The following is a 129850-nucleotide window of genomic DNA, read 5'->3' as shown; positions in this document are numbered from 1 at the left end:
TAGAATGAGTTTGGAAGGGTTGCTTCCTTCTCTATTGTTTCGAAGAGCTTGTAGAGGATTGGGGTTAGTTCTGTTCGGAATGTTTTGTAGAATTCTGTAGTGAAGCCGTCTGGGCCTGGGCTTTTTTTCGTTGGGAGATCCTTGATGACTGTTTCAATCTCTACCTCGGTTATGGGTTTATTTAATTCTTCAGTTGCCTCCGGACTGAGTTTTGGTAAGTGGTGGGAGTCCAAGAACTTTTCCATTTCTTGGTGATCCTCAAATTTGTTGGAGTACAGTTCTTTGTAGTAATTTCTAATTATTTTCTTAATGATTGCAGTGTCTGTTGTTATGTTGCCTTTGTCATCTTTAATGCTATTGATTCTCACTTTCTCTTGGTTTTTTTTTGGTCAATCGGGCCAGTGGAGTGTCTATTTTGTTTATTTTCTCAAAAAACCAACTTTTTGATTTGTTGATTTTATGTATAGTTTTTTTGATTTCTATTTGGTTTATCTCCTCCCTTGTTTTGATGATTTCTTGTTTCCTACTGTGTGTGGGGCTCTTCTGCTGCTGTTTTTCCAGTTCCTGGAGGTGTGTGGTTAGTTCCTGTATTTGGCGTCTTTCTTGGGCCTTAACATGGGCTCCGATTACGATGAGTTTACCTCGTAGCACTGCTTTGGCGGTGTCCCACAAGTTTTGGAATGTTGTATCGGAGTTTTCATTGGTTTCCATAAATTTTTTTATCTCATCTTTAATTTCTTCTCTGACCCATTGTTCGTTTAATAGCATATTGTTCAACTTCCAAGAGTGTCTATATTTCCTGGGGAGTTTTGAGTTGTTGATTTCCAGTTTCATTCCATGGTGGTCTGAGAGGGTACATGGTATGATTCTAATCTTTTGGAACCTCCGCATTTTTTCAGCCGGATAAGTCTCACATCCATTTTGCCATGAAGGTTTTAAAGCACTCTAGTATGCAGAATAAAAACAGGGTGTTCAGGTTGTCCCTGCAGCCCCTTCCAAATGGAGCTGAGTTTAATTCTTATCTCAATCACGTTTGTTTTCAGGGGATTCTTTATTGCCTGGTATACCTTAACTCAAAGGCTTACCAGCTTCTGTTGCGCAGGCAGATCTCTGGTTTGGAATTCAGCATGAATGAAGGAATAAGACACAGCAGGACAGGCCAGTCGGCTCTGCGGGAAGCCACGTCTTCCTAGAAGGACTCCTGTGGCCGGCAGTGGCCATTCTGTGAGCACACAGTGTGATGAGAGGCAAGTCTGCTGTCTCTGCTGGAACTCACTGGGCTCTCTGTCCTTGACCATGGGCTGTGCGTTCCTGGACCTCTGCTCTTGTCCCACAGACCCCACTTGCAGAAGAGCAGCATCCAGGGCCACGTTGCACCCCCATTCTCTTGGCCTACCCCTCACTTCTTCTTTGCCCACTGCAGCTGTGACAGGCCAGAGCTGGACCCTAGACCAACTCTCCATGCCCTTAGCTTCCTTTTTGGGGTGTCTAACCTCTGGAAGATTGGGAGGCAATAGGATATGGGACACTCTTGGTAACCCACTGGAAGCTTTGTCTCTTTGCATTGAAAAGCCAACAGGCTTCTTTCTGAGTCTCCAGGCCCATTCCCTGTGCACAGTCTAGGCTGTCCTGCCCTGGAATGCTGCTTGTCTGTCGGGAATCCTACTCAAGTGCGGTGATGTCCTAGGAGCAGAGGGATGGTCAAGTAAACTACGTGTAGGCACTAATCCTGCGCCGCGGCTGCCTGCACTCACGGCTCGCCTGTTTGGAGCGCCCCGGGGATCCTAAGCGACTCAGACGGGTCTGGGACACACGATCCGGAGATGCCAAAGCCAATAAAGACATGTCTGTGTTTGGAATAATTGAACATGAGATGCTGTACGGGTGCCAGTCCGCTGCTCACGGAGGCCAAGGCCCCGAGCCCAGAGGTTCCCTTGCACTCAGACCTTGCTCCCAGCCCGCGTGCTGGGGACCCACGCTGTCCTGGCTTGTTGTGTGTTTCCCTCCCTGGGCACCTTCTCCAGCCCCTCTTGCGGTGTGACCTGCAGTGAGAGGTACAGCCATCGCTTCTCGTGCAGGCTGTGGTAGCTGTGGGAGCCCCAATGTTCCAGGTCGCTCCCTGGCAGTGGGCCCCTCCCTGCCTTGCCTTCTTGGCCAGAACAGGAGAGATTTTCTTTTTACTTTTTTCTTCTTACTGCAACAGATGACTTTTTTTTTTTTTTTGCTCTTTCTAGAAGCACAATTAAAAGATGCATTCAGGTGAAATAGCATTGGAACATTAACACAGCATTTGTTTGCTGCTCTGTAACACGAGGCTTCAAAGACATATTCGGTCATAGTGCCGATGAAAAGGGTGCTGTGTGCAAAAAAGCAAAATTTCGTTAGTAACATCGTCACGTTCAACTCTGAGTGCCAAGAAGAACAAAGCAGCCTCGCTCTTCGGCATCCCCTGTTACTTAATACACATTCAGAGCCCACCACGTGTGAAAAGGTGGGCAGACCACACATGTGGGCACCTTCCCAACTGGACTTTATGGCCAACGAGGCCAAGCCCACATCTGTGTCTCTTTCTGCTGGACTATGAAATGCCATGCCGGCCCCTCCCATAGACCTGAGCGTTTGTGACAGGCGCAGGCCCGCCCTGTCCGTGCTCAGCGGTGAAGCACGTGGTACAGGCTGGGAAGGACAGAACCCTTCGTGTGACAGCACTCTGCTAGACACAGGAATATGGAACCAAAAAGACGGGACAGGCCCTCGTGATGCTCAGGTGCAATGGGGAGAGAGGGGGCTAAGGTAGAGGTGGATGGATGAGAGAGGACTGATGGTGACGGGCACCTGGGAGTTGGCATTCCTATAAGCAAAGAATGTGTCGGTTGGGGGAGGGGAAGCAGGGCAGGAAGAAGCCAAGGAAGAAAATAGGGTTGTATTGTGGAGTGAGACGCCTGCCAGCTGTGTGTACGGAAGGGCTAGACCGGAGCGCCTCCAAGCACAGCCAGGGAGAGCCGGGGGTGAAAATGCTGTGGGCTTGGCTGGGACACCTGCCTTCTCTAAACCTCGCCTTCCTGGTTGGTCTAACAGGGTTGGGTGGGCCTGTGACTCTCCTGGGAGTGCTAGCAAGGGCCGAGGGCGACAAGGACGTTCATACTTGTTCTGGAGGAGGGACTGGGTAGGTCCAGTTAGTGGACTGGCTTGTTGATGTGTTCTGAGAAGATGGTTGGGTTTGAGGGGAACATCATCACCGTGCTGAAGCGTAACGCTCAGAAACTCCTAGGACGAATCACTGTTAGAGCTGACCACGGGTCGGATGCCGGGTCCCACCCAGCACTTCCTACCGGCAGCAGTCACGTGCTCCGGCTGAGTCAGAGAACACGAGGGGAGGATTATATAGGTGCTGGTTCAGGTCTCGGCTGTTCCACTTGTCATCCAGCTCTCTGCTGTTGGCTGGGGAAAGCAGTGGAAGGTGGCACAAGGGTCTGAGCCTCTGCCACCCACGTGGGAGACCTGAGTGAAGCTGCGACCTTTGGACGGTCCCAGCCTGGCTGTTAACGCCAGCTGGGGAGTGAATCCACAGATTAGAGTGTCAGCTCTCCTTTTTTAAGATTTATTTATTATTATTGAAAGGCAGATTCATAGAGAGAAACACAAAGATCTTCACCCGCTGGTCCATTCCCCAAGTGGCCCCAATGGCTGGAGCTGAGCTAATCCAAAGCCTGGAACCTCTTGTAGGTCTCACATGTGGGTGCAGGGTCCCTGGCTTTGGGCCACCCGCTGCTTTTCCAGATGCATTAGCAGGGAGCTGGGTGGGAAGGGGAGCAGCCGGACACAGACTGACAACCATATGGGATGCCAACGCTTGCAGGTGGAGGAATAACTAGTTAACCACAACTCCAGCCCCAAATAAATACATGGGTTTTTAAAAAATATATACATATATCAGTTCAGGTAATTCAGTAAAAGAACAATAGGATCAGCGCCTTCACTCAATACAAACCTAGTTAATTTCCACCTTAGACATTACATTGTGCTTCCAGGCGTGATGTGTCACTTTTCTGATTTCATTGTCAGGCTTCAGTTTGGCCAGAGAGATGATGGGACGTACAGTCTAGGTGTAATGCACAATATTTGTCTCCCCAGACTGGCCCGTGGTCTGAATGCATCTGGCCTGTGGGCTCATTGTCCAGCAGAGCCAGCAAAGCCACAATGTCCTGGCCCACAGTGAGCTGCTTGGCCGCCCCACCGCGAGGTTCCCAACCCCAGGCCTGGCTGCTCAGCAGTGGAACATGACTTGCCCTTGGGGTGGGCACGTGGGGGCAGAAAGCCTGCCAGGATCAACAGTGCGGCTCCTGGTAAGGCCTGGCCTGCTTCCCGCAGCACTGTGGTCACCAAGGGCCTGCGCTGCTCCTGAGCTGTGGCTTCTGCAAATGACCTCCTGAGGTCTGGCACACATATGGCTTCTTAGGTGATGCCTGCCTCCAAGGGGGTTTAGAAAAACACAGCGGGCAGCTGCTCTGCGGGGACCCAGCGACAACGGCCTTGGCCTCCACTTGCGTTGGTATCTGCCTGGGGCAGGCGGCTATGCAGCCAAGAACAGGCAAGTGCACACCTGCTGAGCCTGAAACGGGACTCCCCCACACCTCACAGACAGCACTGCAGGGCCGTGTTTTGAGGTGAGATACAATGGGCTCTAGAAAACAGCTTCCATCTCGGCCTTTGTGACGTGTGTACATTTCCTACGTGGGTTGTGCCGGTTCACACGGCAGTCAGCCTGTCCTGATCGTGGTGAGCTTTGAGATGGTGAGAGAGAGGTATTACGGTTTTGGGAACCCCGTGAAATGGAATGTTGATGAGCCAAGGTGTAAAGCAGAACCCTGGGAACAGTCCAGAACCTCACTGTGAATCCGGGGTGCTGCTGCCTATGGCGTGGGTCTCCTAAGAACTCAGTAAACAGCAGGATTGTAAAAGCCGTGGCACTATGTGGCTGGTACCAGTTTACCACTCAGAAACTGGTGGTGTCTGATGCTGTCATCATTGCTGTCATTAGTTCCGTAGAAGTCTATCATTTCTTGCTGAAACCAGGTCTGTTTTTTCAAAACTCATCACTTGCTGCGTGGATGGCAGTTCTGCCAGCTCCCTCTGATGAGTACATTAGAAAGTTGGACCACAAGGCCTGGGGATAGCAAAAAGTCCTTCCCCACAGCCCTGTCCAGACAGACTGCATGCAAAGAATGCTGCGGGGAACAGCGCACCCAAGGTTGATGGGAGAAGTCGGTTCTTTCTGACAAGCTCAGCGCTGACTCGGGCTGCCAGCCTCCCTAGAAGCCGCTTCCCCAAACACAGGGGCAACAGCGCCATCTACTGTTGCCAGGTCACAATCACAGAAAAGAAAATGGTTTTCAGGCACGCCAACCAGCATCTTAACCACTAAGCCAAACCCCTGCTCCTGAATCTTTACTTATATGTATTTTGACTTTAAGCTATTAGATACTTGCACATTGTCATTGGTTTTTATGGGATGGAAAATTTTTTATAAAAATTTGTTTATTTTTATTGCAAAGTCAGATATACAGAGAGGAGGAGAGACAGAAAGGAAGATCTTCCGTCCAATGGTTCACTCCCCCAGTGACTGCAATGGCAGGAGCTGAGCTGATCTGGAGCCAGGAGCCTGGAGCTCTTCCAGGTCTCCCATGCGGGTGCAGGTTCCCAAGCCCTTGGGCAGGCCTCTCTGCTTTCCCAGGCCACAGCTGGGAGCTGGATGGAAAGTGGGGCTGCCGGGATTAGAACCGGTACCCATATGAGATCCTAGTGCATTCAAGTAAAATTGGATAAATCTAATGTATATAACCTAATGATTTCATAAACATTGCGGATTAGTGTGTAAACCACCACCCGTGGTGCCGCCACCCTGAAAGGACCCTGGTTTGAGTCCTGCCCCCCTTTCGATACTACTCCCTGCGAATGCACTTGGGGAAGCGGTGGAGGATGGCTACGTGCTTGGGCACCTGCTTCCAAGTGGGAGACCCAGAAGAAGCTCCTGGCTTTGGGCTGGCCTGTCCATGGCTGTTGTGGCCACCTAGGGAACAGCAGGTAGGCGTTCTCTTTCTGTGTGTCTCTCCCCCCTCTCTGTAATTCTGACTTAGAAGTAAACAAATCTCTAAGAAGGGATGATGACCTCAATCCGGTTAGTTAAGCTATCTCTGAACTACTTGTCATTGTGCATACGCGTCGAGGACGTCAGATGGCTCTTGGCAAGTCCCAGGCGTACGACGTCACCACGCTCTAATGTAGCCGCTCAGACTTCCTTCATTTTACAGCTGTAACTTGGCATGCTGCGGTCAGGACTTCCGTTACCCCGCCATCCAGCCGCGTGGCGACTCCTGTCTGAGTCGGACTTTGCTTAGCCTCGTCACATAAGGAGCTCGTATCGTATTCGCCTGACCCACCCTGCTTAGCTCATGCCTGTTCAGATTGCTACAAGTGGCAGGACCTGCTGCCCACGTGGCTGGATAATGACTCTTGTGTCTCCTCGGCGTCTTGTCCGTTCAGTGGTTTCTCCAGCTTGCAGGTGGCTTGCGTTTCTTCAATGATGATGCAAAGACCTTGGGAGTGTCCACGGCGCCTCGGGACACAGAGCTGTCCCTTAGCTGGGAGTCTTGATGACATCTCATAAAATGCACATTTTGTCCTCCAAGAGCAACTGGCTTTGTGTGTGAGTCAGGCTTCCTGCTGGGCCATTCTCTACTGCTTTCCCAGACCACAACCAGGGAGCTGGATGGAAAGAGGGGCTGCCAGGATTAGAACCGGCGTCCATGTGTGATCCCACTGCATTGAAGGTGAGGACTTTAGCCACTAGGCCACTGCGCCAGGCCCTGTCCTTTGAAATATTGAGATAGATACACCTTCTAGACCTAATTTGGTCAGGGATTTTTGTCATGGGGTATAATCTTCATCCATCACTCTGGATGTGGTTGTTGTATTGATTGATTTGTGTGTTGAACCATCTGGTGTCCCTCAAGTGAATCCCATTTCATTGTTGTAATATTTCTAATGTGTTGTTTAAGTTTCTTGGTATTTTCTTGAGGACTTTGGCATTCATATCCATTAAGGATTTGGCCCATAGCTTTCTTTTGTTGAGTGTTGCTAGTTTGGTATCAACAGAATGCCAGTCTCTGGGAGTGAGTTTGGAAGAATGCCCTCTTAGACCTTCTAGAACATTCTGAGCCAAGTTCTTGTCAGCTTGTGTAAGTGCTGCCTAGATTTCAGCTGTGAGCCCATGTGCTCGTCTGATTGTCTCTCTCGGGAGACTTGGCACTACTGGCTGAATCTCACTGCTTACGGTTGGTATGTAGGGGTAATTTTTATTCATAATTCAACTACGCTTGGTAAGCATGCGTCCAACCCTTCGGTCTCTTCTAGGTGATCGAACTTGTTTAGTGCTGCATTCTGTTGAATGTCAGAACTCCTTAGTCGATAGTGTCAGCTGAAAAGCATCCCTGCTGGTTTGTGAACTGATGTGTTTAATCTTCTGCATTTTTATGTGAGTCGAGAGTTCATTTTGTTTCTTCCCAAAGAACCAGTTTCATGTTCTTTGTCATTTGATCTGTGCCATCCATCTTCTCGCCGTGTCATTTGTGGCTTAATTTTTTCTTCTGATTCCTCGAAGCGTTGCCGTAGGTTGTTGCTTTTGCTTTTTCAAGTAGGCCTTGATTGCTGTCACCTTCCCTCTTACCACTGTGCGTGCCACTGTCCATTCTTTGTTTTCATTTTCATTGATTCGAGAACGTTCTATTTCTTCCTAGCTTTCTCCGGAGTAAGGTTAGATGTTTCCATGCATTCATTCCTCTAGTCTCCAAGGAATCCCTTCTGGTTGGTGTCTAGTTTTATTGCGCTGCAGACAGAAAAGATGTTTGTGATGATTTTAGTTGTTCAGAATGTTTGTGACTGTGCGACCCAGCACGTGAGCTCTCTGGGGAGTGTTGCTCTGTAGCCGAGGATGGCTGCTCTGTAGATGCCAGGTCCTGCTGATACGAAGTACAGTTTTCACTTTGTTTCTGGACTGATTCTGTGCCTGGATGAGTGGTCCGCTCACTGTCCACTGCCTGTGCTATACTGGCTCTTATCTCTCCCTTTAGGCTCATTGGGTTTTGGATTATGTATTTCAGTCCTTCAACTTGATGTGTTTAATCTGGTTTGATTAAACCCTTTGACTTCCATAGACTGCTCTTGCTACTTTTGATTTAAAATCTGTTTTATTGGACCTGGCGCGGTGGCTTAGCAGCTAAAGTCCTTGCCTTGAAGCACTGGGATCCCATATGGGCGCCGGTTCTAATCCCAGCTGCTCCACTTCCCTCCAGCTCCCTGCCTGTGGCTCCCTGCCTGAGGATGGCCCAAAGTCTTGGGACCCTGCACCCATGTGGGAGACCTGGAAGCAGCTCCTGGCTCCTGGCTTCAGATTGGCTCATCTCTGACCATTGTGGCTGCTTGGGGAGCGAATCATCAGACAGAAGATCTTCCTCTCTGTTTCTCCTCCTCTGTGGTATGTCTGACTTTGCAATAAAATAAGTAAATATAAAAAAAAACCTGTTTTATCTGACAGGTATTGCCAAAAAAAAAAAAAGCTCAGTGGGTTGTTTCCTCAGCTTACTATAGAAATAAAAGCCTGAGATTTGGCTTTTTATATGTAATAAAACAAATGTCTTATTTGCAGTGACCAGGTAAATGCAGAAAGAGGGAAGGAAAGCATATCAGTAAGGGCCTAGCTGAGTGATTATCAACTAGCTAACCTTTATTAGTCTCTGTCTATCTGAACTAATTTTGGGGCTCACAAGCAACCCTGATGGTCGGTGTAAGAGAGGGCTGGGAGCCAAGGCTGGAACTAGATAAGGACCAGAGAAAGCTCCTCTCCTGAGTCCAGAAGGAAATTGACAGTGCTTGTATCTGTGAGTGCTACCTGGGGCCCTGGGCTCCTGGCTGTAGTTCTGATGTCACCAGACCCTAAGAGAGGGTTTGGGCTGCTACCATCATCCCGTGTGGGAAATCCAGCAGGAAGTGACTGACCTCGGAGCTGGAGCTCTCAACCTCCGAGGACACTTCCTTGCTTGTGATCTAGGCAGTCGGGATGCGGTTCTGGTGTCCACACTGACAACCCTCGGCAGAGTATCCATCGCTTCTGGGGCGAAAGCACTGGGGAGGCCTCTGGGGGTCTCAGAGCCTAGGATACAGAGCTCCTCTCATCCCCCTGTTCCACGCTGAGACCCCCTCCTGCTCTGTGCACACGGCCTCCTTGTAAGAGGGTGTCAGGGTTGTTCTTGGACCCCACATACATTTCTATGGTTTCTCTAACATCTAAGGCTGTTAAGGATTTGATATCTATAAATAATAAGTTCTTCCCAGGAGAGAACCAGGAGGTGGCGTGGCTTTTGAAAGGAGGGACACCAAAGGTTGTCAGAAGGGTCCCAGACCCCTCCTTGTTGCGCAGGACGAGTAAGATACCCCCCATCGGTGGTCTCTCAACCTGTTGGGAAAGGGCGGGGCAATTCCTGTGCCACGATTTGAGTGGGCTGGGCCAGCCTCGGCAGAGTGACAGCTCCTGCCTTCCTTTCAGTTCTATTCACAAAGAACGTAGAACTCCAGCTGTTTGCTCTTGGTCTGCTTGTACCCTTAGAAGTGAGGTGAATTACTTTTAAGCAGCATAAAGTTGGGTGTTGTTTCCCTGTTGGGTTGTTTTTATCCATTTGGTTACTCTCAGCTGAAGAGCTCAGTCCATTTGCATTTAAGATCCTTATTGATGCTGAGTCTTCCAGCCGCCGCCTTGACGTGTGTGTCTGGCTTCGTTGTAGTTTCTTCCCTTGCAGTATTTCTGCCTGGCAAAGACAATTTTCTGTAGCGTAGTGTAGATTTCTTCCTGATTCCTTGCCTATATTTGATCATCTATAGATGATGAGTAAACTTCTATGGTTACCAGGAGGATTATAAGATATGAATTTAGTTGTAACAAGCTCTTCGGAATTCTAGCAACTCAACATTGATCTTAAACCTTGAGAAACAGAAAATGAAGACTCCAGCGCCCGCTCTCTAGCCTCCTTACGTCTTCATGTTTGATGTTCCACTTTGCCTCTCGCATTTGCTGTCTCTTGATATTTTTCATGGTTTGGTTTCCTAGGCGTTCAGCTAACTTCTTGACTAGTTTGTGCACCCTGTTCACAATGACGCCCAACACCAGGAGCTGCCGTGGGTGATCCTGCCGGGAACTCTGCCCTTGCTTAATGGCGTCTTCCTGCCTGCTGACATTTTGTTCTTTGGAGTTTCAAGAACTTTCATCAGCATTTCTTGTGAGACCAAAGTTGAGGTAACACATTCTCGCACCTTCTGTTTGACGAGAGATGTCTTTGCCTTTAACGTCTGAAGCACAGAGCCCCGGGTCGCCCTTGGGTGAGTTGGGACAACCTCTCCAGCAGGGTCCCTTCCTTCTCGGGTTTAGCCGAGTCTGGCAGGTGAGTGTGACCTTGTGGGTGTGGGAAGCCCCCTGTTGAGATCTTACCCTTGGAGTGTGCGCTCTGCCCGCCACCGACCCCCAGCGCCTCCTGAGCCCCGCTAGCCCGCCCGCTCTCCGGATGCCATCTCGGCCTTCCCCGACGCCTTTGCATGCTGGCTGATCTTTTTCTCTTTCTTCCTCCACTGCGCGTGTTCAGCTCAGAGACTTTGCCTGTCTCTGAGCCCCGTGCTCCGTTGGATCTGCGCTGTCAGGATGACTTCTATGTTTTAAATATTGCTTAATGTTCAGCTGAATGACTTTTGTTTGATTTTTTTTTTTAAATTACATCCATCTCTAAGTAAGTCTCTGTTGGAATACTACGTCATTTCTCTGAATTCTCTTGAAGTTAATTGAGTTTTCTTAAAACAGTTACTTTGAAATCCGGAGTTATTTGAAAATTCAACTCACTGGGCCTGATGCGGTAGCCTAGTGACTAAAGTCCTCACCTTGTATGTGCCAAGATCCCTTATGGGCACCGGTTCATGTCCCTGCTGCTCTACTTCCCATCCAGCTCCCTGCCTATGGCTTGGGAAAGCAGTGGAGGTCAGCCCAAAGCCTTGGGACCCTGTATCAGTGTGGGAGACTCAGAAGAAGCTTCTGGCTCCTGACTTCAGGTTGGCTCAGCTCTAGTCATTGCTGCCACTTGGGGGGTGAAGCAGCAGATGGAAGATCCCTCCTTCTCCATAGAGGGCACCTGAAGTGGAGGTTTGTTGTGGCTCCACTGTTGAAGTGTTTTCACTGTTTCAGTCCTGAAGGGCACCGTAGGCTCAGGTGTCTCCTAAACCCAGAGTTGGTATCTTGTTGAGAATGTATTGGGACACATCCAGAAAGGGCAGGTGCTGGTTGGCATACATGGCTTCTGTACTGAGACCACAGAACTCTGTTGGGCCCTGGAGCAGACAGTCTGTCCCCAGGCACTGGCTGCGGTGGGAGCTGTTAGTATCTCCCCCCTATCTGGGCACTGAGTCCCATGACAATCCTGGGATACCTTGCTGTCGGCTCCAGGTTTTAAAGAAGGGTGACAGAGGTAACCCCTCATCTGCCCAGGCGGGCATCGAGTGGGCCACACCTGACTGCACAGTGGTCAGGCCCTGCGCTGCCCTCCAGGTGCCTGTGGCTCCGGGGGAGGCTGGTGGGAGGGCCTGGTGGTAGAGCTCCTGGTGGAGGCTGGTGGTGGCCAGTGTGTCCCAGCGGGTGGTAGGTCTCCACCTGGTACAGGGACAGTCTGCAACCTCAGCATGGCCTCGGCAGAGGCTGTCAGGGTGTGCCCAGCCTGGCACTGAGTCCCATGACGCGGTCATGTAGTTCCTTGCTGTCTACCCAAGGTAGGAAGAGGAGTGAGAAAAGTGGCCCCTTGGCTGGGAGTGGCCCTAGGCTGGGGTCCGCACAGGTGCCTTGGTCATTAGGCTCCGTGACATTTCTGAGGTACGGGCCTTTCCTATTTAAGTGATGTGTATGGAAAGGAAGCCCTCCCTGCAGGGGGCACTGGCCAGGGGTGCTGGGCTTCGTTCCCACTCCCTCCCCTGCACGGGAGGCGTTTCTGCACGCTGGAGCTGCTTGGAGCTGGGAAGGGGCGACACAGGCACCAATTCACTCCCTGCTTGCTCCAGCAACTTTCTTTACTATGAGATGAAAGGGGCCCAGCTCTCTGTCCCTCGGAGACGTGAGCTCCCATGGCATGGTGGTGATCCGAGCTCACCGGGAGCTCGGGAACACATTGATTTTTGCATATTTGGGTGGCAAACGCTTCTCTAGGGGAGGTGCTGCTGTAAGATATTTTGACTCCCTGCTGTAGTAACTGCCATTGCATTTCCTGAGAGCTGGGAGTGTGGAGGGACTCATTTCCTTACTTCCTGTTCCTGGGGACGTGGCCACTTGAGGGCTCCGAGTCTTTGGAGTGCTTGGCTAGACTGGTGTCTTCAGTGTGATGTCAGCCTTGGCTCCTGTCTCTGAGCTTCCTGTGGTCCTGTTGTAGGGTTTTTGACCCAAAATACAGCAGCAACTTCGGTCCTTGCCTTGCGGGAAAGAAGAATTTTCATGCAGACAAAGTTTAGCTTGTAAAGTATGAGTTTTTTAGGAAAGAAAGAAAACTCGTGCCTTAGTGACCGGAGGGGCTCCTAGGGAGGAAAAACCCAGATCTCCTGCCATTGTGGCGGGAGGAAAAAAAAGAACCCGAGAAAATGGTGGAAATGGTGTCTTTTATGCACCGTCCTGGGGAGGGGTCTGCATGAATCACCCCCAAGGGCAAAAATAATTTTTACTGCCTTGCCCCAAAACAACAGGTGAGACCAGTACTTCCTTCGCAGACCCTGCAGGTAAGCTGAGATGGGCCATTCCCTTGACAGTGACCACAATGGGCCAGAGTGCTAGCTAAGGGATGGGTTTCAGAGGTTGATTTTAGGAAGCCCTGCTGTTTTGCATTTTAAAAGATAGTTTTGCCAGAGGGACACAATTAAACATCTTAAAGGTGGCTTCACCAGGGACCAGAAACCCCATAGCTGCCTGCTGTCCCTATGCTGTCCGGCCCCTCACACATGGAGGGTGGACTGCCCACGTGGGCCGTATTTGCAGATCAATGGACAATACATTATCATTTAACACGAGGATTTCCTCAATGTTATCATATTCTCGGTATAACTTTTTTATACCATTTTTTTAAAGGTTAATTTCTTTTTATTGAAAAGGCAGATTCCGAGAGAGAGCGCTCCTCTGTCCTCTAGTTCACTCCCCGACTGGCCACGACAGCTGGAGATGGGCAAGTGGGAAGGCAGGAGCCTGGAGCTTCCTTTGCTTCTCCCACGTGAGTGCAGGGGTCCGAGGTCCTGGCCCATTCTCCACTGCTTCTCCGGCACACTAGCAGGGAGCCACCTCACAAGTGGAGTAGCTGAGACTTGAACCGGTACCCAAATGGAATGCAGGCTCTGCAGGCGGAGCCTAACCTATTATATCACCATTATGTTTTTAAAAAATAATTGTGTTGAGGCCTATATAGTGGCTCATAGGCGTACGGCCTGGGAAAGCAGTGCAGGATGTCTCAAGTCCTGACCCCCTGCTCTTACACGGGGGACCAAGAAGTAGCTCCCGCCTTTGAATGGGCTCAGCTCTGGCTGTTGTGACTAACTGGGGCGTGAACCAGCAGCTGGAAGATCTTTCTGTCTCTCCTTCTCTGTGTAAATGTGTCTTTCCAATTAAAAATTTTTTTAATCTTTTTTTAAAAAGTCTAGTCGTTGACACACACAGCTGCTTGTTTCAGTTGACATTTGTCACATTTTGTCATTTGAAGATGCTCCTGGTGGGGTTTGTGGGGAAGCCAGGCCTGTGACGTGAGCACAATAGATATCCTCAGCCTTTTGTCCTTCCTAAACACAACAACAACAACCACACACACACACACGCACACACGCGCACACACACACACACACACACACACGCGCGCACACACACACACACACACACACGCGCGCGCGCGCGCGCGCACAGTTATGTTAGGATGCAGATCCATGCCGTTCGCACAGGACTGCTGGTGCTGCGGCCTGCTGCCCCCCCCCAGCCTGCTGCCCCACAGCCTGCTGCCCCCCCCGGCCTGCTGCCCCCCCAGCCTGCTGCCCCCACCCCCCCCCCCGGCCCGCTGCCCTCCAGCCTGCTGCTCCCCCAGCCTGCTGCCCTCCAGCCTGCTGCTCCCCCAGCCTGCTGCCCTCCAGCCTGCTGCTCCCCCGGCCTGCTGCCCCCCTCCCAGCCTGCTGCTCCCCAGCCTGCTGCCCCAGCAGGGTCAGGCTGTTTGCTGAGGGAGCTGTATAAAGAAGGCAAGAAAGCCACTGAGTCTCAGTTGAAGATGCTGCTTCCTGTCATTGCGAATGACACCCCCTCTGCTTTAGTTGGTATGTCTTTGAATCTGTGCCTGGGGAGAATATTTTTCCTCCATGAATATTGCATCTGTTTACTTAGATGAACTGGGGTTTAAAATGGAGAGCAGGCTTCTGTTGGCTTAGCCGCTGATTTCTCAAGGGAGTGTGAGGCCAGTGACGTGTGACGTCAGTGCGGGGGGTGACGTCAGGCCGGACGCTCCTGGGCGGGGGAGGGGGGTGACGTCAGGCCGGATGCTCCTGGGCGGGGGGGGGGGAGTGACGTCAGGCCGGACGCTCCTGGACAGGGGGCCGTGTGCAGAAGCAGGCCAGGCTCTGTGCTGTGGTCAAGGTGGCTGCCAGCCTTGGAACATTGCATAAGCAGTGAGCACCTGCGGGTGGCAAAGGAGCACCCAGTTCCTGTAGTGTCCTGGGCCCACACCCGGTGTGTATTAGAAGGTGGCACTGTGACCGCAGTACACAGGATTCCTGCTTCCCAGGCACGCATGCAATCCTTTGTGAATGTTGGCTCTACAAGGTGAAGACTCTTAGCAAAGCAGTGAAGGGCTCCCCACCCCTCCCTCAACCAGCCCTCCCCCCTTGGTCACTTATATAGCTTGCAGGTGAACCCCCACGATGCCGTGTTCTTGCTATGAGTGCCGTGTAGACCCGGCAACCAAGCACTGCTGTAGGGTTTTCGACCTCAAGTGTGGCAGCAACCTCAAGTCTTGTCTTGCAGGAAATAAGAATTTTCTTGCGGACACAGTTTAGTTTTACAACAAGATGTATTAGCAGGAAGGCGAAAAGACACTCCATCCTAGTGACAGGAGGGGGCTCCAAGAGAGAAAAGACCCATACCCCCTGCCATAGAGGCAGGCAGGAAGAAAGAAAAACCCCAGTTAATGGTGGGGATAGTGCCTTTTTTTTTTTTTTAAAGATTTATTTTTATTATTTTTTCATTGGAAAGGCGAATATACAGAGAGGAGAGACAGAGAGGAAGATCTTCCATCCGATGATTCACTCCCCAAGTGAGCACAACGGGCCGATACTATGCCGATCCGAAGCCAGGAGCCTCTTCCGGGTCTCCCACGCGGGTGCAGGTTCCCAAAGCTTTGGGCTGTCCTTGACTGCTTTCCTGGGCCACCAGCAGGGAGCTGGAAGGGAAGTAGGGCTGCCGGGATTAGAACCGGCGCCCATATGGGATCCCGGGCGTGCAAGGCGAGGACCTTTAACCACTTGCGCCACTGCGCCGGGCCCGGATAGTGCCTTTTAAAACTTCACTTCCAAGGAGTTTCACCATAAACAAAGGAAAAAAAGTCTTACCTGGTCTTGGGACAAAAAGCCCAAAAAAGGTGTCACTGGTTAACTTGCTCAGTCTCTAATGATAATGAGACCAGCTTGGCACTAACCCCTTGGCAGTGGCCTGGAGAGGGCGCTCTAGGTGGGGAACCGATACGCTAATTTCACCCTTGCATCTTGGGAAGTGTGTTCTTGATATTTTAAATATGCCCTGTCTCTTGGGAGAAAATGCTCTGGTAAATTTAAGACATGTGGAGTGGCCCGGTGCAGTGGCCCAGCATTCAAGTCCTCACCTTGAACGCACTGGGTGGGATCCTATATGGACGCCAGTTCTAATCCTGGCTGCTCCACTTCCCATCCAGCTCCCTGCTTGTGGCTTGGGAAAGCAGTCGAGGAAAGCCTTGGGACCCTGCATCCACATGCGAGACCTGGAGAAAGTTCCTGGCTCCTGGCTGTAGATTGGCTCAGCACCGGCCATAGCAGCCACTTGGGAAGTGAATCATCAGACAGAAGATCTTCCTCTCTGTCTCTCCCCTCTTTGTATATCTGACTTTGCAATAAAAATAAATCTTTTTAAAAAAATTAAGACATGGCAGAGAAAATACCCTTTTATATTAGAGAAGAATGACTCGGGGACCCAGAATACCCTGACTGCCTGCTACCCAGCCTGACTCCTCACTCAACCCCAGCCTGTCTTCACTGCCTCCTGGCTCCCTGTGGTTGGTGGTTCACTCTGGACACATTGGAGAAGAATGAAAATAACATGCAAGTCTCTTTTCTCACTTTGAAGCAGGGCAGGCTGTGTGAATTTGATGCAGTCAGAAAGATGGATAATTTCGGAACCGTTTTGCCTTTGAAGAGACATCATTAATGCATGCAGTAATACTTGTCATAGCCTCAGTGAAGTGTGAAAATACAGCTAATACAGCTTTCAAATAAGAGAGGGATGGCCTACAGCAGAAAGTAATTACAAAGACATTTTTACACTCCGGCCAGCTAGTGGACCTCCCTCCCTGGCCTGGACGCCTGTGTTCAGAAGCGTGCCAAGTACAGCGCATGCTGCACTGAGTTTCCGTTGACTCAACTTTCACCCTAATTAGGTTTATGAAGAAGCACGGTGCCAAATTGGACGCCAGAGCTGTTAGTCCATATGGAGTTCCTAAGATGGCATACATCACCTACTTTGGGAATAAGGTGCATGAGGTTTTATTTTCCATAGTCTTTGGAATAAAGACTTTTGAAAGTTCTCCATGGAGACACGTTCTCGTTTGCCCTTCGCACGGCGTCCACGTGGACTCCCCCGTCCCTGGCTCAGCCGGGACTTCCACGTGGTCACTTGAGGCTACATTTCCCTGCATCCTCGTTTGAAAAACACACAGGACAGTACCTGGGTCAAAATACCAGAATGACTGGATATCAGATAAGATCATGTGAGAGCTCTTTGTTTGCGTAGTCAGGAGACATTTTTATATCCCAGCCGTGGAGGCGAACAGGGCATGCTCTAATCTTGTTTGCATGCTTTCCCATCCATACCATAAATAAAATTCAAATAAATAAAATTCAGACACATAGTAGCTGCATATGCAAACACCCATTGTTTGACACCCAGAACTTAACCCGAGCTATCCAGAGATGAAACTGAGAATACTGTCCCATTCAAAGTGGGACCGACGGAAACACGATAGTTCAGAATGCATTTAACAAGGCATTTCCAGATGCATCCACTGCAAGCAATAGCAAGTTGTTGAAATGAAGAGGATCAGAAGAACCACGAAGATGTGCAGGTTCCTGGTGAAGACGGTAACATTCCTGAAATGAACATCGAGGTCCAACACAACACCTGTTAGAATCCTACCGGAATGATTGGAGAAAATTACCAAGCTGATCCCAGAATTCATCAGGAGTTGCTGAAACAGCCAAAAGTGTCAAAAAGAACGAAGTAGGAACACGCATACTTCCTGATTCCTAAAACCTTCTGGAAAGCAGCAGCAGGCCAGGCCTGCATGACGGAATGCAGGGAAGCTCCACGGTGAAGCCCGGGCTTAGGGTTAACACGCTCATTTACATGAACGGTGCCGAAGCTAGTGAGACTGACAGAATGTCGCCAAATGGCCTTCGGACAAGCAGACAGCAACATGAAAAAGAGCAAACCAGATTCAAACATCAAAATACATAGAAAACGTCAAATGAAGCAGGGGCATCCATGGGAAAATCTAAACTGTAACATTTTTAAAAAATTTGCGTTTAGGTATTTCTTTTTTTAAGATTTGCTTATTTATTTTTAATTGGAAACTCAGATTTACAGAGAGGAAAGACAGATCTTCTGTCTTCTGGTTCATTCCTCACGTAGCCACAACAGCCAGAGTCAAGCCAATCTGAAGCCAGGAGCTTCTTCCGGGTCTCCCAAGCAGGTACAGCGTCCCAAGGCTTTGGGCCGTCCTGGACTGATTTCCCAGGCCACAAGCAGGGAGCTGGATGGGAAGTGGGGCTACCGGGATACAAACCACCACCCATAGGGGATCCTGGTGAGTGTAAGGTGAGGATTTTAGCCACTAGGTTACCATGCTGGACCCTAAAACTAAAATTAAAAAAAAAATGAAGTTTAGGGATAAATCTTTATAACCTTAGATTTGGCCAGCTGGCTTACAGATTTTACATCAAAAATATAAATAGTATTGTAGGGTTTTTGACCCAAAGTATGGCAGGAACCTCAGTTCTTGTCTCACAGGAAAGAAGAATTTTTTTTTTAAAGATTTATTTTTATTATTTTTTCATTGGAAAGGCGAATATACAGAGAGGAGAGACAGAGAGGAAGATCTTCCATCCGATGATTCACTCCCCAAGTGAGCGCAACGGGCCGATACTATGCCGATCCGAAGCCAGGAGCCTCTTCCGGGTCTCCCACGCGGGTGCAGGTTCTCAAAGCTTTGGGCCGTCCTTGACTGTTTTCCCGGGCCACAGGCAGGGAGCTGGAAGGGAAGCGGGGCTGCCGGGATTAGAACCGGCGCCCATATGGGATCCCGGGCGTGCAAGGCGAGGACCTTTAACCACTTGCGCCACTGCGCCGGGCCCGGAAAGAAGAATTTTTGTGTGGACTGTTACGGGGTGCGGCCAGTGATATAGCACCAATGGGTCAATGGACCGTGGGCAAATGAAATATGGCTGTCCCCCCCCTGCCCCCGTCCTGAAGGTGGGGCTAACAGCAATGGAATGTTAATTCCATCCTCAGCCACTCCCCCACCACCACCTAGGGATTCGCTCCTGCCCACCTGTGACTCACCTGTGGCCTGAGAGGGGACATTACTGCATTGTCCTGTAACCACTCCCCTCACAAAGCCCCTTTAAAGGCCCACGAAGCAGGGGCTTGCTCTCTCTTTCTGGTCAAGTGCTTCCGTTGCTCTGTCACCTCAACTCTTGGCTGACCCAGGACAGGTCCCTGCTTAGATGGGACAATGGATATAGCAGTGTTGATTCTGGTCTGTGTACTATCAGGAGTTCCAGGAGAGGGGAGACCAAGCAGTGATGGCATGTGGACAGAGAAGCCAGGGAAAGCTGAATGTTTGCGGCTCTGTAAGTGTGTCCAGGTTGTTGGCTGAACGTCTCTTAGGGTAACTTCTGTTGTTGGGGAAGCTGGGACAGAGGTCGTCAGCTGAATGGATGGACTTGAGGGTGTTAACCACTTGTTCCCCTTTGGGTTATGTGTGGTTGGACTGCTGGATGGACTTGTGATGTGCTATTTCTAGCTTGCTCTGTTATCCCCAAGCTTGGTTAATAAAGACTCCTTCAGAAACCTTAGCCGTCTGGTGTGATCTCGCTCACACCCCGTAACATGGACAGTTTTTTTTTTAAGATTTATTTATTTTTATTGGAAAGGCAGATATAGAGAGAGGAGGAAAGACTGAGAGGAAGATCTTCTGTCCATTAATTCATTCTCCAAGTGGCCGCAACGGCCGGTGCTGCGCCGATCTGAAGCCAGGAGCCTGTAACTTCCCCCAGGTCTCCCATGTGGATGCAAGGTCCCAAGGCTTTGGCCGTCCTCGACTGCTTTTCCAGGCCACAAGCAGGGAGCTGGATGGGAAGTGGAGCTGCTAGGATTAGAACCGGCACCCATATGGGACCCAGGTGCGTGCAAGGCAAGGACTTTAGCCACTAGGCCATGGCTCCAGGCCCTGACACAGTTTAGTTTTAAAGCAAGATTTATTAAAAAAAAAAAAAAGCTGAAAAGAGAGACTCCCTTCCTAGTGACAGGTGGGGGCTTCAAGAGAGAAAGAACCCATGCACAAGGGGGTGTTGGCATCTTTTAAAACTCAAAGGAGTTTCTCCAAAAACAAAAGAAAATTCCTGGTTTCCACCGTACCTGGCTTTGAGACAGAAGGCCCAAAAAGGTGTTACTGGCTAATGTCCCCAGTCCCTTTTTTAATAATAGAGCACCAGTCTGACACTGCCCTCTTGACAATGGCCCAGAGACAGAATTGGGTGGGCGCTTATGTGGGACACTGATGTGTTGATGTCGCTCTTGCCTCTTGGGGAAGTGTGCTGGTACGTTAGACATGCACTGTTTCTTGGGAGAAACTGCTCTGGCGTATCCAAGACATGGTGGAGATACCATTTTATATTTGAGAAAAGATGACCTGGGGATCCACAATACCTTCTGCCTACTGCCCGGTCTGCCTCCTCACACCGCAGGAGAAAGTAGAAACGTATTGCACTTAGCCAAAATTAAAAACCTTTGTGCCTCAAAGCAGAGTGTCCAAGCGAGAGGCCAGCACACAGGAGGACTTGGAAGTTAGGGGTGTGCTAAGGAGCGGGAGAGCGCTCGTGTCGGCTCCTGGGCAGTGGTCCGCACGGCTGGGTCTGCGAGGAAGCTGGAGCAGCAGCTGACCCAGCCGTGCAAAGGGGCTGCAGACTGCGCATCAGCAAAAGGCAATCCTGAGCCCTCCCGGTGGGATCACACCCGACTCCCTCGGAGGCTTGAGTAATGCAGGGTGCTGGAGCAGGTATGCAGGGCCCCACTGCGCGGCCGCTGGCGGCCGGGATGCAGAATGATCCAACTTGCAAGTTCCTGAAACAGCATACATTATCATATGGCCTTAGTAACTCCTCTCCAAGGTATATCCTCAACACAAAGAAAATGTGTCTACTCCAAAATGAGCACTGTTGCGGGGTGCGCGCGAGATCACACCAGACGTGTCTAAGGTTTCTGAAGGAGTCTTTATTAACCAAGGTTGGCAATAATAGAGCATAGGAAGAGGAACATGTGCTGCAAAGAAAATGAACGTTTCTTTGATGAGTTCATGAGAGGCTCGCCCCGCCACCTGTGTCCCTCACAGGACGCTTTTATTGGCTTTTAAAACGCTGTTCCAAAGACAATGATTGAAGAAACAGTGTTGAAGATACATGCTGCACTACCGGCGCGCGCCACACGAGGGCGCCCCTGCACATACACGCAGACAGGGGCTGCTCACCGGTGTGGACAGCGCCTCCTGCCCTGGGGACTCCCTTCCCCATCACCCCCAGCCCGCCCCAGACTGCCTGTGCGGAGCCCTTCCGTGCCCCAGAGAGACTTTGGTTGTAGTTGCATTTTACATGAGCTTTTGACATTCTCTCGCATCAGACATATACAATTTGAAATGATAAAATCATGCTCTAGTTCGTTGCCAACACATTTGAACACCCAGGCATTTAGAGCCAATTACAAAGATTGATCCAGCAGGAGAAAAAATAATCTGTCCCTAAAAAGACGGCATCTCAAGAGCTATCTGTAATGAAAGGCCCACCTCAGAGCAAGTGCTGGTACCCATGACTTTATTAGGAAATTGCTCCAGCTGTCAGCGTTAGCATCAGGTTGTGGCCTAAAGGCAGCTCTTCCCCTCCTGCACACACGGACACTTCAGGAAGCAGCTTGACTTCCTGTGCTGTCAGTGTCTGTGTATGCGCCCGGTGCCGTCCAGAAACCCTGATGGTGTTGGGGCGCCACGCCCTGTCCCTCCGTGCGTCCACATCCATGCTTATTGTCTTCATAGCTGTTTCTCCAGATGAAGTCTGCATGCAAACTCGGCTTGTATTCTTCCTGCCACTCATTCTGAAACTCCCCTCACCTCTCACTCAACCTGCAGGAGCAAGCTCTTGCCCTGGCCCTATGCTATCAAGGGCTCCCTGCCCTGCCCTGCCTGCCTTAGGCTGGGCAGTGTCTCCCCAAAGAGAAGTGAACTCAGCAGCTGGCTTCTCAGGGGCTAGTTGGCTGCCACGGTCAGGGCACGGCCTGTTACGGCGAGAGGGTCAGCTGCTGATAGAGTGGGAACTGCCCGTCCGATCGTGGAAGGCTGCCCTAGACAGAGCCCGCCCTGCTTGTGCATTTTGAGCCAAGTCTCTCTGGATATTGCAAGAAAAGTGGTGGTGCTCATGACCGGTCGCTGCCTCGCATCTCCCTGTAGGCCATGCAGACCGATTGTCAGGGAAAGGGGAGAGGGGAGAGTGGCTCTTGTTCCAGGGCTGGGGAGAGGCTGCTCTGGCGTGGATTGCAGCCAGGGCAGCCCGAAGGACACAGTGACCGGAGAGGGTTGTGCAAAAGGAGGCAGCAGGGGTCCTGAGCTGCCAGGTCCATGCAGACTGGGTGGGGAGTGCTGTTGTTGCCACAGGGCTGGGTGAGGGGAGGGCAGTGGACATCACTTCACTGTAGGTTTTGAGGGTGGCAAAGGTGCCAGTGGCTGGAGTTCGGCCTGTAGCGCTATTCCACTCCCCAGATGGCTGCAACTGCTGGAATTGGGCCAGTTCCAGGCCAGGAGCTTCTTTCCAAGTCTCCCATGGGAGTGCAGGAGCCCAAGGACTTGGATCATCTTCCACTGCTTCCCCAGGCGCATTTGCAAGGAGCTGGATAGGAAGTAGAACAGCCAGGACTGCATTGCACACCCATGTGCATGCTGGAATCATGGATGGCGGCTTAACTCACTGTGTTCCAAAGGCTGCAGGATGTTGGCTCTCACACACCCCTCTTCCGACCCTTCCTCAGCTGCCCCAAGTCTCCAGGCACAGACACGACCGAGGCCTACAGCCTCGGAGCGCAGACCCAGGGCAGGCCTGACGCGGAGTCCTGAAGTACAGCCTAGGCCATCCTCCCCACAGTGCTGCTGGCCAGTGAGGAAAGGGGGCTGGAATGTGACTCGTCCACGGTCTCAGCTGGGATCGCAAACCTGGGACTTCCCCTCAGCTCCATCTACTCCAGGTCTCTTCATCCTCTGGTCTCCCTAGAGTGAGCACCCTGCACGTGTCTGCACTCCCAGTTAGGGAACTCTCGTCCCTGAGGGAATTGCTCAGGGCTGGCTCCCTTCCTGTGTGCCAGGATTTGTGGCATGCGGCAGTCCCTGTGTGGCATTCCTGAGTTTCCAGGCACTGGTGTGGCACTGTGTGCTAGACGTTCAGGGGCAGCGGGTACCCGTCCACAGGTCAGGCTGGGGAGGCTGAGCCTGGCAAGGCAGCTGGAGAAGGCATCCTTGCGTTTGTGCCAATGCAAGCTCTGCGAAGTGCCGTCCCGGTGTCTGATCTCCACCTAAAGGGGGTGCAGCTGGACTTGGTACAGGAGCTGCTAATTGCAAACACTCTGGGCGCATTGATCCAGAGCCGCTCTGATGAAGTAATTATTCACAACAGCACCTAGGAGGGCCGAGGGAGATTAGCGGGAAAGGGCCAGCTCCGGTCTCCATTTTTGAGAGGCCTCCCAGCCTGCTCACAGAGAGAACTGGAATCTAGCCCAGCTCTTTAATTACTTCAGAGGCACCAACGTTGAAATTAAATTCTGATTGTTTTCATAGTAGCTTCTGCTGGAGCCCTGCGCTGAGCATGGGTGAGGCCGCGAGGTCGGGCTGTGTGACAGGTGGGCTCTTTGTCCCACTAGCTCTTGGGCAGAAAGGTCTCTGTCCTGCCCAGGTGCAGTAGGCATTAGTTACCCAGCAGAGGCTTGCCGACAGCTGACAGACAGTGCTCGCATGCCGGCCGGGCGACAGGTGCTCCGCTGTGGCTTTGGCCAGCATCCCCAACACAGGGACACACTGCAGTGCTTGCTCTTGCTCTCACTCTTGCCCTCACCCTGTCTCAGGGATTAACACTGCAGCTTTGAAGCAAGCTGTGTTCCTAGCTCCACTTTCTAAAAGTCTGTATTTCTTTATGTAGAAAGCAGAGTGATACAGCATGGGGTGGTGGAAGAATGAGAGAGATCCATCTTGCCCCTGTTGAGTCATATCCCAGAGGCCCACAGCAGGCAGAGCCACGCCAGGGCCAGGCTCAAGCCGAGAGCCCATGTGGGCCGGAGCTGTGCCACAGTGCCCAGCCACCTGCTCTTCAGGTCACCTCCGTACAAGCTTTCATGCCTCTGCTCTCCCCTTGGCTAATCTGCAGAGTAGGGGTTTTGGGGTGTCATTCACTCAGCTCCCAGCATCATTCACAAAGCCCAGCCTGGAGCACCCATGGTTTCTGAGCCCCACCTCTTTCCCCTTCCTCCCCTCCTACCCCTCAGGGCTGGGCTGAGCCAAGTCCTAGGTAGCAGGTTCGTTAGGAAGCAGGATCTGTCTGTCCTGGGATGTCTGCCTGGCCCATAAGCAAATTCCGATGGATCTGAGGGCCTCCCTTGCCCCTGTGCCAGGCCTGCGGGCACTGCCAGGCAGTTTCCTTGTGTTACAGCAGGGCAGTATGGCACCTCCCTCCCCTCCCGAGTGGGTCCTCCACAGAGCTTCCAAGACTACGTCTGAATGCTGGCTGCTTTCAAATGCAGAGTGCCTCAAAGCCCCTTAAAGCCCGGATCTTTGGATGGAGGGGGAGAAGGCGCCTGGGTGGACAAAACCATCCACTTCCCTCCCAGGGCTGTGCACCTGCCGTGGAGACCGTGCTGGGCCTTATTTATACTTGCTCACTGTGCTTTGTTCATGTTTTCCAAACAGGAAAGGGCCCCTGGGAGGGCACCGAATTACCTGGGCCCTTCTTTGCTGCACGCTCTGCCCTCGCTGGGCAGTCACGTGCAATGGCATCATTCTTTTCTCTAATGAAGCCCCAGTAGCTGCACTGGTGACACGAAGCAGGCTGCTCCCCAAAGACCACCGCTCCTATACCAAAGCTAATGAAGGCAAGAGTCTCTCTCACTCCCCCTCTGCACTGCTGCTCTGCCTGCCGCCTTGGCAGAGCCGCCCCCTAGTCCAGAGCCTCACTTATCTGACTTTGCTGGACTGGGGTGCGGTCTGTTAACTGTGTGCGTTACTGGCGGCTCTGCATGGCCCGTCACACACACAGGGGTGGCCCCGTGACGTGAGAGCCTGGATTCGAATTCTCTTTGTACCATTCGGTAACTGTGAGGCGTCTTCGGAAATGGCCGCAGAGAATGTGTATTAGGGACCAGACAACATGTGGATGTCATTTTTTATACCCAAAATCATGTTTTCATTCCTTTTTCCATGAGGTTTATTAAGTATCCTCATACCTGACCTTGGGAGTTTGTATTCATTCCATAAAGTTTTCCCCATAAATAATGTTTGAAAAGCTACTGCATCCCAGTAAGTGCTAGAAACCTGGATGTGGAGATGGCAGAGCAGTTCACCGTGGCACTGACCCTTGTTGGTCTTAGAAGGGACACAGAAATGGCAACCTAGATCTCTTGGGTTTCTATAAAATAAGGAAGGGAAGATGTCATTCTTTGTATTACAAACATATCCTTGGGCTTAAGTATAACAGTGAGATATGGCAAGGGAGTCTCAGCTTTCTTGTGCCAGTTTGCAGCATGCATCTGACATAGGGTAAAATTTACAAAAGACAAGAGGGTTATTATATCCAGTCAATAGGGGTGTATTGAGAGCTTCGCCTATCATGCCAGAAACAGGTGCATCGGGTGCCTAGACAGATTTCTCCACAAGCTAGATGGACACTGAATATGAAACTGCAGGTGTGAGGAATCCAGTCTGAGGAGCGAGGCAGTGGGCACTCGTCAGAGGGCTGGTCCACTCGTGTGTGCTGTTCCAGGGTCTGAGGAGGTGATGGACATTGGTAAGGCACCCAGGATGGGTGTGTTGGTGGGGCCAGTCAGGCTGGAGACCCTAGGGGAGGAGGTTCTGGAAGGAAGCAGCAGCCAGGTCTTCAGGGAGTGGCTCCTGCCAACCATGTAGGTCACACCAGTTAGAACCTACAGAGTGCCTGGCTGTGGTGGCTGAAGCAGGAAAATGAGTTGAGTGTCCCTTTTTTTTTTTTTTAAGGATCACCTGACTGCTAGACAAATAAAGCGATGAAGGAGCAAGAGGAGACCAGTTAGGGAGCTGCAGCAGCTCCTCTCGTGGAGGCCGTGGTAGCCTCCTGAGCTAGAAGGGAAGGCGGTGGTGAGGGCGGCCCGGGTTCAAATCCGAGGAGAGAGAGAGAGGAGAGAGAGGAGAGGAGAGGAGAGGAGAGGAGAGGAGAGGGAGGAGAGGGAGGAGAGGGAGGAGAGGGAGGAGAGGGAGGAGAGGGAGGAGAGGGAGGAGAGGGAGGAGAGAGAGGGGAGGAGAGAGAGGAGAGGAGAGAGAGGAGAGAGAGGAGAGAGGAGGGATCACTGGTGTACATACCTGGCTGTTGGAAGATGTCTGCACACAATTAAATGTTGAGGGGCAGAATGGCAAGACAAGGCTGCTCCCACACATCCTGTGAGAGGTGCAGAATAAGCTAACAGACTGGTTCTATTCAAAATCACCACTCCCCAAATTAATGGGCAAATGCTACCCACTCTAAGAACACCTGGGAGTGTAAATTTACATTCCATTGTAACCAGCCCTTCACCCCACGTTTTCAGTTGTCCTTATGTTCCAAGTTTGTTAGTAATTCAAATAGTTTTCGGCTTTAAGCAAAATACTGTGGCCGTGAAGTGAAAGCGCCGCGACTGCTCTAGTTCTGTGCCTCAGCCTAAACAGAAGCCTTAGGAGACCACGGCTCCTTCTGCTCTCCAGGCTTCTGTGTCCATCAGTGAGCAGTCCAGCCCCCAGAATACAGCACAATTAGAAAGCAAGCTCACTTGGTGAGCCTTGGAAGGGTCAGCCTCAGTGGCAGTTACTCTAGAGGCCAAGAGTTAAGGTATGATTCCAAATACCCATGCTTGGGCCGGAAATTCAAGAAAAGGGCCTTCAGGAAATGCCGTTCTGGGAGGCCAGCTGCTGCCCCAAACGCTGACATTTCCTGCGCCCAGTGCAGTTCCCTGCTAACAAGCCTGGGAAAGGGGTGGATGGGGCTCAGGTACCTGGGTCTGTGCTACCCTCCTGGTGTTGGCCCATCCTTGGCTGTCCCCCACTGCCTCTCACTGCTCAGGAATGGAAGCTGTCACGCAAATGATATAAATCTGAAAGCTCAGAGACGTAGAAGCAGGTGAAATTGAAGAGCAGACATTAAGTAGTTTCAATGACTCCACTTCCTTTATTGCAGTGACCTCTGTACAAAGCAGCAACTGCAATATTCAAGGTTAAAACATTAGAAAAGCATCTGTGACAGTTATGGTACAGTATTATCAAAATATTCCATTTCAAACTTAGTAGGGAATCACCCACCAGAGCTCACATCTTTAAATTATTTCCATAGTCTTAAAAAAAAGTCAGAAAGCATATAAAAAGAATGCAAAAGGCAACCTAGAATACAAATGAAACAATGTAACAAATAAATATCTGATTTAATTAACTGTTAATCAGCTTCACATCGCCCTTCTCTCCCAAACCACTGACCAGTTTAGGAATAATGACTGCCCGGTGCCCTTATCACCAGTGATTACAACTAACAAAATTTGGCATTAATCAGAATTGAGCATGAATGAAACAGAATAGCTTCAAACTACCTAGCTTCTCAAGGAATTACTAGAATTTATTCAAGCACTCCAACCACCTTGAAAATGTCTGACACGGTGTTTAGTGTTCAAAGTAATGCTTCTGTTGAAGTGGAAAGCTTCTTACATTATTTCACAGACAATATTACCCTCCCCACCTTATGCGTATTTAGATATCTTATGTACTTTATACAGGCATCTATGATGCATGACATCTGGTTCCTGCAGTACAGATTACAATGTTTTCCTGAATGGGAAAAAATCTTAAAAAAAAAAATGTACCTCTGCACATTTCCAATAGCAGCACATAGCCAGGCCCTGTTCCCCACCCCTGTAAGTCTGCACTGGTCACTGAGTAGTAACACGTTTCTACTGCCTTTCCCACCCCAACATTGCAGGTCAGCAATAGATGCAGCAATGCTGGGAGCTGTGTAGTAGGGAAGATGTTTAGGATGATTTTCTTTTCTTCAGTACTCTGAACTCAGTTTTCAAATGTCCAATTTAGATGCTCTTCATACACACACAGCCCAAACACGGCAGCAAGGAAAACAATCGCCCTGTCAAGATTCCCCAAAACCTGTAGGAAGTCTCCGTGGCTGGAGCCGGCCCCACATGGACGGCAGGCGATCCTCTCGGCAAGGCCTCCTCGCTGCCCGGGGACTGCTGGGAACGCCCACACAGCTGTGTGTGCCCGTGACACCTCTGCCAGTCTCTGTCAGCCCGTTTACCGAAACGGCAACAGAATGTCCTGGATCCTGATCGCTTTAAATTAGAAAACATCAACAACGTAAGTTTGACTGTATATACACATATGCACACGCACATACACGTTCAGGTGTGTACACATAAATCCCTTGAAATGTTTAAGAAAATCCTTCCTTAAATAAAAGCAGACTTCACATTGCTAGCTGCATCTAAAGCTTCAGTAAGAGCACATGTGCACTAGTAGACTATGATGTCAGAACAGACAGATCCAAAGCATAAACTGGCAGTTTTCCTTAACACAAGTTTTAAAGTATTAAGAATGGATTAAATTTAAATGTTCTGAACAATCTGTTCAAACCTGAGTGTATTAAGACCAAGTGTACTTGACAAATGAAGTAAGCCTAAAAACATGTCACGAAGAAACCGGTGGTCCATTTAACCATTTGATGAAACATTATTGTAATGGTTTAAAAAGGATGGTACAATATAGTGAAATTCCACATAGTATTTATTAAATGACACTGCTTTGTCTAAATTGTCTTCCAAAAAATCTGTTAACATTTCTTAAAAATAAAATCCCTCAGATTTGAGGGGAAGTCTAAATGAGGACAGATTAGACAGTAATGACATTTGACTTTTTAGCATGAGGGGCAGTAGATGAATCTGCAAACTTGTCTAAGGGCTCAGGAAATAGCGAAGATAAAAACGCAGCCAATCAGAAGGGTTGCTTTTTTCCCTAACCTGCATATGCTAAACCTAACTGTCAGGTCACCTTTTGAGTCTCTCCCCCAGTTGTCATTTACCTGCCCTAAATCTTACCTTTACTGTCCAACAGACAGGTTTACAAAAATTCTAGAAAACATAACACTACTCAACACTATTTGGGCAACGAAGGTTGGAAGCAGTGTCCATCTTAAGGTGGCAAGGATGGGAAATAAAATAGCAGAAGGCATGGTTTGACATTCTATAAATTTATAAAAGAGCATATGTGGATGAAATTTGGTTAATTTCAGAAGGCACCTCAAGGCTAAAGGCTTTTTTGTACTCATTTTGTCAATCAAAAAAAAAAAAAAAAAACCACACACTTTATTGCTATTCAAGTAGCAAAGGAAAACTTTACTCTCATGAACTTGAGCTCAGCCACAAAGAATCACTGTTCATGAACATTGAGATATGGAAGTGACCAGAACTGAAGTCTCCATCCACTCGTCAATGGAGCAACTTCTCTGTGCTATCAAATCAATGAAATAGTGAAATTGAAAAGTCACTGTTTGCCCCCAGGATGTGAGCGTGTCGCTGTAGAGTTCCGTTGCTTCCCTCGGGCTGTCCGCTGCGTGGCACACTTAGGAGTAGAAGGTAAGGACACTCTGATGATTCCCACGGACAAGGAGGATGGGTGGCAGGTCTTTAGACAGGGCTTCCAACCAGGCCATGTAGAGGGCACTAGACACAGCACCTTTGCGGGCAACTGGCAGACTCCTGGCACCAGAAAGAAAAGGGAGTCAGTGGTGTATAGAGTAACAAATCGAATCAATAATTACATGCTGTACATAATGGCAACTCTTTCTATTTGTCAGTCTCCATGAAAGATTTTTTTTAAATCCCCTCTAAGAATAGCAAATAAAAACTTCTACACATGGTAATTAATTTAGCAACTAACAGTAAATCTGTGAGATTTTCCCTCCTGGAATAGTGATGGGATTCAGAAATCAAAACTTTAAACACGTATTAATGAAACATGAATCCAATGAACTGCTTTTTGTGCATGGCAGTCCACTGAGGGAGGTCTCTAAGGTCTTAGCACCTTTTACTAATACTTGGTCTTCAGAGCGCATTACGTGGCCTGGTTCTGCAGGTCTATAGGTAAGGACACAAGCCCCATGCCTGAGCCCATCAGAGCTCAGGTAACAGAGGCAGGCCACTGCACATACTCTTAACACCAAAACTGGGGGCTTTCCTCTTGAAGGCTGGCCGCCTTCTGATGCTGTGTGGGAGGTGTCTGTCTATACTAAGTCTTGCTTTATAGGCTAATTGTGCACATGAAAATTCTTGGGTGTGAGGCAAGAGTCGAGGTTGCTTTCATCTTATGTGAAATTCCCTACCCACTTTTGATGCTGTGGCTCAGAAGGAACTCCAACATCACTTGGATGCAGTTTGCGTTTGACTCCAGCCACGTTGGATCATTTTGGTGGACGGTGAGTAAGCCGACTGCTCTCGCTTCTGGTGTTCAGACTCTAGAAGGTCTTTGAGTAATTGTGGAATTCAGGTTGGAGCCACACTCTGGCATCTTTCAGAGGGCTCCACGATCTGACCCCAAGATGTGACAGCTCCAAATCTACAATCTGTTTTTCCTTCTACATTGATCGATTTGCTGGAGAAACTGGGCAGAGTTTGGGCAGAGGCTGCATGCCTCAGTCAATCTCCAATCTGCCCCAGACCCTGACAAGTCGTCCTCCTCTTTCACTGCTACAATCTCCGTTCCCACAAATTTGGACTCCTAGCCAAACTGGTCAGTATTTGCCACATATCTCCTTCTGTGTCAGAGCTTTAATTCTCTTACAGACAGGTTGCCTTTCCATCCTAAGATCGATCCCCATGGGGTCTGGGCTTAATGAAGGCAGGTCCCCAGTAACTTCTTCCTTCTTTGGTCAGGCGCTGTGGCCTACGTCTCTGAAGATGCTTACTGGGGAGCATCTTTATTCCCCTACATTTCTTCATCCCTGCATCCACCCTAGTCATCAACCTAGGCAGTAGCAAGAACTGGCACCCTCTCTCAAACTCAATACTTTTGTTAAGATTCTTGACAGGAAGGCTCATTGCTGAATTGTCACAGCTCTTTCAGTAGCAAGGATAACTATGTCTGATCAGACAGAGGTCCAGTTCTGACAAACATACCCTAGGTTACAGGCATGGAAGCAACCGTGGGTACTCTGAGCTAATCCCACCTTCCTTGTGGGCTTAGGGACACACTTGGACATCACACGCAGCCATGGAGTTTTGAGAGATGTCTCAAACTCTGAAGAGAAAAAAATTGAAGGGTACTTCTGTTTTTAGCTTCACTGCAGATGGAAAACAGACCATCTACAGTTGGCATACTATTGGGTTGTAGTGTTAGACATCGGGATTCCCATGATCCCTAGAGCTTAAACAAAAACACTCCATATTTTTCTGCTCTACTGCAGAGCTTGCTTCCAAGCTCGGGGATGTAGAGTCTAAATGGACTCAACTAGATAGCCTTACAGCTGCACTGGCCCTCCCAAAGGGTGGACCATACAGCATCCTTTCTGGAATCTGCCATCTCCCTTCCCTGTTCTGTCTTGCTTTCAGCCGGGGTCTCTTGGCTGCACACTTGCAGGCACACTCGGAAACATCTAGCAGGAGAGGGAATACCTGAGTACCACTGGCTGGACCTGTCTCCCCACCTAAGCCAGAGAAAGGCTGAAGGCCTACCCCTGCTAACTTGGGCACATTTGTTCCCATCCCTGCCGTTTATACTAGCTTTTTCCTTTGGCTCTTGGTTATAGGAATAGGATTCTCTGCCTCTCCATCTCATGGTGTATTTTATCATCATGAGTAATGGGTTCAGGTACTGAATCAATGTTCTGTGCTACGGAACTGACAGGAAATGGGAGTATGTCATAGGAAGTCTGCTGCCATTGTTGAGCTTTGAAAGACTATTTTTAATGTTGATCAGATCTGGCCCACACTGTGTGTTAAAATGTCAACTGATTTGGGCCTCAAGTAATTCTTCAAAGTTATAAACCAAGTCTCTTAAAACTAGACTTGCATGTGGATGCCTGGAACAAGAAACTCAATTGATAGAATATACCTTTAAACTTTTTACATAGTGCCAGTATTTACTGGTCAGGAAGTATTTTAACACTGTAAAATTGTTCCAAGTTATGGGATAACTATGCTAATTCTCTAAGATTTATATTTTCATTCTGGTGACAAATCACATAGTTTTTGTATCCTATTAAAGCAATCTTTGCATTTGCGGTCTCATTAGATTCTCACTGCTTAAAAGCAGCGGAGTTTAAATATGTACTTATTTTCCTATGGTTAAGCCTTCCTGGCATCCTTGACGGGCATTCAGAAACTCCACAGTTCCAGATACTTTGACATTTTCCAGCTGAGGCCCCCTAGAGATAACAAGGGATGCATCTCTCATCTTGTAGACAACATCAATTTGGATACTGCAGATGTGGTCAAGATGAGAAGTACTAAATGTTAAGTTGCAATACTATAGAACACTGCTAGAAATGCCCGTTACAGAAGTCTAATGACCTTTTAGTGCTGTTACCGTAATGAAAATGGTCCAGAGGTGGTTACAAAACACTGTGTGGAAAAAGATACCTCTTGTTGATTAATAACTTGTAATTCTAAGCATGGATGTTTCATCCTCTAGGCTCCAAAGAACCTTCTGAGACTTCTATTCAGTACTCTGGGAGAGCTCGGTAAGCAGATAAATCCACAATTTAACAGGAAATGACAGGTTTTAACTGAGAATGTATGGTTAACAAAGAATAGGATGTAATTCTAAATGGCTGATGTTAATTTCAAAAGTATTTAAAGACTTTATGAAGCTATTACTGAAACTGTTTTATTGTCCTGTCCTTTAAGGCAAGGACACATTGTTTATGTGGCATAAGTTATCAAGAGATCTATTTTAATTGACTTGTACATAAAAAAAGTTCATAAATTAAGACTGCTAAATGAACACAGGATCTTTTGGTTTGCATGACCTTAGCAAATCCCTGACTGATCAGGGGCACAGGAAACCCCTTACCTTCTAATCAATACTCCACAGGCCCCATCTCTGTAGACCAGGTGATTTATAACCCACAGATAGGGCTCCAGAGACTTAGCACTGGGACCTAAGAGCAGCAGGGAGCTCTCCGGGTGCTTCTGCTGCACGTGCAGTGGACTAGTGGGCTGTCCAAGACCTGCAAGGTCACATGCCTAACTTACACCCAGCAGAGCTCGCTGGAGACGTGACTCCCCGGAAAGGCTGACAACTCCGGGGTCAGCCATTTCCTAGGGATCTCCATCACAGGCTCCAGTGACACATCGGGTCACCACTCAGGAGTCCTGGGTGGTCCTCACAGTGGAAGAAAAGCCTAAAAACTTTCTTCTGGACAGCGGACAGCAACTGTTCTCTGTCCTTTACACTGGCATTGGGTTCCCTTTTCTGTTAGGCTACAACTACTTCAACAGTGTTTCCTAAACTCCAAATTAGCTCAGATGAAGGCTTCTTATATCAATCCAGAAGTTCCTGGAGCATCCAGGGGCAAGTGGAGCCAAATGAACTGCTCCCACTGGACCACAGGATCTCTGGCTGGGCTCCCTCTCAGGACTTCACGTACTCTGTGCCTGATCAATTCCTGGGGTTCGCTCTTTGCCAAGTGTCACTGTAAGTTGTAAGAAGTATGGAGCTACTTCACGGCTGGCTCCTCACTGCCTTCAGGTGTATACGCGTCTGTGAAATCTTGCTAAAGCGCCAGAACTGTGTTGCCATCTGCAATGAGTTGTGTATGTCCTATAACAAAGTATTAGGGACTGTGCTTTATCTTCTAGGCTATATGCATTCTTCAGACCCCGAGGCTTTGCAGCACTTCAGTGATTTTTATCTGGTTTTACTTTACCAATCTCCTACCTGGATTAGAAAACTGCCTTAGCACTTTCAAAATTCACAATAGTTTGTTAAATTAAAATGCGTCAGACATTTGAACTTTATCAAGTATTCCACATTGAGGTTTTCACCTGGGCTCTTTTAAACTCTAAATTGGAAGAGATTATAATTGCCTTCTGCCTTATTAATCTAGGACTGAACAAAGAAGCCTTCCAGTTCCAGAGGTGACCTGAGACCATACCACTAAGGAAATCTGAGTTCTGCCAGTCAACCTTGCTCTAGTGCCCCAACAATGCCCCCTTTCAGCAGGAAGCAGAGCAGTTGTCCCCACATATCCCTAACTTGGTGTTAGGGTCCACTCAGCCAGGAGGAAGGCGACAGAGGGGATAACAGGCATTCAAGGTCGGCTCTCTGCCCCCTTCCTCAATGCCACAGTCTCTTTAAGCTTGCTTCTGCCCAAGGGGAAGTTTTAGCAGCACAGAATTGCCTTCCCAATCTTGTGAGTTTTTAGTTTATCAAGAAGTTACCAGTCCCACAGTTGCTGTGGCTTTTTATCAAGCAGGATTACAACTGTGGCTGAGTCCCTGCCCTCTTGATTGTTCTGCTCACCTGAGCTGTGCTTAAAAGACACCACTTCCACCATTTTCTTGGTCTTTTCTCTCTTGAAGCCTCCCTACTCCTGATACTTGCATGGGAGGTTTCCATTTTTAACAAATCTTATGTGAAGTTATCCACAACAAAATTCTTTGGTGTGAGACTAGAAGAGAATACCTTGGTCTTTTCATGTGAAATTCACCCCCAACAACAGAGAGAGAGCAAAACAAAATTTTAGTCAGAAACCTCCAGCCACAGCTCCAGGAGGTGATACCCAAGGTAGCACAATTCAGAGCAGTAACAGGGTTATAGTTAATAACCAGAGAGAGGGCAGGGACAAAGCCTGCAAGAGGGCTGGAACTGTGCCTTGCATAGTCTGCCCGGGGAATAGGTAACTTCTTTGTTTTCTCCTGATAAAGACAGAAACTCAGAAGCCTGCAATTACTGATTCCTTGCTAGAAACTAGAAGTAGGATCAGCACTTTAGTCCTGCTCGAGGCCGGCTTCTGGAGAGAAGCAAGCATCCTTCCAACAGGGACGTATCACAGTCCACCTGACCCCTTACATGAAGATACAGCTATGTGTCCGGAGTGAGTTGTACTTCAATTACTTTTCTCCTAAGTATCAAACAATTCTACAGCTGCTCTGATCTATTCAATGTCATGGAGAATAGTTCTTTATAACCACTAAGTCATTAATCACTATATGGATGTACATGGGATAGAAACCTAGAGGAGATTACCACAAAACGAACAGCACAGGAAGCCTTGCTAGCACCAGCAAGTACTTACATGACAATGATATTAGCTGTGCTCGAGTGTTCCTTCAGTAGCTCATTTAACCTGATCTGCCGGTATGTCTGGAAAGGAACAGGAAAAAGTCATTCCTGGATTACTTGGACAAAAAGGAACCAGAATGAATCTTGGTGTAATAAACGTACGCTTTTCACTGTCTGCACGTATCAATACAACTAGCTCCTCTCACAACAGAACGCAGTTTTCTTCTGTTAGAACTGTCATTTTTTTTAATGACAAAAAGACTTAAGAAAAAAAGCAGAATACCTTAGTTTTATACAGTTCAAGTTCATTGTCTGTTATTCGCCAGGGTTCATCTTCTTTCATTTTATCTGCGATGTCTTGTTCTTTATCATCTTCATGAAGTCTGTATGGCTCAATCATTTCATCAAAAGCTGCAATACTTAAAAAAAAAATCACAGGTTTAATTCCTAAAGCAGGTCTCTTTGGTCATATGCTCACGTCCCTCAACCTAGGCACATGTCACCACGGTAAATATTTTGCTCAGCTTCTTCGAAGGTTTTTGCAGTGCATGTGCCAAGGAAAGAAAGTAATCTAAAAAATTGTGAAGGCAAGTAAGCGCAGATACTTTTAGTCAAGATAATAAGAATAGTTTCTAGAAATTCCTATTTACTATAATCAGGTAGGCTATTCCAAATGTCTGTCAGAATTCTGAAGGAAAATTCTTAGATTCCCCTATTTTAGCAATAAAAACAGAGAAATAAAATGGGGATGAGCAACAAGGATTGAGCCGTTGCAATGTTTGCTGGGGGGGCAGGGACATTTTTAAAGAATCATTTAGTATGCCTATGGTTTTAAGAATTTCCAAAAATCAGGTTTGTGTGACAACTAAAAATGATTTAGAAATGCTTCAAAATCTGCCACCCACTGGTGTGCCACCCATGCTAGCTTAGAAAGCCGATGACTTTCTGGAAGTTTGGGAGAAGTTGATTAGCAGCAATTAAGAAGTTCTGGTGTTCTACTGCAAAGTACAGTGAGTATAAAGTACTGTGTGTAAAGTATAGAAATATTAACCAGAATGTGTGAAAGGTTTGGAAAGATAAACATGTAGCTTTTGGAGCCTGATACCAAACAGGCAGTGAAACGTGCCATGACACTCAGTCCTTGTAACTCGGGGGTGACAAGCAGGCTGTGGGAGCACTTTAGCGCCCCGGCCGCGCACACCACACGTGGACAGCATCGCAACACTCACTTTTCCTTTTTTGGTTTGGTGTTGATGTCTCCCAGGACCATAATATCGGAGAAGTCAATCCGGAACTTGCTCAGCAAAGTTGCCATCCTGCAACAAAAATGGACAGCACTGAGCTACAGGAAGCACGCACCGAGAGCTTTTCTGCTTCGTCAGGATAAAACCGTATGTTACAGCCAAAGTCTAATTTTGAGACTTCAAAATTTCCCAAGTAGCAACTACTGTCAAACTTCATTCCTTTACTGAATGCTACTGTTGCAGGTAGCAGCTCTACCCGTTACATCACATCACTGGCATCCTAGCCTGAGGCCCAGCTGCTCCACTGCAGATCCAGCTTCCTGCTGGTAGCCTGCAACTCTGGATGAAATGGCTCAAGTCCTTGGACCCCAGTACTCACAGGGAAGAACTGCAAAACACTTCTGGCTTTGGCCTGGCCTGGCCCTGACTGTTAAGGCTACCTGGGAAGTCTGACATCAGATGATCTCAGGTACGCTGTGACTGCTTGAATGTGAGGGTTAGAGAGGTTCTATCCATGGCTTTACTCTACAGATGGCTGTCAACAACCAGGCCCAAGCCAGAAGCTTCTATCAGCTGTCCCATGTTGGTGCAGGGGCACATGTACTTACTCAGGCCATCCCTGTGGCTTTCCCAGATGCATCAGCAGGGAGCTGGATCAGAATCGGAGCATCCCTAGATGGGTGCCCTAATAAAAGCTTAGCTGGTGCCAGCTTTACCTGCTTTGTCATAATGCTATTTTTTTTAGTATATGTGCTGCTGAAGCGAGCACAGCTTTGTCATAATGCTGACCCCTAGGTTACAATCTAGTAATAAGAGGACAGAAAAAGATCACAGAATGTGAATTGCCAATTTTTAAGGCAACTTTTAGTCAAACTACATGGATTAAAAACTGGTGCCTCAGGGCCTGGTGCAGTAGCCTAGTGGCTAACATCCTCGCTTTGCATGTGCTAGGATCGCATATGAGCACCGGTTCTAATCCCAGCAGTCCCGCTTCCGTTCCAGCTCCCTGCTTGTGGCTTGGGAAAGCAGTGGAGGACGGCCCAAAACCTTGGGACCCTGCACCTGCGTGGGGGGAGACTTGGAAGAAGCTCCTGGCTTTGGATCGGCTCAGTTCTGGCCATTGTGGGCACTTGGGGAGTGAATCAGCTGCTGGAAGATCTTTCTGTAAATCTAATTTTCTAATAAAAATACCAACTTAAAAAATCAAATCTTCAGTTTTCATTGAGACAGCCATTTTTTTTTTTTTTAAGCTGAAAACTCCATCTGCTGGTTCATGGTTTATTCCTCAGTCAGCCATCACAGGGCTGGGCTGGGAACTCAGGCCTCCATGTGGGAAGGTAGGAAACTGGTCTCTTGCTCCATCATCAACACCACTCCAGGTCTGAATCAGCAGTAAGTGAAGAGCCAGGAGCCAGGGAGAGCATACAAAATCAGAACCAGCTCTCCTCCACGAGGCCTAACACTCGAGACTTCGTGCAGTGCTGTTCCGTGAAGGAGTGCCTGCTGCCTGACGCAGGTGAGACCTCCCCGGCACACTGAAGATGACCACAGACGGAGTTCTCAGCCTTTGAGCGAGGGCGGGTGACGGGGAGAAACACAGAAAAGGCTGACATCTTAATGAGCAAATTCCTTTCTTTGGGGTATGCAACAGGTGTCCAACAACAGAACATTTTCTCATCTGTGCGTCAGTTTAACTAACTGTATGCAGGATATCAGAACACAGATGAACCACAGACTTCATTATTTTTTCCACTGCTAGAATTTCTTGCCTAATTCATGTTTGAAATGATCAGCTCCAATCTCTAGTGAGTGCCTGCTATGTAACATGCTGAACATGATTAAAAACACAAACAAGTCAGAATGTGCAGAGAGTATTGTCAGCAAGGAGTTCGCTGGGGAGGAGTGTGACCTGGGATACCCGCATGGACAGGGCGGAAGAGAAGGCAGGAGGGGCAGCTTAGGAGTCGCTGCCAGGAGCACCGTGGGGGCAACCCTTACATGCCAGTGAGTCCTGGCCGCTCTTCCACTGCAGCACCCTGCTTCTGCACCTGGAAGCAGTAGAGGAAGACAGCCCAAGTGCTGGCCAGGTAGGGCTCCAGGCTTCTGGCTCCACCCTGGCTGTTGTGGTCTTTTGGGGGACTAAACTAGCAGCAAAGAAGCTCCCTTTCTGCTAGTAACTCTTGCCTTTCAAATAAATAGATTAAAAACAAAAAAGCAGAGGTGTGAAAACCTAAACTGCCGGTAAGTTGAGGGCAATGACAGAAGCATCCTCTGACAGTTAGGGCCTTTTGGGACTAAGAAGTTACAGAAATGAGCAATCAGCTAGTGAAACTAGGCGCAACGTGGACAAAATGTGCACAAAATATTCACGACGCTCAAAGACAAGCAGGGCAAAAACCTTGGGAATAGAACTTGGGCAGCACAGAGAACAAAAGATACCCTAATTCATGAGTATGTAATTTCTGTGTACGTCCCCCCACCCGACACACACCAAGGTCCCAATACATTAAATAAACACTCTGTAAAATGCCAACATGTTATGTGTAATCATGGAGAATGAGGTTACCGAGCTAGGATTGTCAGTGTGGAACAAGTCAACATAATTCAACTTTTTCTGTACAGTCTGCTTTTTACCCTATCAATGCTATCTAACAGTGAGGTTTAGAATATAGATCAACTTACGCTCTCCGATCGTGGTCTATTCTGTTTATTTTTCCACCAATGAATACTCTGATCTTACAGTCTTTCCACTTCTTCTTGGTAGTCAGAAGGTAAGGTATCAATAGAGTCAAACCTGGATTTAAGAACATAACGAATCATTCACTAAACACTAACTTCCACATCAAGAACGTGTTACTGTTGTCTGAAAACAGGCTTAGGCAGCACGGGGCAGCCTGGTAACAAATGGGAAAGGCAGAAGAAAGTACGCTCAGGGAACCTAAGGGGAGCCCCCATTCACTTGGCATAAGACAGCGAGGAGAAGAAGACCTGGACAGACACTGCTCAATCATTTCTACCTGCAAACATACACTTCCTAGCTATGTCCACTGAAGAGCCCTGGGTCAGGGACACCCAAATCTTTAGAGCTCCTTGCAAAGCACTCTTTCCATAGCAGCTGCACAGAAAACACAAAACTGACCTAGGAAAATGATTAGGGCAAGACAAAAGGTACAGAAGCGAGACCAAGGGGGTCTGGCTAAAGGTGAGACAATATTAATGATAATGATTATAGAAGAGTTAATAAGTACAATTAATAACAATATTAATATCTTAATAAATTAGGGATTTCAAACCAATTTTCCCACAACTTTTGCAGGTAGGTTCATAACGACAGAACTTTTCACAATAAACAAGGAAATGAGTGGACTGGGAAATCTTCACATCCACACTTAGCAAATAAGTGGGTTAGTAGTGTCTCAGTGGATGAACCACCACCCCTACAGGTCGGAAGCAGAGTCCTGGCAGGAGCAGCTCGACCTGCAGCCCCCCAAACACACAACCTGAAACTTATTATGAACACAGAGCACCTAAGGTCACGAAGCTGAAGGAGATAACTAAACAATTTCCACACTGAAGGATAACTGAGCGTTATGCCCCAATTTAAAAGTAACCCTTTTTGATCTAGAAATTCTGGCAAGACCTACATGGAATTTATGGATATAAGCAATGAGTGTCACATCTTACACAACTTAAGCAAATCTTAAATTATGAAGACATAGTAACTTTACCTCCATCATCAAAAAGCCACCAGACATCAATAGTGTTCTTTCCTTGTTTTTTCTGAAATTGTGTACTAGCTTCCAGCAGCTTCTGATCAGCGACATTGAGAGGCACAACAGGACCTTTGGACTCTGAAGAATGTGGTGAAATAGAAGGGAGACCACCGTCAAAATCCCTATTACTACAGTTTCAAATACATTTATAATGCTGATAGTAACATACAGCATCCACCATAAACTTCGAATTTTAATTTAAGAATGGCTACATGTAGATACTTAGTAAATGCATTTGAATGATTTTGCCTGTTCTCTAATACATTGAAACATTCTGACTGAAGGTTAAGAGTCATAAATACCAATCAAAAAATTCATATGGATAGATCTTTTGGATTTTGTTTTCTGAAAAACTGTTTTGGGCTTCCTGCACAAAGTTCATGTAGTCAGAGAAAAATTTTCTTCTGTAATCCAATTTCTCAACTTAAAACTCAAAAATTCTTTTAACAGCAAATTAGAATCTACCTGACACCTGGGAACTGAGGACACAGTGGCGGTCTCCCTGGGGTCAGGGAGAGGGTCCCCCTCATTCCCTAGGCGCTGTCCTCTCGATACATGATGTGCAGATCTAAAGGCAGAACTAGCACATCTTTCTCTGAACCACAGAAAGATGGGGGGAAATCTTGGGAAGGGTACCCATTCGCTGCAGGTTTACAAAGACAACGCACCGAGTGAGTTCCCGTTTGTAAACAAAGCCAGCAGTGACTCTGCACAGGCAAAGGACGACAGGAACTCCTTCCCTGACACGTGGAAGCAGAGGCCCACGCAGGGGGGTGGGCCCTCCTGCGCTGTTCATGCTGCCGTGATATATGCACACATGACACATGGTTCTGCACGATGAAATATGGCTACCAAACCACACTGCTCCGTAACTCTCACCTCTATCTCCTTCTCACAAAATTCATGTACGTTGACATGACTGTGTATCTCCCAAACGCAGCACGACTGTGAGAAATAGTGTAATTTTTAAAATGAAAAAAGATATTAGTATCAAAATTGAGGACTTGGCTTGACATAACTGATGGTAAAGAATGCAAGTGACACTGGAAATAAAGTAGTTTCAGTGCCCCGACTTATCATCTTAAACCATGCAGCTGACGCTTAAGAAGACCCAAAAAAAACAAAAAGCTTGTAGGGTTTGAGTATTTCAACATTGTTTTCAGAATCTAAGAATTTTTTAGCAGAGCTAATGATGATTTTTTGTAATAGATAACTGTAACATCACCTCACCATGGAAATAGAAATTAAGGTTAAAAAAAAAAAAAAGAAAAATAATAAAGTTGGGGTTAAAGAATTAACAGCATGAAAAGGGGATTAAAATAAAATGATGTAAAATGCCTGCCTTTTTTCAACAGTGGTTGAGTTGGAGTCTTGCCATCCTCTTCCTCATCTAGATTATGTTTAAGAAACACAAAATATAAGTTAATTACTTTTATAGTAATAAAATAATGAAGATGTAAATAAAGTACATTTATAAACAAATCCGTATGACAACAGTCCATGAGGAATAACCAACACTGACTTTTCTGCACTAAAAACTACAGAATTATACTGTGAAGGATTAGCACCTGCCTCCAAATTTTACTTGTAATTACCGAAGAATAAACAGAATCCTGAAAACTTTTTACACTTTCAAACCTGGGATCAGTGAATGGGTCTAAGATATACAGACTGAGGAGTGGAAATGTGAAACTGAACACTGGTGTTGCTGACAGCATGTATACACTTTAGACATGCTAAGGCGTCACTACCCAGATGACTCAAAATTTTAGAAACAGTGTTTGAGAAACTGGAAAAATTCATCACCATCCAAAATACTGAGCAATTTCACGAGCAACAGAAGTCTTTTGCTTTATATAAAACACCATGTCATTTCTTTCCAAGCAGGTCTAGATACAAACACATGTATGTATGTACAAACCCATCCATTTGCATTTTCAGCTTTCGCAGTGTTCCCGAGCAGGAAGTTTGCCTAATCTCCCCTTTTTGCCTCATTGTAAGCTTGTGTTTTACTTCTTTATGACAAGCAAACCCCAGAAAGGTCAGGAGGGAGAGCGTGCACTGCAGTGAGCACTTCGCTCAATTCCCAAGGTTCTGTTGCTTCTGCGTGTGCGCGCGCATGCGCTATTTCTCAGGTCAAGAGTACTCACCTCCTAAGCCTGTTCAACTGTGAGCCTCAGTGCCTTGTTAGTGCCCTGCGCTGTATGCACCCACGGCGGGAGGGGTCTAGTCCCCTGGTGCACGTCTTAACTGTCAAGACTTTATCATTTACGCTGATTGAGAACTTGCTACACAAAAAAGAACATCATGTAGGGAACTTTCATGGATGCAAATTCCTTATGCCTCCAATGACAACCCAATTACGAGTGTTTCTATTTTATCACATTACATACTGTTGCTCCTGTAAAGTAGGTAATTTAATGGCATCTCTTTCTGTGTTTTCTTTAAAATGATTCAGAAATGTCATGGAAATTTTGACACTTAAAAATGATTGTACCCAACTTAAACAGCTGAATGGAAATGTACTGACCTAGTTTCTCATTCTATAAAAATAGACACGTATCAATGAGCCCATGTACGGACAATGCCTGCAGTGTGGTGGCACAGGGCAGCAGCCTGGTGGACAATACATCCTCCCCTGCTATCACAGCTTGACCTAATAGCCTTTGCATAGAAACATCTGTTCACGCAAGTAAAAAGGACCATAAACAAAAACAAATGAAATAAATATGCAAAAAAAAATCAAATGTATGTCATTAACTCCAACAAAAGAGGGAAATTAGCACTGCCACCAGAAACGGTTTACAGTTTTAAGCAAAAACAAAAAACAGAAATCATTAAGTTGCAAACAACTAAAACAGTAACTGGGTGTCAACTAAACTATCAACTAAACTTTCAACTACTACTATGCTGAGCAGTCAAGGCACAGAGGAAAAATAAAAAGCAACCACATGCTTCTGAGTAACCTGGAAGGGATAAACTGCACAGACACGTGGTTTATCCAAGCTTGTCAATTTGAGGAAATGGGAATGATACGGTCAGATGATTTACAGTGCAGACGTGTCGGCCGGAGATAGGGCAGATGGAGATACCAGACTAGATAGAGCAGGAGAGTGAGGGCGGGACAGTAAGATTTGGAAGTCATTCTCAAACAAGAGAGCTGTACATCAACTACTCTGAAATCCTCATGGGGCTTCCTAGTCTTACGTTACCATGCTTTGCTCCCAGTTTCAGATATAACGTATGTGTCAACTAAACAACTAAGACCTCTTAGCCAGTAACTGGCGTGCTTTCTGTGCTATCCTCTACTTTAATAATATCTTGGACAGCTAGCCATTTTGCAGCCATTTTTGAAAGCCACGCTAGTGAACAGATTATTTTCTAACACAAATTAGAAAATAAAACCATCTCTTTCAAAAGCAAATCACCAGTAGAATTTCTGTTTGAACGGAAATTACCTTTCACACTTTTTTCACCAGATGGCTTGGAAGGCTCTAATCCCGGCTTTTTGCTACACTCCATACTGAGCACCACATCCTTGGCACCAGGAGACTTCTCTTGTGAGGACAGTAATTCTTCTGTGGACACAACAGTATTTAAACTAGTGGATATATTTTAGCTGTTAAAGAGGGTGTTATGGGTTAATAACTGGTTAGATAACTATTCTGTCATCTACTTTGATGAACTGAATCAATGAACAATGCTAATGCTGCCTTTCAAGCTACTTTTGCAGACTTTTTTCTCCATTAACAATCAGTAATTATCACTTAGGTTCAAACAGAAGGAAAACACTGACTTTATTTCTAAAATGTCATATATTAATCCCAAGAAACAATACATGGTCATTATATGACTAAAAACTGAGTACAAAAAATGCTCAGCATATTAAGACTGAAAATTTCTCAGCGTAATTTTTATTTTCTAAATGAAAACTTATTTCAAGTAAGATTTACCTTGACCTTGAAGATGAGATATATCCAGACCTTCCTTTAGGCGGATAACCACTACCCCATATTGTATGTCAAAGGCATCACTATAAACAGGAGGGAAAAAATTAAACAATTTCTATATTATCCTCTATAAAATGAAGGTACCAGTCATTTGTAAAATCAATTTCAGCATTAAGATGTCTACTTTCAAAAATATGCTTTCAAGTTACTCAGTGAGATATGGGTGAGTTTCAAACCACACCGCTCTGTTTCTTTATTTAAGGACCTTGAAAACTACTGAAGATAAAGATACCTCTACAGCACTGCCATGCTACCTGCACGATACTTTTACTCCCAAAATGTAAACTCTTAGAACCCATTTATATTTTGCATTAAAATTTTAAAGCATGAAACAAAACATTTTTGAAAATGGACATTGTATTTTAAATAGTAGTCCAAAGACTTTCCATGCATTTTCCATTAGTGCTTTACATTTTTAATTTTTATTTTTCACGATAATTATACGGTTGATCAGGGTGGGAAGGACTGAAGGTTAGGGATAAATGGGTGAAATCATTATTTCCAAAGTTGCTATTTCTTCTTCTTACTTCTGAGGGAAGCAGAGAGAGAACAGAGGAAGCCACACCTGGCCTCCCAAACGTCCCAGCATCCAGGGATGGGGATTCGCCACCCAGTATCAGCCCCGGTCCCGATGTGGTGCCATTAACTTCTATAGTGCTATGCAACAGAAAGCTCCAATTTATCCACCCCTTAACTGCTGCCTGTTTAATATCTGCAGGACATGTAACAGACATTTAATTTAAACACTATAAAGTCTGAATCAGAAACACCCTTCAATGCAGCCTTAAGTAATAACGTGTCAAGTATCATTTGCAAAAAAATTTCACTTCTCAAATCTTAATACTCTATATTCTTGTTTTGATTCAACCTTTAATCCCCTACAATCTTACTTTTTCTAACCTCCATTTATAGAGCACAGGAAAGAACTGAAAGTTACAATTAGATTGTGCTTACGAAATGGCCTTAAAATTGGGGTGGGGTCATCTCTTCCTACACTTTATCTAAAAAAATATGAAGAAAAGCCAAGTATGCTGTCTGGCACTTTCACCAACACTTCTCTAAAACAGCTGTGAAAACAAAACTGTCATATGTAAAACATGCAAATAATTATGTAGGTATAAAGAAGTTCCAGTAAACAGTGGCCTTCTGTATGTTAAAGGTAAACAGAAAAAATTTCATTTTTTCAACTGAAAAAACCAACTTCAGTTTGACTTTAAGAGTTACTTTGTGGGGGCTGGTACAATGGCTCAAATGGCTAATCCTTAGCCTGCAAGTGCCAACATCCCATGTGTATGGTGGTTCATCCCAGCCGTTCCACTTGTCATCCAGCTCCCTGCTTGTGTCCTGGGAAAGTAGCAGAGGATGGCCCAAAGCTTTGGGTCCCTGTACCTACGTAGGAGACCTGGAAGAAACTCCAGGCTCCTGGCTTTGTATCGGCTCAGCTCTAGCCGCTGAAGCCATTTAGGGAGTGAATTAGCGAATTGGAAGACCTATCTTTGCTTCTCTCTGCAAATCTGCCTTTCCAAGAAAAAGAAACCTTAAAGTTACTTTGCCTAATCTTAGGTTGACTGCCTCAATGAGTGTGAAATGAAAAATTCTGTTCAAACACAGAGGTGTCATAGTAAGCAGATGCTTAGCTTATTAAACACAGCATGAGTAGATCTCTTCAGCAAATCTTAGAATGTTAGCAAATGGAAATGAATGAAAATTTCTAGAAGTAAGCATGGCAGAAGTTTTACCATTTTTATGAAATAGTTCCGTTGCAAAAAGCATTCCTGGTTTATTCCATGAAACTGGCAAAATACACATATACAACGAGAAACAAAAAGACAAAGCAACAGTAAGAAAAGAACCCTATCAGATAAATCACATGAAGAAAGTTACAGCTCTGTCAAATGAAGCGTGCTGCATAAAAGTCACTATTAATGCTACTGAAAAGGGCATGGCAAATTTAGAACAATGCCAGCAACTGGAAAAGCAGAACATGTAAGTCCATTTAAATGTAGTGTGCACTCCCACATATGCAAAACATCAGAGCGTGTGCTTGCATGTATTATGTAGAAAGAAAAATCAGACTTCTCATGATTCCTTAGAACACAGAACGGGAAAATAGCTTCTAGCCTTCAAAAATGAACCATTTATGAACTACATCACTAAATAAACTGCATACTTACTGAAATAAGTTTATATACAAATCCACATCCCTCATATCCGCCTGTAACCAATCCTTCTTAAATCCGAGGACAAGTGTGTTTGGTTTCATTCGTCCAAGACCGGCAGCCTAAAGCAGAGGAATTCAACAAAATCAAAACGTGAAGAAAATGCTCCAAATACACTAATATCAACACCACACAGCCCAACCACTAAGAATTCCTGAGTATTTAGACGGGAACAATAGTTTCACTTATATATTTGATATATATCACTTACATATAATATTCACTTATATATTTTCACTTATATATCGCTAAAAAGCGATAAAGTCCAAATGGCTGGAATCTGTAGTCATATCAACAATAAAAAAAATCTTTTTTTTCTACAAACCACATAAATTCCTGATGAAATCTGTCTCATTTCTTTCATCACCTGTCCCATCAATTATTTTTATAACCTCATCTTGAAAGACCAAATGGTTCCCTTTAAGATTTTAAAGCAGTCCGGGCCCAGCGCAAAGTGTGGCAGCTAAAGTCCTTGCCTTGAACGTGCCAGGATCCCATATGGGCGCCGGTTCTAATCTGGCAGCTCCACTTCCCATCCAGCTCCCTGCTTGTGTCCTGGGAAAGCAGTGGAGGACGGCCCAAAGCCTTGGGACACTGCACCTGTGTGGGATACCTGGAAGAGCTCCTGGCTTTGGATTGGCTCAGCTCCAGCCATTGCAGTCACTTGGGGAGTGAATATCGGATGGAAGATCTTCCTCTCTGTCTCTCCTCCTCTCTATATATCTGACTTTGTAATAAAAATAAATAAATCTTAAAAAAAAAAAAAGACTTTAAAGCAGTCTGAAAAATTTTATTCATACATAACATTTTTCTATTTCATATTAATGCTCCTATAAAACATTTTTAACACCATGGTAAAAGGTTAAAACTTTACCATTTCACCCACTTATAAGGGCACAAATCAGTGATATCAATTACACTCAGAATGTTATTTAATCAGTGCCAGTATTTCCAGAATTTCTCCCCAGAAATTCTATAACCATCCATCCCGCCTCCAGCCCCTAGTAACATTTAGTCTACTTCTGTCTCTGTATTTGCTTGGTCTATAGATAATTTCGTCTGAGTGGAGTCACAGCATCTGTCCACAGGTGTGCAGCCAATTTCATTTAGATGAATGTCTTCAGAGTTAAATCAGTTCTTTTCATGTGTTACATACATGTATACACACATTTTGTTCATCTATTTATCTGTTGAGGGATACAGGTTATTTCAGTATTTTCCCTATTGAAATTTCCCATTTTCAAATTATGGTTCCCTGGTAGAAGGAAGCACATCTCATCGCAGTTAGACAGGCCTGTCCTTAATGACCAAAGGTTGCTCAGTCCTTGGCCTGTGTTTAAGCGGGGCTGTCCTCTGGATCCTATTACAGGAGTTCCACGGATTCCGGACAGACCATGTAAGGATTCTGCAACTCTGCAGCTCATTTTTCTACTTCTTGACAATGCCTGTTCATGAACTAAGTTATTCATTTCAATGAAGTCCAATCTATCTATTGTTAGTTGTACTTTTGGTGTCAAACCTAAGAATTCATAATGATATAGGCACATTATCACTGGTTATATTAATTTGGCTTTTGCCAATTTAAATTTCATATATTTTTATTATCTGCTTAAAATTTAAGGTATATTTAGTTTAGAATAATTTTAAAAAATTAGTTGACTTTAAAGTGGCTTACAAGGAACAGTCTTGTCAGGAACACCCAACATACCCCACACAGTAGTTCTGTCCATGAGGACAGTTTCAATGTCTACCACAATGCCCTAAACAGCATTTGCTTTATAGCTGTCATGTCTTCAGCTAGAGTTTTCAAAAAGAGCAATGTGATTCTGCTATTCAATGTAGAGTTAAAAATGGATAAAAACAAGAAAACCGGGAAAAGAAAATTCCAAATACACAAAAATCTGGGTTCTATGAGCAAGATGCAGATAAATTCTTTTGAAACAATGACTCCAGAAACATAAAGTCATTATAGAAACAAATGTGTGTAAAACATTTTGGAAGCTGCCTGGCACAATGGCTAAATCCTCACCTTGAAAGTGCCAGGATCCCATATGGACACTGTTTCCTGTCTCAGCTCCCTGCTTAGGGCCTGGGAAAGCAATAGAAGACAGCCCAAAGCTCTGGGACCCTGTACCTGCATGGGAGACCCAAAGAAGCTCCAGGCTCCTGGTTTCACTTCGGTTCAGCTCTGGCCACAGAGGCCATTTGGGGAGTGAACCAGCAAGCAGAAGAACTTTCTCTCAATCTCTCGTCTCCATAAATCTGATCTACTTTTCCAATAAAAATAATAAAGAAAACCAAACATTTTGGGAGCCAGCACTGTGTCATAGTAGGTTAAGTTTCTACCTTCTATACTTCCATTCCATATGGAGGCCAGGTAATCTCAACTGCTCTATTTCTAATCTAGTTCCCTGCTCGAGTGCTTGGGAGGACAGTGGAGGAAGGCCCAAGTGTGCCTACCCAGGTAAGAGACCCGGAAGAAGCTTGCAGCTCCCGGCTTACGACTGCTCAGCTCTCCACTGTGGCCATTTGGAAAAGGATTCAGTCTTTCAGGACGCTTTCTCTGTCCCTCTCTCTGTAAATCTGCTTTGCAATAAAATAAACAAACCCTTTTTATATTACTTTTTATGTCATTAACTACTTGAAAATGGTTTGTGTGTGGTCTTTGTAAAAAATCTAGTACTTTTCACATGAATAATCAATTACTATAGCCCCTCCTTTCAATGTCACCTCTGTCAAATATTAAACTTCCAGTTAGAGTGGTTCACTTTTTCTTCTGTTCATCTAAATTATGCCAGTTTATACTGGGCTTTACAGAGAGCAAAACCAGCCAAGCCCAGTCCTCCTTCTGCTAAAGATGCCTTAGACCTTTGTGATCTATGCTCACCAAGCTCTGTGACGCTCACACCACGAAGGGCCCTGCAGAGATGACTGTGGGACTCAAGCCTACCGAGCAACAGTGTGGCCCCGGGATCACATGGTTATCACACAAAGCTTGTGGCTCGCTGGTCCGAAGGGGTTCATTTCTCCCTACAACCTCAGGACTAAAAGAACTAAGGTTCAGATAGGTAACTTCATTAGTCCAAAGCTCCCAAAAAAGAAATGGTGATACTTTAATTTACGAAGAAACTGCAATCTGCTACAAAATCCAAACAGAAGCCTGTATCTAGTATCAGCAATGAATAGAAAGGAATAACAGGGAATGAAAACTGCACAAAAGGGCTGATTTCCTTAACACAGTAACAGGGAATGAGCTGACCAGGCTAAGGCAGTTCTTCACCAGCAGTTAACAGAATGGATTTAATAGTGTTCTTTTTGGCTCTAAATTTTATAAATTTTATTAGTCCACTTTAAAGATACACTTTTTTTTATTATTTGAAAGGCAGAATTAAGGCGAGGAGAAGCGAGCGAGCTCTCCCATTCACTGGTTTACTCTCCAGAAAGCTGCAAAGGCCAGGACTAGGCCAGATGAAAGCCAGAGACTAAGAGCTTCGTTGTGGGAAAGGCCCAAAGACTTCGGTCAACCTCCACCACCATGCTCAGGCCTTTAGTAGGAAGGGGTATCAGAAGTGGAGAGGCAGGGACATACAAACTGGTACACATATGGCATGCTGGCATCACAGGCCCCAGGTTTACGCAGCACCCTAACACCAGTCCTAGAAGTCTACATTAATGAAGATATTAAAACAATGTTTCATTTGGATTAATATGAAAACACAAACTGAGAACTTAAAAAAAAAAGTGTGTGAAAGGTGTGAAGTAGCCTACTTACTTGCATCAAATACTGCGCACCTTCTCTCAAGTCATCAGCATGAACTGGAGCATAAAAGGCCTTCATTTTGTTTTTAATAAGCCATCGCTGATATTTGGCTTGATCAATGGACATCTCTTTCATGGCTTGTCTTCGAGGGCCCTTGAAAAAAGAAAGATTCTCTTTAACTGAATATACTGCACGTTGATTTCTAGACACTGGCATGGAAGAAGTCTAGTAACAGCACGTAATTTTCATGTGAGTAAATTCCGTCCATCAATTTAACATTGCTAAAGAATTCAAGGAACAGCCAAGGCACAAAGAATGCCAGCTAAAGTGAGGGGGAGAAGAGGACCTAAAAGTAACTGCAAAGTTTTCATCTTCAAAGACAAGACATTTTATGGAGGCTTTTGAACGAGAAAAAAAATTCAAACTAACTCTCAGATTTTGTTAAGATAGAGCAGTTATGTGATAATGTGATATACAGAGAAAATGAGTCATACTAAGATCATTAAAAATATAAATATGGGGCCCAGCGGTCGCCTAGTGGCTAAATCCTTGCCTTACATGTGCCGGGATGCCATATGAATGCTGGTTCATGTCCTGGCTGTTCTACTTCCCATCCAGCTCCCTGCCTATGGCCTGGGAAAGCAGCTGAGGACGAACGGCCCAAATCTGTGGCACCCTGCACCAGCATGGAAGACTGGACAAAGTTTCTGGTTCCTGGCTTCAGATCAGCGCAGCTCGAGCTGTTACAGCCACGTGGAGAGTGAACCAGCAGACAGAAGATCTTTCTCTCCTTATCTCCTTCTCTCCTTCTCTCTATAAATCTGCCTTTCCAATAAAAATAAAATCTTTCAGAAATTTAAGTATCACCTAAATATAAAGGGGAAAATAAACTCCAGTTCATTCTCTCTCTCTCACACGGGTTCACTTCACTGCCACACAGGAACAGCAAATACAGGAAGGGCAGCAGCATGGAGCATGCAATAGTTGCTACCACCAAAAGCAGATGGACAGAGCTGTTCGGACAAGCACTACAATTTCTTCAGCATGACAGGTTAAACACAACCCATGTACTGTTCTCAAAACCCAAAATGCAAAGCAACTTCTGGTTAAAGGTTTATTATTACTTTTTTTTTTTAAAGATTTATTTATTTTTTATTAGAAAGGCAGATTTACAGAGAGAAGGAGAGACAGAAGATCTTCACTCCCCAAGTGGCCACAATGGCTGGAGATGAGCCGATATGAAGCCGGAGTTTCTTCTTGGTCTCCCACATGGGTGCAGGGTCTCAAGGCTTTGGGTCATCCTCTGCTGCTTCCCGTTGCATTTGCAGGGAGCTGGAGGGGAAGTGGAGCAGCGAGACCACAAACCAGTGCCCACGTGGAATCCTGGTACGTGTAAGGTTAAGACTTATCCAGTGAGCTATCTTACTGGGCCTAAGTCTACTATTATTTTAAACTTATTTTCTTATTCCACATACTGAAATGCTACACAAGTTGCATCAGTATTCAAGTTATCCATAGATGGAGAAAAAAGTACATCAGTTTGCACGCTAGTCATTTATCATGATATGGCCTATCTCTTCTACCCTTATTTTCTCTGTTCAATAAGTGATTCCATGTGTTCCCGAGGGTCGACAGCACGTTTTACTAACAGAAACAAATGCCCAAATGTGCTATTGATTCCATAGTTATCTACAAGAAATCAATTTTCCTGGCCAACGGCTCTATAAGCACACAATATACTCAAAACTCATGACAAAAACACTCAACTTTTACAATGCCACAATCTGACAAGGCCACTCAGTCTCTCTGGAAGGCAAATATTTTTAAAACAACCTTCAAAAGAAAAGCTCTAACAGACTATGTCTAGTCTCTTCCAGTCTCTAAAGCCCCACAACTGTCGTTATGCACACAAAGAAGGCGGCTTGGAGGGAGTTCAACAGTTTACTCACCATATGTACATGGCCGCAGATCATCAAGCCAACGTTTTTCGTGAAATCATGAACAAGATGAAGCAGAGCCGGCCGTGAATTTGGAGAACCCGTCATCACAAGACACTGTGGCCTGAATTTAAGATGAAGCAGTTAAGTAACATTAGAGAAGTTTATGTTTTCGGCAATACAAAAATTGATTTTGAGTGTTCCCAGAACAAAAGTATTACATTATGGACCTTACTTGTGCAATTGTCATTAAAACAAGTCAGCAGGATTCTCAGAAGGGATGACTCTTAGAAAAAAATTTTTTTTCTGGGAGGCAAAGAGAGAAGGAGAGAGAGATCACCCATCCACTAATCCACTTGCCAAATGGTGCCAATGGCCAGAGCTGAGATGATCTGAGGGCAATAGCCAGGAGCTTCCCACACCACTCAGCCATCTCCTTGAGCTCTCATGGGTCTTGTGAACTCCTCAGTACAGGGCAGGCTCCCAGGCCTTGAACGTGGATCTCAGCCACACAACCTATAATCCACTACATGTCCCTCTTTAAAAACTGAAGCAACTTCCTTCTTTCCTTTTGCAAGAAACTGTAAATTGGACCACACATGTCCAGCTTACATACATGCACACAAACAATGGAAGAACAAGATACAAAGAATATAAGCATGCTAAGTGTCCCAGTGCAGCAAACATGCACAACCAACATGAGGCACGGTATTTCTTTCAAACACACCAAAGCAGGGAGAACAAGAAAGGACACAAAAACATTGAAATACTAAAAGCTAGAATGCAAATAGCGAACACAGGATTTGACAACCCAGGAAAAGGATATATCCTAAATGACCATGAGAAAGCTGTGAAACTGTTAGATGTATACCTGAAAATTCTCAAAGAGATTTTGCACCTAAAAATACCGAGAAGCAGTGGGCCACTATGGAAGAGGCAGTAATAAAGTAAAGTACATTGAGTATGCATAAGAAACAAACAGATGGACCCAAAACCATTTCCATCATGGTGGACAACTCTCCGGCCCGGCGCAGCCCTGTAAAACTGGCATCTCTCTGTTACAATGAGCAATGCTGACAGCAGGTGTAAGCTCCTTGGAAAAAGGTGGGTGGGCAGAAAACTTTCACACCTGAACCCCAAGATGTCCAAGCTTCCTTCCTACTGATTTTCAGAATTCTGGTAACATGGACTTTCACTTTCAAGCCAATTACAAGATTTTTCTCTGGGAAATTTAATCAGATTAACTAGAAAGGTTTTAAACACGCTTCAGTTTCTCAAAGCACCTGTAAAGCCACATTAAAGACTTCACTAGACAAGCCCCTCACCCTGGATTATGGACATCTTCAGACAAGGCTAAACCCAGGAACCAAACTGCAAGAAATAGCCAAGAGACACCAGGGAAGATACTTCAAGAAACACAGACTGCTCAGTGAAGGGAACTAAGACTTGTGTCAAGTGTGGTGAGGGCTAAGAAGGAAAATGAGACAGCCATTAGCGACAGGAGACAATACAGAAGTGCAGCAAAGCAGAGCAGCAATCACCTATGACAAGGGTCAGCTGTGTGCCACATGTAGTCATAAAACATAAACAACCAAATATGACCTACTCAAACTAAAACCAGGATGGACCAAGAAGGCTGCACAAGCAAATCAAGGATATCAGTAATAATGCCTACAATTCTATATCAGAGTCCAGCAGGGCCAGCATGCTGTTTTATTTAGAAAATCCTCAAACACCCAGAAAGCGACTGCGGTATGAGAGACAAGGGTTGCAAGGAACGAGGCAACCACTCATGATCAGGATAGGCCAGGCAGAACATCTTTTACTCTTTCAACTGAGTTCACTGACAGAACTTATCAAAATGAAAAGGTCAGAATGTGATAGGTCTTATTTTATATATATGTGTGTGTGTGTATATATGTGTGTCAGTGTATATATATATATATATACACACACACACAATATTCCAATGATGATAAGGCAAATGAGTTTCTACTGATGGTCAGTTAACTGTGAGTCTTGGTCATCCAAGAATGGTCTCTTTTTCCATCATAGTATCATCTATCCAAAAATATGCTGAGGCTCAAAGTTTTCTTCCCAGACCCCCAATCCTTTCCCTTTCTCCCATGCCCCTACACCCCAACGCTGAAGGCAGTCTCTGTCTCTGGAACTTTATTCCAAGAAAAAGGGAGGGTGAGAGCTGGGGTCCCAAAGGGGAGTCACACACACGTCTTCCTCAGAGAGCTGGGAGAGCGCATGCCTCCTACTACTGACCCAAGCTGCAGGGTTCTTCAGAAAAATAACTGTTTGCCCTTTGACAAATATGGGACAAAGTTCTAAATTCACTATGCAAAAATCAATGGGACATGATTATTGATCAATAACATAGGTCACCAGTTCAGTCATGCTTCATTCAGACAATTTGAAAATCAGTGCCTGATGATCTGATTTGGAAAAGATGACAGGCTTATTTTTATCTTTTCTACAATCTCTCAAAACTTACCTATTATTATTCCTGAACTTAGATCAATATGTATGATCAATAGTGCTTTAGTAGATCAAATTCATTAATTACTACAAATATATTAGATTAAGAAATAATTGTTTCTACTGAGGACTGATAAGCTATTATAAAACCAAAATATACTTAGTTGTATGCTCAGGTTTTAGTAGTAATGCATTGGATTTTCCCATTTAGCTAGTTGTAGGGGGGGAAAAAACCTAAGAAAATACTTAGTGTCCTAATAAAACTATGAAATAAAACAGATCAAAACCTTTTATGATTTTTATACTTAGCATATACTTAATAGTAATATAAGGTAAAAAAAAATCTTACCCTTTATGATACCTACTATTAAAAAAATAATTTCAGATGAGAGACTTCCAAAACATTTCTAACATTTTCTAGGGTAGATAATTTTTCTCTTCCTGACACTTTGTTGACTAAATTGCCTAAGCCTAACCAAAACTAAGAGAACTTTTTAATGAAATATCAGTATATGAAAATGTTACTGAAAAATAAATGAATGGATTAGCAAGCACAGAGAAAATGCTGCCGTGCTCCCCTGCCCGTACCTGAAGTTCTTCACGTGGTCCTCCACCCCAGAGAGGCGAATGGAGTGCTGCAGTGCGTTCAGGTACGTCAAGGCTTGTGTGGAGGAGCCCCAGTTCACGTCTGTGGGGAAGAGCATGGCACACAGCGTGACGAACAGCAGCGACAACCCATCCACAGCCCCGCCAGACAGAATCACACTGCTTTCTTATTGAAGAAGTCAATTGCCAAAGCAAGCCCAAGTCATGGAGCTCTGACACGCACGGGACACCACATGGAGTTCCAGAATCTTGGCTTCATCTTGGCCCAGCCCCAGCTGCTTTGACCATCTGAACGTGAAACAGCAGGTGGGAAGATCTCACTCAGTCTCTTTCAAAGAAATAAGGTTTTTTCTAAAAAGGGGACTGTAACCAACCTAAGTACAATTATATTTAACAAAAACATTAACACTGGAGTAAAACGATAGGGCTGCAGACATACTATGTTTTCAAGTGAAGAGTCTTTCACAAACACAGAAAATATATTACAATCGCTGTTCATACGGCCAAAGGTCTAAAAGGGAAATCATCATGAAGTACTATTTATAGTACTAAACCATTCGTGATTTGGTCAGGACATTTTTATTCCTTATTGAATAAACAACCTGGTGTCAAGAGATGACTTCAGATACATCTTAATTCGTACAATCCATAGAAAAATGTTAGAAAAATAATTGCTTCTAAAATAGTTAAAAAGACAATTCTGTCCATTTCATTCTACAGGCAGTGCTTTAATAATTCCAAGCCTCAACATTTCCTATTTGGATTACTAAATGCTTTCTCAATGTTATAAACTAATATCCTGTAAAGCTACTCCTGCAATTTCTTCCTTACATACACTGAGCCATTCTGACCAATACTCAATGGATAATCACTAACCATTTCCTCATTAAAACGTTTGTTCCACTTTTCCGGCTCATGGGAAACACAGCTGTATACTATTATTTTGTAAATTCTATGGCACTTCACCACAATTCTGAGACTACTGCAGGTAAGTGTATGCACACTTCTTAGTGCAATTCATACTACAAATCTGAATCATTTTAAAGAATAATATTAAAATAAACTTAACAGAAAAATCAATTACATGAATTTACTATTTTTTTCTACAAAAAGTACTGGTTTAATCTATAGGTGATAATAGAATCACATACAAATAAATAGCTGTTTCACAAGAACCAAATATATTTGAAATGCAAAACAAAACCCTGTGTGTATTTGGAAATACTTAAGCTTTGACACCGCATGCAAACAAAAGATGAAAACTAACAAAAAACTCCTAATTTTTTTTCTAAGTTTGAAAATACTAACCAACACAGGCTACTAACCTGGCTTCTTGTAGGTGACATAAATGTAAAGGCCCAGGACGATCACATAGGTCAGCAGAGCAGCCCACCAGTTAATGACAAACATCACTATGCAGCACAGAACTGCTCCAAGAAGGGATATCCACATGTTGTAGTATTTGAAGGCGGGGCGCCAACCTAACAATAACCGAAAACAATGATACCTCAAATGCTTGAAGCAACAGCACGTACAAGGCAGTGCATACACATTTCCTGTGTCTGTCACACTGACAGGGATTTAAGTATTAACAGCAAGGCTAACTCCTAGTGCTAAAGCAAGCAAACCTTGCTAATTACAGCGGAACTTTAAGGCTACCTCATGAAGATGGCATGTCTATTTGATTCTATGTTACCACTTTTTACTGGTTTTATATCTAACAGCTTTTACCAAAAATACGTAACTACCTTCCCTGGTGAATGCTGAAACTAGAAAGGTATAAAACACACTGAGTCTTGAATAATAAAGCTTCATTTCTTAATTTTGAGCTTGAGGCATACTCATAGTTTTGGCCACTTACCAAATATTTCAAAGTCATGTCAGAAAATTGTTACACGTTTGTCCAGCTGCCAGAGAAAACTGGGCTGACTGGAGAAGCTCATGTATTCCCAGTTACAGAAGCATTTATGAATTAAGCCTACTCTACAAATTGCTCAGGGTCATGCTTTTCCACAGGTACTGAGGGACATTCCAATAACAAAAACATTTTAAAAAAATCACTTTGATAAAATGAATATTTTCAAAGTAAAAACTGAAGTTCAAACGCTTCTCTAAATATCATCTACATTTTCTTTCCTGTCCCAAGACTGTGAACTCTTGGAGGGAACAAATTCTTCCTTCATTTCCAATTGGTGCTGGACTTCAACAAACACTGATACTTTTCAGAAGTCCCCAAAACTCAAGGTACTCAAGCAGTTTTGAAAAGGTTAACGGCACCATGACAATGTTCTTAGAATTGAAACAATTCAATTGAATAGTATATAAAAGTTTGTAAGAATACTAAAATAATTCTTTCACAGTGTTAGAATCAGATGGAGGCTATTTCTAATGTTTTTAAGACAAGAGACAGTAACTTCCTTCACATCAGAGAATGTGAAACGCTTAACTCACCTGTCAGGGCAGGCTGAGCATGTGAGCTAACCCCACAGACTGTCTTAAAATGTGTGCAAGTCTCAGTTTCTCTGAAACCAAAGAATACATTAATAAAACTTTTTAAAAATGTCAGTTTACCTGGAGACTTTGCAAGTGATGCATGGAATACTGAGAAATTGATCAATGCATATGATGCAAGGAAGAAATTTGAGATGATTGGAGCAATAACATTCAACTCAGCTAGGAAACAAAAGGAGTTAATTTAGTCACATTAGACATTTTAAGTTTTCGAGAATTAGGAAACATTTTAAATCTTTGGTTTATAGTGTAAAAACATTCCTGTGTCCACCATTCATATTTAATATGTATATGTTGCTATATGATCCAGCCATATTTCAGAAATCAAACCTTAATGTGCACAGAGAAAGTGCTATTTGAATTTCACTATTTTAAAGTTGGTTGGCCTTTACAATCATATTACACAGGGCTGTTTTGGAAGTTGAACTCACATACTAATATATCATCTTTCAATTCAATTTATATTAAACTCACTAACTTTGACACATGGATACAACAAACTGTAGTTTCATTTTCAGGTTGATTTAGGTTGCTTCCATTTTCCATACAATCATTAATGATATTAATATCATTCTATGCTCCTTGGGCACATGCACATAGTCTCCCCTGAAGTACAGACCAAAAAAAAAACTGCTGGATCATGGGAAGCTACCAGTTGCTGCTGACTTGTCCTGGAAAATCTGCTACACCACATACCCACAATATAACACGAAAGGTAGTTTCCACGAGGCCACACAGTACTAGCTGGTTTCATCACACTTTTCAATATTACGTTTTTAAAATCAATAATCTTTCAGCTATGAAAAACTCACTGACTCAGTTGTGATTAATGGTTTAAAAAAAGCCATTGTTCTTCATCATAATTGTTTTATGATCAAGAAAACTATAACTTTTCTAGCCCTTAGTGATGGCAATGATTTTAGCAAATACTTACTGCATACTTCATAAGTACTCTCATTTGATCAGAAAAAAAGGGTAAACTAAGCAAAGTAACAGTATGCTAATAAATGTTTACTGTTTACAGCTAATACTATAAATGCATCGAAATCTACATTAAGATATCATTCATAAAACTAACCAATCAAGATGAATCCAAGTGCAATTAAGAATGTTAAAATGTAGCCACGAAGAGGTTCATTATTTTTCCCATAACCTTTAGCAAACATCTGGAACGCTGGGTAGATATTGTCCTTACACAGAGCCTAGTGAAGAAAGGCAAACATGAATACAAAGCACTTCAAACTCTGCCACCTGATCTGCTCACAATGATAACTCAAACACTTGATCCTGAAGGAAACCCAAGTTCCTAATTCTGTTCTTCATTCTTTCCTAATTCACATGACCTTGCCTAGAACTCTGTGAAAGAGATCCGAACATTTCAAATAGCAGAAGGGTTGCTAGTTTGGAATACTAAAGATTTTATCCACCTACTCCGCTGCTATAAAATCTCCTACTTATGAATGAGGAAATGAGAGAAATAAACTTGCAAACAGAAGCTGAAAGCTGAGCCAGAGGCTTATGGCAGATGCCAGCACCCTAAACAAGCACTGGGTTGTGGACGCTGCTGACTTCCACTCCAGTTCCCTCCGAAAAAAAAAAAAAAAAAAGTGGCCAAAGAAGGCCCAGCTACCTGGATCCCTCCACACATGTGGGAAACCTGGATGATGCTACAGGCTTTGGCCTGGCCCAGCCCTGGCTGCTGTGGTCATTTGGGGAATAAACTAGAGGATTAGAGAAGCCTCTTTGGAACTCTGCCTCCCAAATAAATAAAACTTAAAAATTCTAAACGTAAAAACACATAAAATTCTTATTACTCTAATTATAATAAAATTACAAATATAAATAATAAAATAGTACAAAATTATAAAGCTTAAAGACATTTCATAAAATACTGAATATAATTTTAATATATTCTACACCTTCATCGCACTCATTGGTAGTATCTACAACATTAACAGTAATAAAAAGTATTTTCTAATCAACATCAGCTTTTTGTCCATTGCTCATTAAAAGGAGCATTAAATCCATCCCATAAATCCTTAAACCTTTTAGTATTTGCAATGTGCAGCAGACTGGCAACTGAGTCACCGAAAAGCAAACTTTTCACTGACATCATGCTGACTGGGACAAGATGGTTTGCCACTTGATTCTTAGACTACACTTCTAATCCTTGGTCAAACACCTTGAAAATATGCTAAGCATACAAAAACAAAAACCAAGATCTACCTTCACGTCCATAAGGATAGCTCAAACATTACATGTTGACAGTAGGTGAAGGCATTTTGTAGAAATATACACACTCCCGTTCATATATACACACTCTCATTCACATATATAAAACTTTGCACCAAGTTTGATAAGTGCATGTGAATGTCACAGACATATTATGTAGTTGACATATGGAAATAAATTGGAAACAGTTAACAATAGCAAATTGAAAAAGCATTATCTAAGTCCCATCAATAAAGCCTGTAATATGAAATACTCACCTGAAATATTTTAGGAGCACTCACAAGAGATGCTAATGCTGAAGAAAGTGTGGCTGAAAAGATGCCTGCAGAAATTAATGGTGCAAATCCTGACACCATGCTCATGACCTTAAGTAAAAGTGACCAAAATGGAAAAATAAGTCTTAACAACACATCGTGATCCTTCTAATGAAGAATACAAAGCCCATGGACAATTTGATAACAAACAGCGACGGCTTATTCACTACCAATTCCTAAAAACAAATCTACTACTGGCCCTTATTAAAATAAAACAAGTACATAAAGATAGCTTTTCATTTTGTGAACTTTCAGACACTTTGGTAGAGAGTAAAATGAACTTTCAAACACCCATCACCACATTTCAACAACAATCAACGCAAGGCCAGTCTCAGCATTACATGAAGCCCATCTCTCAGCTCACATGTAACTGCTTCAGGATATATCTAACACTCGAGGACTTGTGAAAGCTCAACTACAATGCCTTTGTTGCACCTTAAAAGCTCAACTTCTTAATAGCACCACATATCCAGGCAACATCCCAACTGTTTCTTTCATTGGGTTTTTTAAAAACAGTCTATTCAAATCAGGATCCCACTGAAGATCACTCATTTTATTTGGCTGATGGTTCTTTCCAGTCTTTTTCTAACAGTCTCACTTCCTTCTCATTCTTTTTACACCACTTGTCCTAGAGACCCACACTTGAGTTTACAGACTGCATCTGCCCTGTGCTGTTCGACCTGCTGCACTCGTCTCCGTTTTCTCTATAATAGTAGAGAGTTAAACTGCTCCCCTTGCCTCTATTCCTCTAGTAAACCGGTAGTTGAGCTGAGAAAGTTAATCGGATTGATTCACACATTGTTGACAATGCATAATAGGTACTGTGCTTGTAACAGGCTTGCACAGGAAATATTTGAGCCAAAGGACAGAACATGGAGTCCACAAGTTGCCTGTAAATACTCTGAGGCAGTTATAAATCAGTTCACATGACGGATAACTGGTGCCCAGCAATATGTACATGAGGGACAGTGTCTTTGCACACATGTTCAAAATTTTCTAAGGAGTACTGTGAATAACTGGACTGTTCAAAATGTCACAAAGACAGACTAGAAATTCCATTGAAGGATTTTAAGCTGATGTAACTAAATGCCATGTGCAACCCTATTTGGAAATAAAGCCAATTATTAGGACTAATAGAGGAATGGATATAGGACATATGTTTAACTATTTCACTGATGTGACATTTCTTAAGCAAAAGCAAGTACTGTACTTGCATAAAAATGTGTTAAATGTTTCACTGCGTCATGTTTAATTGTTCTATGGATGAGGTAAAAATGTTTGCAACATACATATACACACAAAGTAAACAGAAAAAAAGACAAAAGGCGCTCATTACAGAGTTCCTTCTGTAATTGAAATCTTCTAATACAAACTGGTGCTGGAGGAATTGGATGGTGGATTCCTGTCCTGTGAAAGAGATCCACCCATTATGAAATGGCCAGCACACATCTGTGACCACCACACAGCTTCAGGACTTCTTTGCTGGAGACTGACCTTTCATTTACCTAAGCACATGCCAACTGGACGCAGTGATGTAAGGAAATCTGGCTTGAAGCAGTTTAAGACTACCACACAAATGATTGCAACTTCATACTGGACACCACGCGTAAGACTTCATTTTGGGTACAATCCCTTGCCAAAATGCATAAACCACTCGGGACTGAAGGCAGAGATGCACCACATGAGGGGAGAGGGCAGGTAGGCATCCATCAGCACACACGCGAGCACACACACACACACACACGCACACACAGTGACTGCCACCCAGCCTGAAGAGGAAGCAGAGGAACTTGAGGTCTGAAGGCTTTATCCTGACAGGATGAAGCAGCTCGTATTTGATTACACGACGATGACTCAAACGTTTCAGAAGTTAATATCACAGAAATATGGGGAACACAAGGGTATAAATAAATGAAAAGCTTTAAATCACCCAGACAGCCTAGATCTTTTAACAAAAAGCCAGTTCTACATAAAACAGCATATTAAGTATGACCAGTGATCTCATCAGACTTCCACTTACACACTCATTCTAAAGTTATATTCTATCTGCCATTCTTTCCAAATTACAAGCAATTTTGACTTTCATAAGATTCCCCACATTTTGTATTGTTTGTAAGAAATTATATAGATCACTTATTTAAACCTAGAAAACCATATTTATTTATACCAAACTCCTCTTTGCTGAAGCAGCCCCATTCCAGGCACGGATCTGAAAGCAACAACACAGAAATCTGACCAGCACTTTCAGTCACTGGGCAGAAGCCGGAGTTGCTGCCTTTCCTACACAGTATCAGTAGCAGAAGCGCCTGAATCATTAGCTGGAGTTGAATGCTGTCTTTCATTCCTGCCATTCTGCCGAGTCTTGTGACTATACAACACAAACTTGTATTACATAACTGGGCACAATACTGAAAGTTATTGAACACGCAGTCAACTGCTTGAAAACTACCAGCAGAAAACAAATCCAGTAACGCCAGCAAGAATTTAAATGAAAACTCTTCAAAGTAAAATTTACACATTTTGTATAGTATACACTGGCTTCTGAATAAAAATGATTCAACTATATTACTATAAAATTGGAGAATGTTATATAAAATTCTACATTATGTTTCTTTAAGATTCGTAAACTTGGGTTCAGAGTGGTGACCTAGCAGCTAAAGTCCTAACCTTGAATGCACCGAGATCCCATATGAGCGCCGGTTCTAATCCCAGCAGCCCTGCTTCCCATCCAGCTCCCTGCCTGTGTCCTGGGAAAGCAGTCAAGGATGACCCAAAGCCTGCGTGGGAGACCTGGAAGAAGCTCCTGGATCCTAACTTCAGATCGGCTCAAGTTCTGGCTGTTGCTCTCACCTGGGGAGTGAATCATGGGAAGATCTTCCTCTCTGTCTCTCCTCCTCTCTGTATACCTGACTTTGAAATAAAAACAAAGAAATCTTTTTAAAAAATTTGAAAAGTTAGGAAGCAACGTTTTTCATTTATAATCCATGGATTTCCACATTCTGCAAAACTGACAGTATTTTCTTTAATCTGAATGCTTGTTTCTGTCCTCCTAGGACTTAGTCTCAAATTAACTTTTGTATAAAATCTCTTCTGAACTTTTAAAATCCCATAAATTTCATTTTAACTTCAGTACTTTATTAAAGCTAATGAGCGAAAGAATGAATAGTCTCCAAATCCTTGACAAGTAACATTAAGCTTCAAGTAGCTCATAAAGTTTTAAAGCTCACCTACTTTTAAATATCACTCAGAATTAAATTCTAAGTTAAATGCTGGTTTAGTATTGTTGTTTAACTTGTCTGGTTACATTCAATTGAATAACAACACAAGTTTTTTAACAGGACTTTTATACATAAGGCAATTGTGCAGAATTGCTTAATTCAATAAATAGAAAACTAAACTCAATGGAATGCTTCAATATAATTAGCAAAATTTTACTTTGCTTAATTGTTAATCTTTCCTGCAAAGTCAGGTTCACAGGGTGATGATGCATAGAGGACGATCTTCCAGCTGCTGGTTTACTCCCAAGTGGTTGCAACAGCTGAAGCCGAGCTGATCCAAAGCCAGAAGCAGGGAGCCAGGAGCCTCTTCCGGGTCTCCAGCATAGGAGCAGAGTCCCAAGGCTTTGGTCAATACTTCCCTGCTTTCCCAGGCCACAAGCAGGAAGCTGGATGGGAAGTGGAACAGCTGGGATATAAGTTAGCAACTATATGGGATCCAAGTGCATGCAAGGTGAGGACTTTAGCCGCTGGGCTACTGTGCCAGGCCCAATTAGCAAAATACTTAAAGAACTCATGCTGAAAACTACACACTTGGACAAATAATGTCAAAGATATAAATGAAACATAATACTGAACACATCAATTCTGTTCAAATTGATGCACAAAGGTAAAGAATTCCTATGAAGGGCCCGGCGCGGTGGCGCAAGTGGTTAAAGGTCCTCGGCCTTGCACGCCCTGGATCCCATATGGGCGCTGGTTCTAATCCTGGCAGCCCCGCTTCCCTTCCAGCTCCCTGCCTGTGGCCCGGGAAAGCAGTTGAGGACGGCCCAAAGCTTTGGGACCCTGCACCCGCGTGGGAGACCCGGAAGAGGCTCCTGGCTTCGGACCGGCATAGTATTGGCCCGTTGCGCTCACTTGGGGAGTGAATCATCGGACGGAAGATCTTCCTCTCTGTCTCTCCTCTCTGTATATCCGCCTTTCCAATCAAAAAATAATAAAAATAAATCTTTAAAAAAAAAAAAGAATTCCTATGAAAATCTCAGCAAGACTTTTGGTAGATACATAGGGATTATTCTAAAATTCTGTATGAAGAGCAAAGCAACTCAAATTCCTAAACCAATTTTGGAAAAGGACAGTGAGAGTAATTATGTGACTAGACTTCAGAACTTACACACAACTATAGTAATCTAGAATGTATGGCATGGGAGCCAGTGCCATGGCATAGCATGTTGAGCCTCTGCCTGGGGTATTGGCAGTCCATGGGCACTGTTTCAAGGCCCTGCTGCTCCGTTACTGATTCAGCTCCCTGCTAATGTGCCTGGGAAAGCAGCAGGGGATGGCCCCAGTCCTTGTCCCCTACACTCGTGTGGGAGACCTGGAAGAAGCTCCAGGTTCCTGCTTCTGACCAGTTCAGCTCTGGCTATTGCAGCCATTTGTGGAGTGAGCCACACAACTGGAAGACCTTTCTCTTTCTCTGTAACTGTTTTTTAAATAAACAGAAATAAAACTTTAAGAAAGGGGGAAAAAGAAGAGCACGCGGCATGAGTAAAGACAGCCACCAAGATCAGGGAATGAAAAGAAGAATCCAAAGGACTAACAAACAAGGGTGACCTTGTTGCTTTCTGAAGTTGCCCACTGTGTCCCACCTGCACGCACACTGAATGCACGTTACACTGCTACTCGGTGCAACCCTGAAAGTCCTTTGCTCTTCAAGGAGCCCTGACCCCACCCTTTCATATATACCGGCTTGCATGATGAGCTATGTAGATTTTTGGATACAAGTTAAAATTATGGCTTCCCTCTAAATGGTCACATCTCATATCTGATGGCAGTGAGGCCTCAGGATGGAATGCCCGTGTTACATAACAGGATGCTCACCTGGAAGTTGTTCATGAGGCCGTAGGCACACACACCGTCTTTTTCTTCACAAGATGAAAAGTCAAAGTTTAGTTTGCAGGCGGCAGAGGTACAGTTTGTGAACTCTGTCACAATAGTGTCATTAACATTCCCAGTGGCATCCCGAACGACGCAAGAACCTGAGGCACAAGCGGCAGAGAGAAGCATGAAGCTTGACATGCAAGATCAGCTGAGAACTAGACAAACACCCCAGGGAAGCCAAGCACCACTGGCTCTCCACTCTCACACCACCACCTTTACCACTCCAAAGGGAAGTCAGGTACCACAGGCCTGCATACAGTCACGGCACCTCGAACGGGATGCACAAAGCACAGTGCTTCCCAGTATTTAAGTAAAGCAACTGAACCTTCTCTTAAAAACAGTATTTGCACAAACACACAAAGTCCTCAAAAAGACAATTGTGGAAAGTGGGTAATGAGTGCAACTGTTTCTTGATTCACTTAAGACACACTTAACCCAAGTAACTCCGTGCTAACAAATAAGGAGAAATGTTTTCCTATATACCAAATGTTTTACACTGCCAACGTGGTCAAATTAACACTTTAGATGGGTATTCTGTGAGGAAGAAATTGATTAAATGTACTGTATAGTCAAACCTTAGAAAACAGAGGGTCTCTAAGAGGTGCCCCCAACAGGAGAGCCACTAAGTAGGAAGCAAAAGGTAACCAGGAAGTAGTTAATACCTTCAGTCAACTTTTTCTTAGGTTGAGTGATAGCTACCATGTATCCATCAGAAATGCTGCCTACCTTTGTGTGAAAAAAAGGCAAGCTGGCATAGTAAATTGAGTATTTCATTATTTGTAATAATGTTCATATATAACTAACAGTAAAGACATTTCCTTTGACTATTTTTCCGAAATATTTTTTTTCTGAAATACTTCTTTGGAAACATCATTTTATCATCTATGAGGTAAAAATGACAGGTTTACAACAAAAACTTAGAGGTAAAATAATTGGTTTAAAAAAAATTCCACAATAAAAAACTGCACGTCTCAATTCTTCAATTTTCACATGCATATCTCAGAGCTATGTGTGTTGATGGCTCTGGGGGAAGGGGAGACAGCACAATGCAGGGGCTTCCCTCCAGCTCTGAAGCAGCTTCTTCCAAGTGGTCCATACACTGATACTTCATCCCTGTAGCTCTGGTGGCAGGAAACCCCACACTGAAGCCGCAAGAGGCACTAGCAAAAGGCTCTGTTTACTCGCCTGGCTGCTACTACACGTTAGAGACAGTGGCTTCTTGCACTACTCCACCAGCAATTTTACAGTGTGGGATACATAGTCTAGGAAACCAGATTTTGTTATTGTTTGGACTGACATCAAGTTGAAATTTAATTTTGTAGTATGATTATGAAATTCAACTATAGGAGCTGGCAGTGTGGCACAGTGCACTGAGCCATCATATGCAATGCTGGTATACCATGAGCACCTGTTTGGATCGAGTGGCTCTACTACTTCTTTTTGTAAGATTTATTTATTTTCATTACAAAGTCAGATATACAGAGAGGAGGAGAGACAGAGAGCAAGATCTTCCATCTAATGATTCACTCTCCAAGTGAGTGCAACGGCCGGAACTGTGCCAATCCAAAGCCAGGAGCCTCTTCTGGGTCTCCCATGCAGGTGCAGGGTCCCAAGGCTTCGGGCCATCCTTAACTGCCTTCCCAGGCCACAGCAGGGAGCTGGATGGGAAGTGGGGCCGCTGGGATTAGAACCAGCACACATATGGGATGCCGGCACGTTCAAGGCGAGGACTTCAGCTGCTAGGCCACCATGCTAGGCCAAGCTGTTCTACTTCTGATCTAGCTTCCCACTAACATGCTTGGAAAAAGCAGTGGGGGCATGGCCGAAGTGTTTGGGCTCCTGCCAGCTTCACGGGAGAGCTGACAGAAGATTCCAGCTGCCGGTACTGGCCTTTCCCAACCATTTGGGGAGTGAACTGGCAGATAAACAATGTCTTCCTCACTGTCCCTCCTTCTCTCACTGCAACTCTGCCTTTCAAATAAATACATCAATTAAGAGAAAAACACAGAAAAAAAAATTATTGTAAAACCCAGTTTTTAGTTTGCTCAGTTAAAGCAATGCTTATATTTCAAGAACATGTTCTAGGTATATAATATGGTTTGGAAGCATAAAATATCACAGGAAACTGTATATAAATTAACAGTAATGAAATTTACTAACACTGTTTTCATAAATTAGAAGTTTCAGTAAACCAAACACTATAATATGGAGTAAACAGTTTTTTAAGAATCTCATTTAAAGAAAATATAACACTCTTTGCCATCAAAAAAAAAAAATTAAGTGTCACTCTCTTTAGTAGAAAAATCACTGTTTCCATTTCCTCATGAAAACAGTAAAATAGTTTTCAAGATTTCCTGCATTATTTAAAAATATCCAAGATCTAATAATTTTAAAATAATTTTCATCTTTTAGTAAAATTACAGTAAGATTGTTATTCAACTTAATTTGTTCTGGTTCTTCAAAAGCAGTGTATTTATACTATTATAATAAAATTTAGAAAGCACTGGCAATGCTTAATTGTTTTGATAATTTTACTACATGAAGATATAATCACCACACATAACAACAGAATTCTATTAAGAGTAAAATTCACTTCCTTAGGTATGACTGCTTTTCTATAAATACATCTCAGTGAAATTTAAGAGTTACCGATTTAATTTTCTAATTTATTATTATGCAGTAAAACTCCTAGAGAAAAAACAATAAAACATGTGGAGGTTTAGGTAATTCCTATAAACGGCACTACTAGTTCAATTTTTGAATTACAGTAGGTCACTCCTGTATTTATTGAAGTACTTCCGAATTTAAAAGTTAAAAAATTATTAACATAGTATATGTATCATAAAATCTGTGAAACAAAGAAATGTAAGGCTATTTACCTACAGATACTGCAATTCCTATGTAAACCACCGTAGTAATTAAAATGGCTAAGAGTGTTCCTTTGGGTATGGCTGACTGAGGATCCTAGAAGACAAGAAGATTTTTTTATTTCTATCTTTAAAAATGAATATGTGTATATGACTTTTAAATACACAAACAATACAGCTCTTTGCAACACTTACCGCTAGATCACCTGAGATGTTTGCTCCTGCCAGAATGCCAGTTGCAGCAGGAAAAAAGATGGCAAACACAGAAAAGAAAGTCTCCTCGTCGCGAAAATCAGGTCCGAAGTTCTCATTAAATATTTCAGCTGTGGAAACCAAAACAGTTCTGTCAAATGAAGGACAGCAGATGGAACCCCAACATGCAGGTCAAGTGTAATGGGGTTACTGCTCAAGTTCCTAACTGGAGTTTTAGTGCTTCCCTTTTCTTGCACGGGGTTTGTAGCAAAATGATGATGTTCGCCCATGTCTTTTGTTCACTAATGCAAATGCAAAGCCAAGTAGAGGGAAGCCCCTCAACACCAGAGAGCAAAGAACTACAAAGGAACTACAAAAGAGGAAGCAAAACGAGAAACATGCTAATCTGGAGGCATTTTCTTCCTAAGAATCTACACTACTCCTCCTACAGATCTCTTCATTTCCACACAGTAAGTTAGCTGATTACTGAGACTTTTCATCAGCTTGCAAGGTGATTTTAGGAAAGTTTCCCCAACGGTGTTTTATTCAATAATGATGAAAACTCTGTAATACCTTCAATGATTCAGAAAGACAGGCACTGGCATTAAAACAAAGCACTCCTATCTTTTCAATACCTGTGTATATATTACATACCAGTCCATACTAGAGTTATCAATAAGCCCCAAGTGTTTAGACACACAATCCAATGAAGCTGGCAGGGTTCCTGCCATCACACAACTTCAGTCTCAAATGAAAGCAGGTATGGCAGCTGAGAAAAAGAGAAGCTAATTCAATGTGGATTTGGAAAGATAAAGGGATGAAACTTCGGAGACAAAATACTTTGGCTTTCTACTGAGCAAGAGTCAGTATGTCACATGAAGACAAGGGGAAAGGAGCGTGGTGAGAGTCAGCACACAGTATATGCAGAACTCAAGCAAAGTGGGGAAGGAAAGGAGACAGGAAAGACGAGCAGGGTCAGATCATACGAAATCTTGCACACATGTAATTTTATGCCAAATAAAATGAAAGCCAAAGTAGGTTCAGAAACACAGGTACAAGGGGTCAACATGGAAGCAGGAATAGCTCGCAGGAGATAGCTGAAGCTGTGCAGTCTAGAAACAGGAGACTACACTCACTATACAAAGATGACACATTCAGAGGGGCAGCTAGACCCAGAGAGCCCGAGATGCCCAAAGCCAGACATCAAAGCAGTGGCTGACTGTCTGCCGGGACCTGACAGCAGGTTAAGAGGCAGAAATGTGCTGTTCTGGTGGGTTCTCAAGTCACGAGAACATCCGAACAGAAATGCTGAGGCAAAGGACAAAGAAACTGCACATGTGGCCTAGCACCATGTAATGTATGACTGTAACCAAGAAACAGACAAAAGCCAGATGAGAGGTGTTAATAACAAAATCATTTGGTTCAAGTCTGACAGGGATGTGGCTAGGCACATCTCAGAACACCCTTTACAGGAACACTGATTACCAAGCCAACAGCCTCACAGAGAAGCTTCACTGCATCACTTTGACCAAGTGTAGAAATGACATGTGCATTTCTTAACTTGATGCCCTGCAAATACAACCATGTATGTGGTATTCCTATGACATTAGGAAAGATGGAAAAAAAATTCAAAACGACAAATGGGAGCGGTGGTGGGGGGTGAGGGGAAAAGGTGGTGGGAGGGACAGACGTAGTGCCCCAAGTTTTTGGATTACAATAGACCATTGGGTGATATCCACAACCCTAATACTGGGCATGCAGATTCCACTCCCCGCTCCTCCACTTCCGGGTCCTTACTAATGTGCCTGAGAGGAGGCAGAGAAAAATTCTAGAAGAACAGGATGGAGTTACTGGCTCCTGGGTTTAGCCTACCATCTCTAGTTATTTTAGCCATCTAGGAAGAGAACCAATGGAAGGAAGATGTGGCTTGACTCTGTCTCTCCATCTGTCGCTCTTTCTCATTCACTATGCCTTTCAACCAGGTAAATATGCTTTAAAGCACACTCAAATGCCCTATGCTCTTGAAGGAGAAGTCTTAAAGAAGACTGGAGCCTGACACGGTAGCCTAACGGCTAAAGTTCTCACCTTGCACACACTGGGATCTCATACGAGTGTTGGTTCATAGCCCAACTGCTCCACTTCCCATCCAAAGCTTTGACACCCTGAACCCGCATGAAAGACAAGGCAGAAGCTCCTGACTCCTGGCTTCAGATCAGCTCAGCTCCGGTTGTTGTGGCAACTTGTGCCATGAACAAGTGATGGAAGATCTTTCTCTCTGCCACTCCTTCTCTCTATAAATCTTTCTAATACAACTAAATAAATCTATTTTAAAAAATGGGGAAGGGGGCAGCTTAGCATGATGGCCTAGCAGTTAAAGTCCTCACCTTAAATGCACCAGGATCCTATATGGGTGCCAGTCCTAACACTGACAGCTCTACTTTCCACCCAGCTTCCTACTGTGGCCTGGGAACCAAGCAGTGAAGGACAACCCAAAGCCCTGGGACCCTGCACCCATGTGGAAGACCAACCAGAAGCTCCTGGCTTGATTGGCTGACCTTTGGCCATTGCAGCTGCTTGGGGAGTGAAACATCAAGAGGAAGACCTTCCTCTCTGTCTCTCCTCTCTGTATATCCACCTTTCCAATAAAAATAAATAAATATTTAAAAGAAAAAAAGATGACTGAAGATCAGTAAACAATCATAAAAAAAACTTAAAAGGAAATCAAAGACATGACAAATGAATGCAATACATTTATTCTAGATACTAGATAAATGGAAGTTGCTCTAAAAATCTTGAGTTAGCCATCACTTTTTGCTCATGTTCCATTTCCTGAGCTACTCTCTTCCTCAGCAGAGATGTAAAAGCTGAACTACTCAGAGGTTGAGAAGTCATGGTTTCTACAACTTCTCCAAAAACGAGACAGTCGTACTAAGAAGCAGAACCAATCAACTGAAGTGAAAGGTGAAGGGATCGACTGTACACTTCGCTCACGTTTTCCGCAGCTTGGACTTTGTCTTTTAATAACAAGAATTACACAGGAGATGAAGATTTAATTAACTGTCAGGACAGAAAAAAAATGTGCTAGTTAGAGGGGAACAAACATCAAAAGGTAGTGTATTTAAAAATGGGGCTCACTAAAGTAAATTTATAACAGAGGCCAAAGTTGTGAAGCTGACAAAGTGGTTGCCTTTGAGAAAGTAACAGTAAGATCCAGACTACAGCAGGGCATGAGTCTTGGAAGAAAAACGCCCACACCAGGCAGAAGACAGAGAAGAGAAACGAGTATGCCATGATGCACACACTCTGCCGACTCCTGACAATACCTTACTATGACTGAGAGGAGGGCCAAGCAGTGCTAATCCTCTAAGTCAAGGCACACTCACTACGGTGAGAGCTATTTGTATGCAAGTATTAGGACATTACCAAACTGTAATTCTTTTGTAAGTTGTCAGAGATGTTGAATGAATAAGTACATTTAAAATGTGAGTTATTGGGAATTTGCCAATATGTTAAAGCTAACCAAAGTTCTAAGCGGAAAATGTCTTATTACTGAGGATATTGCAACAAATAAGTACAATTTTTTAGCATTTTTGGAAATAAATGACCAAAGTAAATTTCAAAAATGTACAATTCTAAAAATTACGAGTCCCTCCTAACTGCAGTCCGTGCTCCTCAGCACATCTACAGGCTGCCATGTCAGCAGCAAGGCGCAGTGGCTCTCAGCACATTTATTTTTTTTCAAGTAAATTTGTGGATTTCTGTGTTAAATCTTTGCACAGATCTGACTGGATATGGGTGAATCATCTCAGAACTAGGCCTTTTCTTCCATGGCTTGGATAGGGTAAACCCACTGAGGAAGATGGGGCAAGGCATCTGAGTGACAGGATTGTACAAACACTACTGCAGTTCAGTCTCTGGCTTCCCAATGCACCATGAACAGGTCCGGAAAGGCACAGAATCTTCAGGGACCAACAAGCTACAATTAATTTCACTAGTAGAAAACATACACAAAATGCCAAGTTACACAAAAGAAAAATAAAAGTTATGGGAGAACATGAATTAGTTTCATGAAGAAATATATTTTCCAGCTGTGTAGTATACAGTGGGTAAAATTAAATCAACTGGCAAATTAGTGTGAATCATGGGAGCAAACTCAATTACACTGCAAAATACCTAAAACATACTCACTGAATCTAATAAACAGGAAGCTGTAGTATGTACCACCCTCAAAAATTATTCCATACTTTTGACTTACTTTGATAGCCAAAGAAACCTTTGGGTTTCTTGCTCTCCAGTGAGATAAACGTTCCTATGACGAAGTCAGCAATGGCAAGAAGTAGAATCACCAAAAGAACAATCTGAGCCTGCAATTCAAACATTGAACATCAAAGTCAAACATCTTGTGTCGATCCTTTGATTTCATTTCACTAATTCCACAAGGAAAAGGATTTATGTCTTTTGCCAGTGCCTTAAAGAGTGCCAAGTACAAAGGAAGAACTCAATTTATGTAAAACGAACCGTTCTTTAAAAAAAAAAAAAAAAAATGTCTTAGGACAATATACTAGAGAAAACCAGACAGCAAAAATCCAGATTATTACCACATCTATCTGAAGTGAGTTGTGCACATGCAGGCCCTCCTGTAAACCAGACATCTCTCTCACAGTTCCAAAACACCACAGGCTTTGCACTGTGTACCCCTCTTTCCTGACTCCCTCTCTTTACCAGTGCCATATTTTTGTTTACTGTGATGGATTTTTAAAATACCTATCTTTACTGGAAAGACAGAGAGAAAGACTGACAAGAGACCATTTCCTTTCAGCTGGTTCACTCCTTAAATGCTCACAAAAGCCAAGACTGGGCCAGCAAAAGCCAGAGCCCAGCACTCAAGGGTGGGTCTCCCATGTGGGTGGCAGGGACTCACAGTGTGCAGTTACAAACACAGATGGGAATCGAACCCAGGTATTCTTTTTTAGTAGGTTGTGTCCCAAGCAGTGTAAGGGCTGCACCAAACATCCACCCTATAGTCTTGACATGAAGAATGAATACGCCACAAATGTAGTGCCAGTGTTTGACTACTTAAGGAAGGAAAATGCTGAGATGGAAGTGGGACCAATGGGACTAAGAAAAGGCTAGTTGATTAGAACCAGTATCTCCCCTTCCTCAGCAAAACTGACCACTCAGGACAGCAGGTATCATCTGTGGGAACAAGAACAACTAACATGTCAGTCATGTTCTAAGATCTATCAATAAGGTCAGTCTGTTAAAAACAAAGACTTAACTGTTTACAAAAGTTATCTTTCAAATTTTGCTAATTTGTGGTTTAGCAAATATGACAAACAGTATGTTCCTTAGGGATACTCATTACAACGGAGAGCACAGCTGTGCTGCGATCTAGGCACACTCAGACACAGATCATTCCTGGCTGTTCTGCCGTTGAACATGTGACTTCACCACCCTCTTTCTAGAAGGAGCAGCTCCATGCTGCCTTTGGAGACCTCAGCCGCAAAGAGCAGCAACAGCTCTCTCACACTTCAGTTACTGCCTCATGGCTGCTATAATACTAACTTTTAGACAAAATGGGAAGCCAAACACTTCACTGTAGCCACCAAACAATATTATTGACCTGAGAGTTTCTACATAACACAAAATGAGATTGGGTGTGAAATAAGAAGTTCAATATTTTAAGAGTATTACTTCAACTATATCCTAGACTTACTACAAACGCCATATATTCCTCATCCCTATGAAATAGCATATAACTTATTATACATAAACCCCTCTTGAAAGTAGCCTATTAGATACCACTACAATCAGAAATACTACCATAGTTCAGCGTGTTCCCAAAACATAAGCTCTCCAATTTCCCAATTTGCTTGTCTGCATGTGTCGCTACCAGGACTTACTTTTGACTCCCATTCCATTCCAGCTACTGAGATACCCAAAAGAATCACCACCGTAATGGCTCCAATAATTCGGATATCATTGATGTCATCTATCATAAGTAGGGAATGTTCCTAAAACAGAAAATTACAAATAAGGACTAATATTACTTAATATACATTCTTCAAATCATTAAATATCACAGGCACATGAATAAATACTTCATAAATAAATGGAAAATCTAAGGCAAAGGAATTAATTACTATCTATTAAAGGGAACTTCAACATCTAATGACATCTGATTAAATTATTGATAGCTGATGTGTGGGTGCTGGCATTATTGTGATTGGCACAGACTCAAACAACAAAAGGAAAATGCTTCAAAGAAGTCAAAACACTGTGACTAAGTAGTATACCAGTTAGAACTTTGCTACAAGTTACACAGAGACGTAAGTTGTGTTCATTGTGCTATAAACTCATGCTGTCACATTGAACAATGAAGAAAGGTGAATATACCTTTGTATTATTGTTCAAAACTATGTACTATTCCCATTCTATTCACCACATTATTGGTGCTATCATATCAAGTCTATTTAATGTCATCATCACCTGGATCAAAATTAACGACTGCAAAATTCTAATCAATCTAGGAAGAACATATGAATCACCTCTTCTCAGTAACACAATAAAAGGCACAAAACATTCAAATTACTTAGGTTTTCTTTTTTGAATAACTTACAATGAGTATATCAAAATACAACTGAAAAAAGTACACAAGAGTATTATAATCCTGAAGTTGCTTCTTTTAAAAAATACTGAATGCTCTTTCCAAAAAAAATCTATTCAAAGAGGTCAAATATAAGGGCAGAAAAAAAGCTTGATATTAACAAAAACAAGCTTACCACAAAAATTAAATAGAGAAAGACCCAGATTTAAAGATCTTGCTGATCAAACACATAGGAAGTGTTACTATTTAACCAATACAGTATCAAAGGTCATTTTTTTGTCTTCTTAAATTAAAAGTTGGATGGATTCGATTTGATTCTACACATATTAATTATATATTTTTAAAAAATTAGTGGGGTATCTCTGTCATCTGACACACTGTAACATTTAGATAGCTGTACCTCAAAACTATTTGCAGAAGTGGGGAATGGTAGTAGTAAAACATGAATCTACTGTTCAGTTTTTAGAGTCACAAACCACGACACTAAAGCTATATATATATATATTTATATATATAGTTCAACATCTACATACAATTCTATTTTCAAATATTTTTCAAATCCAGAGCTAAATTTAGATCTTCCACAAGATAACAACACTCTTAAACTCTAATCACCAATCACTCAGAGTAAGCCTTAAATATTGAATGCCAAATAAAGACATTCCAACGGGGACAATGTAAGAGGTAAGAGTATGAGCCCTGAAGAGTGCAAGGCGCTACCTCACACACCCATCCCTGCACAAGCAAAGATGGGCGCCATACTCCCGGGGAAGGGCAGGTACTCCCTAACAGCAGCTGTGTCACTTGAGGATCCTCTCATTTCGTAACCCTTCTTAAACCACACACATCCCAGGGATTTCAAACAAGCTCTTCACTCCATAGCAATGGTTAACTACCCTCTGGCCAGCTCCACTCAGTGTCTCAGCAATCTCACAGTGACAGCAAATCCCCCATCAGAAGTTAGGGTTTACATTTTAAATACAATTTCTCTGACTTCCCACATGCCTGCACGGTCAAGCACATACATTTCAACCTCCTCAAAACTTCTCATTGTCGCACACATTTCCAAACATAAGCTTCCATTTCCTCTCCCAGAACAGCTGCCGCTTTTTTTAGATTTATTTATTTTTATTGGAAAGGCAGACTGGCAGAGAGACAGAGAAAAATCTTCCATCCACTGGTTCACTCCCAAAGTGGCCATAATGGCCAGAGCTAAGCTGTTCCTATCTGAAGCCAGGAACCAGAAGCTTCTTCCAGGTCTCCCACGTGGGTGCAGGGTCCCAAGGCCTTGGGCCTTCCTCAACTGCTTTCCCAGGCCACAAGCAGGGAGCAGGAAGGGAAGTGGCGCAGCTGGAACACAAAACAGCACCCACATGGGAGTCTGGCGCTGGCAAGGTGAAGACTTTACCCACTAGGCTATCATGCCAGGGCCAGCTGTCGCATCTTAAATGGCTTTCTTTTCCTTTATGCTCCCTTAAGTCTATTCTCTCTAGAGTGCTTGGCTATATCATGGCCAAAATTCCAATCAAGGTGAGCTCCAAAGTTAACTGCAAACAAGACTCTGCTCAACTTGAGCCTTTCTCTTGCCTTTATTCTAAAAATGTATTGCTATTTGTATTCTAAAGACTTAGAAATATGTCATTTCTTTACTGCACAATACTCCACCTTTTTCAGGCTTTTCTTCTCTTTTTCTCCCACCACACCCAGCCTTTCCAATCTAATGTCTAAACTCCACTCCACCCTACACAACAGGTGAAGTGCTTCTCCTGCCCTGGCTCTCAGGTCTCAAGGCCTGCCGCAGTTACCCGCAGCTGATGTTCTGCAACCCTTGTACCTACCTTCCACACCAAGCTTCTTGGGGAGCATGCTTCGTGGTCAGCACACCACTGCTTTTCCTACCCTCCACAGGATCAGATGGCACACAGGCCTTCAAGAATGATTTGGGAAACAAAGGACTGAAGAAAGCTGAATTACCTTAAGCAACTCCACCACAGTTTCTGCAAATCCAACCACATACATAGCAACTGCAACAGCATTTGCAAAAGCAAAGATCAGACCAATCGCACCACCAAATTCCGGTCCTAGACTTCTGGATATTAAATAATATGCTCCGCCTTAAGAAACAAAGAATGAAAAGAAGTTAGAGTTCATAAAGCAGATTCATCAAATAATCACAGCAGTTAAATTAACACACAAGTAGGTAAATGTGTTCTCACCAAGAAACCACCAAAAGGAATTCTTCACAATCACTTTCTTCAGCCTGAACATCCAAATTACCTCCTTCTTCCTAAGTTCAACCTAATGCGAGCAACAGACCCTTCTCCGCAGACCCCAAGACCATTCCCCAGTGATTACCTCAGTAATGCATTTAAACTAACAAAAACTGGTTAACATAATTTGATACTTCAAGTATGTCCATTTGCAGGTAACATGACTATCACAGAAAAAAAAAAAAAAAAAACAGAAAAGTCACAAACTGCAAGGAATAGCAAATAATGGTATCCCAAAAAGGTGATGCATGTGTTCTAACAAATCCTGCCAAAGTGGCAGAATAAACAAATTACATGAACTATTATGAAATTTCTTTCTGGTTTTCAAATACTAAGGATTTGACTTTTATTTGAAAGGGAGATGTACAGAGAGGCTCACTCCCCAAATAGCCACAATGGCTGGAGTTGAGCCAACCCAAAAACAGGGCCCGAGAGTCATCCAGCTCCTTGCGACACGTGCCCTCCTTCTGCTTTGCCACAAGCAGAGAGCTGGCCAGTAAGTGGAGCAGCTGGGACATGAACCGGCATTCATATGGGATGCCAGTGCCAGATTGGAGGATTAGCCAGCTGAGCCACAGCACAAGCCCTGAAATATGTTTCTAACTTAAAAACCTGTTAACAGGATTTGGAGTCAGTCTAACGATCCTGAAGTCTATAAAAGCTCCTCTAATTTGCTAATTTAAGTATAGCCTCTAAGTTATAATAAAGCTTAAGTTTTTATTAATATATAAAACTATATATATTTGTACGATGATCATTAAACCATATGATGAAATACCTAAATGCCTGGGGCTGGTGTGATGGCTCAACTGGCTAATCCTCCACCTGCCAGCACCAGCATCCCATATGGGCACTGCTTCATGCCCTGACTGTTCCACTTCCTATCCAGCTCCCTGCTTGTGGCCTGGGAAAGCAGTCGAGGACAATACAAAGCCTTGGGCCCTGCACCTGTGTGGGAGATTCAGAAGAAGCTCCTGGCTCCTGGCCTCAGATCAGCTCAGCTAAGGGCACTGTGGCTACTTAGGGAGTGAAGCAGCACAATACAAAGACCTATTGCTAGACTCTAATCATACCTGAAATTAAGCATCTTGTATTTTCTAAGCTTTTAACTTCTATTCCACCACAAATCTTTCATATTTCCACATTTTGTCTTAGCCTTCATAATTGGACATTATCACACTAGCTTAATATAAATTACCTGCCAACTTGTCAACAATCAAGATAAACCTATTACTTTCTGAAATTCTGATTCAAATGGAGAATAATCCAAAGTTTATGCTGTCAATGGCTTTTGCCCCTTTCTACTTATAATCTCGATTCTAAGATTTAAGGAAAATTAAGAAATTCTTTGACCTCCTGATCCCCTGCAAGTGTGTGATATCCAGTCCATTTCTGCTGCAACTTCTGTGCTAACTGTGGAGACTGAAGTTAGGCCTGAGCAAATGCCACGTGTACATTTCTAAGTCAACAGTGCCAGTGAACAATAGACCGGGTAGGAGTTACATTCTTGCTTCCAAATATGCTGGGCACATTTTGAAATATTAAACATACATGTATGAGTCAACAACAAATGTTGCATTCAAACAAAGTACTAAGTAAAACTTTCTCATCTAGAGAGATCTGACACGTCACTGCTATCAAGACAAAACTGAGTTAATCCTCACTTGGTGACAGTAATCTAACAGTAATGTGAAAAGAATGAATTTACCTCCTCTTACAAATCCGTTAGTAGCTATTGCGGAAGTCGACAATCCCGTGATAGTTGTCACAACAGTGGCCATGATTATCACGACGACTGAAAGACCTTTGCAAAGAAACAGACATTCACCCTTGTGAGTTTTATGAAGTTGAGTGCTCACATGTGTACAATTATTCTGCTTATTCACTATTTTCAAATAGCCTAACTTTACTTACCTATTCCTGCTTGACCCACAATCCAAGACAGTCTAATGAAGAGCATAACACCCCAAATGTTTAACATACAACGTACCTAGATGAGAAACACAGGCCATGTCACAAATGGAGAAAACAAACCAAGCACAGCGACAGCAGTTAACACTACAGTAGTTAGAAGCAGATTACATGCGTTCGGCACTGTGCAGGATATGCACTTTTCAAGCCTAAGTCCTACCTGTACCCTTTATTTTCTTTAAGAGCTTAAAAAGAACTTAAGATAGCTTATACTTCACTTAATCAAAGTATGAAACATACAAAGTATGTACATGTAAATCAAAATGCTCATCACAATTATCAAAAGCAACAAAAGAAAGGTGCAATAAACCTCCAACTCTTAAAATGTCTACCAAGGTGAAAGGGTTCTGCTTTCCTCTGTAGCCTGTTAGCTGCTACACTCTCTCTGAGACAATGCGGCTCCAGGAAAGGAGGCCGCCTTAGCTCAGCTCGATTTGGCTCAGCACTCAATTTTGATGCCCTCATTAATTTGATAGCTTCACTATGAATTTCCACAAAATGACAATATGAGATTTCACAAGAAATAATGCAATTTACAGATAAAAATAAACATAACTTGGTTGAAGTCTTAAATATATCTCTGCTACTGAATTTAATATCCAAAAAATGTGAAATGCTAGGTATTTAATTTGGTCTTCCAGGGTATTCAGGTAAGACAGTTAAAAATAAAGAAAAAAAAAGAAAACCACAGTTCCCCTGGGAACTCCCCAGACAGTAGGGTATTTTACTTGAACTGCTGTACTGACTGAATGCACCCACACGTACCAACACACCCTTGATCCAGCCGAACTTGACGACGCCTTTACTTTCTGCAGTGTATGTGACCACAGCATCCCTGGTGGGAGTACTTTCTTCCCCATTGGCAAAGCCATCTTCAAAAGGTTCCTGGTTATAAAAAGAAATGTGAAATGTGCATGAAAATTCCATAAAATTTAAAATCACTAAATGAAAACAAAAATAACTGACCATACTGAACCATAATTAAGAAAACGGAGAGCAAGCACCATGGTACAACAGTGAGGCTGCTGCCTGGGACACCCACATTCCATACAGGAAACTCATGTTCAAGCCCCAGGGACTCCAGGCCTCTCATCCAGCTTCCTCAACACGTGCCTGAAGGCTGTGGATGATGACCCAAGTTCTTTGGTTTCTGATACCACAATAGAGACCCAGATGGAAGTCCTGGCTCCTGTGTGGGCTTGGCCCAGTCCCAGATACTGCAGGCATTTGGGAGACTGAACCAGCAGATAGATTTTACCTCTCTCACCTTCAAATAAAATGTATCTTTTAAAAAACAATTAAAACAGGACATATTCAAGGTTTTCAAAAGTGGGCCTGGTGTAATAGCCTAGTGGTTAAATCCTCGCCTAGCATCCCCCAAGATCCAATATGGGCACTGGTTCGTGTTCTGGTCGTTCCATTTCCCATCCAGCTCCCTGGAGGCCTGGGAAGGCAACAGAGGATGGCCCAAGAACTTGGGCCTCTGTACCCATGTGTCAGACCCAAAAGAACCTCTGGCTCCTGGCTTCAGGTCGATCCAGCTCTGGCTATTGTGATTATTTGGGGAGTGAACCAGCAGATGGAAGATCTCACTGTATGTATTTCCCTCTCTATAATTCTGCCTTTTACTAAAAAAAATAATAATAAAGTACATACAAAAAAATTCCTGCTACAGGTTTATATATTTGATACAATACTGATTCACACACTCCCCTCATTTAAAGAGCACAGGACAGGAGCCCAGAACTCCATCCGTGTCTCCACATGGGGACCCACACCCCCAGAACAAGGATAATTCTCTCCTTCCTGGGATGCTCTATTAAGAAGCTAGGTTGGAAGTGGAGCAGCTGCAACAGGAACCAGCACTCTTCTATGACATGTACACATCTGGAGGGCAAATTAACCCCAATGTCCCAGGCCCGTCAGTCCTCATTCCTCTTTCACATGAGGCCGTGGACTAAGTCCTCATTTCAGGGGAAGTGCTTATTGTTATCCCTCCCCTCTCTTAGCATCTAGCAAAAACAATAGCCATTACAGTTGTTAGAAATAGGTTAAAACACACACAAAAGGGCACAGGTCGGCGGTAGTTCAATTGTAAGAGCAGGTCGCTTGGGCTCCGTTATGCTGTCCAGTGTAGATGACAGTGCAAAGGACAAATCACTCATCCCAGGGACTGACAACCTGACTGCTCATTCAAGTAAAGCCACAACAGCAAGTCTCTTAATCCAGTAAACTGTAAAGCACACAACAGTTCCTTAATTTCCACTGCATGACCCACAGTTACACCATGAAATAAAGCAGTACAGCCTTCAAGTATTACGTGAAAATATAACATCCGCATCATACTCAAAAGATATCTAACCCCATAAAAACAAAACTAAAGATGTGTATACCTCATAATCTATTTTTCTTTAGAGGCTACATATCACTATGGGTGTCTTATTTGCCATGCTAATATATGCAGACATCCTAACATTCTTCTTGTGGGTATTCATCTGAATTCCACCTCAAAGCTGAGGATCTAACCATCATTATGCAAGTTTCCACTACGTTATGAACAAATCCACCAAAAACAGTAAGACTGAGCTTTCCCAGCGTGTATGAGGTAGTATTTTAAAGTAATGATGAACCAAATGCAACGAAAAACTGATCACCTTCTCTTTCACACTGGCTTTCAAATAAATTATATCTCAACATAAACAAAAATAAACCTGAAGCACAAATACTAACAAGTTATGTAGCCTGAGAGGGAAACTAATTCAGTTCAATATGAAGAATGTGAGGAGCTGTCTGACATTCATGACTGGAACTTGGCAGGTCATCGAAAGATGGAGCGAACAAGCATGCGCAGCACGCGCTCTTCCTGGACCAGAGCGCCGGCCCACCGCTCCACATCTCTGCAAGCAGCAAGCATTTGTCCTCTAGGCATGAATCTTTAACCGTGCTTAACTTCTCCTGGACCTTCCACAAAGCCAAACACACTTAAACAGTGCAGCAGCTTCGCAAGCACAAGCCACACCAGCTTTGCTCCCACTTCAACACCAAAACAGCTGTGAGATTCCCAATGACTTGAGGCTGAGAAAAAAGGTCCCTGTTTCAGGTCCCACCCGGCTGGATGCCACTGGCAGCAAGACACTGCTGGCCACACCCTCTTTTCTGAAACCCCCTAACTTAATGGGTTACGGGGACCCTGGGACCCCAGGACCCGGGACCCCGGAAGCCTGCTCCTGCACCATCTCCTCAGCTGCTATTCTTTGTGCCTGAGGTTATCTCATCACTCCCACAGCTGTTAGACTCCATGTACAGGACAAACCAAGAGGGTCGTTTCCAGATGACACTGCCTCTCACTCTCAGCCTCCTATGAAAATACTGATGTCACCACTGGGATGTTACAGTATATTTATCAAGGTCCCCAGGCTTTGGGCCGTGCTCCATTGCTTTCCCAGGCTACAAGCAGGCAGCTGGATGGGAAGCGGGGCTGTCAGGATTGGACCGGCGCCCAATGGAATCCCAGCATGCTCAAGGGGAGGACTGTAGCCACTAGCCCATCGTGCCGGGCCCACAACCAATTTTCATTAAGCACCAAGATAGGAAATTTTCTAGTCTTCTCAGAATTGATGTTTTTTAGCTGAGGTTAGAGAAGAAAAGCAAGCAAGTTCTACTATACACTGAGACATTTTTATATAAAGATGTAAAAGGTGGTGTTACAGAGCGGGAGGAAGAACAGGGAGACAGATTTTTCAGGTGCTAATTCACTCTCCAAAGGCTTCAATGGGCAGGGCTGGCCAGAGGCTTGTCTGACTTCTCCCTGGCACATCAGCAAGCAGCTGGATGGGAAGAGAACCAGTGGGGACAACTCGCACTCTAGTATGAGGCACAGACCAGCCACAGGAGGCGTTTTCTGATACACACAGCTGCCTCCACTTAAGTAAATGCTTTAACCAGTCCAAGGCAGGCTGTCTGGCATTTTAGCAACGACCCTGTTTCCATAAAATGGAGATAATTCTTCCCCCAGTATCACCACCCTTAGGGGTTTAGATATTCCTAGTTAAAGATCCATTTACAATCAAGAACCACAGAAAAGAGCTGAGACTTGCCGCGCTTTGCTGTAAAACTGATACAGCTTGATCATCACAGCACCAATTCAAAGGCTGGCACCACGCCTGAAACGTGGTAGGTGACTCACCTATTTTTAAATTAGTGGGAATTATTTCTATGTGGCTTGACTTCTCAATGTCCAACCAACATTTCACAAAAAGCGATACACCACCAGGTGACACTGTGGGAGCAAGGGCAGCAGCTTCCTGGCCCTCCAGCACCTCTGCCCAGCTGTGGACCCTGTGAGCAAGCAGCTCAGAGCATTCTGTGTCCAGAGGGAGCACTCCCAGGTCCCTCCCACAGCTAGGGGATGCAGCCCCTTTCACATCTTCACAGCACCACTGAAACATATATGAATCTTCATATTGTTTCCTGGATTCTTTCAGAGTCCACATTTCAATGAAAACATCATTCAGAGGATAAAAATCTGCTTTTGCCATCACCTATGGAACTTGAATGTGTCTCTTAATTTCCTGACAGAAGTGATATGAACATCACACAAGATATTTATTGGACCTGGCACAGTAGTTTAGTGGCTAAAGATCCTTGCATGTGCCAGGATCCCATATAGGCACCGGTTTCAATCCCGACGACTCCACTTCCCATCTAGCTCCCTGCTTGCGACCTGAGAAACAGAAGACGACCCAAAGCCTTGGGACTCTGCACCCAAGAGGGAGACCTCGAAGAAGCTCATGGCTCCTGGCTTTGGATTGACTCAGCTCTGGCCATTACAGCCACTTGGGGAGTGAACCACTGGATGCAAGATCTTTCTGTCTCTCCTTTTTTCTGTGAATCAGACCTTAAAAAAAAATAATAAAATCTTTTAAAAAGATATTTATCAAAAACAAAAACCAAGAGCAAAAGGAAGTTTGGACATAATACGGGAGAAAGAATTTTTCAATGAGACAATTCTGTGCAGTCATAAGCATCTACCTGCTTTTATGTCGCAACAAGTGTGACACATCCATTTACCTGCCAAAGGACAGCTGAACAGTATGCAGGAAAAGCTTTCTAGTATTTGATGAAATAAAATTGTGGTCACACAACTGGTGCACCCTTTCTTTTTGTCGTGCCCCGTCCCCTCCACTTTCCACCCAGCTTCCTGCTTGGAAAGTAGTAGAGGATTGCCCAAAGCCACACGGAAGACCTGGAAGAGGCTCCAGGCTCCTATTCCGGATCAGCTCAGCCATTTGGGTAGTGAACCAGTGGAATGAATGTCTGTCTTTCCTATTCTCTGTAAATCTGTCTTTCCAATATAAATGCATATCGACAACTAAGAGTGTACCAAAGAATTAACACTAAAATATACTAAGCTATACAATTATTGCTTTTTTCTACATTCTACAACAGGATTTTTAAAAGATTATAAGAAGAACACTAGTGCTAGGCACAGTGTCTGGCATTAACACGGCAGATGAGCAGTTCAATATATTTCACTATTATAACAAGTTATTTTTAATTGTTCATGGCATGAGTTTAAAACTGGATGTGGAATACATAAAAAGACTGAAAAAAAATCATTCCTCAAGTCCCTACTACAACTTTTTTTTTTAGGATTGTATTTTATTTTATTTTTTTTATTGCAAAGACAGATATACAGAGAGAAGGAGAGACAGAAAGATCTTCCATCCACTGGGTCACTCCTCAAGTGGCTGCCATGGCCAAAACTGAGCTGACCTGAAGCCAGGAACCAGGAGCTTCTTCTGAATCTCCCACATGGGTGCAGGATCCCAAGGCTTTGGGCCGTCCTTGACTGCTTTCCCAGGCCACAAGCAGGGAGCTGAATGGGAAGTGGTGCAGCCAGGATATGAACCAGTGCCCATATGGGATCCTGGTGCGTGCAAGGTGAGAACTTTAGCCACTAAGCTATCATGCCAGGCCCTATTTAAGTGCTTATAATTCAGCATTGGCATAGTTTAAAACTGCCTCTGGAATAATAATAAAAAAAAATACTGACCTACATACAAGTGGATGACATCACCACACTTCAGGGTGGTAAAGATTTATCATCCACAGCAATGTCAACAGTGATGAGTATAAGAATCTGGCTTCCACAATGACCACACTATTAAATAATTTTTGCAACTTTGAAGGTACTAAAATTTTATTTAATAGACATTAAAATCCTTCCTTCCCCACTGACTACCTTAGGGTATCAGAAAACAGTAGCAAAATAACCCAATATTATTTAAGCAAATTAAGTCAAAGTTAACGATCTTAAGAATGGCAAAAGGGAGGTGGGGCGGCGTGACCTAGCGGCTAAAGTCCTTGCCTTGAACGCACTGGGAACACATATGGGCGCCAGTTCTAATCCCGGCAGTTCCACTTCCCATCCAGTTCCCTGCTTGTGGCCTGGGAAAGCAGTGGAGGACAGCCCAGAGCCTTGGAACCCTGCACCCGCATGGGAGACCCAGAAGAGCTTCTGGCTCCTGGCTCCAGATAGGGGCAGCAAAGACCATTGCGGTCCCTTGGGGAGTGAATCAGCAGACAGAAGATCTTCCTCTATCTCTCCTCTCTATATATCTGACTTTACAATAATAAATAAATAAATAGGTAAATAAATAAATCCTTAAAAAAAAGAATAGTGGTAACCCTGATTCTGACATACTGCTAATACACATAAATGTGTTATTCTGGTTACAACCACCTTAGTGTTGATTTAAATCCAAAACTACACATCAAAAATGTTTAACTTTGGCAGAAAATGCTACCTATGTGTTTTTAAAAAGCTAAAATTTAAATGTACCTGAAAGATACTTTAATACTCAGTAACGTAGGCCAAAGTATTAAAACAATGGAACATAGCTGACGTAACAACTAACAATGTGTATACCTATGCAATTTCACAGGTGAAAGTGCCTGAGTTTCAACTGTTCTAAACATTTTTTTATCAAGTACTAGCCAATTAGGTCATCCCAAAGCTACCAACATTTCCTCCCCGTGCTGTCGGTGATTGGTGTATTCAGTGTAATGCTCCCTATACAGAGTACTCTTTCAAAACAAAGTATTGTTTTACAGGAATCCAATCTGCTCTGGTTAACAATGCTCTATTAATATCCAGCGGCATTAATGCAAAGCTCAAAACTCAAGCACCACAGATAAAAGTGGATGGTGTAACCATGTGACTTTACAATTGACCAAGTCAGAACTGCTGATGACAGTCAAAGAATTCAGTCTAGCCCATCAAGACTGAGTTTCAACAGAACCCATTAGGGAGATAACTTAGGCATCACTTTAAATCCTGCAAAAGCTGGTTGAAAGCCTGAAAACATTTCAACTCAAATTAGTAGGAAATACATATCTTACACTATCAATTATTTTCATACCTGTGTGATCTATGTTTAGAATTAGTTTTATATGACCAAAGAAACAAAAGTTATAGAGGTCATAGAAAAGCACATGACTAGTAGCCTCATACATTGATAAGACAACAGAGACGCAACGTACATGAAAAGACGATAACCAATCTACACATGCACTATATGTTTCGTGTACTCTTCATTTCAATGCACGAATATCATGTTTTCCATCTTCCATATAAAGAAACACAGGTTCAGAGATGGTAAGTCCTTTTTTTAAACTGCTATCTACTATGCAGAATGGCCAACACACACTTCAATCCCTGACAAATCAACTTCATATACATAGGAAAAAAAAAAAAAAAAACAGGAGCAAAGAGGGGAAAGAAAGAAAGAAAAGAAAACGCACTCTTTCACATACATATAATGTACTCATGGGACATACCAGACCCATCAGTTGGCTGCGTTTTGATTGAGCACCTTCCCAAACTACACAGTTTATAAAGCTCAAAGACCTATCACTTGGAAGCATCAAAAACAGAACCCCAACTTTACAGAAAGAAATTTAAGCAAACATCTCTTGAAAAAATGGAACGATAGGAAGGAAAAACTCTCTCCCTTCCCCTCGTCTAAATTTCAGATGGCCACTTTTCGCAGAGACAGAAGGGAAAACCCTGAGCTCAAGGCAAAAATGCAGCAGCTGGAAGCCACAGAGAGGTGGTACCAGCTCACACACAGAGGGAGGATCAGATGTTGCTTCATATACCTGCAACCTACTCAAGAACCTGGTTCCATCTGGTTGCTCTATTACAACCCAGCTCCCTCCTAACGTACATCCAAGGTGACCACCTAAGACAGCTGCAGCACCTGGGATCTTCCCACCCGTGGGAGCTAACAAGTCAAGTTTCTGGCTCCTGGCTCCAGCCTGGACCAATTCTGGCTTTTGAGGGCATGGGAAGATTCTGTATTTTAAATTAAGTATATTAAAACTATCTAAAAGTTCATGAAAGAAAAAAGGGATCCAGTTTACCATCTGAGTCTTCAGCTGAGGGCCCTATAGAACTAAAAAATAATTCTTAAAAGAATTGTTTTTATTTAAGATGAGGCAGAAAGTGAATTCATCATCCACTAGTCTCATTCTTCAAATGCCCACTACAGCCAGGGCCAGCCAGGCCGAAGTTGGGAGCTGGCAACTCAATTTGTCTCCCACATGGTGGCAGAGATCCAGTCAGCTGAGCCATCAGCCGCTGCCATGCAGGAGGAACACTGCTGGGAACCCACACTGGAGTCCACGCCACAAATCCAATCTAGGCACTCAGATGGGCAACAGGCATCCCAGGTGGTGGTTTAACTGCTATGCCAAATGACAGCGCTCTCCTCTCACTCAAAGTCACTATACTACCTACATGTGTGGTCTCCAATTAGAAAAATAGCAAACATGTAAATAAAATTTTTCACGTAAGTTCAACCTAAACTTAATAGGCACATGACTAAGTTACATCAGAACATTCACCTGCAAACAATGGTTTTACTACCATATAAAATCACTAAAATTAATTTCACCTGTTGCTTATTTACTTTTAAAACATGGCCACTAGAAAATGTTAAATATTTGTGGTTCAGATTACATTTTTTTGGTACAGTGTTTATAAAGACTTTATAAAGGTTACAAAATGCTATAATTAGGACAAGTGCTAGCCTGAATTTGGGAATGCAGCTTTTGGTCCTGTCTCACTCTAAGAATTTTCCTATTTCTGCCAAAGACAGTGAGTCCTAGCTCAGACTACTGCACTGCCACCTCCCATGCTTCCGTCAGTCCCCTTCCTCTCTGGCTCCTCTCCGTGAGGTCAGAGAGGTCAGAGTCCTGGTGGATTACTCCCACCTGACTGGTCCTATCAACTCCCCTGCACCCCCAGCACACCTCAACTCCCCAAACCCATTCCAAATGACTCATAAACCAAAACTGCTACAAACAATTTGGGGCCAGCCAGTGATGTGGTGCAGAGGGTCAGGCTGTTGCTTGGACACGCACATCCTTTGTAAGCACAGCTACACAGAGCTTTGGATCTAGATTCCTGTTAACCCACCTAAACAGCCCAAGTACTTGGGATAGAGCTACCCAGGCAGGAAACCCAGGTATTTGTGGAGTGACCCAGGGAATAGATATCTCTCTCCATCCACTACTCTGTGAAACTATGCCTTTAAAATACTTTAAAAACAATAACACAAACAAAACACCCCTGGGGCTAGTGCTGTGGTGCAGTTGCTTAAGCCAAACAGCCTGCAATGAAGTTCAAATCCTGGCTGCATCCCTTCTTGTCTCCCTGCTAACGCACCTGAAAAGTAGCACAAGATGGCCCAAGGATCTGAGTCCCTGCCACCCATGTGCAACACCCAGATGGAATTGCAGGCTCAGTTGCAATGGGAACGAATCAGTGGGCAGAAGGCCTCTCTGTGCATCTTTACCTCTAACTTCCTTTCAGAAAATATATAAACCCAGCTGCAGGCAATTATGTATGTTGCCTTGTACCTAGGCAAGTGTTACTGGGGGGGAAAAAGCACCCAATAACTAGCAAGCTAGGAGAAATGCAGCCAAGAGCTGGAGGGCATTCTGGGCCCAGTTAATGCCAAATTTGTGTTAACTATACCAATGTGCCAGCAGAGTTGTACATCTCATTTTTTTAAGCACCTGCTGGCAAATGCCAGGATTGGGTATAAGTCATGTCAGACTGGACCACAGTGATAACTAGCAGACACAAAATCTGGAGCTGCAAACGGTTGGAAAGGGAACTGTGGGCACTCCTGTGGCTGGGCTGTAGCTCCCACCTGTGATCATGAGAACCAGGGCTAGGGGCAGGCCAGGTCAGTCAAGACAGCAGCACCAGTTAGCATACGTATGGGCCAGATCAGCGGGTGTATCAGGCTGAGCTAAGCTGCAGCACCCATGAGTATGTACAAGGGCCAGATGGGATACGGGACAGGCTGGGCTATCCCAAAACACATGCCAGCACATACAAAAACCAGGACTGGGGCAGGCCTGGTGGTGGTTACTGAGGCTTGCCCCAACTGACTAGGCCACAGCATCCACTGGCGTGTGTGAAGACCAGGTCTACAACAGGTTAGGCTGGGATGTTTAAGTACGTATCAGTTTGCTTGAAAGAGGTGGCTGGGGTGGAACTGACCAGGCACCTGTATGTGCAAGGCTGGTACAGGTGACAAACTGAGCCTGACCCTTCATTACCTGGTATACAGAAGTGAAGTCTGGTGCCAGTCACCTAGTGGCTAATGTCCTTGCCTTGCAAGCATCGAGATCGCAATGCACACTGGTTCTAATTCCAGAAGTTCCGCTTTCCATTCAGCTCCCTGCTGGTGCCCTGGGAAAGCAGCTGAGGACGACCTAAAGACTTGGGACCCTGCACCCATGTGGAAGAGCCAGAAGGAGCCCCAGACTCCTGGCTCCTGGCTTAGGAAGGGTGCAGCTCCAACCATTATGGCTGCTGAGGAAGTGAATCAACAGACAGATCTTCCTCTCTGTCTCTCCTCCTCTCCATGTTTCTAACTTGCCAATAAAAATAAAATAAAAATCTTAAAAAAAAAAAAGTGAAGTCTGAGGTCACCCCAGGCGAAGTCTCTTGGGGGACTTCCCTACCAGATGGTTGGACTCAAACCCTGGTGATAGGGAAAATCACAACACACGTGGGCCAACCTTGCAGTACATGTATCGGGTCTGGGCCTCCTCAGTTGCTATTGACTGTATAGTGGACAGCATGCCAGATGAATACAGGGGACATGACAGCTAGGTGATCTAGGCCAACAAAGGACACCTAGGGCTTAATCAGAAGATGTAAAGCACAACAGGGCAAACCACTCTCCTGGCCCAAGCTCTGCAATATGTTCCTAGGCCTGTGGATACACTAAGTTGGACTTGGTCAACCAACAGACCTTGGGAAGATGTTTTCACCCTGGTGCAATCGGTCAACAATGTCTCAGAACTACCAAAATCACTCAACACCCTCAGAACACTCTTCCCTACATCAGGATCTCTAAGGTTCATCAAGTGATCATCCCCACATCCCTGGCTGTTGATGCAGTTTGACAGCAAGGAGCAGCCCCCTTCCTGTAGACACAGGTAAAGAGGCGGAGGACTGCCTATTACAGAAATGTAGGGCGTTAGCTAGCAGATGAAGTCAGCTGTGTCTCTCCCCCTTTCTCGGTAACTCTGCCTTCCATATAAATATTTTTTAAAATATATTATTTAAAAAGTGAAAAAAGTACACCCGTGGCACAGTGGCTAGCAGCTAAAGTCCTCACCTTGAACATGCCGGGAACACATATGGGCGCCGGTTCTAATCCTGGCAGCCCCGCTTCCCATCCAGCTACCTGCTTGTGACCTGGGAAAGCAGTGGAGGACGGCCCAAAGCTTTGGGATCCTATACCTGCATGGGAGACCTGGAAGAGCTCCTGGCTCCTGGCTTTGGATTGGTGCAGCCCTAGCTGTTGCGGTCACTTGGGGAGTGAATCATTGGACGGAAGATCTTTCTCTCTGTCTCTCCTTCTCTCTGTATATCTGACTTTCCAATAAAAATAAATAAATCTTTTTTAAAAATGAAAAAAATAAAGAATGGATATGTCTCAGGAAAAAGAAAAACGCACCTGCCATAATTAGCTTCTGCAGAGGGCCAGCAATCCACTACTGTATTTTTGCTTTCCAAATTTTTTCATCCTTAATGGAAATCACTAAGTTCTCTATCAACTTTTAAATTTTTCTTAATAGCTTTAAACAACAGAGAAGTTCTAGTGAAAAAGTAATTTAAAAAGCCACTGCAAATGGGTAGATTTGTGTTCTTCATGGTAATTTGTGCCATTCTTAACTTCAGTATTTCTGGTAAGTCAGTCTCCTATCCACTCTCTCTCTGGAGTCTACCCACTAAGTTCCCTACTCAAGCCCTTTATTCCCCATTTGAGAAATTACTGATTTTCACAGTTTTACCGGAAGGTAAAATGTGCAGAAAACACATACTTGCACTACAAAAGTGGTTTTCCTAAGTTCAGTTGCTGAACAAACCAGTCATTGTGAATTTCCATGTGTCTGGCCCACTGTGAAATTAATCTGTACAGCTCAGTAGTGTGGCACGTGGGTAAAGCTGCCACCAGCAACACCAGCATAGCACATGGGTACCAGTTCAAGTCCTGCTGCTCACTCCACTTCAGATCCAGCGCCCCGCTCTACACCTGGGAAAGCAGCCACCAGTCACTGCACCCATTCCTTTGTAGCTGAACAGGAAGAAGCTCCTAGCCCCTGGCCCTATACAGGCCCAGCTTTGGCCACTGAAGCCATTGGAGAGTGAACTAGCAACTGGAAAACTGGTCTCTCCCTCTCTAACTCTGCCTTTCAAATAAACAAACAAATGAATCTTTAGAGAAAATGATTTGAAGAAACCCTACCTCAAATTCCCATCCCCAAACTGCTCTTCCCCCAGGAATATCTATGTCCACAAATATAAACTCCATTCTAACAAGGCAAACATCACAGCAGTGCTCTCCTCACGTACCTCTCATCCCATCATCAGCAAATCCCAGTAATCCTACCCTTGAAACAATGACATCCAGCATCCCAACACCTAGGAACTATACCTTAGTCATCACCTTGAAACTACAGAAGCAGCCTTCCAACTGCAACACTGGCTTCCATGCTAGACCTCTTGCTGTGTATTTCCATATGGCAATGAGAGCGGTATTTTAACAAACTAGACCATTTCATCTATGACTAAAACTTCCAATGCATCCCTACCGCTACTTCAGAGTAAAATCTCCCATCTTTACAATGATCTACAAGGTCCTACGCCTTTGGGTCCTCACTGCCCTTGGATGTCATCTACTACAACTGCACCTCGCGACTTTGGTCTTGCACACCAAGCACACTCGTATTTCAGGGCCATGGTGTCTGCTGCTCCTCAGCCAGCAGGGTCCTCTCCCATTTGCTCATGGGTCACTCCTCACTCCCTTCTAGTGTCACTCACATGGGGTGGCCTTCCCAGCTCTTCCAAAACAGCACTACCACAGCCACCACCAGGCAGCCGCCTTGCTTTGCCTCATAGTCCTTACACCTCAGCATCTGTTAACTGTTTTCTATATTGGAATAAAAAAAAAAACAAAACAGGATGCCTGTCTGTGTACTGCAATACCCCAGCCCTCATTATAGTGCTGATAGGAACACATAATATGCATTTGAAGAATAATTGAATTCACATTCATTTCACTTCAGCACAGAACTGGATTAACATTTACAGACTGTGAAAATATATATATGAAACATGCAATTAAAAGTTATCAAAAGAGGAACCACCACTGTGGGGTAGCACGTTGAGTCACTGCCTGGTTGCTCCACATCCAATCCAGCTAACGCACCTGGGAAAGCAGCAACAGACAGCCGTGTGCCTGGGCTCCCGCACCTACAGAGGAGACAGGAAGCAACCTCCTGGCTTGGCCTGACCCAGTCCTGGGGAGCGAATCAGCAGTAGATGGAAGACCTCTGTCTATCTCACCCTCTGTAACTCTGCCTTTCATCAACAACAAATTACTCAAAGATATTCAACAGGTAAGAACCCAGAAATTCTACGTTGGTCCATTAAATGCTAGTTTCACAGAACTGAAAATTCAAGTATGTAGAGTATGTATTCGAGTAAATACACAGAGAAGACATCAATTAAAATTACAATATTTAATTTCTTTTTGCCACATTTGAAATCTTCAAGTATCTTTCTACCCAGGCAGTCCATTACTGAGTACTCAGTCCATTATTGAGACTGCTAAGGCGTAAGTGAATTGGGTGGCTGGTGGTGAGGGTGGCAAGGGTTAGGCAAGGGTTAGGCAAGGGAGAAGCCCTTGACAAAACCGAAACAGGTTACGTTTGACTGGGCCACATGCAAATACTTCTCACCAGGGTCTCCTGTCCCCCCAGTCCTGGAAACTGTTTTGCTCCCCTTCCTAGATGTCCTGTCTTCCACCTGTTCCTCCAGCCTGACCTTCACAGATGCCAGTTATGGACCGAGGTCAGCAGTGTACAGCACTACTTGCCTCATCCACCCTGAGGAGCAGAGAGATTCCTAACGGTTGCATGTTACATTTAAGGTCCTCAGGAGAAGCGCATGTCTGCTGCTATACAGTCCATAACCAAACTGCAATAAAGTACCACTCCTCTGCATGGAGGTGACAAGACACAAGCTCAGCCTGCAGTGAGACGGTCGGATTCATCTGTAATTGCATGTCTGCCAATATTCCTCTTCCTTGTGTCAACCAGCTCTCACCCCGCTCCTGTGGAGGTCAGAGTGGAGCCGGTGAGCCACCATGTCCTCCCTCACACCCCTGCCATCCCATAGATCAGGCAGAAAAAGGTAGTAAGAATTCCCTGTAACCACTACACCTCAGCACATAAGTCAGAAAAGCAGGCGTACAGTCCAGCTCTGCTACCTTCAATAAGGATAGTTCCTAAGCAATGCTACGGTTTGAGGCCATTTTACCCTAAGTATTTTATATAGATATTGATAACTATATCTAATCTATATATAGATATATCTTCTTTGCCATGAATTAAGTGAAAAGCCAAATAAGCTTGAAAAGATGCAAAAGACTTTAAGAAGCTGCACACTTTACATTTCCCCTACTACCCAGGAAAGCCAAGAGAGGCGCCACCTACAAAGACTCCCAATACCTGGAAGAGCTCCCAGGCAACTGCACCTAAAGGAACAACTCCACGCAGGTGAAGGCTTCAAACCACGAGCCACTATCCTGGATCCTTAACCATTTCTGATGATGTTAAAGTTGTCCATAAGTATTTATTGCCTTGCTACCCTCCATTTTTAAAATTTCTTCCTGTAGGGGCAGAAAACACCACTGTGGTTTGAATTTTTTTTTTACAACTTTTAAAAAAAAATCAATTCCTGGCATGGATTCTAAAGAGCTTCTGCCTTCTGTAAATCTCTTCCCTCAGCCTCTCGCCAGCTGGGCAGCTCCTGAATCCTTCACACACCTGTAGAGGTTCTCCAGGCCTAACCCCAAATCCTGCCTTTAGACCTCATTTATCTACTCTGAGCAACTCCAGGCTTGACTCTAAACCAACAACCCAATGCCTCTTGAAGACATCAGTTATTCAAGCAGCATCGTTGGTCCTTGCTGCGCACCCCTCTCAAAACCACATCTTCAATCATTCCCACCTGGCCAACAGTGCGGCTATCAATGCAGCTGTTCCAGTCTCTCACTGGAAGAAAAGCCATACTGGACCCACTCTGTCCTCAGACTATCATCTCCGAGTCAGACACAGGAAGAGCCTAAGTCTCTTTCTTTAAATCCACCATCGCTTGTCCTCACTACCTGCCTGCCGCCTCTCCGCTCAAGGAGTCTGAACACCATCCCCCCTCACTACCCAACACCCAGGGTTCCTGGCCTCCAATGTCTACCCTGCTGTCAATGCCTCCTTCAGGACCCAGCCCCAGGGTTACACTTCTTCAAAATGACCTTCCCCAAAACCCATTCCAACCAGATGCTCTCTGGCACGTACGTAGATGTGACAGGACTGGAAGCCTTCAGGACTTGCAGGAGGGGGAAGCCAACCAGCCAGGGTCAGCAACTCCAGGCAAGGTTACAAACTCAAGTCGAGGGCCCCTCCCTCCTACCCACCTGCTGCAGGGCACAGGTGTGGCTGCGGCTGTGCTACATCATCTCAGGCACTTCTCTCACCCACATGCTGAAACTCTCAGCAACAACATCTTTAACACATGGCTCCTTCCTCTGACCATCCAGGGGCAGTGCAGGACACGAAAGGTAGAAGGTAAAACAAATCCTACGGAGAACTCACTGCTCTGCAGAATAAACCAAGCTCTCAACACAGCACCTTATACACCACATTCATCTAATAATGTAGAACTCAAGACAATGTAAGACTGAAATCCTATACCTTAGAAGCATACTTTAATGTTATATTTCTAATATTCTTGAAAATCAGATTTTTAAAGAAAGAAGAACCATTGCCCATATGGGATGCTACCACAGCATATGGAAGCTTAGCATGCAATGCCACCATGCCAGGCCCCGTGCTACTTTCTAAAGGGCAAACCTAAGGGCAGGAAACCACCCGACTGGCCCTCAGTCCCCAGGCCCTGACCTAGGCTCTGCACTTTTTTCTAACCTTCACAGTCCACACGAAAGCTGAGGAAGCTGAGGCTGAATGAACTACACACAGTGCTGCCCTCAGACGCCAGCCAAGAACAAGCAAGCCAAAACAACACAGGATCTACCTCAAGTTTTGAGAACCTGAAGCACTCCGTTACTTTGAGATTTTAAACAAAACAAAATTTCCCCAGGAAGCAGACAGGTTCAAGGCGCATGACACCCCTCAAGGTCTTATTAAGTCTTATGGATTACTGCTAAACTACTTGCCTTTCAAGAAATAAACCCAAAATGTTTCTGGGTAATATTTTCAATAGTAAAAAGGCTCTGAAAAAAAGGAAAAATTACCGGTTCTACAAAGACTACATTTTGAAAAGAGACATAAAAGGAACTATAGCGCTATGAATAAAGGAAGGGCTTGAGAAACTGTTTTGGCTTTGCTACAAGTTACCACAGGGGGAAGTAACCGGTGTATTATCTAAGCTAAAAGATACCAGGCTTGAAAAAAATCAATAAGCTGACAGGCTAGACCTCTGCGATTATTACAAAATGTGCAATGGGAAAAGTCTCATATGAAGTAACAGTAAAATCACATCCAAAAGCCATCTCATGACATAAGAGATGTAACCTTCTCACGCTGTCACTTCAACCTAGGTGACAGCAACTCTAACCTCACCAACCCCACTGCTGCAGATACTGACACCTGTAAGAGCCGACTTCAAGTAACACGAACCGACAAAACAAAGTTAAATATTACTCAAATCTCCAAACAATCTATGTTCTCTCAAAACAATGAGTTTGAACCCTGGAGAAATAAAAATCTTATCATGGCTATATTTAAAAAAAAAAAAAAAAGGAATCCGAGAAATCACATTAGTCCTTCACCGTTACCGGATTCAATTTCCCTTCTGTCCACAGAATCTTTATACAAATATCCCAGGTCATTCCAGACAACCTTCACGGAGAAAAATAAAAGAGAACCCCAATTCTGGCAGTTCCCTCCCCCCCCCCGCCCCGTCTCACTCTCCCAAAAGGTTTACATTCCAAAACCTGGGCTTTCACCGCTTTCAGGCACACGGCTCCCAAACCTTAAGATTTCTGCGAGCCTGTGCATATTCAACACGGCAAGACTTGAGCTCCTTGAATAATTAATTCATAGCCCAAACACACCCTACTAAGATGTCCCTTCCATCAGCACGGCTCCTACTCTGGGGAACTCTAATGCGTCCGCAGAAGCAGCGGGCAGTTTCATAAAGGCCAAGGATGCGAGGCGTCCTCCACCTCCCTCCTCAGGCCCACGGCCACAGCTGTCATTCGGAGAGGCGCGGGGGAGCGAGAAGGCTTACTCGGGACCCAGCCCAGGAAGGGGAAAGGGGTGACCCGCAGCCTCTCCGGTATCGCGTAACGGGCCGAGGCCGCTGCAAACTTTCCAGGGCTTAAGTTACACTCCTCGGCAGTTCCAACCCTTGACAGCTGAGTGCGGGGATGCCAGCGGGCGCGCGCGCCCATCCCCGCCACCTCACCCGGGAGAGCCGCCTGCTGCGCCCGGCGCGCTCACCTTTTCCAGCTCGTCGTGGAGCTCCGCCAGGCTGGGCCGCAGCAGCTTCTCGCCCAGCTGCGCGGCCGTGTGCCGGTAGTGGTCGATCCTGGGCACGGCATCCATGGTGTTGTGGCCGAAGGTGCGCAGGTAGTAGGTGTTGGTGTGGGTATCGTAGTAGTAGTGCTGGTGGTGCCCGCTGCCGCCGCCCGAGTGCAGGCTGCTGCCCTCGCTCAGCACCGTGTCCCCGCCGTTCTGGAAGCTCACGTTGGGCCCGTCGCCTCCGACGCCCGCCGCATCCGACAGGCTGTCGTCCGCCGACGAGGAGGCGGCAGGGTCCACGAAGTTCACGCGGAAGCGGCCCTTGGCTTCCTCGCTGCCCTTGGCCGGCCCGCTCTCGCCGTCCGCGGCGGTCTCCTTAGCGCCCCCGGCCCCAGCTGCAGCGGCCGCCGCGGCCCGCCCGGCGTTCTCGGAAACCAGGTCCACCTGGAAGCGGCTCTGGCTCGGCGTGGGCCCCAGGGGTCTGCCCAGCCCGTCGCCGGCCGCCGCGGCGCTCTCCGCGCGGACCCCGCCGCCGCCGCTGCCGCCCCGGCTCGCAGCATCCTCCGGCGCCGAGGGCACCGCCGTGCCGGGCAGCTGCAGCCCGCCGGCGGCTGGCGGCGTCTCTCCGACTCCGGCCGGCCTCTGGGCGCCGGAGGACGGCCCCGCGGGCCCCGGTTCCATCGCTGCCCGACTCCCGGCGGCCCCGGACGATCTGGCGGACGTCGCGGGCCGTGCGCCCTCCACACGCCTGGCCGGCGACGGCGGCGGCTGCAAGGCCAGGTGAGGCGCTCTCCCTCCTCGCCGCCCGCCCGCCCGCTCGCTCGCTCGCTCGTCCGAGCCGGCACGAACGCCGCCGGCAGCCGAGTCAGCGCGAGTGCGGCGGGCGCGGGGCGGGCCCCGCTGTTTAAAGGCTCGGCGGGGCCGCGGCCGCGGCGGCTCGGGCTGCACGCGGGAGGCGGAGCCGGCGGCCTCTCCGCCCCTCAGCCCGCCCACCGCGGCGGCCCTCCGGAGCGGCCTGCTGCCGAGCGGCGGGCGTGGGGACGGCTCGCGTCCGGGAGGGTCGCGCCGCGCCGGGCCCGGGGGGACGGGCAGGCAGGGCCGCTCGTCGCCCGCCCGGGGCTCCCCGCCGCGCCGGCCCCTCGGCGGCCGTGAGGAGGCTCGGGGGGCTGCGCCGCCGCCTCGCGCGCTTTCTTTTTTTTTCCAGTTGTGAACGCGCAGCGCTGGGGCCCAGCCGGCGAGATCTCGCGAGATGCTGCAGGGCCACTTGGCCCTCTTCCCCCACCCCCGGGCGCGTGGTACCCGAGGCCCGGCCGGAGTTTGCCGCCCGCGGCCCCGAGTGCTGCGGGCCGTGTTTGGGGGCCTCCTGGCGGGGGCGCACGGGCGCGAGCCCAGCCTTACGGGGGCGGGGAGGGAGGAAGGATTTCCTCAGCGGCGCCGAGAGCGAGCGTCCCCCCGCCGGGCCGGGTTTGCATCCGCCGGGGTGGATGCCGTGGCGATGCGGTGGGTGTGTCCGCACTTGGCCTGGCGGCTTTATCCTAAGCAGCCGGGCTTGGGAAGATGAGGAGCGAGCCTAGCCGAGATCCGGTTTCAAGCCGGCGGTTAAGAGGGGGCGTTCTGCAGAAAGGACTAACGGGTGCTTTTCCCGGGAGGCAGCGCCTGGGCTGGGTTAGGAGGAATAGAAGCAGATACAAGCTCCAGGCCTTAAACTTGTCTTAGCAGCAAATCTAAATTCTCCCCGAAGCCCCAAATAAAGACAAGGCATGGCTTCCTTTCGTCTGTCTGATTTTTAACATCTTCAGTGTACACCTGAGTTGAATTAAGCAGCACGCCGGCTGGACCGTCGTCGCGGGTTCAGAGAGCATCGGAGGTGACAGAACTGTGAAGAAATGGGGCAGCCTCGCGGTTTTCAATACTTTGTCGTTAACCATGATCTCATTGGACCTTGACAACTTTTCATCTCGTTTTAATGTTCCCTGGTTTAAAGGTGGTGCAAGGAAGGACTGGGCAGGTAGGCAGGGTTTCTTAGGCTGAAGCAATAATGACGGAAAACCAGAAGCAGCAGGTGGGCCCTTCAGCGGTGCAGTTCCCTAGTAGGGAATTTCTGCATTGCGGGTTGGCCTTGGTGGTCCCTGGCAGTGCCAGGGCTAAGTACACAGCTGTGGGGCTTCCACATTCGTGTAGCGGAGCACAGCAGTGCCTACAATGATCTCTGCTGCGTTCTGGGAATAGAGAGTAGACAAGATTCACAGAAAAAAAAAAGAAAGATGGACAACCTGTCCACTGGTAGAGCTGGCTAAGGAAATGGAGTTCTGTGTGAGGTGGGAATGGCACAATTTCTCATGGGGATGGTCTCACAGAGAAGGTGACACTGCAGTGCAGAAGCAAAGGACAGGAGCACTTGGGAGTTCCAAGCAGAGGCCCAGCCAAGGCCTGAAGCAGGGATGGGCCACTAGAGCTGGACCGTGTACTTGGGCCCCTGCACATGGTCAGGCGGAGACCCTCAGTAGTCGGAGGACTACTGCTGTGGTCCTGGAAGATGATAAAGGAACTGAGATCCCTGTCACCTGCTAGTGATACCGTGCCTTTTCTGTGCTTAAATACATACAACCTTCATTCCAGTAGCCTACCGTTTTCAGCAAAGCAACATGATGTACATACCTGTAGCCTACACCATCTGAGTTTGTGTAAATGTGCCTAGTGATATTTATACAGCCACAAAATTGCTTTGTGATGCATTTCTCAGAAAGGACTCTTGTCCTTAAAAAAAACGCATGACTGTAATGAAAGGACAGGGTAGTTGCCTTCTGAATAGGCCAGGGTATCAGTCTTGGGGGAAGAGAAAGGAGATGTGTTGAGAGGTACTATACCATTCCAGGAAGTAATGTGGCTTTGACCACGGCAGGTGGCCTTGGGAACGCAGGCAACTGGATGAATTCTGGAAAGCGACTAGGCAACAGGAACATTTATATCGCTTTTTTTTTTTTTTTTTAAGGCAAGGAATCAGTGAAAGAAGCAAGGCTGTGTGGGATGCATAACAAAAGCTCCGTCTGAACTGTCTCTGGGAGGAAACAGAAATAAACCTATAGTAGTAACACATAGCAGTCACATAAATGTGCTATAGGAGAGGGACACGGCACAGTGAGAGGGCAGGCTTCAGAAGGAAGTGACTTCTCAGCAGTGATGGGGAAGACAAAACTAACTTGCAGGGGGTTTCAAAGGAAATAATACGGGCAAAACCCTTGCAGTGAGAACCTGGCATTAAGGAGCAAGAGCGCCGAGTGACGGTGTTGTCTTGATTCCAAAAGCACTATGAGACTGAGAGATGGAGGATCCCAGGAGCTGAAGTGAAGAGGAGGAAGAATAAGCCAGAGAGGGTGGGGCACCATAAACTACACAACTCAAAATAGTAACAGCATTAGCTAACAGCCAGTACATGCAATGATAGTAACCGTACAGCTAACAGTATGCCCTGGATATTTGGCTAAGCTCTACATTCAGACTCTCAATTCTCACAAGGCTACAGAGGCACATCAGAGGAGTCATCCCATTTCACAGGTGAAAAATGCAAAAGATAAAAGGCCTCCACGGGCTAGGTGGCAGGAGTGGCCTGATACAGAAAGAGGAGAAAAAGGCATTTCATGTTGGATCAGCAATATAAAATTGAACCTAGAGGCAAAAACAAACAAACAAACAACAACAAGCACCCATGAAAGTCATACCCACACAGTGACATGTATTAGCCACCAAGGAAGTGGAAGCACAGTGGGTGGAACTTTTGGCAGCAAAAGTTCCAGTAGCTGCCATGTAAATATACACCTGCACCTTGCAGTGACATGGTCAGGAAAGGTCTCCTTTAGCATCCTGTGACTCACGTGTCAGATGCAAGTGTAGGAGTCGGCTGCGAAGGGCACAAACCAACCGTCAGCGTCCACGGGGAGGAATGGTCTGCTAGTTTCGCTCCTCTCTCCCTCTGGCTGGAAGGGCTGCCTTTGACAACCTGTGTAGCAACGTAGAGAGCAATAGCAATTGAATGTGCTTGGAATTTTCTAGGGTCAGAAGGGATTTCAATTGTTATTCCTAATTTCACATTTCTCAGAAGGGCTGAAAGATCCCAAAAGGAAACAAGAAGTAGCCTAGAGTTCAAGCTCAGTGCAGCTGCAGTGTCTGAATACACAGTGAGGCTCTACCCATGTGCTAGGAGGTAAAATCAGTTTGTTTGCTTGTTTGTTACAACGAGGTTGAGTGGAACATGCTGTGCTCAAGTTCTACCTGGTTGAGGTTTTGCTACTTTACCAGCTGGCAGGCTGCAGACAGATTAAGTCAGTGGCATTTCCCTTGAGAAAGAAAGTGATTATCCCATCATGGAAAAAAGAAAAATGTTACCTTAGAGATGCTTGTTTATGCTGTTAATGTCGTAATTTTGTTTTCTTACCTAAGTCCCAGTTGCATTCCTCTTTAATTAAAAATAGTATGGAGGTTTTAAAGTCAGATACAAAATTAAGCATTAATCAAAAAACCTTATTGTGCTTTTAATGAGATAATATTTTAAAAATCATGTTTTAAAATAGCTTTCAAAGGATAGCCCACATTTTAAAAATAAATTTGCTCTGTTATGCTTTGCTTATCCAAATAGTTTACAAGAACTGCATTTAAAATAAACAAAGTCTCTCTCCACATTCCCTACGTCCACCTTCACATGGATTTGTCAGAAAGCAAGTCAAGAAAATCTGTTCCAACTCAAATTCTCCACTAGAAAAGCTATTTTTCTCTGCAGTGATTTACTTGTATACTTCTAATTGTGCAGGCTGCACTACTCAAAGCTCAGAATCATTACGAGATATCAGTACGCAAAGTGATGTGTCTACCTGATTGCTTAGCGCTTGCGCACATGGCCACCGACACCTGACTGCCTGGATTTGCGTCTCGGCTTCACAACTCACCGAGTGTGTGACCGCAGTGTCATCTCTCTGTGTCTCAGTTTCTTCATCTGGGAAATAGGGAATAGCAATGCTGATTGCCTCATAGAATCAGAAGGCTCGTGTGCGCAGCCATTGGTGAGATGCTTAGAACAAGGGCTGATGTATACAAACATCGACTGCATGCATGTTGATGACTTTTTAAAAAAAAATGATTGTTTTGAAAGGCCAAGTTAGAGAGGGAGAAACAGAGAGAAAGACATTTTACATTTGGTGGTTCACTTGCCAGATTGCCACATACCCAGGGCTGGCGCAAGCCAGAGCCAGGAACTGGAACACCTCCTGGGCCTCCCACATGGGTGGCACGGAACTAATTCCTCTCTCACAGTTGTGTCTTTTGTAGGTTTTTTATTTCATTTTTGTTTTGGTGCTCCAAGGTATTTAAGTGATTCTTGATTAATACGTGATTATTTTTCTGGACCAGATTTCTAAAGTAGTTGTTAGTATTATTCTGTTGCCACTGGGAGTGTGCAAATTTGAACAGCACCATTCTTAGTATCTTGCATCCATTTTCTTCCACTGCACCCTTTAAAATTAATATGTACCAGGGCCTGGTGTGATAGCCTAGCAGGGAGCCTGTGGCCTAGGGAAGCAGTCAAGGATGGCCCAAAGCCTTTGGACCCTGCATCCACCAGGGAGAGACCCAGTAGAGGCTCCTGGCTCCTGGCTTCGGATTGGTGCAGCTCTGGCTGTTGCGGCCACCTGGGAAGTGAATTAGCAGACGGAAGATGTTCCTCTCTGTCTCTTGACTTTGCAATGAAAATGAATAAATCTTCAAAAAATTAATATGTACCAATACACTAACAGAACATTTTGTCTGCATTCACTGTACTGTATCATGCTATTTTTTAAAAATTAGGGCTCAGCACTGTGGTTAAGCCTATATCCCGTATCGGTGCTGCTTCCTTTAGCAGCTATTCCACTTCCAATCCAGGTTTCTGCTTATGGCCCAGGAAGGCAGCAGATGATTACCAAGACTGGAAGATTTCCCAAGATACTTGAAACCCTTGAAAACCTTAAATATGCAGAGGATCTTAGATGATAATGTATTAAGTCCTTATTTGGAAGAATTCTTTTTTAAAAAATATTTTAAAGAAAGGGATTTATTTTCTTTAGTAATACATTCAAATGGTTATAGATGCTTATAGACACAGCACTGGACACTCAACCCAACAGTTACTGAAGAACAGGACAAAAAATTAAAAAATAAAGAACAGGACAAGGGGCTGCTGTTGTGGTGCAGTATGTTAGGCAGCTACGTGTAACACCAGCATCCCATCTGCTCCAGCGTGCTGCTATGGCACCTGGGAAGGCAGCGGGAGATGCCCAGGTGTCTGTCACCCATGTGGGGGACCAGGCTTTGGCCTGGCCCAACACTGGCTGATACAAAATCAACTGCTCTCTCTCTCTTGCTCTGATTTTCAAATAAATAAATCTTAAAGACAAAGTAAAATAACAGGCTAGTCTAATGACTATTGTGAACCATCTCTGTAACAATTCAAATGCTTTGATTCTTGTCACGTTCTTCAAAGTTTATGGTAGCCCATAAAATCTGAGTTTTATTCTTTTTTTTTTTTTTTTTAAAGATTTATTTTTATTATTTTTTCATTGGAAAGGCGGATATACAGAGAGGAGAGACAGAGAGGAAGATCTTCCGTCCGATGATTCACTCCCCAAGTGAGCGCAACGGGCCGATGCTATGCCGATCCGAAGCCAGGAGCCTCTTCCGGGTCTCCCACGCGGGTGCAGGTTCCCAAAGCTTTGGGCTGTCCTCGACTGCTTTCCCAGGCCACAAGCAGGGAGCTGGAAGGGAAGCGGGGCTGCCGGGATTAGAACCGGCGCCCATATGGGATCCCGGGCGTGCAAGGCGAGGACCTTTAACCACTTGCGCCACCGCGCCGGGCCCGAGTTTTATTCTTTAAATGACTTCCTCTGGCAAGTCATTATAGAGGCCAATTTCTAACCGTGCAATTATTTTTTACTAATTTCCTTTGGTTCCCTTTCCAACTAATTTAGTTTTCCTTGAAGAGGGGGCCAAAATCATTAGGTTCAATATTCTAGTTTAAACAAACAAGTTAATGGTTATAAAGGTTAAGACAGGTCTGAGAGTTCAAGTAATTGTTTTCACTTAAAAAAAAAAAAAGACAACTAGCTGACTTTGACCCTGGCTCAGAGGATCTGCCCTTCTGATGAGTCAGAAAACTTACTTGCTACTTAAGAGATGTGAGCCAGAGGTAGGGCCCTGTAACCACTTAAAACCACAGCCCTATCTCTGCTGTAACCAAGGTCTACAGACATAAAATGCATAGCAAGAATTTCATAAGTAGTTAAGCATTGAGATACTTATTATTCATATTACTTTTCAAATTATAAAAGGAATCCATGATACTTACCTGGCAGGGGAGATGCCACGATCACACAGGTGGTTTTCCCAGGGCAAGGCTCATCCATTGCACTTGGGATGTGCTGATCCCTGCGATTTCCCCAAATGTGGGAAACTGCATAATTTGTGATAGTGGGGGACTGCGTTCGTGCTTTCCCCTGGGAAAAAAAAATGAATCCATGTTCAATACAGAAGTCATAGAAAAAAGAACCCCCAAGGAAGCGAGAACAAATACCATCACCCAAAATGATGTGTAACTTCACAAAATGGTTTTATTGTGCTTTGTAACTCTTCAAACTTTACCAAAAATCTAAACAGTTTTCAATATGTAACACTCAATCTGTTATAGCGTGGGAAGTCCAATGGCTTCACAATATTGTTTTGCTTATATTTACATAATTTACTGAGTCTGTCACTTATTTTTGAACACTTCGTTGATTTCCCTTTTAAGTTAATTAATTAGTTCATTTTATTCATTTGACAGACACATCTCCCATCTGCTGTTTCACTCTCCAAATCCAAAACTGCTAGGGCTGGGCAAGGCCCACACGAGGACCAGTGTGGGTTTTGCCATCACCGGCTGCCTCTTAGGTGTGCATCAGCAGGAAGCTGGGGTCCAAAGTGGAGCACTCTTACATGGGCTGCATCTTAAGTGCTGCTGTGCCAAATGCTCACTCCAATTCCCTTCCCTTGCAGATAAGAGCCATCAGTGCTGCCTTAAATAGCTCTGTGCGTATATCTGTCTTCACAATTGATTTTCCTTTAGCATAAATTCCTAGAAGTGAAACTGCTGGTTATGTATATTTATAAAACTTTGGCATACACTGCAAACTGCTTCTCAGAAAGGTTCTGTCAGCTTCTCCTATCAGCAATGTGTGTGTATATGTGTCTTTCACTATCCTTACAAGTTCTGAGTAACAGACATCTTAATCTTTATAAATCTGGTTAGCAAAATATGGTTTAACTTTTACACCATTGACTGCTAGTGAAGGCACATTTTGAACATTTTATTAGTAATTAATAAATCCTTATTTCGGAATTGATTATTGATTTGTGTAGCAAAAATCTCCTGGAACTCTAGCTCCCACTGTTTTACTTTGAGACTAGGATACAAATTTTTGGTTGTATTTGGTGGAGTGGGTAGTGATCTCTCACAGTACAGTTTTGGAAGGAAATGGCGCTAGAGAATCTCACTGCCCCAGCCACACACAGAGCCTAGGATCCTAGTGCCAGCGTGGCTTGCCTCACAGTTGTCAACCTGGGCTAGAGACGCAACCCTGGGGCAGGCAGGTGGTAAGATGTCACTCCGGCTGCCTGAATCCCCATCACAAGGCCTGGGTTTGAGTCCCAGCTCTGCTTCCAATTCCAGATTCCCATTCATGCACACCTTTGGAGGCAGCAGGTGATGGCTCAAGCATTTTTTTTCTCTGTCAACCACATGGAAGACCCAGAATGAGTTTCTGTGTCCTGGCTGTGGTCCCTACCTAGCCCTGGCTGTCATGGACATTTGTAGACTAGAGCAACATATAGGAAGTATCTCTCCCACATTCACATTTAAACAAAACAAGGGGCCAGCCATACAGTGTAATGGTTATAGCTGCTGTCTGCAACATGTTTCCCATAGGGGTGCTGGTTTTAGTTTGTTGTTCCTCTAAAATCTAGCTCTCTGGTAAAGGCCTGGGAAAAGCAATAGAAGATCACCCAAGTACTTGGGTCCCTGTCACCTAGGTGGGAGACCTGAATGAAATTCCTGGCTCCTGGTTTAGACCTGTTGTAACCCTTGTCATTGTGGCCATTTAGGAAGTGAACCAGGAGAGAAGATTCCTCTCTCTCTCTCTGTATATACTTTTCTCTGTGTAACTTTCAAATAAATTTTTTAAAATCTTTTTCAAAGTTTTATGTTAAAAAATGTGAAACACAGGTCCAGCACAATGGTTTAATTGGCTAATCCTATTCCTTCAATCCTCATAAGGATGCACTGGTTCCTGTCCTGGATGCTCCACTTCCCTTCCATCTCCCTGTTTATGGCCTGGGAAAGCAGTAGAGCCAAAGTCTTGGGACCCAACATCCATGTGGGAGAGCCGGAAGGAGCTCCTGCCACCTGGGTTTGGATCGGCTCAGCTCAGCTCCAGCCATTGCGGCCACCTGGAGAGTGAATCAGCAGCTGGAAGATCTTCTCTGTCTCTCCTCTCTGTGTATCTGACTGTCCAATAAAAATAAATATTAAAAAAAGAAGATAAAGCCCTGTCTCATCCTCTCTCTAATTCTTTCAAGTAAATATTTTTTAAAAGAACATTTATGAATCATAGTTACAAACCATAAACTGATTTGATTTCACCCCATTTTTCAAGTGCTTTGTAGTTTTGCTATCACAGAGATGATACTCAATAATTTAGAAAAGTTCTCCAGTCAACTTTCTTTGAAAAAATAATGTAAAAATTGTTTTACTGTGAAACACCTCCATCCTTTCCTTTGTCACTGCTACTTCTGATACATTGCCTAGAGGCATTTACTATGACAAGATCATATATATATATAAATTAAAATGTACATTTTAAAAATTTTAAGAGTTTACCTATATCCCCTAATTCTTATGAAGTGATTCTTTCTTGGCTATAGTGCAATGGCTTAACCATTTCCACAAGTGCCTTAACTGATTACTCAGACTGTCATTTTAAAATGTGTTATGACTAATCTTCAATTTTCAATGTTGAAATAAAGTCCAAGAGGCAGAGAGAGAGCTCCTGTCTGCTGCTTCATGCCCCAGATGCCCACAAGGGGGTTGTGCCAGGATGCAGTCAGGAGCCAAGAACTCCATTGCAGCGCTGCCATAGGGGTTGCAGGAACCGACCACGGCAGCCATCCTCACGCCCCCAGGTGCGTGCCGGCTGGAAGCTTGCCGTGGACAAGCAGCCAGGCGCTCTGATCAGGGGCTCAGGTAGCTTCAGCACGAGGCAGGGGTCTGTTTCAGAGAGACATTGGTATTTTACAGAAGAGTTTCTTTTACTGTCCCCAGACTGTCATCTGGAAATGACGTGTGTGCACTTCTGCCTTTTCACCGAGACTCCCTTCCGGAAATGAGAGAGGGGAGCCTCGCTCTGTCGCTCTTTTCTGGCCAGTGGAAAGGGGGAACTAGAGAGCAGAAAACAGTTACCTTACACACACACACACACACACACACACACACACACACACACACACACTCTCTCTCTCTCTCTCTCTCTCTCTCTTTCTCTCTCTCTCTCTCTCTTTTCGGGTAGACCAAAATGCGGGCGCTTTGCTCTGCCTAGCAGGTGAGAAACACAGTTTTGTTTTCTTTCTTTCTTTTTTAACTAGGCAATCATGTGGCCTGCGCGGAAGGCCCCATGATGAAGGCATTCTGCCTGTAGCTAGAAAACCTGTGTTTTAAAATGTCATAAAACAATTTTAATAACTGACATTAAAATGGTAATTACGTTGAATGTGTAACCGAAAGTATGCCTACAAATACTGAGTGAAAGTTATCACTGGTAACATTTTTCCCTTTGTATTTTTCTTCAATTTTTATGTATTTAGGAGGAAAAGCAAGAGAAACAAAGAATATGAGCTCCCACCTGCTAGTTCATTCTTCAGACACTTGTGCGGGGCAGGACTGGCCTTGGCTAAAGCCTGGACCCGGGAACCGATCCAGGTTTCCCACTTGGGTGGCGGGAACCCAGGCACTTGAGTCACCAGCTCGTGCATTCCAGGGTCTGCATCTGCAGGAAACTGGAATCAGGAGCAAGAGGCAGGAATTGAACCCAGGCTCTTACCTGTGGAGGTATCCTGGGCAGTGTTACTGTGGAATCAGATCGTCACTGGGAGATTTTTTTTAAAGCTTTTTGGGATTTGGGATGAAGGTGGGGAACTAGTTAACAGAACTGTGGGTATTGATTTATTCTTTTAAAAAAAAATCCTTAATTAGTTTGTAGTAGATTCAATATAGTTTGTAAATACAATCTGGTGTAAAGGTTTTTAACATGTTTCTTCCACTTTCATTTCTCATTTCTAAGATTCTTTTCAGGGCAAGCTAGGTGAACATGACTAATGATAACAGAAAAGTTACGGAAGTATGATTGTTCAAGAGCAATTTGCAATTCAGAAAATAAATTTATCAGGAAGTATGGTATTCTTATAAAAACAACAGCCTATGTCTAGGCTGGGAGTGCAGACGAGAGGTGTACCAGTGAAAGACTGAGATGTTCCATCAGCCCATCTAAATCCAGGCTCTGCTCAGTGCTGATTTGATTGTGGACCTGGCTCCTGGCTTCCGGCTTCTGGTCAGTTCAGCTTTGGCCATTGCAGCCACTTGGGGAGTAAGTCAGCAAATGGAAGATCTTTCTCTCTGTCTCCTCCTTCTCTCTGTATATCTGCCTTTCCAATTAAAAACAAAGAAACAAACAAACAAAACAAGTGTTGACTACCTGTGTCCTGGACTTTTCTTTAAACATTTTTATGACAACCAGGTAATGGAAATGTTTCAGAAAGTTCTCCAGATAGACATAAAACCGATGTGAGGTTAGACATTCAGGAGAGAATAACGTTGAAAACAGTAAACAGAGTGAATAAACATGAATGGAAATTGACAGCATAAAATAACTTTAATGTTCATAAATTAGATTGTTAATATTAGAAACAATAAAGCTCACTGATAAAACAAAGGAAAATAAATTGTGTAATAATTTCAATAGACGCAGAAAAGATGTTTGACTAGGTTTAACATCTACTTGTGATTAAAATGTTATAAACTAGAAATGAAAACTTTAATTTTTTACTTTGTTTTTTAAAGATTTCCTTAATTGTTATTGGAAAGGCAGATCTACAGAGAGAAGGACAGAGAAAGATCTTCCATCCACTGGTTAATTCCCAAATGGCTATGAAGGTCAGAGCTGAGCCAATCCAAAACCGGGAAGCAGAGGTCTCTGCCAGACTCCCATGAGGGTGCAGGCGCCCAAGCTTTTGGGCCATCCCCCACTACCTTCCCTGCTGGATGGAAAGTGGAGCAGTCAGGACACAAACTAGTTTTCATATGGGATGCTGGCGCTTGCAGGCCACATTTTGCAGAATGATAAAACAGAATCTAAAAAGAACAAACAAACAAAAGTCCCCAAAAAACATATACTTAACACCTCAGAAGTTTCACTTTGGAGAAAGGAACTAATACCAGGAACCACTACTTTTATTCAACACAGTTTTTAAAGTCCTGGCTGGTGTTGTGGGGCAACAAGTTACCTGCCACCTGTGACTCCAAGCATCCCATGTGATCACTGGTTTGATCCCAGCTGCTCTACTTCTGTTCCAGCTGTCTGCTAACACAACTGGGAAAGCAGCGTGAGATGGTTCAGGTGCTCGTACTGCTGCATCCATGTAGGAGAACTGGAAGCAGGTCTAGTATCCTGGCTTCTCCTTGTCCCAGCCTTAAGCACTGTAGCCATCTTGAAGTAAGCCAGAAAATGCAAAATCTGTCTCTTTCTCTCTGTAACTGTTTGAAATTTAAAAAAAAATCTTCAAAAACACAGGTTCTAACCAGTCCAATATATGAAAACCAAACAAGTAGCAGCGTAACAGGTTAAGCCATCACCTGTGACTCCTGCATCTCATACAGGTGGAGGTTCGAGTCCCCACTGCTCCACTTCTAATCCAGCTCCAGGCAAAAGCATCTGGGGAAGCAATAGAACATAGCTCAAGTACTTGGGCCTTTGTACCCAAGTAAGAAACTGTGCATTTCTGAGATCTTTGTCTTTCTATTTTCTTTTTACTACATTAGACATATTGCCCTGTAAATCGTGGTAGTAGAATGTGAAATGAAAAATATGACTATTCACAAAAAAGAGGTAAAAATTCGGGATGATGGGAGAAAATGTTTTGTAACACATATAATAAAAGACAATTTATAACCAGATAAACTCTATAATCAACAGGAAAATGATGAAACAATAACAACATAGAAAAATGGGTAAGGGTCCAGCGTGGTGGCCTATAGTGGCCAACGTCCTCGCCTTGAATGCGCTGGGATCCAATATGGGCGCCGGTTCTAATCCCAGCAGCCCCGCTTCCCATCTAGCTCCCTGCCTGTGGCCTGGGAAAGCAGTCAAGGATGGCCCATAGCCTTGGGTTCCTGGACCCATGTGGCAGACCTGGAAGAGCTCCTGGCTCCTGACTTCAGAACAGCTCAGCTCCAGCCATTGCGGCTGCTCGGGAAGTGAATCATCAGACGGAAGATCTTACTCTCTGTCTCTCCTCCTCTCTGTACATCTGACATTACGATAAAAATAAAATAAATCTTTAAAAAAAAAAAAAAGGAAAAATGGGTAAAGAGTTTGTACATTCCTGCTTTGCACCGGCACTGTGGTGCAGCAAGTTAAACTGGTGCCCTGCAGTCCTGGACTCCCATATGTGCCAATTAAGAGACCTGGCTACTCCACTTCCAATCCAGCTCCCTGCTAATGTGCTCGGGTAATCAGCAGAGGATGACTGAAGCCCTTGGGCTCCTGTACCCATGTGGGAAGCGCACATGAAGCCTCTGGCTCCTGGCTTGGGCCTGGCCAATGTAGTCACCCGGAGAGATGAAGTGTCTCTTTCTCTGTGTGTGTGTCATTCACTACATCTCTTTCTCTTTTCTCTCTCTCTCTCTGTAACTCTGCCTTTCAAATAAATAGAAATATTTTTTTATAAATAGAGATGAACAGGTACTTCACAAAGATATTCAAATGACCAATAAACATTTAAAAAGCATTTAATTTCATTACCAATATTGCTAATTTGGATTAAAACAAAATGAAAAAGTACTATACCCCCACCTGGATAGGTACACTTAAGAAGACAACTAATGCCAGGTGCTGGCAAGAACACAGAGTGAACAGAAGTGTTTTCTATGGCTGGAAGGAATGTTAAATTGTTACAAGCACTTTGAAACCTGTTTAGCAGTTATGAAAGCTCACTATGATTATATTTCATGGTCGATAATTCTACTGCTAGGTGTTACACAGCACAGGAATACCTATAAACGTGCATAAGGGGAAAAGTACAAACAGCCACAGCCGCATTATTCAGAAGCCAGAAACCGGAAAGAATTCTCATGTTTGTCAACAGTCCCTTACACAGTCAAATATCATATAGCAAAGAAAACCGTGGAGTGGAAGCTCTGGGAACGGATATGGACAAACCCTACAACCTGAAGGAAGTTAAATGCGAACCGAGAGGGCTTTAAAAGGGTCAAGGAAAATGGCTATTGAGTGAGCATATGAACAACGGTCAAGGGTTCATGACCTGCTGAAAGCTGCAGGAAGCGACACTGGCAGCAGCTTGACCATCAGCAACGCAGGAGATGGATGGTGCTCGAAGCAGAACGCACACAAGCCTCACACTACCCTACCTTCTCACTGGTTTTAACTGTGTTCTACATGTTACTGGTTTTTCAAAAGCCAAGAATGCATTTCCAGAAGTAGAAAGGATCAGACTCAACAGTAATTCAAGCAGGACTATCACATGGTGTTTTAAAATGTCAGATAACTCAATTTGTGAAGAGTCACACTTTTATGCAATAGTGAAGATTAATATTTAGCATCAGATACACTTGGTAGTAAGTTCTGTCTATTATTTATCAACTATGTTTGGGGCATGTTAACTTCTTAATGCCTTAATTTCCTGGACTATAAGGAAACGAGGACCCTATGCAATGGCTCAACAGCTAAATCCTCATCTTGTAAGCGCCGGGATTTATATAGTCTCTATCCAGTTCATGTTCTGGTTGTTCAACTTCCCTTCTAGCTCCCTGCCTGTGGTCTGGAAAAGCAGCAGAGAATGGCCCAAGTCCTTGGGACCCTGCACACCTGCATGGGAGACTTGGGAGAAGCTCCTGGCTCCTGGCTTCGGATCAGCTCAGCTCCAACTGCTGTGGCCAACTGGGGAATGAACCAGTGGATGGAAAGTCTTTCTTTCTGTTTTTCCTTCTCTCCATAAATCTGATCTGCCTTTCCAATAAAAATTTAAAAATCTTTAAAAAAAATGAGCATCGAACAGCAAAACAAAACAAAACTCATAATACAGTGTTTTGTGAGGATTAGGGATCAGGGCTATTTCTCCTGGGTCATTTTGCTTCAGAATTTTAAAAAATGATACGGTTAAAAAATAAATAAAGGTATTCTCATGAGACATATTTACAAATAATGGAAGTGGTCTTTACTGACCACATATCAATGTGAAGATGTGTACTAAACGTGCCAAAGGGAAAGGTCAGATCACAATTTGAAAGCCAACAGATTTTGGAGCCAGTTATCTGTAGCAACCACAGCAGTTAAGCCACTCGGTCCAGAAGTATCAGACCTTGGTCTGTGCCTGTCAGTTTTCCAGTATGAGACTAATGACAGGAAGTAAAATGCAAGGAAACTTGCAAAGTGTGAAGAAAACGCAATCAAAAGATAAGCTTACTTTGGTACAAAAGAGCTTTGAAATTCATGCATAGTTTTTTCATAATATGTATTTTCCTTGAGCTCTCTGAGAACTCTCATGCCTCTAAACCAATCAAACAAGATTCTGTGCAGCTCACTAGCCCATATCTAACAATCACAGCATCCCTGAAGCCCTCCCCGTTATTCACTCTAGACTTTCTTTTTGTCATTTTTTCTGCCTGCCTTTGAGTCTCTGTCAAATGCATCTGGTGATGCCCAATTCCCTTGTTAGAGTAAGCCCTGACTCAGTAACCTCACGGCAGAACCTTTTAGCTTTGCCTCCCCATCGCAGTTTCCTTTCCCCTTCATCCACTGAACCGCAGTGGTTTTCCATGATCTTGCCTAGCTGCCTTCTTCAGACTGCCGTTGGTGGCTGGCCTGGGCCACCCCCAGCACTGTGCAAAGTTAGAGCTCATCTGGAGGTTGACAGGCCAGGCTTGCTGGTCTCTGTCCTGTGCGTTGTCTGCTCAGCTTCCTCGTTACTGACATGTGACAAACTGCAAGCCTTACGTATGCTGGATTCTTTCACCCTGAGTCAGGTTTTCAGTTGTCTGTCAGGAATTTTTTCCAATGAATTAAACATACCAACCTTAGAAACCGGTTTGTGAAGGAAGTAAGCAGAAATGAAATACTTCGTTGGTCTTTGCTTTTATGAAAAAATTTGGGCAAAACTTGCAGTTACCCAAATCATGTCCTTCCTGATAAACATGAAAACATTCAGGATGAAGATACGAATTCCGTTTTAAAATTGATCTTTTTAAGGTAAAAGTCCTTTTAAGAACATTTATGTATTTATTTTAGAAAAGCAGAGGCAGAGGTAGACACAGAGAGATCCTCCATCCATTGACTTGATACAAAAATGCTCACCACATGGATAGCAATCTCATTTCTAGCAGTTTTCCCCTTCATTCAGTAAAAGAAAGTCTTAGGGGCTGTACAGTGGCACAACAGGATAATCTTCCATGTGTGGTACCAGCATCCAGGCACTGGCTCATGTACCGGCTGCTCCACCTCCCATCCAGCTCCCTGCTTGTGGCCTGGGAAAGCAGTCGAGGACGCCCCAAAGCCTGGGGACCCTGCACCCACGTGGGGGGATCTAGAAGAAGCTCCTGGCTTGGGATCTCTCCCTCTTGCTCTTCTCTTTCTTTCTCCCCTTCTCTCTCCATCATCTGCCTCTCAGATAAAAATAAATTAAAAAGAAATTCTGAAAAGGGATTTTTTTCCTGCATATGTTGAATCTCAAATGTCTTTAACTTAAAAATCTCATGCCAGCTCTGGAGACTCAAGTTGGCCCCCACAGATTACTGGGATACTGAGAAATCCAACAAAGCTCTTAGTATGGCACTCATAAACACCTGCTTTGAGGGGGCCAGCACTTGGCCCAGCAGTTGGAACAGTGCTTAGGACTCCCACGTGCCATGTGGCAGGGACTGGGTTTGAGTCCTGGCTCTGCTCCCAGTCCAGCTTCCTGCAGATCTATACCCGGGAATGCAGTAGGTGATGGCTCAGTAGCGGGGTCCCTGCCTCCCACATGGGAAACTTAGATTCAGTTCCAATATGCTGGCTTCTACCTGGTCCAGACTGGTTGTTGCCCACATTTGGGGAGAGAAACAGAGGATGGGAGCATTCTTCAAATAAAATAAAATGCAAGAAAAATATTTGCTTTTAGCATTGCTATTTGAACATCTGTCTTTCTGCCTTGACAGCAGCAGCAGAGGGAAGATTTTACAGTTAGGTCTGACATTGGCCCGTGGACTAGATCTCAACCAGTCTGTTTAATATCTAGGTCAAGCATTGCTGTTATAGCTGTTCATTATTGAGTTGATGCTCATGTTCAATTTGACTCTCAGCTTTCCCAAGTGAGTTTCTTCCCAATTGTTCAGCTTCACTTAGAAGTCAATGCAGCTGTTTGATTTTTTTTTTTAAGCAACTCAAGGAAAACCGGTATCTGCAAAGATTTGCTGCTAGGTTTCCTAACTTCCTCCTGCCTGCTGGGGATGCTCTGAATGCCACTCAAGGCTGTTTTTTTTTTTTTTTTTAATCTGCATCCTCTTTACCTCATTTGACTTCTCATCCATCTCAGGAAAAACTCAAGATGCATAGTTTGCATCTGTAATCCTCTCATGTCATAATTTGTTTACACATGCTTAGCATTTAAAGGAGCACTATGGATCATCGGGGAAAATGCATTTTTTCTGTGGACATGTTCTTTGCCGCTTGATAATATTATGGGACTTTAAAATATGAGCTCTCTGTAGCTGCAGCGAGCAAAATCTTAATGAGTTTAGGATAGGTCAAAAGATTTACTGGCACTGGTGTGGTGGTGTAACGGGTTAATCCTCTACCTGCAGGCACTGGCATCTCATGTGGGCACTGGTTTGTGTCCCAGGTGCTCCACTTCCCACCCAGCTCTCTGCTGATGGCCCGGGAAAGCAGTGGAGGGTGGCCCAAGACCTTGGGACCCTGCACCTACATGGGAGACCAGCGAACAGAAGATCTTTGTCTCTGTATCTCCTTCTCTCTGTGTATCTGCCCTTCCAATAAAAATAAAGTAAATCTTTAAAAAAAGAAGAAGAGGAAAAAGTCCTGTTAATGGGAGCCGGGGGCAGGGGAGCGGCAGGGGAGGGGTAGAAGAGGGGCAGGGGAGGGACAGAGAAGGGCAGGGGAGAGGCAGGAGAGGGGGTGTATTCTTACTCTTCCCACAGACACAGAAGAGTAGGGGACTACATCTGTGTCATCTCTTCCCTTCCTGGCCCACTCTACCCTCAGCATGGTATACAGGTGTCTGTAATTTCCTCACCTTTTAAATAAACTGGATCCTTTTGTAATTCATTTTTATGCCTTTACTCAGAATGCTTTTCCATGGAAGACACAAGAATTTGGAGTATTGTGCTAAAAATGATAAAATGTAAAAAAAATTAATATACTTTCTAAATAAATTTAGTACAGTACAAACATGTTCATTAATCCTCCATGTTCAACATAATATTTGTCAATCAATATTTTATTTATCATCATATTAAATAATTGGTATAGATACACTATTTTCTAGTGACCTAAAACCTATTTCATATTGCTTATGAAAATATATTTACAGGGACTGGAGCCATGGCATGGTAGAGGATGCCTCTGCTTACAGCACCAGCACCCCATATGGATGCCGCTCTGTGTTTCAGCTGCTCCCAGCTGCTCCCCTTCCAGATCCGGCTTCCTGCTGCTGGCCTGGGAAATCAGCAGAGGATGGTCCAAGTCCTTAGGACCCTGCACCCAGGTCAGAGACCTGGAAGAAGCTCCTAATTCTGGCTTTAGATCACCTCAGCTCTAGCCATTGCACCCATTTGGGGGAGCGAAACAGCAGATGGAAGATCTCCCTCTGTCATCTATCTCTATATAACTCTGCCATTCAAATAAACAAACCTTAAAACAAAGAAAAGATTTTTACAGAACACTTGAGTTGATCATTAGATATGGAAACATCATTCTATTTTGAATTCAGAAATAAAATTTCCAATGGAGAAGATTACTTAATGTTATTTCCTAAAAACTCTTACATTTGTAATTTTAGGGACCCCCCCAAGCAGAGTGAATTCTAAATATCAAACTTGCATAAGCCTAAAGTCAATATCCATTTAGCTAAGCAAACAGCCTGGCAAAATGCTAAGAAAGAACTTCTTTAGCAGCCTTGAGAAATGCAATTATTATAAATAATGTAAATATTTTCAATAACAATTTATTAAATTGTTTTTAAACCAGTTATGTTCTTGTTTGATTAAGTCCTTTAACACTAGAATCAATCAAATTAGTTTGAATGAAATTGTGACTGTGCATATCCTAATAGGGATTAATTTTAGACTGTTTTTGTGAATGTAATATTTGGCTCAAGTTTATAGACAGCTTTTTCAAACCAGATCTACAAGACAGCTTATTTACATTTTTTCTACCTCCTAGGAAAGAAATTGAACTCTACAATGTCATTTAATCACACACAAAACAAAATTAAGACATCATCTAGAATAAAAAGACAACTGCTCAGTTCTACAACCATAATGACTTCAGTAATTCAGGATGGAAAGCACAAACTTTTCTACACTTCCAGGATAATTGAGGGGTTAACTGTATAATCTGAACATATGTGATAACTTCATACTTCGTGATGTTCAGGTTTATTTTGAAAAACTCAACTCCAAGTCAAGTTTGGAGATTCAGGATTTAAAACAGAGATGGCTCTGCAATGTGAGAAAGCCGTTGAAGCCAATCAGCATATGGTTCCCTGAATGGTGGGATCCCAAACAGCCAACCACTTACCCCATGGCTCTTCCTCCAGGCTAATATAAGAAGAGAAGTCTGAAAAACCTGCTCTCCTACTCAAACAGCTCACCGGCTCCCGACCCACCAGGACAAAGACAGGCAAGGCAAGGGAGAGCTGACTGTGGCAAAAGAGATCCTGGCAAAGGGTAAGTGGGTGTTGGAGGATGAGGACCAGAACCAAGCTAGGGCTCAGCTACATGCCCAGTGCCAGGGCTCAAAGCTAAGGTTGAATCCTGTTATTGCCAGCATCATGGAGCTACAGGGTACTCAATTCTCCAGCCCCCAGAATGGCTTCTCCATCTTAATTTTCAGATCTGGTATCATCATTTATTCCCACCCAAATCCTACCATTTCTTCACCTCTCAATTTAGGAAGCTTGACTGCTTATTAAACCATGGTGAAAATCAATGGCAGCTAAAAGGGGCTTCATTTCTTTTAGGGTTTAGTTTGAAGAAAATTGGAAAATTTGCTGTTATGGTGAGAGGACACTCAACTCACCTTCATAGATATATTAGAACTTCTCTAATACTGTTAAAGGATTAAGAGGGAATATGTCCATATGAAGATAGATTGTTCAAGATTGTTCATGTCTAGTACACAAATGATTGCTGGAAATCTCCTTTTGTTCTATAGGAAAATATCAAGTAATTCCCAAATAAAAGAAACAATGGGCTTTGTTATCATTCTTTTGTTGTTGTTGCTGTTGATTTCTTTTGCTAATTACGTGAGACTTGACTGGATATCAGAATGAGAGTTTTTATCAGTATAGTCACCTTTTGTCCCATGGGAAAATAATTCATGGACATCATATATCAGCTTTTGCCTTATTTGGTTGCTACAGTTAAGTAAAAATTGCATAAGGCCACAGTTTTGAACGAATCCTCTGCATTATGCCCCCAAAAGGTCAAAGTCTAAGTCAAAACGGGGGTGGGGGGTGGGGGGGAGGGGGTTGTGGGGGGGTATTTGGACTTTCTGAGTTCCACCAAGCTGAAATTGTTGGATTAATCTGACTTTCTGAGAATCAGGCTTAGAGAGATAGCCAACAAATTTCCCCAACCAGCCAGTTTCAACAGACATGATAATGAAGTTCCCTTTGTCTTAATCCTTTCACAAAAAAAGCAACAGGAACTAATCTGATGTTGCTAATTGATTATTTTCCTATTGTTCTGTCTCCTTGTCCCCACCCTCCAAGGGAGAGTAAGTTTGAAATGACCAATTAGCTATATTTGTGTGCTCTCTTTTCTTTAGTCATTCTCTATTTAAAAACCAACACACTTGTGTTCTTCCCATTAGGACTCTGATTCTATTTTAAATCATAAAATGTTGCCAGGTGTGAACGCTGAAAACAAAGCCAATGAAGATCTTGACACTACATTGCTGTCATGTTGTCCTTGTTTCTGTCAAAGAAAAGACTGGAGAATGTGATGCATCAGTGCTATCTGCAATACAATTTGCACCTAAGCAATCAAGCTTCCTAAATTTGAGAGGTAAAGAAATGGGAGGATTTGGGTGGGAATGGATGGTGATACCAGATCCGAAAGGCAGATTTACAGGGAGAAGGACAGACAGGAAGCTCTGTCTGCTGGTTCTCTCTCCAGGTGGCCATGACAGCTGGAGCTGAGCCTATCCAAAGCCAGGAGCCAGAAGCTTCTTCGGGGTCTCCTAGGTGGATGCAGGGTCCTAAAGCTTTGGGCCGTCCTCCACTGCTTTCCCAGGCCACAAGCAAGGAGCTGGAAGGGAAATGGAGTAGCCAGGACAGGATCTGGCACCCACATGGGATTCTGGCATGTGTGAGGAAGGATTTTAGCCATTGGATCAATTGTGCTGGACCCCAGAGTTCTGATTTTCAATAACAAAGTAAGGATGGACTTCAAACTTCTGGGGCCATCCAATCCCATTTCTAGCTCTAGCATCTATAGAACACAGAGAAAGTGGCTTATCTGGTCAGACTTCCTACACTGATGTTCCACGGATTTAAAGAAAACGATATATATATATATATCATAGTGCCATTCTGACATCATACTGCTAGCTTCTTAATTAATGAGTAGGGAGTGTCCTGACATCAGTATTGGGGACAGAACCAAAAAGGGCTGGTGGTAGTTGTTACTAAATGTTCAGAGAGGTAAACAGACGGCTGAGTCTTATAAAGCCCAACGGTTTATTTTGCAACTGGAGCCTCAAAGAGCAAATGAGAAAATTGAGAGTGGCTTATTGACTGAATGATTCACTTAGCAACTATCTTAATGCCACTTACTGGATAAAAGACAAGCAGTCCTGTTGAAGACGCACACAATATATACCGTAACGAGGCACCTCAAAAGCCTTCTTAAAACCACTCAAATCCCGCCGGCCTGTGTCGAGCTGTGTATAAGCTGCTGCGGGTTTGAACCAGTATCTTAGAGAGTCAAAGGGGCAACGCTCACCTAAACCCCAAACATTTCCCTACCATTTCCTACAGTACTTCCTTTCTGCACAGAGAACTGTGCAGATTCAGGTGCACAACCAGGAAGCACAGCGGAATTACCTCCGAGAGAATCATCCCTAACCAAAGGGGAGCATGCACTTATAAATAAACATTTCCTCTTTTTTATCTCCTAGATATGTTTTCTGAGCTGCATTTCATGAGGTTCATTCTCAGATTCCTCCGAGACTTAGCATCCATTGTCTTAGCAGTAGCCACTCAGGAAGGCATCGTCAGACTCATTCTCCTACATTCCTTGTCTCATCCCTTAGTCTTTCAGTCACACTCAGCACCATTACCCAAATAAACCATGGAGATGGGAGTCTATGTTTTAACTCTTCTTTAGGAGTCCCAATGTCAGACAAAGGCAGAGAGAAATCAACGTCATAATGAAGCGATAGCTTGAGAACGAACAGCAATCGCAAAGTGAACTGAATGATTTGCCAGAAAGGTTATGGAAGCCTTGACAATATTTAGCAATTAAACAATGAAAAAAGATAATGGGCAGCTGGGGAAGGCAGATGACAGATTCCACTCCAGCTGAGACTGGAATGCAATGGTAACACCTCCTAAACACTTGGGGCTAAAATATAGGAATCAATCAGAATTTGAAATCTCAGTCTAGAAGGTGAACAAAGCCTCAACAGAACAACTTTTTTTTTTTTTTGAGAACTAGACTCTATTTATTTTTATTGGAACGTTAGATATACAAAGAAAAGGAGAGACAGACAACATCTTCTGTTTGCTGGTTCACTCCCCAAGTAGTCACAACAGCCAGAGCTGAGGCAAACCAAAGCCAGGAGTCAGGAGCATCCTCTAGGTCTCCCACGTGGGCACAGGATCCCAAGGCTTTGGGTTGTCCTTGACTGCTTTCCCAGACCACAAGTAGGGAGCTGGATGGGAAGTGGAGCAGCCAGGACATGACCTGGTGCCCGTATGGGATCCTGGCAGTTGCAAGGCGAGAACTTTAGCCACTAGGCTATCATCAGGCCCTCTACAGTACAACTTTAAGCAGCAATGACCAAAGAGCTATAGACTGCATTTTACATACCGGTCAGATCTTGTGAATTGTTAAAAAAAGAGAAAAAAAAGAAAGAAAGAAAAAAAGGAGGGTGGGTACTAAGCACTCGGGAAAATGCAAGAGTTTAGGGTTACGGGTGCATGAGGGGACCACGCAGGTAAACTGACCATCAGGTTCATGATGGAAGCAGCACAGTGAGGAAGCGGTCCCTGCACAGCTCTGCTTCCGGGGAGTTCAATCCCCACCCGTAACAAGCTTGCCAGGACTGAATCAAGTAAGACCAGACAGAAGCTTGTAGACTTAAAAACAGCAATTGTTTTTCAGGTTCTAAAATGCAGGAAAGAAGCAAGCAAGCCAGTGGAAGGAGCCTCTGCATAAATAAATCCTGTTTAATTTCTTTTTAATAAAACTCACTATAATGATCTGAAATAACTAAAATTAATTGATTACACAGAAAAGCAGATATCTTACTTCCACACTTTTTTTAGTATACTTCAGAATACTCATTTAAAAAAAAAAAAAAGATGACCACTCCTAAGTACTTTAAGATGCTGGCCCACAGAAGGGCATTATTGAAAAGTACCTCTTGTCCAGAAAATATTGGAAGAATTCCACTTGAATAAATATTGCATAACTCTGTGCCTACTTTCACATAGCCATATTTGTGGTAAGCTAATCCTAGTTTCCAAAAAAAGGTTTTTGTGCTGTTGAAAAGCATTTCTGAAACACTGCCAGCTCCAACTTGTGATTGAAGTTGTTTAGTATAGAACAAGTTAGAAGGGGTAAGATGCCAGGCAGGTATTCAGAGAGTCTGTCTTTGATTGATTTATTTTTTATGTTTGAACAAATCACAGTGTAAATAATCTGTTTCTGCAAAAACCTTGTAATATACAATCTGATCATTTTCTACGGGATATTTTTAGTTCCTCTTCATTCATCTACTTTAACTATAAATACATGACATGGCTTAGTCATTACTATCTTAGATTTCAGCATCCATCCGCCCTACTCACTGGACTCTCACTTTGGCTTAAACGGCAACTACATGAGTGAAAATTGAGATGGTACCAGTTGTCACAGAGTGAAGGAGCCTTACAAATCACAGAGTCCTTATCTAATTGTTACAAGCCTGCTGCTTATCTATACAATATATAGCCACATAATCTAACTGGAATTCATTTACAGGGGTATTGCTTCACTTTCTCATGTACATCATATTATCTAATTTCAACTGATGTTACTACTGCTGAGTTCTTTCTTAACTTATATACCTTGCCTAACAATGAACACTCCCTATATTATGCCTGTTTTTTTTTTTTTAATTCATTTCTTTTCCTTGGAAAGCCAGAGAGAGAAAGATCTTCCATCTGCTCTATCTTTTCCCAAGTAGCTACAAAGGCTGGTGCTGAACTGATCTTAAGCCGGGAGCCTGGAGCGTCCTCTGGGTCTCCTACACAGGCGCGGGGCCCCATGGCTTTGGGCTGTCCTCAACTGCTTTCCCAGGCTACAAGCAAGGAGCTGGATGTGGAACATCCGGGATATGAACCGGTGCCCATATAGGATCCCGGTGCGTGCAAGGTGAGGACTTTAGCCACTAGGCTATTGCGCTGGGCCGTAGATGCCTGTTTTTAAGTAATTAAACATAAAAAGGAATTTTCTATAACCTTCTCCAAACTTACTCTTTTCATTATTAAGTATCATATGTCTATAATCCTATTCCAAAATTCTCCTAAAACAAGATTTTAGATTAATATAATGGATGTACTCATCTTTTTCTGTTGCATGTTGAGGTTATTTCCAGTGATGTGACCTACTTTCTCTTATTAATTGTTTATAATACACCACTACAGTATTTCTGTGTTAGAACTCTTATTTGCAAGAAAAACAAGCTCCCTGGAGGTTAACCAAACACGCACACACGTGTGCGAATGCGCGCGCGCGCGCGCACACACACACACACACACACACACACACACACAGGACACTGGCATACCTTGCAAGGTGATGCTAGAAATGTTCTTTTGACTCCTCTCATCTCTGTTTCTAGCTTATTTTCTCCCCTTCACTCAGCAGTTATTCTGTTTCTTATATATGAATGAAAAGATGGCTACAAATAGAGACAAAATTTATCTTAGGTCCAGCCATCCTAAGAAAAAATGAGAACAACCCTTATCTTTTGTCATTTTCCCCATTGTGTTACTCTTTAAAATGTCCAGGATCAGCAGGTGTTCACCTGGACACAATCTGGTACCCAAGATTCATGTTCAAAGAATGTAGTTTTCAGGAATCATCCTAAAAGCCACGTGCATGGGAGGAAGGAGCTGTTCAGATGCAAAACAGGGGATGAGGAGACAAAGTGCAAACGCTGTCACGTTCTTATCATTCACCAGAGTGTTAAAAAGATTTGCTTATTGATTTATTTGAAAGGCAGAGTGACGAAGAGTGAGAAACAGAAATATCTTCTGTTTTCTGGCTCACAATAGCCACAATACCAAGGACTAGGTCAGCTGGAAGCTTGGAGCCAGGAGCTTCATCTGGGTCTCCCATGTGGGCCACCTTCTGCTTTCAGGAGCACTAGCAAGGAACTGAATCAGAAGTGGTGCAGCCTGGACAGGAACCCATGAAACAGCACCCAAATGCAATATCTGCATCATAGGCTGCAGCTTAACTCATTGAGCCATGATAGTAGCCTGAGAAAATAATATTTATAGGGCTGGGCGTGGTAGCCTAGCGGCTAAAGTCCTTGCATTGAATGCCTCGGGATCCCATATCAATGCCAGTTCTAATCCCAGTGGCCTTGCTTCCCAAACAGCTCCCTGCTGTGACCTGGAAAGGCTATTGAAGACAGCCCAAAGCTTTGGGACCCTGGACCCGCGTGGGAGACCTCCTGGCTCCTGGCTTCGGATCAGCTCGGCTCTGTTCGCAGTCACTTGGGAAGAGAATCATTGGACGGAGGATCTTCCCCTCTGTCTCTCCTCCTGTCTGTATATCTGACTTTCCAATTAAAAAAATAAATCTTTAAAAGTAACAAAATAATATTTATAGAGAAAACGTTTGAAAGTAAAAATAAATATTCCATGGAGTTCCATTATGCAACTAGAATTATGTGTCCATAGGAGATTAAATCCTTCTAGTCAAGCAAGCTGGAGATGGTTAAGAGGAAGGGATTAAATAAAGGGTGGAGTGCCCAAGGATACCTGGGGCTTAGAGATTTTCATTGTTTTTGTTTTCTAGAGGTGCCTGCAATGAAACACATGCCTGGGATCTCTGCATGTCTGTTGGTTCCACTCTCTACTACATAACATGTATGTTGCTGGATAACAAATTGAGCCACACTAAACCTTTATTATCAGACACAGTTTCTGGGGCTCAGGAATCCAGGAGTGGCTTAGTTGGAAGTTTCTATGCTAAGGTTTCTCATGAGATTGTAGTTGGCATGTCATTCGGGCCTATAGCCACTCAAAGGCTTGACCAAGCTATGGGATCTGCTCCTAAACTCCCCCAGCACAGGGGCCTCTCCACAGGGCTGCTATGACACGGCAGCTCACTTGGCTCAACCCCTCTTAGCTGAAAGACCCAGAGGGTGTGAGGCTCAAGCTGTACTGTCATCTTTCAGCCTTGTAAGTGATTCTTGCCATATTCTATTTCTTGCACAGACCAGCTCTCGTATAACACAGGAGGGCATTACTAAAGCTGAGGATATCATTTGGGGCCACAAATGTCATTTGCAGACTACAAAAAACTAAACAAACAAACAAAAGAACCAGATTGTAAAAAACTATCCTTACCTTGATTAGCCATCATCGCAAGACTGACTGCTACTTCTTTTTTGAATTCTCTCCTGTGGGATAATTTGTAATTACTGAAAAAGTGATGATTAGTACAAGCTGTTCACAAAGAAAGAAAGAGAGAGAGAGAGAGAGAGAGAGAGAGAGAGAGAGAGAGAGAATACACAAAGGTGAAAGGAGAAAAAAAAAACAAAAAACTTCAAGGGGCTGGTATTGCGATGCAGAGGTTAAGACAACACTTGTAATGCTGGCATCCCACATCAGAGCTTCACAGTGCCTGCCAGTCTGCTTCCCATTCATCTGCTGAGTCTGAGAAGGCAGCAGGTGCAGGCTCAATGCTTGGGGACCCAGCCATGTGTGAGCCTGGGACAGAGCTCCTGACTCCTGGTTTCAGCCTAGCCCAGACCTGGCCATTGTAGCCATTTGGGGAGGTGTACAAAGGCTTTGTATACGTTTTGTATATATTCCTGCAGAGATGTTTTTATTTTGCATATTTACTTCCATAACTCATGACTGACACAAGTCTTCAATGTGTCAGCAAAACCTAGGCAGGGCCTGGCATGATAGCCTAATGGCTAAATCCTTGACTTGCATCCCCTGGGATTTTATATGGGTGCCAGTTCATGACCTGGCTGCTCCATTTCCCTTCCTTCTCCCTGCTTGTGACTTGGGAAAGTAGAGGATCATCCAAAGCCTTGGTACCTTGCACCTGATGGAAGACCTGGAAGAAGCACCTGGCCCCTGGCTTTGGATTGGTTCAGCCTGGGCCATTGTGGCTACCTGGGGAGTGAACCAGTGGACAGAAGATGTTGTCTCTCTGTCTCTCTGTATCTCCTTCTCTCTGTATATCTGCCTTTCCAACAAAAATAAATTAATCTTTACCAAACAAAAAACCTGGGCTGGGCCTGGTCGCGTGGCCTAGCAGCTAAAGTCGTCATCTTGAGTGTGCCGGGATCCCAGCAGTCCACTTCCTATCCAGCTCCCTGCTTGTGGCCTGGGAAAGCAGTCCAGGACGGCCCAAAGCTTTGGGACCCTGTACCTGTGTGGGAGACCCAGAGAAGGTTCCTGGCTTCTGGCTTCAGATCGGGGCAGTACCGGCCGTTGCACTCACTTGGGGAGTGAGTCTTCCAATGGAAGATCTTCCTCTCTGTCTCTCCTCCTCTCTGTATATCTGATTTTGTAATAAAATAAATAAATAAATCTTTCAAACCCTGGGCTTATATTAATGTTTATGGTCCACGTATTCTCTGCTTGTTCCAGGCATCCATCCCTTCTTCCCTTGCTGCTCTTCCTGCCCCAGGTCCAACTGACTACCTATGGTCTCTGAAGGAACCTCACCATGATCCTTGCTGCCAGAGTCCTTGACCCTGTGAGTGGTACCTCCTACCTGGTTGCTCCACTTGCAAGAAAGCAGCTCCTGAGTGTATGTCCCTCTCCTACCAGCAAGCCTGCAAACATGCATGCTGACCAAGTGATTCTTCAAGGGCCAGCAACTTAAGCCAAATGGATAAAACAAAGATTTAGTGGCTGGCATGATGGCTTAATTTGCTAATCCTCCACCTGCAAGTCCAGCATCCCACATGGGCACTGTTCTAGTCCCATCTGTTCCACTTCCCATCTAACTCTTTGCTTATGGCATGAGAAGGCAGCAAAGGGTGGCTCTATTCTTTGGGCCCCTGAAGCCACAAGGGAGACTTGGAGGAGGTTCCTGGTTCCCAACTACAGATCAACTCAGCTCTGGCTGTTGCAGCCATTTGAGAGTGAACCAGTAGATGGAAGATCTTTCTGTCTATTCTGCAAATCTGCCTTTCCAAATAAATAAATCTTTAAAACAGAAACAAAATTAGGCTTGTCTCACAGACAACATTCCCTGTCACACAATAAGAACACTTAGTTGACTCATGGCAGCAGCCTCCTCTTCATGGTGAAGAACTCAAAGTTTTGGGGACTCACCCTCTTAAACACCTTTTAGTCAGACGAAGGATCAGCTCAGTAATTACATCCTGGAATGGTTCAGTTGGGATTTTCACATCAAAGAAACAATCTGCCATGAAAGTAGATCCAATAATTGCAGAACAAACACACCATAAAATCCCAGTCCATCTTTTGATGGCTTTGTAGGCAGTTGTCTTCTCCTTCCAGGTTTCAGTTGGCCAAGTTCCCATGGAGGTCCAAGCAGGTTTTTGCCCCTGTGTCTGCAGAGCCACTTCCTGATTTTGCCTGTCTCTGGAGGGCCTTGATCACAGGCCGGGATGCAAAGAGGAATTTTCCCAGTTCACAGCTTGGCCATAAATGTTACTTTCCAGCTGTTGTAGTGACTGTGATCATATGCTTGCCATATACTTAAAATCATAAACTTCCCGCACAGCCACCAGTGAATTAAAAGAGAGGTCCAACCACAAAGATGGTACAACATTCAAAAGACAGTTCATGTTCTATTTTTAAAGCTCTGTTCTAAAACCTGGGGCAGCAGCACGGGCCAATGGGGAGGCGCAGCTAGCAGCCAGTACACCTGTGCTTCCTTCACTGAACCCCTCAGGCTCTTCTTTCGTCCCGAGTCGTGGAGAGTGCTCCATATTTTAGGATCCAACTGTTCTCACACTTGAATATCTGAATCTAATATATGTTGCAGGCTGATTTTCTCCAAATAAATTGTAGTATTCTGTGGCTTGCCTTTTGCTGAGTGCAGAAAAAATTCAGCACGCCTTCACAAGACTTCCCATTTTTGCTCCAGGGTTGTTTTGAAGTCCCAGGGACATGATGTGGTTAATACATCGAGGAGTCAGTTTTTCACTTTTCGAATGTTACTACCTCAAACGTGCCGTCCTTGTCACATCCTGTATGACTTCTGGAAGGAATGTAGCTGTCCTTCATTGCTTCTTACACCTTCTGTGAGGACCCTCTTAAAGTTCAGTGCTACCTCCTCACTATCACGTGAGGCTTGTTTCCTGCCCTGTTGCTGCTTGTTGCTCCGTAATAGTCAAGATGGCTGAAGTCTACAACTCACAGCTCCTAGGCTCCCTTGCCAGCAGCTTCTGGCTAGGAATGCTGTCACTTGTGGGAGATTGGGAGGCAAAAACATTGGGGGGAAAAGGGATTCACTTGCAGCTTCTAGTTCCAGACAGTATCTTGGGCAACGGCCAGAGTGTTTACTGCAGGAAACAAGTTGCCACACTTTCACTCCTCAGTATATTCCGGGTCAAATGGCACAGGGTCACCATCATCATGATGGCAGGTCCAGGCTCCAGAATCCAGCACAGGTGTCACCTTCCCTGCTTTTCCAACCTCTTCCCTACTTCCTATCTTGCATGTCTTTGTCACAAACTCCTTGAATTAAATTTCTTTCAAATTAAAATACTTAGCTTAGTTTTCTTTTTACCCCATTGATGCTGATTAGACACTCCTTTTCTCCCAGTTGCTGGATGTCCTTGGCCCAGTGCATCACAGTAAGATGCTATCTCTGGTAATCTCAGATTCCATAAAACTGTTCAGTTGGCTAAGCCTCCCCCAGTGACACCAGCATCGCATATGGGGACTGGTTTGTATCCTGGCTGCTCCATTTCGGATTCAGCTTCCTGATGCGAGTTTGGGAAAACAGTGGAGGATAGCTTAAGTGTTTGGGCACCTGCACCCAGAAGTTCCTGGCATCTGGCTTTGGAGCAGTTCAGTTCCAGCCACTGCAGTCATTTGGGGAGTGAACTAGTGGCTGGAAGTTAGTGCTATATAACAAACTATGTTGGAAGTATCTGCCTTATTATGGTGGATTTGGCTTAGGCATCATGGTTCTGTTCATATCCCTTCAAGAAGTCAGCTGAGTGTGTTCTCTTAGCTGAGTGTGGATGAGAAAAGCCCACATGTATAAAGCTCCCCATAAACAACACTTGGAACTGGCGCCCTGCCACTTCTGCCAAGTTACAAGGCCAACCAGAATTCAAGTGAGGGGATACTGGGCCCTGACTCTTAGTGGGAGGAGCTCCAAAGTTGTACAGTGTTGAGAGTCATAAACAGGAAAGAGAGTGGAGAACCAGGGCCAGGGTACAATCTGTCTACTACAGTCCCCTAGGAAATGGTCTCTGATTTTCCGGGGAAGTTTGCCTGTTGTTTCACTTTCCCTTTCCTCAGCCATGTGACAGAAATTGATCACCACTCCCAGCTTCAAAGTTTACATTTCATTGTTCAAGAACAAAGCCAGGCTAAACCTGGAATCTCTGTCTGTGCTGTGTATCTCGAGGACTCATCTGGAGTCAAGGGGTCACTAAAGAGCGGTCCAGAAGACAGGGGCAGTTTGCTGTTCCCATCACACCCATGCATGGAAGGAGAAGTGAGAGCAGTTGCCAGGACAGGAAGTAGCAGCACACATGTTATTGCAGCAAACAACGAAAGTTACAAGTGCTTCCAACAGGTCTTCAATTTTTTAAGGTCAACTTGTTGAAACTATGGCTGAGCTCATGAAGAAGGCGGGGGGAGATGGATTCATGTCACACACAGAAAAAAAAAAAACACAGGTTCTGGAATAAAGCCACCATCTTCCTAGCTGCCATATCTTGGTTGTGTGGCTCTTTTTAAACAAACAAACAAAAAATAAACAAATAACAAAACTTATTTATTTAAAGTGGGAATGGTGTGGGTGGGACAGTGAAGAGGCTAATGCTAAGAGATGCTTTGTGTTTCTACTGTGTGTACTTTCAAGCATTGCAGGAGAGGTGAGGTGTAACAGAAATGTAACATGGGCAGAGAAGGCAGGGAAAGGTAAATGTCTGCAGCTTTGTAAGTGTGCCCAGGTTATTTGCTGTATGTCTCTTAGGATAACTTATATTGGTGGTTAAGCTGGGACATAGGTCTTCACCTTAATGGATGGACCATTTATTCCTCTTGGGGTTATGACTGACTGGATTGCTATATGGACTTGTGGTTTGCTATTTCTGGTGGGCCCTGTTATCACCCAGCTTGTTTAAT

The 129850-nt window shown here is 44.4% G+C and overlaps 1 protein-coding gene, 1 long non-coding RNA gene and 1 other non-coding gene across 4 annotated transcripts; 1 reads left to right on the top strand and 2 right to left on the bottom strand.

The window, feature by feature from the left end:
* Nucleotides 1–27058: 27058 nt before the first annotated feature.
* On the bottom strand, nucleotides 27059–98389 carry SLC12A2 (solute carrier family 12 member 2). 2 transcript variants are annotated; one of them, XM_040970309.1, is made up of 27 exons: nucleotides 97466–98388; nucleotides 80111–80230; nucleotides 79289–79364; nucleotides 79083–79178; nucleotides 77079–77218; nucleotides 74401–74511; nucleotides 72753–72861; nucleotides 68501–68628; nucleotides 68318–68402; nucleotides 65379–65536; nucleotides 60226–60333; nucleotides 58815–58938; nucleotides 57797–57898; nucleotides 56551–56706; nucleotides 55208–55307; nucleotides 52145–52256; nucleotides 50208–50348; nucleotides 46391–46497; nucleotides 44160–44239; nucleotides 43665–43784; nucleotides 41549–41596; nucleotides 40162–40284; nucleotides 39116–39227; nucleotides 36419–36505; nucleotides 35473–35608; nucleotides 35203–35270; nucleotides 27059–29665 (listed from the first exon to the last, which is right to left on the bottom strand). In XM_040970309.1, exons 1-27 carry the CDS (start codon nucleotides 98165–98167, stop codon nucleotides 29530–29532), a joined length of 3585 nt encoding a protein of 1194 aa, XP_040826243.1. In that variant the 5' UTR covers nucleotides 98168–98388; the 3' UTR covers nucleotides 27059–29529. The 2 variants fall into 2 exon arrangements, with proteins under 2 accessions (XP_040826243.1, XP_040826316.1); XM_040970382.1 differs by lacking the exon at nucleotides 41549–41596 and having other exon boundaries at nucleotides 97466–98389.
* A 6458-nt stretch (nucleotides 98390–104847) lies between these two features.
* LOC121154423 lies at nucleotides 104848–105006 on the top strand. Its single transcript, XR_005883514.1, has one exon. It is a non-coding gene; the product is annotated as a U1 spliceosomal RNA (small nuclear RNA).
* Nucleotides 105007–108534: 3528 nt separating this feature from the next.
* On the bottom strand, nucleotides 108535–116187 carry LOC121153687. Its single transcript, XR_005883438.1, has 3 exons — nucleotides 116114–116187; nucleotides 110445–110523; nucleotides 108535–108582 (listed from the first exon to the last, which is right to left on the bottom strand). It is a non-coding gene; the product is annotated as an uncharacterized LOC121153687 (long non-coding RNA).
* Nucleotides 116188–129850: the final 13663 nt, after the last annotated feature.

Source organism: Ochotona curzoniae, unplaced genomic scaffold, assembly GCF_017591425.1.
Source record: "Ochotona curzoniae isolate NIBS_2020 unplaced genomic scaffold, NIBS_Ocur_1.0 contig_1, whole genome shotgun sequence".
NCBI lineage: Eukaryota > Metazoa > Chordata > Mammalia > Lagomorpha > Ochotonidae > Ochotona > Ochotona curzoniae.
The sequence above is the reverse complement of the archived record's forward strand: the minus strand, read 5'-3'. Positions and strand labels throughout refer to the sequence as shown.

Excerpts from the sequence above, each read along its gene's own strand:
- SLC12A2 (XM_040970309.1), bottom strand. The coding sequence starts at position 98,167 with ATGGAACCGGGGCCCGCGGGGCCGTCCTCCGGCGCCCAGAGGCCGGCC. Across the intron at positions 58,939-60,225 it reads GTGCTCCTAAAATATTTCAG|GCTCTGTGTAAGGACAATAT; the intron begins GTGAGTATTTCA and ends TTTCTTCACTAG. Across the intron at positions 29,666-35,202 it reads ACAGCTAATATCATTGTCAT|GAGTCTGCCAGTTGCCCGCA; the intron begins GTAAGTACTTGC and ends TTCTGGTGCCAG.